A 144,179-nucleotide genomic window follows, 5' to 3' on the forward strand; every position below is an offset into this window, starting at 1 on the left:
GTGGGCTCCCTTCAAAAGAAATCTGAAGACAAAATCATATCTTGTTTTCTCCGTACACAAAGCAAGTACGGAATGTTACCCGAGAGAAGGCATCACGGTCACGTGACGAACAGTCACGTGATGAAAACGACTGTTGCATTGTACATTGCTGCGCGACTGGTTGCAAACGACTTGCTAGTTGTCGTATTCTATGTCCTGTTTTCGGCCAGACTTGATTTGCAGATATTGCATGCTTTTCCTTTGAATTACGATTATTTGCAAAATAATGATTCTGGAACACATTGTTTAGTTTGACATCGTGTGATTAATAAATTGTTTCACGAGATGAGTGCGAAGAAGGAAGTAGGCCTACATCCATGGACATGATTGATATGAATATCATGTAACGAGTTAAACAGTGCACTTATGGGGTACTGAATTGCGATTGTTTGTCTTTCGTTAAAAGTTTAAGAAAGAGTATTTTTTTTTTTGGTTGTTGTAATAGCTTAAATACTTATTATCAATTTCCTCCAGAAAATGGCCCATGCCAGAAAAAAATAACAGGTCTCCACAAAAAAACAACAGCTACAAGAATCCTGCCTGTCATAGTACGAGTGCTCAGTATAATGCAACCATTTGCTTCAAGATATAAGTCCATCCATATCAACTGGAAATAACTCTTAGCGATGAAGGGATGATCCAAGAATGTCTTCATGTCATGATCATGAGAGGTTATAAAACAAATACGTGGTATTTCATCATGGTTGCTAAGTTGACGCAACGATATATTATACATATATATATTTATTTTTTCGTGAAATTCAATGACAAAGATTTGAGGAGATTACATCATTGCATCATCTAATCTACAAGGTCCTATCAGGGTTGGAGAGTATGTCACTGTGACATGAGATGGGGTGAATCTTGAATAATTGATAGCTTTCTTCATGTTTCTCTTTCTATTTTTTTCCAAATACTCTGTTTGTTGGACTTTACTCTATTTGTCAATGTCTGTATGAAAAGCGCAGCCGAATTTCCTCTTTTAGGTCGTTCACACGTAAAAATGAAAATCGAGGTTAAGATCTCATTTTATGCCCGTTGGTGTGAACGACCCTGTTGTGCCAAGGGTTGCCTCAGTCACAAGAACTTTGCCGTTGTTTCCCCATATATCCCGTCTTGCGTGCCTGTTGACCTCCTCCGTGAAACAGCTGTCGGGTCCTGGCGTGCTCGTATGCGGCCGCGACGTCGGGGGAGCATTTGCCATCAGCTTGTCGTGGTTTTGTGGATCGGGCTTCCGTTCGGCAGCAGTACATCTCCGCTATTGTGAGCTGGTATCACACCGTCCGCGGCCCCATCTTTGGAGTAATTCTTATCATGACAATACTGATAGCAGCAATAGTTATGTCTATGCTGATAACGATGTAATATAGCTATAACAGCAATAATGATTCTAATGATAACAATGATGATGATAATATTACTAATGAAAATAATCATTATTATATCATAGACAACAGTTATGCCTATGCTGATAACGATGCAATTGTAATAGTAAAAACAACATTAGTGATTTTATGATAATAACGACGACGACGATGATGATGTTACTCCTACTAATAATAACTGTTATTAGTATTTTTCCATTAAAACATTATCATTGCTATTACAATTCTATCAATATTATTATATTCAATATTATCATATTCATTGCAATATATCGTCATTACTGATGTCACTCCTGCTATTTGGTATCTATACTATAAGAGTATACCGTATACCGGATCCAGGAATTCCGTAAATGGGAGGAGGGGCGCCTTTACAAAATTAAAGGGGGCGCCCCCATTTTGTCTTTTTATTTGTTTTGTTCAACAAAAGTGTCATTTGTGTCATTGTCGTTCGGAACACTGCCAACACATGCACTGCTATTATCAACCATACTGTTGTTGCTTCTACTTCTACTTCTAATCAATTGCGATGATGATAAAGATAGTGATGATAATTGCAGTAGCTACTACTACAAGTATTACTTGCTTCTTTAAACGTCGCCCTCATTGTCAATAACACACACACACATGTTTATGTTGTGACAATCTATTTTCCGTTGCAAGGCAAGTTGGTTGGAAATTCACTTTGATGGCAATGGGGGGGGGGGGCATAGCAAGGTGAAGCATAACGAACACTTTTGACATAATGTGTCAAAACAAAATTAAACAAAACCAATTACAACAAGGGATTGACAGGGATAAAATGGGGAGGGTACATACGCGGTTTGAGATGATATTTGAACTACTTACGAAGTTTCGCTAATTTGGGGTCACTTAGCAACAGGTAAATCCCTGCCAAAGACGTGCGCGACGCGCAGATATGTTTAGTCGCATGCGAAAAGCCAACAGCAGCCCGATGCTATTTTTGGGAAATACCATCACTGCAACCTAAATAGAATTAACCCTCCCGCCGAGCAATGTGTAACATTAGTAATTTGTTAGCCGAGACACGCAACTCTAAACTGCGTTCGTAAGCCGGAATGAGGGGGTGAATTAATGTCCAATCGCATTCACCGCACGAAATGTTTTCAAGAATGCGACCCTAAATTCTTCCTGTACGTCAGCAAGCTCAGTGGGAATTATGGGTATACGATTGCAATTAAGAAAGAGTCTGTTGATGCGGGCAATGTAGATAGAACTAACAGAGTTTGGCATTCATTCATGTCATGGTATGTTTTCTTGAGAGTCAGACTGATGAATAGTGCCTGTATTGATAGACAGGATATACTGTAGGTAGCAGGTATATAGATGAATATCTCAGGTAGATAGATAGATAATTAGATTGATATAGATAGATAGATAGATAGATATAGATAGAAGTAGAAAACTTAGATCGATGGATAATTATATGGATAAGCAGATAGAAAAGAAAGAAAGAAAGATAAATAATTAGAAGAGTAAACAGATAGATAGGTATATAGATAAAGTGTATAGGTAGATTGATATATACTTCCGTAGGAAGGTCGATATATATATATATATATATATATATATATATATATATATATATATATATATATATATATATATGTATATATAGACATATATGAATAGATAGATAGAGGGTGGGAGATAGAGATTTAGATGTTCCTATGTCTTTTTCTAGAGGTAGGTCAATATAAATCCACAGAGAGATGAATGGCTGATAGATACAAAAATATAGATTTAGCTAATAGGTGGGTATAGGAAGTTTGTATGTAGATTAGCAAGATATAGGCTGACAGACCGACAGAAATAAGAACATGTGAGATAGGTATAGATAGATAAATGGATGGACAGATACATGCATACATACAGTACATAAAAACATACACTGTATATACATACATACAAACATGCATATATACGTACATACACACATACATGTACACGCACACATACGTACACACATACATACACACATACATACAAACCCTACTGGAAAGAACATAGTGTACCACAGTGTGTTCACAGTGTGGTCACATAGTCGACTATGTGAAAATGCTTGGAATTTAAGTGTGGAGATGATTTCACACTGTGATTTGATGATTGTGTTCACACTGATAAAACGCTCGAATTTAAAAGTGTGAAGAGATGTCACACTGTGTTCACAATATGTTCACACTGTGTTTCTCACACTGTGGGACACTGTGTTCTTTCCAGCAGGTAGAGGTAATGAAAGGGAGATGGGGGGGGGGGGCGGGGAGAAAGGGAATGGTGAGGACAAAGAGTACTCAGTATATAACGAAGAAGGCTTTTGAATTGCATACACAGTATACCACCATGTTAACGCCTGCTGTCACAGCCATGACAACAGTCAGTCCCATCACATCCAGGGTCTGAAAACGAAATAAGTTCATTGTGAGTTCACTTGCAGCTCAAAATGACACGGAAGACAATTCAGTCTCGTCATAGAAACATTGTTTTTCCCCCTCTCTCGTTATCGCTGAAGAGGCCATTTTTAAGGAAATTGGTGTATTGTAGCATAATTTCGCAGTAAGGCCACTTGGAGTATAAAGAACTTCAAACTTTTAATCTACTGACATGGGAAAGCTAGCCGAGATTGTCTAGCCTCTTTGGTGGCACGGCGACTGGAAGATATGGCTTCAGTAGCAAAGTGACAACATTAAAGAGACATCTAGTAAATGTCTATAGTTTGTTTCTCCTTGTCAATAAATTAGCAGGAAAATGGTATAATATTATGAACTTGCACTTGAACTTGCACTTCTCACAATGGACCAAATCTATTGAAATAATCTAATAATTTCGTTGACAAATCCTGTGGTATTTCAATCTTTCAGTTGACATTTCATGCTGCAACAACTCTAACCAATTTCCGTCAACAGGACCTGTAGATTAAAAATTGAAATTCATTGTAATATTATGTGACGGTCTTTGTCTTCGATGCAGCAGTCATATATATATATATATATATATATATATATATATATATATATATATATATATATATACATATACATAGATAGATAGATACATAGGAGTAAGAATGCATCATCTACTTTGTGTTAACTGGATGCAAGATTAGCTATGCAGACTGCAGATGTCACTGTAAGAGATGCCGTTTGTAGGGAATTCCTTCAACCGATAAACCAGCGATTGACACCCTCAAGTCGTTTGTAGAAAAAAAAGAAGAAAGCAAATCTATGAACATATATCAATCACAGCATGATATGCTCAAAATCAAGTAACGAAGGTCTAAAAGACTTCGCGACATCATCAAAAAGACACATCGGGCAGTGTCAACTCGGCAACGTTTCAACGGTGAAAGTTAAAGATTGGTGGCTTGTATCGGTGATCTCAACGTGGAAGTATGACATTCAAAAGAACCAAATCTGTTGATGTTATCATCAAATATAATTATGATGAACTGAAATTGAAACACAGTAAACTAAAGTAGATGAGTCTTTTTATTTCATACAATGGGTTAAAAATCCTCTTCTTATTCCTCTCTGTGACCACTGATGTCAATATTCTGAAGTGTTCGTTTGGTTAATGTCCGTTTCTAGTTTGACCTGTTCTCAGTTTTGACGGGAATATTTCGTCTCGTTAACCCCTTTAAAATCATTACCACAGAATCTGGGAAGTAGTTTGGATTCTTGCATGACAAGCACGTGTTTGAAATATGCTAACAGCAGGCGGCGCACGTCTGATTTGACTGGCGGCGAAGGTGCACATGGCCAATATGACTACGACAATAACAACAACCACGGCGACAAAAGAAATAGATGAACTATTCTTAGATACATCGAATTGATTGACCTCATTTGTGAGGGATTACATATGTCTAGTATAGCAAAGGCGCGAGTAGAAACTGAACTAGATCTTTTCCATGTACTAAATCCAGCAAACTCTGGGAGTTCCATTTATGACCTTATTTTCAAAAGCTCCCTTATCCACTAGATAGCGAAGTTTACCTTGAATATCCTGCCATCGATTATATTTGATTAATTTTAGTATCGGCAGAGGAGTCTCACTGTGCCACAAATTCAGTCAAAATACACTCCTCCTTCGAGAAAACATGAGAGCACAAAAATATTTTTAAAATATAACTTCCGGTTGCATTCGGAGAATGAGCTGGGGTGGGGGAGGAGGAATAGTGGCTTTTGTTGTTGTTTTTGTTTGTATGTTTGTCTGTTTGCTGTTGTGATGGTGGTGGTAGAAGCTGCAGCAAAAGGAAGAGTAGCAGTGTTGGAATAAAGTTCAACGCATTGTTACTACACCTTTATAACTCAGAGTCTCAGACTGAACGTTAATCCCTCATACATGCAGTGCAGTTTGTCCAAAACAGCGAATTTTCCAGTTTCCATCATGATGCAAAAAATAAAATAAACAGTATGCAAAAGAAGAAAAGAAAAGTGAACGTTGAAAAGGGATGGAGCTTTGGCCCTTACTTCAGGCTAGACATATACTGTAGCCTCGAAAAAGGGGTGGGTGTAACCATAATTGCTTTTGAGAAGGCATTAAAAACCAGAGGAAAGAAGAAAAACGACCACAATCACTGGAAAGGATCACACTACATTAATGACACAAAATTGCTCGGTAATGATCGATTATCATCAGAAGTACATCAGGTCGGATGTTATCATTACGCTGAATGAAGTTTAAAACACATTTGGCAATCTAATAATGAATCCGGTTAATCCCGTTGTGAACTCATTTTATCCCTTCACACACATTTTTACCCAGTTTGCCAGTCCGTCAATATTCCCATTTCTATGGTGACTGTAAATAGCAAATCAGAATACAGATTTCACCGGGTTCGCAATGAGCCGATCCTTATTATTTTCCTCTTGTTACCAAAGGTTCTTTACCCCCAAGAGAACCACTGTCCACACTTTCCCTTAGGGAATTCCTCCTCTCATCAATCATCTCAGCCTGCCCCTCGTCCCCCATCAGCACCAGGAACCATTTCATTTGGGGGAAATTCGAAGCAAACACTTTAACCTGTCGAGAAGTGTCCCATTCCGTAGAGTTAATTGGTTGCTAGCTTCGCTCGCTAATTGCAAGCGGAAACGTACTCATGTATTTAGTCCCCAAAATGATCTTTGCCAAACGAAGGTTGTCGGCCTTGGAGATGGTTTTGCCCTCTAATCGTGAGATTTCTGGCAACCTTGAAATCCTTTGTGCACTTGTATCACCGGATTAAAAAAAAAGGGGGGGGGGGCAGGCGATATTCTGAAGACTTCGTATGTCAATGCGTTGCATAGATCTGGCGTCATAAAATCGTCTTCCTCCATACATTTTTCTCCCTCCCTCTTAAAATTATGCCTTACGTTTTGTTTTGTGTTATCGTGCCATGGCAGAGCATTACGTGAGGATGTGGTGAAAATGACAATGGGCCAAGTAGTGTTTAGAATATTATAACAATTAGCATTAGATTATCATTAACATCATCCACAACAAATTTCATATTGTGGAAAAAAAATCAATATTCAATATGGGGATCAACAATTGTACGCACCACACCACATTAAACCCACAAAAATAACGCAAAACGGTTTTGCTTCATGAATATATTAGTTATTTTTAACTATTTGCCTGAACTGTTTACTGTTCCTGCTCTTGCACTGAAACTTCGCAAGTTTGGAAGTCATACCAGACTTCTATGCGACTGGAAGAAAGAAAGTTTTGAAAACTAGCATTCATGACAAAGGGGGAAGTCACAGCCCATTGTTTTCTGTCGTTTGTGAGGCTAAATTGCGCATTAAATTGTTTCCACCATTTTATTTATGTGTATGGGGGGGGGGGGTAGAAAAGAGGAGGGGTTGCCGCGAATGAGTAATTTTTTTATCCAGCCCCTGTGAACTCACTGATAAGTCACTGTGTAAGATTCGGGCGGGTGCCAACAAGGGTGGCTGGTGCAGTAACTGGAGCAAATCAGGTCTGAAAGGAGTGTGTTTCCGCCATGTCTAATGCTCACCATGTGCAAAGAAGAATTGGGTACATTTGTCTTTGTCTCTGTCTTTAAGCAGAAGGTGTCAATGCACTTTTAAGGAAGAAAGTATATAAAAGAAAACTTATTAGGAAAGATAATGGATTTATTTCCCCCTCCTCGCTTCTCGTCTCCCTCCTAATGTGTAACTTAGACAATCGATTGCCACTACCACACGGCTTCTTCTATAAGTTCTATAAACACTTTGTTAATTATCTCTAATAATAGTTTTGTTTCACCTGACCATTGTTGATGTTGGCGAACTATTATTGGCATCTGCCGTACACTATAGTGGCCAAGGAAAGTTGTTGGTCAACGAGATTCTCTATCTTGCTAACAGATGAGATTAAGTTAGTTCTACCTTGTGACACATATGTAGACTATAGAGGTACTATGAGAGTTGATAAGTGAGACAGACTCTACAAATATAATCATATACAAATGTATTGATGGATTGATGGCTGGAAAGATTAAGAGCATTAATAATGATTATCAATATATATATATATATATATATATATATATACATATTATATATATATATATATATATATATATATATATATATATATATACATATATATATATATATATATATATATATATATATATGTGTGTGTGTGTGTGTGTGTGTGTGTGTCCTTGGTTATGTGGTAAAATTCTTGTGGGTGTACAGGTCCTCGGTTTCCACCATAGACGCGTATGTGTGTGGGTGTGTGTGGGTGGGTGGGTGTGTGTGTGCGTGTTTGTGTGTGTGTGGATGGATGGATAGATTGGTGCAAAGGAGATAAGTAGGAAGATATCAAAGAAAAAAAAAGGAGATATAACACGTCCATAATACATACAAGGATAAAGATATGATAAAAAGATAGGTAGATACTAGTAGATAGACAGATTAATGACATTTTGCAACAACCACCCAAGAAAGAAATCTGTCCCAAGAAAATGTTAACAAGGAAAAAAATTATGTTTCCCTATATATGCCTACCCCACCCCGGCCCCCGTTAAAAAAAAAGGGGAAAAGGAAAAAAATGGAAAAAGACAACTCTCAACTTTAGAATCTCTTGTCTTGAATCATTTACCTCCCTTTCGGGTTAGATGACAGAGTGGAGTGTTTTTCTGCACTTTGTCTCACGTGCATTGTGACCGTGGTGAATCAGACAGGATTTCAGTTTTGCGCCGTTTCCGATTGTGCCCGCCGAAATATAATTATACATCTCGGAGCAGTGGTTTCCTCAATTTAGTTCCCCCCTGCATCGCTGAAACGACCCTCGAAAGCCTGTGATGTGTGGTCTCTCTCCAACGGTGACATCTGATGTAGTTTGAACTGGAAGATTAACCCGACATGTCCCGGGAATCAAATTTCTGTCGATTACTACTTTTTATCATTCATGATCATAATATTATATTAATGACAAAATGATAATTTCTGCGACAAGTTCATCCGCATATAATTTACTTGAACGCACAAACCATTACTGCTCTAATTTTAATTACCACATTGTCAAAGAAAATTGCATACAGTTCAGTGAGTAGGATAAAGAAATTTGCAGTTCTTCTGTTGTAACTTTTAGGAGAGAATATATTGTGCATTTACAAAGTTGTTCTATATATTCACTAATTCTCAAAAGTGTCAACACAACCAATCCGCAGCTTAGAACGGAGCGTATAAGAGACAATTACACACATACATAAAGACACATTCATAAATGAATGCACATATTATAAACAATCAGACAAGCATACATAAGTGCCTACAAACACAGATTACTACATCGCATCTTCCCATTCTGTCTGTCTTGAGAGACATCTTGTATTTGATCTTCTCTGCTTTTTTTCTGTCTTGTTAAAAGCTTTCGATTAAAGGAAACATAAAACGGAATATTTACATCGGGAGCATATATAGCAAGTTCAATGAAGTCTCACTAGCAACAAAGAAAACTTTTGACCGCCTGTCTCGTCACAACGCCACCTTTAATCGCCCGTAAATCATTCTACATCCAAAAGTCAAGGTGATAGGATACGACTTTTCCAACTGCGGAAAACTATCGAATATCACTCACGGTATATCATATTTCAGCCTCTTGAGAATTCGTTCAATCAACCGACAAGAGAAACACCTTCCCTATCACGGGTGAACTTGATAATGCAATTAAAACGATTTTCCTTTCTTTTTTAGTAATTGCTTTCCCAACAAAATCAATCAAAAACTCACAATGTTTCCCAAAAGACACTGCTCAAACGTGAAGAATTCAGAGTAATTTCTTTACGATTTTGTCGGCGGTTAGGGGATCTTTTTAACCTGTCTACGATGAGATAGCAGAAAATATATTTGAAAGATATTCCTGATACAGTTTGAGCCTACAGAAAATCGTAGACGCAAGCAGTGATTTCAAAGTGATCTCGGCCATGATAACGATCAGATGAAGGAAAGGAGGCTCCATTGTGTATATGAACAAGTATAAGACAAACGGAAAAATTCATAAATATCATGGCGTTTTCATGTTGACGATCAAGATGGTGTTATGCTGAATCAACATTACACTGCATAACTGGTGACAAGTACTTAATATACACTTCAGAAACAACTGATTGACACTTCTCCCTGTAGGTATACGGCACTCGCAAAATACACATACACATGCTAATGCAAGTATAGAAATAATATGAGGGAAATTGAGGAAAATCGAGGAGCAAGTTGGTGAAGTGGGGTGGGAATAGGTAGGTGGTAGACGGAATGCCTCTATTTAAGACTTAGTCGCACTCTTGGTGATCGAATAATGTCACCACGGTCGTTGACAGAACCACAATAATTGTAGTCTGTACTATTCGGTACACGAGGAAGGTAGGAGTCCCACCTCCCCGATTATACATAGGTTGGGGGAACATTTTTCAATTTTTCCTCCACAAGTTTGAATTGTTTGCTTCTTCATAGGTTTGTTTGATTGCTTCATCGCCGGATGCCAGTTAGGCTTTGTTTTGATATTTGTTTGTTTGTTTACTTATAGAACATGCTTCCGGAATTAAATGTAAGAATAATGATAGACGATTCGGCATATTCAGGTGTTGTTGTTTGGTGTGTTTTTTTTTTGTAGATTGCAGTTGTGGTTCATTTTCGGACTTGTGCTTGCTATGTTCACGATCAGCGTCTGTCTATCTCCCTCGGTGTCTTAGCTAAAAAATAAAGTTCAAAGTTCAAAGGTTAGACGGATGTTATGTGCTCTATAATACACGGTCGAATTCTGAAAAGTTGGCGATTGATCGTCACCTTCGCGAAATATCGTGGCGGAGTTTTGGACGCAACGCCAGTCTCCTCTCTCACCTTTAATCAATAACTTCCCGTGTTCAGACGGCTGTTGGCTGTCGGTGACTGGGAGCTGCTCGTGAGAGTTTTGCCACCTTTTATACAGATTACCCCCGCTTCGTAATCACTTTCTCCGCACTCTTGAACAACAAAAACAAAAACAAAACAAACAAAAAAGTAACAACTTTTCCACGAGCTTTTTGAGGGAGTGTCAGACGCCTGTGTATCGTCTGCTGGCATGAGGATCCGAGAAATCCCAATTTGCCTGCGGTAATTCTAACGAAGAAGACTGAGATTTCGGTTATGACTAATACCGAAAGACCTGAAAAACCACACACGAGAGTTTAAGGGAAGATATGATGTTGATGATGTTGACGGATAAGGAATACAAGTTTTTGTATTTTATATAAACGCACATGATCTTTATTTCGTATTTTGCTTGCAATAATACTTAATATTTTGCCAAATCTAACGGTTAGAGTGCTGTGTTCGTTCTGCTGATCATGTATTAACACGTAATAACGTTTCCAACTTGTCATAAACTATCATGTCTTGTTAAATGTATTGGCAAAATCAGGCCCCTATGGGAACATTATTTTCAATTTTATATGTCCCATTTTATATATTTCATATGTTCCATTTCTTATATTTTCTTATGAGTGAATGATCATAAATTGTACGTCTGTATGAACAAAGAAAGAATGAATGTCAACAAGTAAAGACTTTCAAAGTGAGTTCTCTTTGCTATTCATACTTTGACAACATGAGCAAAAGGATTTTCCTTTACTTTCACCTAATGTTATTGATACAAATGCTCAGAAAGAAAAACAAAAAATATGAGAGAAGAGAGATGTCATTATATAGTATATTACTTTATTTTAGCGATAACGTAGGCAATACTACCTGTGGGTTTTAACACATTTTGTTTGTTCTATTAAAATGGCCAGGGACTTGGCAATGAAAGTTTCATCTGTTCTGAAACTGCTAAAACGCGATGCACACAGATATCGGATGAGATGAATTGTCAAATACATGCAAAGTCTTGAAATATATTGAAATTCTATGAATTCAGGTTCAAGCAATTCATAATGTGCAGTGTTGATATATTAGCAATTAGCATCGACCATTGCCTCACTTCAACAGCCTCCTTTTTCGAAGAAATTAAAAACAAAAACAAAAACAACGGCAAAAACAAAAACAAAACAAAACAAAACCACATTGTTGACGAGCACAAAATATCGTGCCTTTAATGTCGATCGGTAATGTATTCCATTTCAGAGTTTGTCGATGTGTGGCCTACACTGAAAGTCTTAATTGAAAAAGACAGGTCTGAAGCAACTGGATCCTGGTTCGTCATTAATCTCCTCTCCTCATCACAACTTTGAGTCTTCCTCTAGTGTCCCAATAGTCGCCATCGTCACCGACTTAATTTCGAGTCTTCAAACTTTTCTTCGGCGGTGCGGTAGCCACAGGGGCGTTGCCCTCGTATAGGTATGCGTGCCATTAGTTGTTGTTGTTGTTTTTTTTTTTTTCAGAAGGGTTGGGTCGTGGTTGGCATTCCGAGGCTATGTATAAACATAATGTCATTTATCTGTGTGATCTTATACATTATCTCCCCCCCTCCCCCTCACTCTATTTATGCGTATATAATCCATCTATATTTGTCTACCACTACATATACACACGCGCGCGCACATTGTATACAAGCACAGATTTGCACACAAACGCAGAACATGTGACATAATTATCAATACATGGAGTTTTGTCTCCACCTCCTTAAGTCATTTGATATTCAAAATTAAGCAGAGATAGATACAGGTGTACTCAGGAGACATGAGATATTCTAAAATAATTAAAAAAATATTAAAATGATATCCAAAAGTGTTGGAGGGATATGTAGAGACCTCGCAGGGGCAAATAATTTCTTGTTCGGCTTATGGAGAAATGAAATGCATGTCAGGGAAATTAATAAAATTTTATTGAGCAGGGCTTTGAACTCGTATTAAAACTAATTTGTTATTTTCCTATCGGACTCATTTGAACGTAGCACAGCCACGTTGACGATACAGTAGAGAACGAAGAGTCATGCATAAAGTGTTAAAAAATCCTTCAAGTAGCCATGGAGAGGGGATTCTTTTTTGAATGTGTTGTAGTAAACGCATTCATGTATATCTGTGCACATAAAGTAATATCTATATCTATATCTATATCTATATATATATATATATATGAGCCAATACGTGAATTCGCAACATATATTATATACATATATATAATGAGTATATATGTGTACACATTACCGTGTAAGAATCCAACGCATCAGTGCAATCAGGCGACCCAGATGCCGGAGTCAAGAGGTAAAATGTTCAAACTCGAGCCGTCTGACCGCCAACACAGGTCATGCGTGTTTTACATAAGAATGGGAAGGAGAGAAAGTTTGGAGAGCGGTTATAGCATGATAGAGAGAATGAGAGAGGGGGAGAGAGATGGAGGGAGGGACAAAGAGAGACGGAGGGGGAGCGGAGCGAAGTTGGTCTCGTGTTTGTAAAGTCCTTGAGTAAACTGCGAAATAATTGCTGAACGAAAATCTTATGTACATTTTGGATTTTCGTCCATTGTCGACATCAAAAAAATCCCGCTTAATGCCGCTGGAGCTGAGGGCGAGGAAAGTCTGCATGAAAGTGCCTACATCGTGTTCAAAGGAAAAAAAAAAAACTTTCAAAGGGAGTAAAACACACTCATTTGGAAATAGAAATTTCATTTTTCCGTCTTGATGCAGGGTAGTCGTATTGACAGTGCATCAATACTTGTTTGAAGCGAGGTGTCATCAATATTGTTTATCAGCATTGGCGCACATCGATGGTCGGTCTTTATTGTCATGATTATTGTGCTGTTTTGTGGGACATCTATTCAGAAGGGCTGACATTCAAAAACCAGTGTCAATATTGATTAAATTGCTTATATCAATATATTCATATCAATGCTCTCTCCCTTTGTCTTTGTATGTACTAAATACATCCATACACGATGAAAATCTTCGTCATCGTTCATGAAATATAACTGCAGCGCACGCACACCGCGTATTCAAAAGCCAAAAACCTTATAAAAGTATTAACTCGTCTGTGCGTTCCTCATCTGCAGTTGTCTATCATGAAAATTCATCTAGAAATAAAATTTCATAGTGACTAATAATAATATCTTGGTGTCAATTTCGTTTCGTATATCATATGTGAATACTGAGAGCAACTATTACCATAATTAACGATACATGATTTGCTTGTCAGAATGTTCTCTGTGTTGTGTTATGCATCTGGTGGTCTTTGAACAATAGTATTGTTATTTGTGTATATCTTTCGTATGTAACGCTGGTGGAAGACACTTTTCCACATTTGTATTATGTGGACAATTATACAACATTCACTTCAGTTCAGTTTAATTCAATTCAATTTAATTCAATTCAATTCAATTCAATTTATTTCGATTCGATTCAATTCAATTCAATTCAATTCAATTCAATTCAATTCAACTTAACACAAACATATCTGAAGAAATCAAAGCAAGTTCGTATTTCTTATTCTCACTATATAGATTAAAAAACAGTTTCTTGTTGTCATCTTCAGTCAGAATACAATGTCTTTTTAATTTTTCAGGTGTTCATTCCACCGATGAGCCCATCATCGGCTAATGTTCACCAGCTCGTTTGGTTTAACATTGGCTAAGAACGGGTGTTCTTTCCATGAGTCATGTTGTCAATATACCAGTTCACTGGACTAAACTTTTATGTGAACACAACGTGTTAGTCTCCGATTACCAGTTGTTTGTTAGACGGTGTCAAATCCTCGGGCGTTTAGCCTGTGACCATTGTTACACAGAATCGTTACAAAGGATATACCCGGCTTGACTACAATGGCCCTTTCCTCTAATTCATGCACGCCAACAGCGGAAAAGACGTTGAAGTATAATGTGTGTATAAAAGAAGTATGACACACACAGGACATTCGTTTCGGCTGATCACCAGTGGTATGAGTATCATGTATGAAAATGTAATTCTTAGAAATTCTATGATTTGCTGGACAGTCCTAATGTGAGATGATTCTTAATGATAATCAATGATAATTATGCTATGTATTATGTAGATACTATACATCATACAATTGTACACTACTCTGTATCACGTACATTGCATCATTATGCCTAATATTACAATGAGTAAATCGTATCAATATATTGGAGTAATATGATACCATGTCACATCATATTGTACAAATAGCACAGTTTAAACTATTTGCCCAAAGATGACTTCTCAACAGTGTTATTTTTTGCCCCGAGCCGTGTCCCGAAAAAAGGCAGTTTATATACAGCATCCCACTTAATTCATTCATACTTATTCTATACTAACTTCAGGCAATAAAATTAAGTTGGTGTGCTACCGGTCAGAACGAGTATAATTTCACAATGCGCAAATATAGATATACGCCGGCAAGATACAGTGTACTTTACCCCGGGGTACTTACGCGTATTTTGAAAACCCGCTAGCTGACCGCTGAGCAGGCAGTATAGCGAAAACGAGTGACTGCACCTTTGACCAATCAGAATCGAGTATTCATCCAATGATGTGTGCAATTAACTTACGATAGATATGTTACGTGTATTTCAGCTCTTCTTGGAAATTTATGTGGTCTTTATGCATGTGTATCTTCGAATAAGTATGAGGAGACTCAAAATGTCATCGTCATTCATGATAGATCTATTGGGACAATAATGGATATTAAGGCCAAAGGTCATCGGCACTCTATCGTTATCGCTGTTTGAAGTACGCACTGATTACTCTGTGTCATTCCTTCTGCGGTATGTATCTTTATGTATATTCATGGTACATCTTTTTTTCCTTGGGTCACCAGCGTGTGTCTAACTGATCAGTTGATTACTTCCGTGGATAGTATCTAATCTGCAGTTACCGATGGACACGCCCGTGTTACTTCATAATCAAGGATTCTACCTTTAAGCATCACACCATTTGCATGAGATATTCAAGCTTTTGCTTATGATCCACGCAATATGGGTTTAGTGTCAATGTACTTGTTAAACACTGTGATACTACAGAGGAAAACTAAAATAAATAGCATGTGAAAAACATGATACAGACTGCCAAAGTGGAATGAATACTCAAAGGCTGTAAACATAATTGCATGTTTTGTCTATACTCGTAATAAACGCACCTAAACAATTTAGGGGCATCCCACGAGACCGACACCCACGAGTCATATAGCCCACGAGTTCGACATTGAAAAACGGTCCATGAGTCACACATCCCACGAGTCGTACAGCCCATGAGTTCGACACTAGGTGATAACAGCCCGCGAGTTCGACAGATACAACACGGGCCTTAATGTGTCAGTCTCGTGGGCCTTGTTTGCTTAGTGTCGAACTCACGGGCTTTTATGACTCGTGGGCTGTATGACTCATGGGCTGTATGACTCGTAGGCTGTATGACTCGTGGGTGTCGGTCTCGTGACGTGCACCTGTAATGTATGGGACGTGCCCTCCAACACTCGCCTACACCACCCAAACCGCCACTTGTTCAGCTCTGATTGTTCATTCACGTTATTATCGACCATTCTTTGTGATGCATGAACCAGTTACCTTGTCCGAATTGTGAATAGAAATCTCACTTTTCCATAATCTGATCCATATGACCATAATGTACTTTTCAGTAAGTGGCCAGATATTTCAACCCCGAATGAATCGGTATGTGTGTTCGTATAATGCTTCGCACATACCTGCTCATTTTCATTTTCATTTTTTTTTTGTGTGTGTGCCGAATGTGATAAATGGAGGAGGTACACGACAGCAAAACTGTAATATCTATTGTTTGATTGAGTGGGAAAGTTTGCCGTCTTAAATCAACACGAATTCGTTGAAAGGAGGAGAAAAGGGGGGAATTCTCTTTTTCTTTAAGATTTAGAGGGAATGGTGGATCAAAAGGAACAAGTGGCTGCGAGTAAAACGAGTAAGAAAACATGCCCCTTGTCTGTGCAGCGAGTTAGCAACCTCTTACCCAGGGGGTACAACAATACTATGGGAGAATACAACGCACAACACAATCACAGGAGTACCCTTTGGTCAACATGACGAAAAAAGGGGGACGCAGAAACGAGGAGGTATTTTATCCAGTCCGAAAGTTTTGGAGTTTTAAAGGATCTCGACCGTGAAAAGAAATATAAATGAATAGTTTGCTGTGAAAATACGCCGAGAAGGAATTGTAAAACGCACGGAATGTGAAGTGGTTTGAGAAGTCGAAATAATGTCCGTTAAAATAGTACATTGGCAGTGAAAAAAAAGGAGAAAGTCCCAAAATAATCGTAATGGCACCCAGAGTGGTTAGACGATGGTGTGTGTGTGTGTGTGTGTGTGTGTGTGTCCGTCCCCCTCTTGTATATTTCTAGTATATACTACTTCCATGCGGACATTAATTTTCGTTATATATCATACTATGTGATGAAGACGTTATTTAACGCTATACAGTTTGCATAAAACACTACACGCTGCGAACATTCTTATCCGCTCTCAATGTACATTCTTATTCATTTTTTTTAATGTGTATTGAAAATTTTAAATAAGTAATTTTGTTAATATTAACATCTTCATTATGTGCTAGGGAGTGGCACATGAGGGCTCATATGCTTCCGGGTGATCAAAAGTATCACTTTTTATGAGCCTTTGACCATGTTCATTCCTTCACATCATAATATTATGTATGTTATATTGCAATCGTATGGCCAAATAACTGATGATAATGATAATCTACTGTTTCTCTAATGAAAACACACTCTTGTCACTGCACATATTATATACAAATCAATATTTCAATCATTAACATTAAACCAAAAGCATTTCCTCAGACTACCTTGTCGGGTTTTAAAGAGTAGGCCGACTTTAAAAAAAAAAGAGTGAAATCGGCAGGTTTTATCAGAACACTTAGAAATTTAATAAGGAGGCCAGGAATTTATAGTTTATTGTGTTTCCTTAGTATATAATGACATTGGTCGAAACACCATGAACAACTTTGTGGCGGTGATGATGTCATCAACTCTCAGCTCTCTCATTGGTTCGAGCTCAGGAAAAACAATAATCATTGAGATACTATTTTGATCTATAATCTAGCAACTTTGATACTTTTATATCCTGAAAGTTATTACTATGTGTTATTACAACACAACTAAGATTGATGCTCAGAATACGTTTTTGTTTATTTGTTTGTTTGTTTGTTTGTTTTTAGATCTTCCAACACAAAAAATTGATGCTCAGAATACGTTTTTGTTAATGTATTTGTTTGTTTGTTTGTTTTTTTTTAGATCCTCTGGATATGTCAAAAATATAGGTCTATTATGCATGTGTAGGTCAGTCTGGGAGGTATTGGCATTAGCACTTAAACGAACTTCTGAATGCGTGCTTGTCATAACACTGTTTTGTGAAAACGTGTCATACTCGCATGGTTATCGTTACTGTGGCGCAATTTTGATAAAACACCCTCTGTGGAAAAGGCCTGTATCTGTCGATCATGAGGTCCCGCGTTCGAGTCCCTGTATGGGCGTGCCCTACAGGCAAGACATTGTATCCGGATTGTTTATTGGTCCCTCGAAAGAATTCTGTAGTCCAGTTGTAAGTTAGTCTAATAAGAAAGAATGAAATTTTACGAGTACAACAGTGAAAATTTGATCAAAATCATAAAGAAATTAGGGAAGTTATGAAATTGTGAAGTTTCACTTACTTTTGCAGAACAGTTCTCGTATAGTTGATATGTAATATGCAAATGAGTGAGCTGATGATGTCATCACCTCACAATTTTCCATTAATGGTGTACAACAAATTATAAAAATTCAGTGTTTCTGTTATCGAAATGAGGAGCATGATGTTATTCCTTGTTGAATAACTTCAGAATAACGATCAGTTAGATATAAAATCAGGATTTGAGACTGGCGCGTAACTGCCTTTGACTGAAAACTGGAAATTTAAAAAAAAAAAAAATCAGGTAACTATATGAAAAGTTGTGAGGGGATGACATCATCTCTTCACTATCTGCATATTCATATTCACTGTTCAAGAACTATTTCCTGAAAGATAAGTGAAACTTCAAAATGTCATAACTTCCTTATTTTTTTATCCGATTTCGATCAAATTTTCATTGTGCTATGAAAGTTTTACTCCTTTTCAGACTAACTTTCAACTGAACTGGAAGTCCCATTTAATGGTGTCGGCCATGGGGTTGCTTGCTTACAAGCAATCATTTGTGTCTTTGCGGTCACGTTAACCAAACTTCTATACTGTTTGAAGAAACACGGTGTGGCATTGAACTTATACCATTAGCCTAAATCATGTCTATTCTGTACGTCAATATAAATCGGATCCCGACGTGACTACAGAGCTTAATATAAAAGCAAGGAAATGCTCTTCAAAAATCAAATGCGGCTCCGCCTCTCCATTTTGTGTCATTCAAGGCTTTGTTCTCATTCTTGCGTGCTTTACTCGGGTGGCTCTTTGTGATAGGCCTACCAATGGCCCTGTTTGGAACGGTCGGTATACCTGAGGGACCTAACAATGTATCTACGAGTTCATTGAGGAATGTGCGCCTATCTTAACCCCCGCATTGTCTGTTTTTCTCTTCCCTTTCTTTCAGCTCCGTAGTCCCTCTAAAAGAGAAGTGCAATGTTCCTCGGCCGCTTCAAAGGCTGTCCAAAGAATAGCAATTGTATACAGACAAAACAAACTGCTTGCCGCCTCCATTGAGAAAAAAGAGACACCAAACGGTCGGGACATTTCGTTTATTTTTCCGAGGTCAATAGGGCAAAAATGGATCTGAGGCTGAAAGAACAACAAATCGTTACAGAAGAGTCTCACACACTCAAGCAGAAAAAAGAAGAAGACGAAGAAGAACTGCAGAGAATAATCAAAAAGAAAGAAGCGTGTCGTGTCTTCACAATTAGAACTATATTAAAAAAAAAAAAAGATTTTCCGGTTCAGCAAGGTTAAAACATCAGACTAAAATACTGGCGGTACATCCAACGTAGTGAATACAGGGGCGGGACTGTCAAGAGTACGTATATGACACTACAAGAATGACCCGGGAAGAAACAGAAATTGTCCTCACTGAACGTCGAACTTTGAAATGTTGCTGCCTTTTTACAGAGCCTTTATTTTTCTTTTAAACGGTCTTGAACATCGTGATTTCAAAAGTATATAGGTCATTCTGTAATGCGAGGATTTTTTTTTTTTTTTTTTTTTTTTTTACCAGGATCCCTGTTAAACATTTTACATAACTTTGCCCATGGTTTCTAGTACTGTATAGATTCTATATTACTAACTATATTTTCAAAGCATACAGATGTACGCTGACTCGAAGCCCAACCCCCAAGGTGTATAACTTTGTCTAAGCTTTCCTTATCACACATTATATCAAAATTGTTATTCGTTGTAAAACATTCTGGCAAGAAGAAAAATTTTATTGCGATAATACAGAACGATAAAGATTTTATGTCAGTTATGATCATTCAAGATAAAGATGTATTGACGCTATATGATGCTATATAGAGTCCATACAATTCATACAGTCTTTATCTTCAATTTTTATCAATATAGCGTCCATATACAGTTATCTTCAATTAAGCTTACTGTGTGAATTCTTTCGTCAAATTTGTTAATAAGAAAATGTTTTTTTTTTTTTCTCCACAGATTTGGATGCATATATATATATGGACCTTGCATAAGGAAACTGTCTCTTCTCTCAAGAAAGTGGGCAAGTATTATACTATGGTATACAAAGTCACCGCTTGAGCAGAGTTATGAAAAAAGAGAAAGAAATTAAATAATCATTCATTCTTTGGTCATGCGAAGAGAAGAGATTATCTCTATCGAGCAGCCTCACAGTCATGTGATGTGTCAGCATCTTATCATAATATGACGTAATTATCGATGATTTATCCATATTCAAAAATGATTTCGCCATAATTTTGTAGTTTGATTATGTCCAATATTTCTTCCATATTCATCAATCTGAGGCCTCCATATCATTCGTTGCATAAAAAATGAATATATTAATATGTTTTCAATTACAAAAAAAAAATCAGTATTAAGAACCATAGTACCATACAATCCTGTCTATTCTTCATATTCTTTACTATCTTTACTGTTTCAAGTGACAACGATATTCTTCTTGAGATCGAAGGCTGTTCTTCACGTCCCCTACTCTGTGATGAAAGTTGCTGAAAAGGTGAAAACTGAAACAAAGAGAACAGACAGAATGAAACAAAAGCCAGCTAGTGCTGGTGGTTAATTCTACAAATATCAAGGAAAAAAAACCCACAAAAATAGATATCAAAGCCTCTTCTTTGCTCTTAGCGATGTGGCGAATTTTAACTTAATTTTGCAAACATTTCGCTAAGTCAAAATATATGTATACCATGCCAGAATAAGGAACTCCTTGCTACGATATATAAGTAAATGTCCGTTAAATGGAAGTGAAATAAGAAAAAAAAAAAAAAACAGAACGAAAAATCGCTTCATAGCAAACGAATATTTCTGACGCACAGGCTAATGCCTACAGATACACGGTCAATGACCTACTTTAGAGTTTGAGAGTCGAACCTTCATTTGACCTCAACACTGACCTTCTTGCTCTTTGCACTTTGAGCCCGTAAATAATGCCGATTCTTAGGCGGGGCATCAATCTATGCTACAGACTTCTGAAGCTCTAAAGTAATCTATTCTAAAATCTTTTAGACAGGTCCAACATTTCTTTTTCGACCCTTGAATCAAGCAAGCTCATTTCAAAATCACATAAAAAAAGAACTTCAAGCTTTAACCCATGCTTTATCCAAGCATTTTGCAAGAAGAAAGTGGCACCTGAACAGGGGCGGATCCAGGAATTCTGTAAAAAGGGGCGCAATTTATATATCTGGTGCCACTTCCGGGTTTCATTTCATTTTTTCTTTTTATTTCTTTTGTTTTTAACGAAAACTCCCTACTACTCCCTCCCTGTACTACTCCCTCTGAGGAATATTTCATTTCAATGTTGTCATGGGAGCTATTATCATGTTTTCGTTGTTTGTTTGTTTGTTTTTTGTGCTTGTGTTTGTGATGTAATGTATTTTTGTAAGGCAGCTCACCACAAGCTTTGCTTTTTTGAGGTTCTGCCTTCCTGTACAATAATTTCATGCATGTGATTTCCTACATGAAAAAAGATGGAAAATAAATGTTATACAAACTTGAACTTGAACTTGAACTTGAAAAATAAAGGGGGGGGGGGGGGCGTGCGCCGGTTGCGCCCCTCCTGGATCCGCCACTGCCTAAATTTCCAATAACTTTTTGTCAAAGTGGTGCTTTGTTTTGCTTATTAGTTGTAGTCGGTCTGTATAACAACAATATTTTTTCGTCATTATATTAAGGAAATATTGCGGTAGATTTCTGCACAGGGTTTCTGCAGGGTTTTCACTTATCACATCTTATGGCTACTTCTCGGTACTTTTCTCATGCTCAATGAATATAATAGGTTGACCTTTAGTGAAACAAGAATAGAACAGAACGATGCAGTTTGATCAAAATCAATTAGAGGTATGTCGGGTATGGTTGGGGTCATCCCACGAGACCGACACTCACGAGTCACACTGCCCACAAGTTCGACATTGAATATAGGTCCATGAGTCACAACATGCAACCCACGAGCCATATAGCCCATGAGTTCGACACTAGCCAAATAAGGCCTATGAGTGCCGGCACCAGACAAACAAGGCCCACGAGTTCAACATCGAAGCAAAAAGGCCCGCGAATTTGATATTAGGTAAAAACGACCCAAGAGTTCGACATTTGCCTTGTTTGCTTAGTGTCGAACTCATGAGCTGTATGACTCGTGGGCTGTATGATTCTTGGGTGTCGAACTCGTGACGTGTACCCATGTGGTCTTACTTATCCAAGGTAGCCTCTGACGTGTACGCACTATTCTTCTAGTGGGGCCATGCCATTACCATTGTTCCAGCATTGCCAGGAACCCATAAATCGAGACCCGTGCCTTCGTCAAGTGGGACATGCGTTATGGTAAGAACATCTCGTCCAAGGAAGTAAGCACTTTGCGGGCCTCGAACTCGGGCCCTCTGTTTCAAAGCCAAGACTCTTTATGACACAGTATGAGTGCCCAAATTGCGATTTGTATGAAGCGGGTTTGACACACCGATGACACCAGTCCAAACCACACTATGCCATTTATATGATGAGGTAATGATCGTTTCGCTTTACACGTCTCCTGTCGGTCTACACACAAATTAATTTCCACTCAATTACCTCTTTTGAAATGAAATAAAACCAAACGCGATTGATATCGTTCGCATGAAATCATTAGAGAGTTGTAAAAAAAAAGAAGCAATGATAACTTTAAGATATCTGTTGTTAAATTATCAGGCAAAACCTGATTTCCATATGTCTCGACAATTTGAAATAAGACAGTAAGATGCAATATCAAAACAACCCTTTTAAATCTCACTGAACCAAACGAGTATTGATGGATTTTGCTGGACACATTTGCTTGATTTTGCTGGACTGACACAATTTTACAGGCTTCTTTCAGTTTTGATACCAACAGTCTCGAGAGACTGGCTGATCTGGGCCCCGTTTCAGAAAACTTGTCATCAATAACAAGTTACGATAGTTGTTATAAGCTACTGAAATCCTTGCATCTGATAAGCTGAGAGCAAATTTATCATAGAAATGTGTCAGTTGTTACTGACAACAAGTTTTATGAAACGGGAACCTGGTCAAAAGAGATAGGAACGTTTCAAGCAGGGTTTTCATTTATGAGTATTTGCAATTGATTGATAAATGGTTACAGCTCGTTATTCCGAAGGTTCGTTATTCCGAAGGCTCTTCAGTCCGAAGATTCGTTATTCCGAAGGTTCGTTTTTCCGAATTTCATTTTCGGATGAACAAATCTTCGGAATAACGAACCTTCGGAAAAACGCCACAAATGTTCGGATTAACGAACCCTTATTCATTTTCGGATTAACGAACCTCTAGGTATATAGGGATTTGTGTGTTTCGGATTAGCGAACCTTCGGAATATTGAACCTTCGGAATAACGAACAGCACCCTGATAGGTTGCCCTTCTTCGACTTTAATACACAGCGATTATTCACTGTTTGTTTGTTGTTGTTTTTTGTGTGTAATGGCCATGTTGAAAATCATGGGCATACATACAAATATGAATTTGAGTATCCCATACATACAAATTTGAATTTGAGTGTATTATTTATTGAATATCAGCAAACTAATGACAAAAGTTTGACATCGTGCACGTGCGTGGACGTAATATCCAACAAGAACATGTCTGGGTCATGCAAGCATAATATACAAGATAAGAATTGTATATATGAAAAGTGTGAAAACTGGTAACATTTTCTGCGGCTAAGATACCCCTCCCCCCTAATTACTTCAATAAATGTTACGTGGTGACGTGTTATACAATCATTGTACCAAAAGGCCGATGTTTCTTTGTGTATGTGTGTGTATGTGTGTGTGCGCGCGCGCGCGTGTGTGTGTTTCCAGTGAATTCACGCGACTCAGTGAACTCAATTCTCTGGTAAATAGTTTGATAGTCGGTGAGGTTGGTCATAGTTAGGATGTTAACCCGAAAATGAAAGAAGATTCATTATTCCGAAAGTTTGGAAATCCGAAAACGAAATAAGGTTGGTAAAGCACCTTTTCTTTTTCTTTTTTTTTTTCATTTTCTGTTTGCCGAACTTTGGAAATAACGAACCATATTTCATTTTCGGACAAGCGAGCCTTCAAAATAACTGCACACATGTTCGGATCAATTTCGCAGTAATTTCGTCTAGCTGCATGTAGGCCCTATATGAAATGTGTTTGTTTCGGGATGATTTAACGGACTTTCGGAATAACGAACCTTTTATGATTTTCGGATTAACGAAAATTTGGAATAACGAACATCATCCGTGAGGGTGATGTTAATCATAGCGAACAAGAATCCAGAGAATCATATAAGGATATTAGAAGAACATTGATTGTGTTCGTCAATGTTTAATCGCATGATATCAGTGTCTTTCAGGGAATGTTACATTGGATCCCATGTTGCAACGCATAAAATTATTGTCAGTGTCATGACAGCATGCCACATACCTCTGGAATGCGAACAATCCTGCCCGAGAGATTAACCGTAATTGTCGGACCCGGGCCATGCTAAACATAGCGTAAAGATTAGTGTTTAAGCCTCTGATGGGTTTACAATTTCATACAGTGATGATGACAATAAAACAGACTTCTGATTATGAATCACTTGTTCGCTCATATCACGTTTCTTGGTTTCCTGCTCAAATGTTTACGCAGTATCATAAAACTAACATACATCTCCGTTTGCATTATAATTTGAGCAATTCCGAAAGGAGACTTTTTTTATGCGGGGTACGACGAGGAATGTGTGCATCGAAGTGAGGAGAGAGCGCGAGAGAAGCACACGGAGGGTAGTGATGAGCCGACAAGAAGAGTGTCATCGTTTCGTTCATTCATCATCGAATAGCGTAAAAGAATTCGTCGATAAAACTCCCAAGCGAGCAGCGAATCGGAACGCTTCTTTTCAGCGCTGAACTTCCGGATTGTTGAGAGCGAGGACTATGAGTGGTCAGAAGCGAGTGCGATGCGTGCGTGCGCTTGGTATTAGCATACACAAAGTAACCGGGGTTGGCAGACGATCCTGACTGGCTATGCGCTCGCCCTTTCATGAAGTACTCATGTGTGCGCGCCTCACGTTGAGGGAAAAATATCAACATTGAAAGTAGCAGCAACTTGGAAGCGAGTCGTATCATATGAACAGGAAACCTTACTCTCCTTAGATCAAAGGTTGGTGAAAGTTAGAAAGCAAGTTGACTTGTTCACGAAGGACGCTCCTCAACTCTGCAGAACCTCTTTCCATCAAATATAAGTCTGGAGAATCCTACGTACCTCTCGTTTGGAATTTCACGGGCGATATCGAACGTTGTCAGCTTGTTGGTGGGACTGCCTCGCCAGAGAGATCCCGGTGTTTGCATACCTCCACACCGGTGGCGGTCCCTTTGATTTTTGAAGGCTTAGCATTTCAGCGCGGCAACCAACGACTCCGAAAGTAAGGAATTCGAATTAACTGTTCAACATGGCCACCCTTTCGCCGATTTCGAAATATCTGGTGTCTGTCCTTTTGTGTGTTGTGCTCTTTTCGGTACCGAGTCAGGGAATATACATCCGAGATAGAAGCAGCAGGCAAAGAGGCGATCGAACCGAAAGGATGAGGGACCGAGAGCCTGCTTCCAATGAAGGAACGTCCCTTGAAGAACGGAGAAGAGATCCCTTTACAAGAACACTGGTAAGACCATCACCAAGCTGCTATAGCATCTATAATTTGAGGAATTTTACTCTGTATTTTAAGTTATCACGTCAATGCCATTATTCAGCTGTAAGGCACTGTGTTGGTGTGATGTGTAGGTGAGCTTCCCTATTTCTTTGGTGTCAAGAAATTAAGAATTTTAAGAGACATGATCTTTTCGTACTGATGGTGAAAGGTACCTGATAATATAGATCAGTGAAAACTGAAGGGGAACCTTGCTTCGTATCCCTTTCCACAAGTTACTCGTTGCGTCAAATGATGTATACTTTGTAGCTTAGGAAAGCGTGAGATTTAGCCTCTTACGACATTGCCGATCTACCTAGTGCTGGTGTGAATGATTTCGAGAACAGCATACCTGTATAGATTAGATATCTTGCAGTTGCCGTGAATTGTGAATGTGCAGATTCGCTTTTGAAATTATTTAATCTCATCTCTATCACTCTGCTCTCAATGGAGAAATTTGTGTGGTTCTGATTATTACAGGGCTTGTGTGAATATAACAACAACCTTACTCCTCAGTCGTGAAAGTAAATCTCATTATTTTCTTGAGATTCAGACAGATTTTCTTTGTGTACTTTGAGATTTCAGCTTTGCTGAGCAACCTCTGAATGCCCCCGTCGCACATTCCTTCACGTACCATCGAAAGGGCTTTTCTCATGTTTGATGATGAATTCAAATGATCCGCAGCAAATCCCCATCTTTGAGACGACGTTGTGTGCGATTGTTTTCTTGAGAAAGTGATCTTCATAAGTCGTTGGCATTATCGAGTGAATGAGGACTTGGAGAGAGGAAAAAAAAATAGGGCTGCGAACACCATTTTGACTGACCACTGGTGACACCTTTAGCATGGAGGTAGAAAGAAATTCTACCTCCATGACAGAACCAAGGAGTAAACTCCTTGCTTGAGCGCGAGCGAAGGTGAAATCAAGACGTCGCGTACCTGGTTTACACCACTGATGAATGTTTTTGACGGATTTTCGTAGACTTCTAAGACAGTTTTGCACGTTGGAATGCAGACCTGTAGATTTCGCCGTAGGGTTTGTGCTGTTGTTTTTGTGCACATGGGACGAAATCGTGTTATAAACATGCTGTTATGCGCATATCCCCGTCTCTCTCGTGTACGCGATTAGAATGTGTTTGCAAATGTTTAAGGCTGATTTCCACGAACTTGGTAGCTTTGGAACTCTACATTTTATGTATCTTTCAAGCAATAACGTAGTCGCACGGTCAGAGCACATGGGAAGAATTTGGGGGGGGGGGGTGTGGTGCACGCGTGGTTCCTTGATTGTCGATTCTTAGTGCATATTGTATGTAGCATATAATATGTAGGAAAACATTTAAACATCTGATTTTACTTGACAATTTACGGAAAGTCCCGTTTGCTCGGTAGTGATGAAGATTTCCAAAATCAAACTTAAAAAAAAAGAATATCCAGAGAGCCGCAGTACAAGAAGAAGAAAAGCAGAAAATCAAAAGGAGATACCTGATAACAACGACCTTACTTTCGTATGATTCTATATAGCTCTGTAGAATTTCCTCGCGCACAGTTTACATCGTTGCGCTCGATTCGTTTAAATTTGAATTCGGCATGCAGCATGGTTGAGATCAACGACTTGTCACCTCAGGATATTCCAAAGATATGTTAGACTAGATATTTGTATTACTTTCAGACGAAGAACTGAAACCGCCTGTGAGCACGAAGAATGGGGTGCGGTTAGCTGCTAGGTGCTGCATACCCCTGTCAAGGTCGACGACGATTTCTTACGAACCTGGCCTTAAATTACTTGAAGACAGGATGACGAATTAACGTCGCACTTCGCTTTGATTTTGGTGCATTTTGCTGACGGCCAGAAAAGAGCCATCAATCAGGAACGGTTTATAAAGAAAGCCTGGAAACCTGTAATGTGGCATGCTATTGTGGGATGGGGTTGCTCACAAAGAAGAAGGCTGCATCGTCTGAAACATGCGTACTGGCTGAACTGCTTTTTTTTTTCACACCACGAGTCTCTTCCAAAATGCATGTAACATACAATCCACGATGGACGTACTGTATAGTTCACTCACGATATACTCTGCCTTTGATAGCTGCTTCACACTTGAACTTGTGGTGTAGGCCTATTGTGTAAAACATTGAAGCAGATTCCTATCTTGAGGGTAAAACATAGTGTGGTAGTCATGCAAGTAGATAAATCAAAGACATATCCGACATAATTGTCGAGAAAATGTTACTTTGTGACCGTAGAGTAGCCGTTGGTGATAATGCATCTTTTGATTATTGTCATTTATAAGTTAGTCTAATGTAGTTTTGACAAGGGAGAATATAGCGATGAGTGAACATTCATACGCTGTTAGCACCATGTTTTCTTATACACTAAACACCAATTTAGTTAAATTCTGTCAGTTTTTCTTTTCCATCCAACAAAAAGGTAAAGTATAATACAAAGCATATAACAAGTCGAAAATCGTATTGATTTAGCAATTTGTATCAAACACGTTTAGCACAAAGTGAATCATACATTATTTTGTACAATATGTAGTAGATATACTGTTATATGTACAAGTGAATTGAATAAAAGAAACAATTCATACTTCGCTGGGTTGACAGGAAAGTTAATATGATGATGGAAAGGAGTGATCCACTGCAAAGCAGAGCTTGTAAAACGTGGATCATTCAAAAGTTCATAATATTTGAATAACACATCATCCAAAATCTACACAACTTGAGTGTAAACTGTTGAATGATATTCAGGTACATGTAATAGAAATAGAATAAGAATAGGATATCGATGTTACGGCCAGGACAGTATATGCATTGTATACCATCGAGATTAATACAGATGGTGACTAAAGCAATGCACACATATACACAAACAAACAAACAATTTTCTACACACGTTTAAAAACGTGTATGCACACATTTATACACAAACATCGCGATATTGTACCAAGAAGAGCGCAGAACACAATGACATTACAGACAATTACATAACAACAAGAAAAGAGGAGCAGAGAAAAGAGAAGAAAGCTCTGTGTATGATAGAACGCGCCACTCCTTCGTCATGATCAGGTGAAAGCACGAGTGGTAATGAACTAATTATGTAGTGTCGCATATTGAATATTTTCTTAATGTAATGTACTTATGGGACATTCTTTAAGGCGCTAATCTAAGCCATTCAAAGGTCTAGCTCCAGTATAAAAAAAAAAGATGTGTTTTGTTTCTACGAGGTATAGACACTGACATGTATTTTCTTTTTAATAGTAAATTACTCCATCGTTGGATACCACTCATCAGTGCAAGCCATCAAATCTCATCACTGAAAACAGAAATCGATGTAATGATATTGACGTGGAGAGTTTTCCGTAAAGGGCTTGCCTTGCTATCGTTTATTTAAGAAACCCTGAGCTGGCAAATAATTCTTTCACAGAAGTACAATAAATAGGAAAGTTTGGGATGTAAACAGCGTTATTTGTCCTACATCGTGGGAGATTGGGTAAAGAATGCTTGAAATGCAGTGGCCGATATGCCCGCACAGTCAAAAGATGCAATCGCCTGATGTTCTGCTCGGTTTTAAATATCTTCAAACAAAAATCATGTTCTTCCCAAAGTGCAACGGAGGAGGTAATACCGAACCAAGGATTTATTTTTTTCCACTTCGGGGGCAAGGTGACTGCATTACTGCAAATCCAAAAGTGAATGGCATTTTGACATAGGTCAGAAACGCAGTGCGTGTAATTCTAGGTACTGTCTTGCTAGAGGGTTGAGCCTGGCAAGTGATGATGTGATATTTGCAAGATATCGCAAACCAGTGACTCGCTGGCTTTGCAAAAAATGAGGAGAAAATCCTCGAACACCGATTGATGTCACCCGTAAGTTCACTGACGAGATGCGTTAATACCGGTAGTAGGGTCAACTCGATATCTGAAATCATATTCATGCGTTGCAATATACCGGGTATATTAGTGCGCTCGTTGGTGCATGATCCGTTTTCAGACGCGATTTATGCCTCTCTCAGCAGGGAGATTCTCTTTCCATTAATTCAAAAAAGCTAGATGTTCACGGACCGGCAATTGATACATTCAGTTTATATAAATGAGTTTGCGCTGACACTTTCGATTGTATTACAAGAGTAATTGACGTCTTTAGATCACCATTTATCTGCTTTCACTGTCGATTTTCATTTGTCATTTTCAGCAGATATGTATAAAGAGACTACTTTTTTTTTTGAAAGCCAGTCACGTTGACATCGCAAGACAAATGGATCGTCACCACTGACACCGAATGAGATCATCTCTGCAAAACTGTTAATCCCCTGTAATTGTGCTGTCCGACAGTCTCGGCAACAGAATTTCTATCCTTTCATCTCGAAAGCGTACCGGGATTCTATTATCCGGCTGAATATGGGCCATGTTTTCACCAAATTTCAGGAGTGTAGAATATATATATATATATATATATATATATATCAGAGAAAACAAGTAACTATTTTCATTTTTCTTGTTCTATAATTATCTTGCTTGTGTGTGTGTGTGTGTGTGTTTGTAAGGGGGGGGGGGGGGTTAGAATCTTGCTTGTCAAGACAACCAGTCTTGTGTTTCTGTCATTGTGCCATGCTCGTTGCCATTCTGATACATTAATATCCGACGTGTTCTGAAAGTCATCAGATTTGATTGCGTAACGAATCTGCATCCCTGGGCAACGAAGAGCTCATTTCATGCCTGCAATGTCACCCCAGTTGTGGAAAAGATTATGCCAATTCCAACCCCCCCCCCCCCCATATCTGTTCTCTCATATTGCCATAGCTCCATTGAACCACCGTATAGTCTACGACCATGTAGTTATGACAGTCACATGTCAGCAATGACTTCTATCAACTGAAAAGCAAATTCTTCATAACAGATGAAATACGATAAAAATGCTAAATACCACCGCGCCGATTCAAGGTATGATTTTGCCATGATGTTTTTTTTCTTTTCCCCAGGGTAGGAAAAAAAGAGAGACATATCTGATCTTGAATTTTGCGGTGTACTTTTAATGATGTGATGGTGATCAGTTCAGGGTGTCTGTGAACAGCCTGTGAGGCCAGACTACTCATTCATGGCAAAAAAAAAAATCTTGATCAAATTGACACGCGCCAAATGGGAGATTAATTATGATTGGCACTTCCGGACTAGTCATGACGTCACGACAGAAAGAGAGAGGAGAGATAGGGGGAGAGAAGACGAAAAAAATGGAGAGAGGAGCAGAAAGAGGGAGAGAGTGAGTTAGCCGTGAGTCTAATGAGAGGGAAGTGAAAATATGGATTGTTGACTTGGAAAACAAAGCGCACTGTATGAGGAGTATCCCGAGGAAAAGGTTTGAAGGAATACACATGGTCCTCCCAGAGGTCTATGTGAGGTGTTCAACCTTTTCCCTACACACACACACACACGCACACACAAGGCAGTGCATATATATGAAGCGCATGCCTTGAGAGAAGCCGTGTAGTTTGACATATCGTGAATGATGATCGGAAATGAAGCAGAAAGAACGAAATTTTGAAGTCTGTCTGGAAATTAGATGAAAGACGCCGCTTAAATTTCTCTGCCGCAGTAATCTGAAATCCCGATATGGCTGCTGTTAATATTTCATTAGGTTAAACTTAAATTTATTAAATTGAATATTCTATGAATTGTTTACTAAATATAACTTTAGTTTGAATCGGACGTGCGCAACACAGAGTGTATTTTGTCATGAATTATAAACCTTGATGACATAATTTCATTATAGTGACGATCCTTTACCATGTACTTTTTATGGCGCCAGTGTTCATTGGAAGTGATGCGACACTTAACGTGGCATCAATTACGTCTTTTTTATTTTTGTGCAGTCGATATAAAGTAAATGGTTTCATATTAAAGTGAGCACTATGCAGATAAATCCGTGTAGGGTTTGCTACCATATTCACGGGTGAATCACTTTATTACATCTGCACCTTTCTCCTGGAGAGAGATTCAATGACGAATATTTTTGTAGTCAGGTGTCCAGACATGACCTCTCATTAATCACCCTCCGCAGAAACCTTGGCACTCTTATGCAGTATAAACCCCTTTCCTCTGAGTACAAGTAGAGAATATGCGCTGAAATACCATTTCCGTGAAAACGTGCCATGACAGTTTGCCCATACGAACAAATGTTGTACATCTGTTGTCGGGCAGGGAGTCACTTTTCTTCGGCTTAATCCACCCTTAACTCTGCCGGTTCCACTGCAACTGTGCTGTGTTATATTCTAAGGAATCGGTTCTGAGAAGATGACCATAACCATGGAACGCTCTTATGACCAGACTGAGATGTGGATATACTGCCTTGTTTGCACAGAAGAAAAAGAACCCCACAAAAAGACATACCATCCAGTAAATGCATATTATTTTCCATTATCTGCAAATTTTGCAGATGAAACAAAAACCCAGCATTAGTGCTTCAAAATAGTTATAAATGTGGGTTAGCGATAGAAACAAGCAATGTCAAAATTTGAACCAGTATAATCGATGTTAAGTATTGTTAAATATACAAAATGTGAACAATAGTTATGATAAAAATGTTTCCAGACTAAACCGTCTACAGTTCTGGTTCAATGAGAAAAATTGAAACATCTCCTTATATTTTATAGGCTTTATTGCAAAAATTTTATATGGTCACATAGGCATCAAAAGTGATAACTTGAACATTTGAACTGCTCCCAAAGGTAAACAGTACCTTTAACACAAGACCCTATAAGGGCGTTACGAAGCAAGAATGTATCTTCCAAATAATGATTTTCAGTGTTCCACATTCGAATTAAATATGATTAGAATCTCGAGAAGGCACAACTCTAGTACGTAACAAGAAAAATAAAAGTCAGACAAAGGAGATGTGGACTTCCACAAATAGAAGAGTCAATTATATTCACTTTGCTTTTTATGGTGATAATTCGTTTAGTTTTAGATACCGGTAAGTATTTTTTTTTTTTAATATCGGATTAACCGCGTCGCTAACGCTTGATATTGGGTGTGTGTGTGTGTGTTTTGTTTTGTTTTTTTTTCCAGTTTTTCTTTGTCTGCTCGTTTGTTTGTTTGTTAGTTTTTTTGCTGTTATTATTGGTGGTTTGGGGTGGGAGTAGGCCTCTAGTTTGGCTAATATTCCTCCAGTCAGCGCTGTCTCACTTGCCAAACTTTTATGAACGGCAACATGTGTACGCGTTCTATATTTATCGTTACAGTATACCTGTCATATTTGTATCCGGTTTTCCAAGTAATGAACTTCTTTTATCAGTTCTCTCGATTCGCTCCTTCCGCAGCATTTAGTATTCCATGGAAATTATTAGTAAACACAACAGGCGACAAAAGTGCAGCATCGAAAATGTAGCATTTACGAATATCCGTCCAGTTTCTTTGCACCGCAAGGAGTCGCGTGTACACAGGAGGCATTGTCTGCTCGTAATGACTTCTCTAATCAGGCACTGCCATATGATAATAGATCTGTATCATTCTAGTTGTATAGCTTGGCATAACAATTTACAATGTATACACAATTTAGAGACTTTCTAACGGCTTTAACGAGTTAATTTTTGGTAGCATTAACACTCTCAAACCTCCGCTTTATTATATAGGCCTTAGCCTATACAGTTATACAAGAGTACAGAATTTAAACGCGCTTATCCCGATGAAGGATGAGGTGTAGGGCATCCTTTGTCTATTTCATAGGAGTCTCATCAAGCTATCAGGTGCACCAAACACCTGCAATGCACGTGCCTGATTGATAGTAGTCGTCCCCATGCTGTCTTGAGAAGTACCTCATGACTGAACAGATAAGATACCTCACGGTGTGCAATCCTCAAATCGGTGGACATTCTGTGTGATATTGATTTGTTTATGATAGCTCATGGTACCCTCGGCTGATATGAGATTTCACTTTCTATACCAAAAGAAATACCTGCTGCATGGTATGTTTGTTTTTGGTCACTTTTTTTTTTTCGCTGTTAAACATTACTATGTGGGGAAGGTCACTTTGTACCCTCTGGGCGTCACGAATATCACAGGAAGTTTTAAACAGCCCGATTGACCGGTGTGCAGATGAATGCTCCCGTGGTTAACTTCTGGTCTATTTCCAACCCTCTAATACCCATCGGAAATCCAGAATTAACCGATGCATACCAATACCGTTAGAAATAGTCTACCCAGGGTACACATCTTTGTCCGCTAGTCTTCATCCAAGCCCTCGAGCGTTGTTGATTGGTTTGTATAAATAAACATCAAGTCCGCTGTGTTGAAAGGTGCCGTCGAAAATAATAGTCGAGGAAAAATATTGCGGAAATAAGTCCCATTTTTGGACGGATGTGATGATAACCTTAAACTTAAACTGAGGAGGAAAGCGAAGAACGAAAGGAAATGGCTTTGAGTCTGCTGTAAGTTAACATTTAATGATAAAAGTGAGCCTCGCTATAGATAATCATATAATACGGCTGCCTGCCAATGGGGTTGTGGTCATTCAAATCGAGTCATCCAAAGGTTTCCCCGTAGAAAAGGTGTGTGCAGCTCGATTCACAACTGGTCATCATTTCTGTGATTGAATAAAGGGAGTGGTCATCTGAACTTCTTTCCATAAGCGTGATTAGTGATAATGTTGGAAACAACGAAATACGTATAGGAAGGTTGTGATGTATTTTGCAAACAGCCAGTGTCAAATTTGCGGGATGCCGTGTGACGTCAGAAACCGAGTGACACTGACAGTGTGGGCGGGGCAATGTCATGGCCACACCCACTTCTCGAGGCGGTTGTGTTTCATTCATGCTCGACTGCAGATTGTCTAGACCTCGTGAGCATGTGACCTCATCATCACTGTTCTTCGGCGTCATACGAATGAATGAATACATGATTTCTTTCTTTTTCTTTCATTTCTATTCGTCTTGAGGCTGAAGGCTCACCATACCCTTACTCAGTTATTCCTTTATATTAACACAATCAACTCTATTTTACGCACCAACACTTGATAAGATTTCTTAATGCAATTTCAATTTTTACTTTCGACAGTTTTTTTCAATTTTCTGCTTTTCGATATTTACTTAAAAGATCGTGTGCAGGACCTTTGAAACGAGTTCAATACCAGCGCTCATATTTCTTTATTTTCTGCAGAATACGTACGGAAGATGTTCGCGAAGTGAGATATATATTAAAGCTATGCAAGTCATCGCGAATATGCATGTGTGAATGTGCGTGACCTACTACTCAAACCTTTGATTTTATTTCATGAAAAGAGAATACAAATGATCAAATTCGGTAGTGGACTCTGGTACAGTGATGTACCCCAATTAATGTGTAAGTATATCACCTCAACATGATAACAGGTCACCATTTTACGTGGTGCTGACCATTTTACTATTCGCAGAGGAGAGTGGAGTACATAAGGTCTCATTAATGCATCTGGATAGAATGTGAGTTAAACGCAATAGTCATGACTGCGCAAAAAAAATAAGCAATAAGCAAGCGATCCTTAATGTTCTTCGTATATTTTTGTCCGATTTCGCGTTCTAAATTTCACTGGTGTTTTGCTTCGATCGAAGAGGTGGAAGAGTGTCCCGTACACCTGCTTTGATTCTATTGCAAACAATTCCTCTTTCGTCTTACTGGGGGGGGGGGGGGGGGGGGGGGTCAGCGGCGAGGAAATGCTCTGAGTGTATACCAAGCCCTTGTCTGCGAGTTTTTGAAAGAACACATTCCCGCGCTGCAGTTTCTTTTGTTCGGAAGGCAAAATAATGCAGTAAGGCAAGAAATATCAACTAATGTGTTCGGCTGCTGTCCAAGTGACATCATATTCTAAGTGATATCTGCAGAGAATCAGTGGTTCGGGGTAGCTTTCACCGCTTTCCTTTCAAGATGATTCATCAGTGTTTTCGAGTGTTATTCTCTTCAGGGCACCTGTTGCCATTATAGGATGGTATCGGAGGACCACAATATGTTGTTTATTATCAGGGATGTTCTATTGTAGTATGAGCTAAAGAGGAAGATGGCTAACATCTTACTTCTTACAATGTGACATGGTCATTGAAAAGACCTTCAGTTGAATAACTCATCCGTGCCCAATTCCCAAATACACAATTAGCAGCTAGACAGGATTCTCAGCGAATTAAAAGTTTCGTCGGAAATCAGTGCGGGAAATAGGATAATCCGCACCAAGCATGTTCGGTTTGTACTTTCTAGGAGAGAAAAGAATAGTAAGGAGTGGTGCTTGACAAGGTCCAGATAGTTTTGTGGGTATGCTCGGGTATCGAACAGAGATCCGTTGATAATTGCAGGCAAGATGTGAATTCTTCTAACTTTACGTTTCTTCTCCATTATCTCTCTCCCCCCCCCCCCCTTTTTGTAGTTTTTTTTCTTATTATCTTTTGCGTCACGTGCACGGTATGAACAGGGAGGTGGAAGAGTGCGCATCGACAGCGTTACAGCGTTCAGATGATACTCAACCCTGGCTAATACAGTGTATATCGTTTGCATTTGCTGGCATTGCTGTTCATCGATGGAAAATCTTTTTGAACGTTACCAATGAACACGTAAGAAAAAAATACGATAGAATAAGATCAAACGTCATTTCGCTCATGAGCATTCTGTTTCTTAGTCGCCTATTACCCGATGCCCGTAGTTGCTATGCAGACTACTGATCATGAACTATAACGCCTTCTCATTCTTCGCCACTCCGTGAATACCCATTTTCTTCTGTTGCCCTTTCTTCTCTTTTTTTTTTCAAGTCCATCATATCTCTTTCCCCTTTTAAGATTTGTTTGGAGCAAACGCATAGTCAACCGCGATCCCCGTTGTATTTCCGCTGCACAAGTTGTTGGTGGATTGACTGGCGTGACCATCGTCTGAGTCGTGAAGACTTTCCTGTCAAGCGACGAAGCGATGAAAACCTAAAAATGAAAAAAATCAGCATGAGGACAATTTCATCATGACCATGAACTTCATTTTTTTTTTTTTTTTGTAATGGTGGTGATGGTCCACAGTCATGTACGCATGGAACTCTTTGAAACTGTTGAATACCGACTTGAATTTACAGCTGGACAGGGTACCTGCTCGACAATCATCTGTTGTGAGTTAGGCTGTGACGTGCAAGGTGACGTTCTCAAACATCTAGTCGTCTTCTAAGATGGGACAGAAACGGGGATTCCGAAGTCGTAATGTTACTCTCAATTTTTATATATACTCACTCTCTCCTTCTCTTCCTGTGTGTGTGTGTGTGTGTGTGTGTGTGTGTGTGTGTGTTTTCCTTCGGGCGTATACGTTACGTCCTGTAAAATTCCCTCCTTCCAATATCGTGTTTTGCATGTTTATTGCTAGTTTGTTATCATAATCTAATATACTCTTGTATAATCTGTTGTTGTTTTTTTTTTTCATAAGATCGATAAATATCAAGTGTAGGCCATATTTACCCGGGTTACAATTCGTTTGTGTTTGGAGAACAAAGTGATGAGATTCGTGTGTATTTATGAAGAGTTTAAATGCAATATCCGACGATTCATTTTGTCATCTTGAGATATCATAGAGCCTGAAAACAGCAAAAAACAAAAAAACAAAAAAAAAACCAAAACAAAGAAAATAGTTAGAAATATATATGTGATGGTTTTGATGACATCATGTAACGAGTGCAATGATACTGAAAAGATTTAAATTTTCTCTCTTTGACGATGACGTTTATCTGTTTTTGCATTCAAGCTCTTCGTGCATGTTCATTATTCTGTATACCATTAGCCGGTGTATTTCACTTCCTCTGCCTTAGTATTTTTCACAAGATATCACATAAAAAGAACTTTCCCAAAGTAGTTAACGTGATGTCAAATATTCGATCCAAAGTGGCTGGCATATACATTGTATATCTAGCTGTATAATATAGCAGCAGAATAACTCTGAAGCCACTGATCATTGCATTTGACGCTAATTACTCCATTTAATCTGCCGCTCTTTTCACGAACTGTCAGGAATAGATTTCCAGTGACTTATAATTCGGTAAGTTTTCTTTAGCGCATAAAGAAATATTAATCATGTGTGTATAAGAACACTCATCAGACGAACTTTGAGAGCGCCGTAGGTCGATAGTGGAATAAATGATGCCAATATTAAAGACCGCCGAATTTTCGATGTATTCATACGGGGTTGATGTATTATCATCCTGTCCTCCCATCTATTGTGAACGAACCATGCGTGTAGTCCATTATCATCCTTCCCTCTTCTTCGTTTCTGTCTGTCTTTGTTGATTAAACGTACCTTTTTGGACGAAGAACCAGCGCAGAAAGAAATGAAAGGGAGGAGAAAAAAGGCATTATGCTGAATCCATAAAAGTTCAAATAAGTTGCCGCGCACATCGAATGAGTATTTTGTGCTCAGGGCAGTTGGGAGGTAAAGAACTTGACGATCCCATTGCCCGCCACTACACTGGTCTTGTAATGCGTTTGAATCGTACATCCACATGTATTATTGTGGTGTACACAGAGGGAAAATATTAAGTAAACTCTGTCCAACTCCACAGGGGCTGCTCATATTGCATTCTAGGATTTTCGGTATTTTCATAAGGCTATTCTGCGAGGCATAAATTTCTCCCAAAGGAGCCAGGTTTGGGGGGGGGGGGGGGGAGGTGGTAGAGCCGTGCTATGGAAAGCGAGATGTAGCAGTGGCGATTTTTCATCCATTGCGTTTGAACGGGAGAGCGGAATGTTAAAGAGATCTTTATAAGATATCAGGGTAGGAACGATGGTGTGCTGGGAGCGATCGTTCTTGAAGACCGCAACCACACTATAATGTCAATGTCATTTTTGAGGGAGCAGATGCAGGACACAAAAAAGGAAAAAAAGAACAAAGAATAAAAAAATTAGTGCAAGATTCATTTTTCTTCAAGCACGAGTAATGTTTTCTGACTCAGTGCGCTTGCATAAAGCCATCCATTATGGTTTAGATATACTATTGTTTTCTTAACTCAAACTTTCTACGTCGTTGCCAAAGTACAACGATAAACCCATCAAATTCAAATTATAAAGTTATGGCTCAATTCGCGATATGTAACCGTACACCAGTAGTTTGGTTATCTTTGTGGTTCGACGTGCACCGCTGAGCGAATTAATTCAATGGCAACTTTGACGGCATAATTTCTTAGCGATGGCTTATAGCAAGTGATCAGGAAAAGCTCACAGCATTCCCGCAAATCGGCAGGACATAATGCGTAGCACGCAGAGTTGGCCTAATCGAGGGCAGGTGCTCCTCGCACCGTCCCGGGGCGCAGCCCGTGGCCCAACGTAAAGCATTTACCCCCAGCCAGTAATATATTAGGGGTCACGAACTGCCGTCCATGCTTGCCGTCTTTTGGTCTTTCAGTAAAGTTTTCCGGAAATGGCCCTTTGCTCCTTGGCGTTTTCGTTCCAGAACTTGCTCATAATTCCTTTTTTTTTAACGTTAAGACTCTAGATTCTTAATCATTCACTTCAATTAGTCTCTCATGTTCATTTATTTTTGTTTCATAATCGGAAAAAATGCGCCTCAATTTCATTTCCTACAAGCTGGTCAGCGTGAAATTCATTCTCGCAACTTATTCCCGTAACTATGAAAGTTCTTTTGCCCTGAAGTGTTCGCGTATAAAAATGCGTGTTGAGCATCACGTTACAATTCTCAAATTGATCTTAGCATTGAAAAGACAAGCCGACAAACCGCAGGTAATTTCCAATAGAAGATAATTAGGGGATCGCTATGGGACCACCGACTGGCCTTGAGCGAACAAGCAAAAATTGATATGATAAGTTCTTTATGAACATCACCATCGATGGGGTCGAAACTATGGGTTATGTTTTCGTAAATTTAGTCTCGGGTTACCAGCCGTTTAGAATAAACCTGCCCAATATGCCATTGATTATAATCATTATAGATTTTGAAAAACTAACCAAACAAACATTTTATAGTCGCGTCAATACATCACGCTGTCTTGTTAGCATGCCCTCATGTGGTAACAATCTTTACAAAGATCAGGAACTTTCTCCAGATCCCCCGCCTCCCCCCCCCCCAATTTTGAAGGATTGCAATCCCTCTTCCAAAGTCATGTCGTGAAGGAGGTTAAAGGAAACATTGCATTACATTCCAGATAATATAGAATGCACTTCCTTAAATGGACACGCTTATAACGAAATTCTCGTCACAACGAAGTAAACATTCAGGCCCCAAAATTATCATATATATACAATTATATCTTTGTACCTTACAGTTCGGCCATTAAAAAAAAAAAAGGTAATACAACAAAAGAAAACTGCCGGTCGATTCCGAGGGCTTCATTATAACAGGAATCACCTGTGGATAACACGATATCGTGTCATCTGTCCTTATACAACGTTTATCACGATTTCAAAATGAAATCGTTCAAAGTTTCAATCATGACAAATTCAATCACTCAGAGATAGCGTTATCTTGTGTTTGCATGCTTGTTTTGCATTTTCACTCATGTCAAAGATCTTCTAGTCTGTCCCTGCAAAATCTGTATGATTAATTGTTCAGACACTGTAAAACTTATTGTTATGTTGTAATGTCCTCGAACGTTTCTTTCATAAACCAGGACAGCAGAAACCAACTAGATCTTTTTTCCTTGTTCGTTGTTGTTCAGGGCCAATTGCTGAAAAACATGTTGCAATATTTCAGCAGGTTCAAGGTTATATTGAGAGGGATGATACTTATATAAACCTGCCATGTTCAACGGATATAGCAAACATCGATAATGGCGCGTCAATATATTTCCCTTTAAAGAGCAGCCATGATTTTTTTTTTTTTTTGGTATTTGTTCAGACTTAACAAGTTTGCAATGACGCGATTCCTATCATCTCAAATTTGGTTGATCAGCTTCAGTTTGTTTGATACGATTCTGACCCCTAATAGAGCCACCATCAATGCATTAACTTAAAATCTGAACATTTTTACGCTCATAATTTACGTATTTATGCTGGCAGTGGCAAGAGGAACTGTATTTTCATCATTGGCTGCAAAGGATGTGTGTTCATATAACAAATGAACCTGCCTGGCTTCATGTACGTATAAGAGTGTTGGTACATAATGAATTTTAATTAGACTATAGTTACGCTCCTCTTAGAAATTATCTGCTCCACAAGGTAAATTCAGAAGTAACGAAGTATACCGTATAGAAAGCTGAGGTTAAAAGATGATAGAATGTCGTGACAGATTTCACATAATTGTATCAATGATTTCACATCAACACCACTTTCAATAAGTAGGCCCTACCGGCTGACCGGGGTCCATTGTATTCTATACTCGCGCGGCCTGGGCCTCGTGCTTGAGTGAGTGGTCATAATATGGGCAGTCTAATTGTTGGGAACGATTTATGTGAAAATGGGATGGATATCGACAGACTAGTACGACATATATGTATAGATGTTAAAATATTCGTGCAATGTCGTTTCGAAGAACCCACAGAAAATTATGATATTCTGGCTAACAGTATGTACGCAAATTTTCCATTATATTTTGCTCCGATCCGTCATGTCAGCGTGATACTGTGTCAGTGTTATTTTGGATATTCCTTTGAGCATTGTTGAGGCGATATCTTTCTATTCCACTTTTCCGGCATTGCTCCTCACGATTGATGGTTTGAGGCATACCACGATCTGTATTGCTTTTGTCATCTGTGATAGGCTCAGCCACTTTGATTTACCCGCGCTTTCACAATGTCAAATCAGGTTTGGTCTCAGTAATGTATAGTGATACGAATGATGAGACATCTTCGCTCCCGAGTGGAATAATCAGGAACGTTTTATGTGTAGACATTTTACGGTCAGCAGAATCATTTACCCTCTTAATTTGTTGAGCCTCATTTATCACTTCCAAATAGACTTGGATACTTAATATCTGAAAATATTAACTGCTTCGAAAGGAAATACCGGCTGTATTTATGTCAGAACTGAACTGGAACATATAATTGATTTCCCATGCACGGGTGCACCTAAAGTTGTGTTAGTCAGATGCCCCGGTGTGACTGAAAAACCTCAACAACGACTCGCACCCGGCTGAGATAAACCATGAGAGTTGGACAAGGAATGGCTGTCCGCCTGTCAGTAACTTCAGGAAATCATTCATTTTTATGGCTGCACTTATTTGTGATGATTCAAAATGCGACCTTCACAGCGACACAGAGCAAAATCTGTCGTTGAGGGGCCCATAAATACATTACCCGTTTATGACCGTAAAATGGTAATTTCAGGTTCAGTGCTAGATGTTACACAGTCGAATGCTGATTTTCAGTGACATGTGAGCTAGGAATGTGTCCGGGTAACGAGATCTTTTTCAATGACTCGGTAACGAGAAAAGAAATATGCCAAGAACAGTTTTGGTATATGTCGGGATAACGGGACCCATTTTATGAAGGAATGCCGTTTGATATCTGACCACTATTGAGGGTGAAATATACACTTTTGGGTTAATAATCTCGAGAATAAATCACTTGAGAAATATGATAGTCGCTGTGAGACACCGAACGGGGTCCCTGGCCGATCTCGTAGCGAAACTCGATCCTGGTTTCAAAGCGCGTGGTTGTGCTCACTGTGGAAGCGAATGGCTCCCTTAGTCCCACGTGTGAATTTTTCTCGTGAGGCATGTGGCCTTTTGCTGCGAAATTCTCAGAGAAAACATGCGAACTATTTGGTCAGTAGGTATGTGTGGGTCTTTTTCTTACTCCGCCCTGCTGTGGTTCACGTTATGAAAGGAGCGCACGTATACACATGTGGAACTGTGGAGGAAAGATTGAAAGAGTATTGACTAACCAGTAAAGCGTTATTTTCGACTCTCCCTTTTAATGTATTTCAGAATCTTACTTACATTCACTGAATTACCTATAGTGGAATCTGTCCAGGTAATTCAGCCTACCCTTAAGAACCCAAGCAATTTAAGTGAAACAAAGGCACATCTTGATGAAATACATGGGGAATCAAACAACATTTCACACAATTATGTGCAACCTACTGGCACCTCATGTGATGTCACAGTCACCCACAATAGTGACGTCACGTGTATTATGTTCTTATTTTCCACATAATGTTAATATATGACACTCTTGAAATATGTAATTGATTCTACACATTGATACATACACACACACACACACACACACATATATATACACATATTTAGGGGATAATCATATTTATTTGTTTTCTCGCTGGCTCTCAGTGTTCCTATATAGGACAAGTTTGAATTGTTAGACACAACTTTTTGTGAGCGAAGATGTAGTGTAGGTTCATTTTAGTCCCATTTTTTTTCGCGGGGTTGGGGTATAAGAGCTTGTGAGGTTGGCAAAATTTTCCTTGATGTTTCTGAGAAATGCACTGGTATATCTAGTTACACCAGCCAGATGGGGGGGGGGGGGACGTTATTGGGATTCTTGTATTTGGTAACATTTCTTGTATTATCGCAACATATAACATTAAAAAATAGAATGTTACTTGGCAGGCGAAATCAACTTCACATAAGATTACTCTGCGAAGCTTTGCGACTATAGGTGTGTAGTCTCGGATAAAAAGTAAACGATAACTATTATGACCAAGTACCTCCTTGCTATGACGTGGGTTTCTCAACAGAACCTTTCACTCCTTCGGAAAGGCTAAGCTTTTTTATATGTAAGTGACGTGGGTGGTATCGAAAATCTGAAAAGGGATCTGAGAAAAAGACACAATTTGTTTGTCCCCTCTTAGTAAACTTGCTCTTGTAATTCAAGTGTGTATCAAGGAGATTACATGGAGAGAGTTGCCAGTAATCACTGACATTGGCGGCAATTCGCTTTGAACTTAATCAGTCCTGTAATGACTCAGGTCGGGGCTTGTAAGAGACAAAAGCAGGGCGAAAGTTTCAGATCTAGAATAGACGACTTGGTTAGGTAAATAATGGCGGCTTGCGTGTTGTTGCTGCTCCAGTGCACTGCGCACCAGTTTGTTTACATCGGCGCCCACAAAGCGTTCGGTCACACTTCGCGTTGTGGTGACATTTTAACAGGATGGCACGTCATCATACGGTGAACTTACAATTAGAGAGGATGTATTTATGTGGAAGGCTCTACCCATATTGAGCAAAGTTTTAAAGTGCATTTCTACAAAGAATAGACTTGTTTACAACTCGCTAGAAGCCGCCAGTACCAAAAAGAAACACTTTGACGTTACATTAAGCTTTTTTTTTTTAGCTCTTTTTCGTGTACCTATGGTGTATTGCAATTACTAGTTTATTGCAATACGACACTGCTGCCCTTTCCCGCGTTAAGTTACAAATGAAGTCATTTGAAAATCGTTGATGAACAATGTCAACTGTGCATATATTGCAGGACGTCATTTGTCTTCATCAGTCACCCCAAGCAGGGGTCCATTTTGGCCTCAATTTAGTCTATTCCAAATTCTTTCGCATCTCGTGCATAGCTTTTGTTCCGACATCAAACGCCACGCCCGACAATGGAGGCTGAATTTCAACAGTCTTCACTCCAGGGCTTCACAATGATGATAATCTTCCATCCTTTTCATCTCTCCGGCCGGGGCGCCGGTTGAGACTTTCATGGAGGATTCCTTACCCAGCAATTAGCGCGGGTTTGTTCCTCGTGTTTCATTCGATTCCCAGGCTTGGCACAATGGAGGGGGTCCTCGAGTCTCATTGATCCACGCGTAAAACCGGGAACGCGCAACACGTTCATTACCATAGTCTGTTGTTCGCCTAAACGGCTTATCATTTGCCCCACACATAGTTACAGCGCAAGGAGGGGGTGACTTTTATGTGCGATTTGGAAGATCTATTAAATGGTTCCAAAGGACTACTTCATGGCGGATTACAAGGATGTCGGTGCGTTTATCCCACCATAAAAGTCGTTTGAAGTAGGGGTATAAACACAACGACAAAAGTCAACGCCTACAGCGATCAATAGGAACGATTATCAGGAATTAGTTAGGGTTAGGTTAGTGTACCTTGTCCCCGAGAACCAAACGAACGTTGTCATCCATTGCAAGGAAGGACGCTCCTTGCCAGCAAGTCCAAGCCATTATTATTACTCTTTGTTTTCATGGAGATTTCGTCTAGACTGCATGTTTTACCATTACCCGACATTAGTATCATGGCTATGGTCATCTATATATGTAAAGAGAATTTGTGTATTAAGAATATACTTCTAATAACTCCCTTTTATACCAGGCTATTTTTGTATTTTTGTGCCACTGCATTTCTTTCACTTGATGTGCGCATATATATAGATAATGGGCATCTTTTTTATGCCTCCGCCACGAAGTGTCGCCAGAGGCATTATTTTGAACTTAGGAGAACGATCCTCGGCACCACATGGAGGATAATATTGCTCATCCAGACACACAAAAAGTACTTCAAAACATTTATGTGTTTGATTGTGTGTGTGTGTGTGTGCGTTTGCGTGTGTGTGCTATCATCTATGCATTTGATGTCTACCGGTTTAACCTTGACTATGTATATAAAAAGTATAGAAGTGAATGCATTACCATTTTTAATCTATAGAAGGAATTTGTCCACAAATTCGATGAGACTTTAACGAATTATTGTAATGCTTATATCGCTCTTTGTTCGAGAAATTCCCCCTTGTATTTTACTTTCTTTATGCATCATAATTCAGGACTGATAATTACAATCCTTTTGAAATCCTGTCGATTTTTTTTTTTCAAATACCATGCTCTGCCCAAAGCAGAATAGGCAGCAGTCTTTAGCAGGCAAGCTCTGAAACTGCTATAAACTGGGGGTATAGCTAAAATACTTTCGAATGACGAGCAACAGTAACGACTTTAGAACGGCGAGAAGTTGGACTAGGGGACTTTGGCAGATAGACTGGAGACGTATGATCGCGTATGTTGCATGTCGCCTCTATACTCTATAATGTAGCAGTGTGGTATTTAGCTCGCAGGATCTATTACCAATGACAGCACGTAGCGTACACTTCGTGCTTGAGTGTATCATGTTCTTCGCTTCAGATCGGGAGGGATTTTGGCAGTCATCCCCGGGAAATCTCTTGCCAAAATCCAAGAGTAATCTAGGATCTCAAAGTGCACTGCCGATTCACCTGTCCATTTGCCTTTCCGAGGATTTGAGCAAAATTTTTTAGAACCTCAAAAAGTTCTTTGCTCAAAGTCTCTGCTATGATTCAGAATTTTCCAGTCCACCTCAATATTAAGTTACTACCGTGATATTCGTCTGTTTCTTGCTCTGTAACATTATATACTAAACTCAGATAATGGTGAAAGAAAACAAAGTTATGTCACAGCAGATATATATATATATATATATATATATATATATATATATATATATTCCTCAATACAATGCGTACAGGTCAGGCTACTCTGTCATACTCGCTCTTACTTATTCACACGCCACCCCGTGCATGACGAATTATCTCTCATAAGAACCTGATCCACATTGGTCACAATGGCGCACTGAAGTCAAATTGTACCTCAGTAAGCATCATCAAGTTGACAACCATTATGAACTTAATTCGGATTGAACGCACACATTCTACACCCGGGCACACTGAACCTCTTTGTCTCTCCGCCCTAGAATAGTCTCCCCGTTTACGTGTGAAACACGTTAACAGAGTCATGTTTATTGATCATTTGTTTGATGCTTGTATAAGAGGTCTTTAGAAGCACCGCCAAATAACTCTTAATACTGATTATCTGCGCCTTTGACGAGTTCTACTGACAAATTACGATTATACGCGCCTTCTGTCACTCTTTGGTTGATTTTGTGAAATGTTGTATCTTCATTGCATTGCACAGCCATGTATTTTTATACGTAATAGCTTTGGAGATCAAACGAATTGTTCCACACTGAGATTAATGCTGGAAGGTATTGTGATGAAACTAACCTCAGAACATGAGAGCCATGCTCTTGCGATTATAGCAAAAGTCAAACGTTGAGGGCGCAGGCTTGAACGATGTGGCAAATCGTTACACGACCCATTTGTAGCGTTTTTCTTTTTTTAAATATTCCCGGAACAGAACTTCGCAATATCATATGCATTCACTAACCCTGCGCGACATTCCCATCCCCCTGTGGACCTCCTCAAGTACACCTGCGCCCCTTTGCGGTAAACCAACATCCTGAGATTTTTTCTCGGCAAAGTGCATCTTTAACCTCGTTTACGCCATCCATCTGAGACCAGTGAACAAATCCGCCTGCATTACGAGAGGTGATGGGATCCCCCCATGGGTGTGTTCCACCCAGATGCGAGGAATCCTTCTGAAGACGGTAGCGGGCTTGGTCCACTTTCATCATCTCCTGCCGACACGCGGTGGAGCTTTGTGAGAGCTGGTGTAATGCCCTTGGACTTGAACTAGTTTGAAATCTTCGCGACGAGCATGCGGCCGTGATTGGGGAGAGAGGGGGGATTCGTTTTTCCAACTTTTAGGAAAGTGGTTACGGCAGCAAGAGTTTGTTTTCGGTTGCCATTTTATTACCCCTTGTGATAGCCTTTTTATATGTGTTTTCATAAAATGGGGCCGCTGCACTTTTTCATTTGTAGAGCCGTTCTTTTTGATATGCGCCGTTAAATGGGTTGCGATTTGTATTTTCCTTCTCGATTTATGTGAGTGCTTAACCTATATAACTAAGTGATATACCTTCTGTAGTGTTCGGTAATACTGAACAGGGGAATTTTGGAGAGGAAAAAAAAATCAAAATGATTGTCCCAGTTTCAACTGACTATTGCGTGCGATTTTGCGGTTTTAAGATTTGAGCAGACAGGTGAAATTGGACGGGATTCGTGCAAGGGGAACGTGGTCCATGGAATTAATGACCGCAATATAATCAATGGCACAACAAGCAAATAAGATACAGTAGCCTTCGTATTGTGAACTATATTCTGATATCACAGTATGTATATCACAATGAGATCAGGTTTTTTTTTTTTAATGAAGTAAGATGCATTATGTAAAGATTGACGGTAAGTCTAAGACTGTAATAACGGCTTTTTCAATGCAGTATACCAGGATGACGGAAAGATGTAATCGAACTGAGCAGCGAAATGTATAATAGGCCTCAGGGAGAGAAGTAATAAAATTGTGCCTGTTTATCGCTGAGTAAAATAGCGCAATTATAAAAGGGAAAAATTTGGACACGTTTTAGTGGGCTTTCTGTTTACGACGGTCTGATAAAAAGCACACATTATGTATTTGTAAACAAAACCGTAAACAAAAGTACATGTAAGATCAAAATGATTAAAGATATATGCGAAGGGTCTTCGGAAGAATTTTGATTGATTGTTTTTTTGACAACGTCACATGCATGTCCCTTGTCTATGGCAGAATACAATGCTGTGCAAAGAGATATATCTGCTATGGACCTGGCCCCATTTCATAAAAAGTTCATATGATAGCATTTTTAAAAATTATTATTATCTTTCTTTTCTTTTTTTCTGGAATGGCAATTGTCATGGTAAGGACAAGAATCCAGGTTCGTGATTGGCTATTTCAATGGGAATTTGCCATTCCAGCAAGCTTTGCTATATATCCTAACGCCTTTGTCAGTGATGACGAATAAACAGCTTACCGATAAGTATTCGATGTCATGCTTTGCATTTCTCTAGCTCAGCAGGATTTTTGATCTCGGAGTATGTTTATATGACAGTAAATACATGAATCATTCTCAGTGCCCATATGAAAGTTATGTTTCTGAAACTCATGTCAGCCCCGATTGAGATCTTATTACGAAAATGCATAATGTTGTTCTCGCACTCCCTTTAATTCAGTGACTGAATGGGAATGACTATGGCAACACGAATCATCCTATAATTATTGGGATATGTAAATCCAGTTAGAGGGGATTAGTGTTATATGTCATCAAGCAAAGGAAAGAAGAAAAATGTCACCACACGGAGCCTTTTGTACACTGGCCTGACTGCATCTATGTTGTTGTATGTAGCCTAACAAAAATTTCCCTCATGAATAGAGCGGTGACTGTATATTTGGAACATACGTCAAGTCATCGTGGGGAGCCGCTTTCCGCGGGAAAATCTTTATCCAGTAAATTACTACATTCATAGACGTGGAGTGTTCGCAGGCCATTTTTTATAATCTCTTCGTTCGGTGACGACCAGATTTTCGAGATGGCGAAATAAATGAAACAAATGAAATTCACTGTGCCACCCCACGTTTTGCGTCCTAGATAACTCGCGTAGCACCACGTTTCCAGCCTCTTGGAATTTGTGTCATGGTCTGTTTGCGTGTTTTGGTTCGTCAGTTTTTGCATGGGTACAAGACACAGATATCTTATGAAAAGGATCTGTACAAGGTACATCGTTCCTTTCATAGAAGAGTTTCTTATCTGCGTCGATTGCGTGGTTTTTATGAAGTTCCGTCCATACTGTGTATCAAGCAACAGCTTTTCATCAAAGTGATTTCTTGATGAAACCGATTTCTGTCAAACTCTGTCAAAACTCTTGCAATCATTTCATGACTCTAATAATCTCATTCATTCGGGCCAATTCTATTTATTCGTGTCTGAAGGCATCGACGCTAGTGTTTACACATATCTGCCAGATCCAAAATACTGTCATAGCGATGCTCGGTCGACGATCCCAGTAGTATCTTGTTCTGGTGTGTTTGGGAGGATCTAGACAGAAACTCACTTTCCATGAGCGTCAGTGTGATGTCGAATGGCAAAACAAAGAAAGAAAGAGTCAATGTTGCATATCCAAATATAGAAGAATAACTCATGCAAGAATTGATTGACTTGAACATCGGACTCGCTGACTTCATGTAGCATTGACATGATTATGGTAGCAAAAAGTTTTCGAATACTTTTGTGTGTGTGTGTGTGTGTGTGGAGACGACTTGAAGACGATGACCGGAACGCCATATTGGATTGAGAAGAAACCTGACGAAACTTTTTTTTTTTTTTTTTTTTGCTCTGACCGCATAATTCATTTGAAGTGTGACAATTATAGATGTGCTCTTAGTCTTTGTACTTCAGTGACAAATGTGGAATGACGTACAGTGTATGAAGACCGCGCCTGCTCTGACTATACAAGACAAAACTCTGGAGCCAAAAGAACGTGCGTTGATAATCAGTGTACGAGTATGACAAGTATTTGACCATTACGTAACGTCGTATCACTTCAAAAACACTCCTGCATGAACACTATGATGTGCTACATATATTATTAATACTTAATATTATCATATATTTTCTGGCATAGCGATGCATAGGGTATATGATTTCTAAGTGTCAGTCTGGCGTCAAGATTTCAATAGTGCGTTCGTAAGAAAAACACAATAAAGAACTTAAATCTGGTCGAATGCGTTACCTATCGGAGAGTAGAAGATATGAAGTTAGCAAGTCAGATGATTTTGCAAAATTCTGCAACCAAAGAAGTAATCATACTCGAACAGCAAACGACTCAATTGAAAGATAATATTTCACTCTACATTATGAAACACTAACAATGAACAGTAAAAAAAAAAAAAAAAAAAAAAAAAAAAAAACTTATAATGAAAAAATAGAAGCCCAAACCACAGAAATGGCTTCCAATGAAACACGTGCTTTATATGGAGACATTAAAAGGTGAATTGCAAATTTTCCTTTGTGTCAAATTCTCGCACCAAGGTCATAAGCATCATGATTATGCATGTCTGCTGCCATCATCAATAACATGACAACGCGATACTAAGCCCTAAGCCAAGGTGAACCAAACTAAACCAATTCCTTTCAGGTTTAACCGCTTCCATATCTTTTTTTACCTACTCTTGCATCTAGGGTCTTGCGCAGACGCGACAGACCAACAACAGGAAAATCAGTAACAAACATGGGTACACAACCTCCATCATTCCGAGCATAATACGTCATTGTTATACACAGCGCCACACGAACTCCTCTTGTCATCCAGTCATATGCAACGACGGAACACGCATATTGTTGATGCCCTTGACAGATAATTGAAAGAAATCCAGAGAATTTCATCGCACTGTTGTTGTTGTTATTATTATCACCATCATCATTATCATCATCATCATAGCGGAACCGTATTATGATGTTATACATTTTACCTGTATTTTCAAGTGTTTTTAACACAGAGTTGATTTCCGTGAACCTTGAGAGGTACAGGCAATTAGTCGAGACCACAGAGGACACCAAGGGACCAGTTCCGGCTCACGTTTTCTCACGCCTCTGATGCCGTTTAACCACCCACCCCACTATACTCCTTGAAATTGTCGAGCTCCTCAAAAAAAAGTGTGTTGAACTTTTAATTGGAGGAACATCACATTTTGTATTACTGTTCCTCGAAAATTATTGGAGTATATAGAAGAATGAAACTGCGCCGATGATGTTAGCAGGTCTATAATTTGCGTGTGATATTTGAATGAAGTGCTTTTCATTGGCGCATCAAATCAAACTTCTCATTCAAGTATCATAGTCATTCATAAAATTTATCAGTATGAATCCTCCATTCCTATCTTTCTGTATCCATACTTTGTTGATGACGGCATCGTCATTGCTTTATTTTGTTCATTTTTCAAAGAAAAATTTCCTCTTCCCGTTCGTAGACGCTCTACTTCTCTCTTGAATACATGCATGGGACCCATGGTGCATTGGCCTAGCTGGCTATAATTGCTCCATGATATCACAGGATAGTTTGTTCACAGCCATTACGCACATGCGGTAGCCACATTTCTATGAATCATGAGCAAGGTCTATCAATAAAAAAACGTGTGAGCCTCTCTGAAGGATGACACTTGAAGAAGTGAAACACGAAGCGTTTTTTTTTTCCCTATATACACACACCCGCAACGCAACTCACGTCATGATCTTACCCCGATATGAATGACTCCAACTACGGTTACAACAATCGAACCGGACTCGGGGGAAACAGACAGATCCTCCCTAGGCGCATCAGCCGATGGAAGTCAATCTAATGGAAGTGTCGCGGCTGGAATGGCGAAACTTAATGAGGACCAGTGCTTCGTTACAATTCAAACTGTGTTCAAGGGATTGATCGGAAGATGAAGTAAATGGACTGTCTCAAATGTTGATGTTCTGCAGATGTAATTATGATTCAGTTGAAGTCAGATATTGTCAGTCACTTCATGATCTCGCTTTGCCACAGACGTCTGTGTGTGTGTGTGTGTGTGTGCGTGTTTGTGTGTGGGGGAGTTGAGCACTTTGTCACATCGAGTACCTTTTTCGAACTAAGTTTCTAATCCCCAGTATAGCAAATGTCATATTACCCATCAAAACTAGAACTGACAGTTACGGCGAATTTGTACATTGACACAAACTAAAAATAGAGTCCCTCCCCCCCCCCCCAAAAAAAAGAGAAAAGAATAAATAGATATAAAAGAAGAAAAAGACAAAAAAGGCAGCAGATATGTCTTGAAAAACATTGACTCATAAGAGACCTACCCGATCAATAAGTGATTCTTTACATCAGATTTTCTGTTAATTTGATAGCCTCATGATCTAGACATAGAACTCGTCAGTCATGGCACTGTGTAGAAATCTGTGTCTTAACGTCCATCCACACGAGCTAGACTCTGCTTGAATAAGCATGCACAGATGAAAAGAGACAACTGACAACCTGCAATCACTTTATATATGCAATAGATAGGCCTTTATATATATATATATATATATATATATATATAGGTATAATAAGAAAATCTAGACTATCCATTCAGGATAGCCGTGAGCACTTCGATTGGAGTTGTCTGGCTTTGATTCGTACATGACACATCGTAGCAAGACGTTGAAGTATTCTGTGTCGTTGTTGAGCGGAAGGAAATTATGCATTTGAATTCAGATTCTCTCCAGGGTGGAGACACAACAGGTGTAATCAAATTATTGTTATTCCTTTTTTTTTTTTTTTGGTAAAGTACACCTTTAATTCCGTAAAAAAGAATCCCGTGTTCGTTTGTATTCATTTCAAGCAAGGGTGACAACTGAGGGAAAGGCTGGACCTCAATCTGTACGGACCAACTGTTGAGCAAATCATCATTAGAAACACATCCGAACCAGCTTGGCTGTGTATTTGATTCGCATTAGTGGTAATTACCTATTTTTGTTATGAGTGCGTAACCTCTCCTATTGCTTTGCATATTAAATTATGGTTGTTTGTTGCCGGACCATACTGCCCTGTACGCCACCAGGTTTTTCGATCAGGGCATATTCCACAGCCAAAACTTTATAATCGACATATCAGCTGCGCGTCATTTCTATAACGCGTTCGGCGTGTTGAGTGCAACATGGGGTTAACCCCCTCGGACCCAAGAACTCAATGATATGATTGTGCATCTACGAGTTAGCGATGGTAATAAAAAAGTTGACGGCTATTTCGACGTGTTTTGTGTGCGTCCTGTTTGCCCTTGTCCGCGTCTGTCACTGCTGCAGCATGTTTAGAGGAGTTTTCAGTGTAGATAAATACAGTACTTTAAGTTTATGGCAGTCGTAAGATAAGACATAATGTCATGTTAAGAAAAAAAAAAAGCTGCATACAATGCATCGTGTCGGTATCATGATCATGAATTATCGATTCTGATCGGGCCTTCAGGACTAAGAATTTTACAGAGGTTTAAAGATTGATACAAAGAATGGAACAAAAATGCGGCGTTCTTCAGGTTCTTGGATCCATCTTTTGGTTGAGGTGGGGTTTCAGGTTTCCAACTTTTTTTGTGTGGAATGAGAAACTTCTTAGAAGATATTAAAGAGCATACAATTCTAAGAGGAATTCAAAGTTTGTTTGATGAAGAATGGTTTTGAAATGGCCGAGATATCCACAAAAAAAAAGACAAACAAAAACGAATACTTTGTTTTACTTTGTTTTTGGATATTGATAACCGATTTTTATCAAATAAACTTTTAATTCCTCTTAGAATTGTACGCTCTTTCATATTTCATAAGTGGTTTCTAATTATCCCGCAAAAAGTTCAAATCTGAATCCCCACCTCAACTAAAACTTTTGATCCTGCAGCGTTCGATTTCTCGGAATAAAACATTCTTTAAATCTTCACAATATACATTGGCTGTGCCGTTTACGTCACTGAGATGCCGAGTGTGAAATTTACTTTTAGTACGAAATTCACCGCAATAGATAGAGATAAGTCATCGCACATGGCATTAAATCAGTCCTCACTGTATGGTAGCACTCTTAATTCGTCAGTTTTGTAATTTTGTTGTTTGACATCCGAGGAAGAGTCACCTCAAAGTATAGATGTAGGTTGCACAAACATGTGTCATGTACTATCTCCATCAAAACGATTACTGGGGATATCTATTTTGTAAGTTTATCCTAATGAAACGTTTCCACTAGTCTAAATTTATGGCAGTCGTTTGTCCAATGATTGACGACGACAAGCACATTACAGACAAGCCCGTACTCAAACGCGAAGGAGACAAGAAAGCTTTTAACGCAGATTATATTAAGTGTGGACGAAAAGGGGGAACTTCAAGTGTGAACCTCGCACTTTCATAATATGGGAAGGCTTCGATGACGATCCTAATTGAAACCATTGAAATTTGTCACCTACATCTGCGAACTGCTGTGTGACGTATACACGTGTGTTGACCACGTGAATATGAACTTCATATGTTCAAAAACCAGATTTGTAGAGAAGGAAATCTTTTTAACAAACCAAAGGAAATCACAAATACAATCTTCTGAGGGAAAATACTTGGTATTAAACAATGACAAGTTACTGTGCGTCACGTCTTGGGTGAATTTGGAGAAGAGAGAGTGCTTGTTGATGGAGTTGCATGGTGAAGTAAATAGGCTTACACATTTAATATGGCCTTAGTGTTCCCTCCCGACTGTCTATCTAGAATATAATCGTGTATACGTGTACGCAGCCATGCATACGTATACGTGCATACAATCATACATCATGTACATATATACATATCAAAACTCAAGAGCAGCTTGGATAATCAGAGTGGTTTACCGGGCTAATTGCCGAGAAATTGCCCGCCACGTCTGCTAATAGTTCCCCCAGGATTGGTCCCAGCAGGGTAGCCATTTAACCAGCCATTATCTCGGCAAATTGTCCCTCCGCCGACTCGACGTCCGCCAACACGATGTCGACGCTCAGGGACCGCGTCCAAATCGATTTAAAGCTTGTCAGTTTGTGGAGCGATATCAAATTAACTTGACACGTGGACTCCGGGCGATTTCCCCGTCAATTGAGTGATGCAAGTTGTGTGTTGTCTGCAGATTACAGTGCTTGGGAGCTTAAATCTTGGCGGTTGAGCTGAATCCCGAAATCTTGCTTCAACTTGTCGTGGTTTTCAAATTTTGCACAGTACAAAAAGTAAGATTGTCTGTAGTCAAAATGCAGCAATATTGTTCATCTAAATGACTACTTTATGGCAAACGATTAAAAAAACACCAATCCAACACTTAAAGTTTTTGCAAGGTATGCTGCAAAGATGCGCCTTTTATTTAGTCGCTGTGTTCACCACCGTCCCTGCAGCTTACCCTGTAATACTTAATCCCTTTTTAATCTTTGTAATTTATGAGGCTAAAATGCTGCAAATTATCTGGCATTCCCTTTTCAGTATAAACAACTTGTTTATTGGAAATGCAAGCATGCGTAAATTCTTTCCCTATTCTTGACAGTACAAATAATAAGTCAGTTATTGTTGTACATGAGATAATATCCTGTCTTACTCTTGTGTTGTCATGAAGAAGCAGGGGTATAACTTTAAATAAGCTAAAGAACGTCGAAAGAACCCACACTGTTTCCTTGCATAAGTGCGGTTGAAATCCCGACCGCATGCGAAGCCAAGACACATGTACTCCACCTCCATCCCATTCCCAAGACAGATTTGTGCTCGGAAGCCCATTACGGGGGTATTGTGGTGGCAATAATAATGATAATAATGACTTCATTCAGAAAAAGAGACGTGATTCTGTGTACAACACCCACAAGCCGATTCCCAAGACAGCCATGTCGCTTGTTTTCTAACTACTTTCGATCTTTGATAATAATGACTTCAAAGTGTGCTGATTCCCCCAAAGGTAGAGAAAATTGTCCAACAAAAGGGCGACAGATTTGATACAACAGAGGTAATGGACATCGACCGAAAACTCCATCTGCAGAAAGGAGGTGGGGGCGGGTGGAATCAGGAGGAATCTGACCCCTCCCTGCTTCCAGAAGCACTCTTCCGCTCATCTCGGCTCCGGTGAGAATTCGCCGACGATTATGGAAAGTGCGATATATCCCTCGGCCAAAGAATAACTACGAGGAAACAGATCAAATAAGCCGTATTTGCAATCTCTTTCAGCAAAACAATGACAATGAACACAGATAGTTTAGACGAGATTTACCGAAAAGGCTTACGTAGATCCGAATGTAAATAGAGATCCGCATCATAAAGTTGATGGTAAACCGGTAAGTGAGGACAAGGGAAAGCTTGTCCTCTTCTTGAGGAGGATTTGGTTTCTCGGTTTGTGTTATTCCTACGACATCCCTTATATCCTTATCATTATTTATCCCAACTCCCCTTAAAATACTGAATATGTAATATTGTCGGGATGGGGTGGGGTCGATAGAGAGTATGACCCGTGACCCGAGAACTGCGGGAGTGTTGGTACAGCGGCATGCATTCATTGCAGTGTCGGGGGCATTCATACAAGGTTCCTCCGAGTTATCGGTGTGGACTAGTAGTGACGAAGAATGATGTGACTTTTTTTTTTAATGATGATGGAGTAGGACGAACGACAGGTGTCTTTCGTAATGACGCAAATTTGGTAACGTGGCTGCCATTTTCGTCACGTATCATTTTTCCCATTTATTAAGAATGTTGTCAAAACAAATATAAAATCAAATCAAAACAAACCGTGGGCCTTGATTACACTCAAAGACACTACAATTAAAGGAATTGCAAATGGAATGTGTTTGCTGAAATACATTCAAAGTGCAAAATGTCAAACTCACATCAAATTATTGTCCATATATAGCTTATGACAATTAAATGAAGCATATTCAACGAAAGATGGCATTCAGAGGGCAGTTGTAGCTCGATTCGTTTCGATATCAGTGTAAATGTATGATGCATGGGACCGCCAAGAAATTGATAGTGCTTGTAAAGAATCTGCCAAGATCTTGAAAATTAGTCTAAGATGAATGTGATGATAATCATTTCATATGAAGTGTGTTAATGGGATGATGATCATCATGGCTTTTCCCAAAATGGAATCAAACATGTAGTTAACAATATTGAGGTGTGTTCTCTCATTGCACTTCCTAAAAATCGTTTGTTGTCATTGCAAATACCAAGGGGCAAAATATACACATTCTCTTCCTGTTTACATTACATTGGTGGAGCTGAATCGTGTTTGCAGCCATGCAAAACCGCCTTCGCCATTACCATGGAAACAGAGGGAGGGACTTACTACCTGACTTCTTTCTTTCTTTCTTTCTTTCTTGCTTTTTCTTTTTTCGCAATATGAAAATTTCGCGTTCAGGGATGTTTCAACGAAAAAGAAAACGCAGTGAGGGGAGATAAATTCAGGTAAAGAATTTCGGGTGCTGTTCGTTATTCCGAAGGTTCGCTATTCCGAAGGTTCGCTGTTCCGAAGATTCCTTAATCCGAAAATGAAATTCGGAACAACGAACCTTTGGAATAACGAATCTTCGGACTAAAGAGCCTTCGGAATAACGAACCTTCGGAATAACGAACTGTAACCCTTTATAATCGAACGGTGCCGTCACGATAGTGAGTGACAAACGCCCTGTACCAATTATGTTTTCGTCTTCTGAGTTTTCAAAGTTTTTTTTTTCTTACTTTGTGTCAGTCGACTTTAAGGTACATTTTTCTTGCCCTCTTTAATATAGCTGTGTATTCTCTACGATGTAATCAGTCTTTCCTCTCCCTTTCCTTTAACAGAGCCTGCAAATCATTTTTAACGTTTCCTTTCAGTGAGGTTCATGTACATTACGACTTTCTTATAATACCGTCACGTTGTTCAACTTCCCCTTGCATTTTTTCTCTCTGGATAAAAATAAAGTGGGGTGCGTGGTTCCGCCCACCGTGTACCCAAACCCCCATAAACACAAGATGCGATCTAAGTCGGCTCACATCAAACAGGGTTCACGGACCTTACGCGAGTGAAGCGCGCCGCCAAAAGAGTAAAAGTTGTCCCGAATTGACCTCTCGCATCACTTTCCCCTCCTCATTCTCGTGCTCCAATTTCAACCACCCTTGACGCCCTTCTCCCCCAATTATCACCACCAATCTCCTCATCCCTTTGACCTCGGGGTGCTCAATTGACAGTCATTATCTTTCACCTTGGTTCCTACCATTAACCCGGTCACGTGGGGCTTTTTGACGAAGCGCCGTTTTCTTGTCGTTGCTTAAAGATTGATTTCGTCCTGAGAAATATTGCCGTGATCAATCTTTCCAAACAGTAGCGTCGTCCTCGCCATATTTCTTCCAAAGATTGATGTATATTTATGATGATTATGGTGATGATGATGAGCATCATTTGTCATGTCACCTCTTGAAAAGATGAAACGATTTAAAACCAAACCTTGGATCATATCTATGTATCTCCGCGAGAGAACAGGAGAAGCGTGTGTATACAACACAACGAAAGCATATCACGCCAACATCGGCCGTGTTCTGAAGTCATTTTTATGTCATGCAGAAGTCGTCACCACTGCATGCGTCTGATTTAGCACCTTCCTATTGAATCCGTACATTAAGCAAGCGATTGAATTGACGCTGACCCTACTATTTGTGTGGAGGATTAAGGTTATTATACCTTCTGCATATTTGGCTTACATTGATATAAACACATCGCGATCTTGACCCTGGTTCGTGTTTGTGTGCTTTTGAGTATCGTGGTAGTCTGATAGTGTCTAGTCATGATGGCAATCGTATTCTTACCGTCTGCTCCTTTAATGGCGGGTTATATCCTCTACTATTATGTTTGAAAGTCGATCCTTCTTCGCCGATTCCCGCCACACAGTCGGTAGTCTGATCCGTGTGTGTGGTTTGTTTACTTCCGACCTATCACAGATGTAAACAAGACATCCAAACATATCGTTAGTTGTTTATGAATGAACTTTGACGGAACACAAATTTTGGTCTCGCCCACTGAAAAGGAGGAAGTCACTGATCGTGTCAAGCGATTTTGTTTTTTTTGTGTGTGTGTGTGTGTGTGTGTGTCTTTGCCATCTTTATGGATGAGAATGCGGCTCCTGACTTCCACTGATATAAAGAAAAGCATATTCCAATGAGATATCACTTTTTATCGTCATTTCATATATACGCAGTGAAAGTGATCAGAATTTCTTAATCAAATAAACATGCTTCTCATCAGACGATGCTAAGTTGAATTATTGCCAGTTCCATCCCTTCTATACGATGATTCATACCTTGCTTCGTGAAATGAAAGGGAGACCAAAGTCTTTCTGGAAACACATCGGAGTAGACTGAACTGTTTACAGCGGAAATAGCTAAAGCAGTTAACCGGAAAGTTATTTTAGTCGTTTCTAGCTGAAAACTGTTTTAATGAATGGAGGAAGAACAGTTGCTGAGAGTGAAATGAAATATTTTCTTCTTTTTTTTTTTAATTGCATAGAAATCAAAGTTAAAATGTTGCTCGGCGCCTTGCCAATTCTTAGCAAAAAACCATTGTGATTTAAGCACAAATGTCTTCGCATTCAAGTCTTCCTTCCCATCACCGGGTTACGGTGTCGATGCGCCCCGGAATACAACTCTTCTTAGTCTGCTCTTATGGGATGCGCGTAGATTTACGGTCTTCCTTCGCAATTCAGGATACGGCCTATAAATCGAGCATTTTATGTGCTTGTTTTATAGACAAGAGACGATCCAAACACACATTTCGCCTCCTTTTTGTCTTTTGATTTAAGTTCAAGATTGTAGTAAAATATGACAGCAAGAGAAATTATGGCTTCCGGATACTTAACCCGTCGTCTAAAAATTATTATAACTTGGAGGGGTGGGGAGGGGAGGGGAATGAACTACAGATATCAATTACGAGTGAGCAATCGGTCAACGCATCTTAGTACACGTTACATCTTTGTCAATCTATCGTATTACACACCGATAGATCATACTAGAAGTGATATTTTTATCGCAGACGTGAAATGTAATATGAGCAAACGTATCGGAGTACAGGAACGTTGAGAAAAGACGAACTGTTTTCTAGCTAAGAGAAAAAAAATAATTATTGTCATATTTTTTTTTTCTTTACTTGCTCCTAGGTCTTGTGCGAAACAGACAACGAGTGTCCCAACAAGTTTTACTGCCATGGCGGCGAGGGACACAAGTCATGTCTTCAGTGCAGAAAGTCGCACCGTCGTTGTCACAGAGACCAGATGTGTTGCCGTGGCAACACTTGTGAGGACGGCCGATGCATCCCTCATCAGTTTCGGTTTGACGAAGAGTACAACAGAGCAGTGCAGAACTTTGAGTCCGTGAATGAGGATGAGGAGAGCATCAGTCAAAACACCAAGGACAATTTCAGAAAACGTGAGTATAATAGTGCTGTTCGAACGTTGAAGGGATGGTATACTATAATTGATGGAGATGAGGATCGAGCTTACGTAGAAACGACCTTTGAAATGTTACAGATCATACCATTCTAACAGGAGTTTAAAGTTTTTTTTGATGAAAATCGGTTTTGAAATGGCTGAGGTATCCACAAACAAAGTAAAACAAAGCGATCCTTACGAAAGATGGGTCCAACCGTTTAATAGGATCACTTTGTTTTGGATATCTCTGCCATTTCACAACCAATTTAACATTGAATTGCTCTTTGAATTACAATGTACATGCTCTTTCATATTTCATAGGCGGTTTCTCATTATCTCATCAAAAAAAGTTAAAAACTTTAAGCTTTACCATCCCTTTAATGCTTGTGGTCAAAGATATGCGTTGCCGTCAGCTTGTTTCCTCTCATACTTTATTATACCCCCGCCAAACGAAGTTTGAAGGGGGTATATAGGAATCAGCGGACGGTCGGGCGGTCGGGCGGTCGGGCGGTCGGTCGGGCGGTTGGTCCGTTGCAAATCTTGCGTCGCGAACTACTTCCTCAGTTTTCAACCGATTCCCATAAAACTTGGCACAGATGTGTGCCTTGGGTTGTAGATGTGCAAGACGTATTTTTTGACAGTACCCAAAAGTACGTTGCCATGGTAACGGCATATTATGGACAAAAATGGGTACAAATCTTGCATCGCGAACTCCTCCCACAGTTTTTGATCAATTTTTATGAAATTAGGTACAGATGTTCATCTGAATATGTTAATGTGCAAGACACATATTTCCGCAGTGGCAAAAAGTGCGTTGCCATGGTAACGGCATGTTATTGGTAAAATATAGGGCAAAATGCTTCATGGCAAAACTGCTTCATCAGTGTTCTTCCAATTCTCATGGAATTCATATTGAATGTTTGTCTTAGGATATAGGTCAGCATGACACATTTCTTGACAGTGACAAAAAGTATGTTGCCATGGTAACAGCCCACATATTATGAGCCAAAATGATGGAAAATTTTGTGTTGCAAACTACTTCCTCAGTTTTTGCCCAATTTCCATGAAACTTGGTACAGATGTGTGCCTTTGGTTGTAGATGTGCAAGACGCATTTTTCGACAGTACCCGAAAGTACGTTGCCATGGTAACGGCATATTAATGGCAGAAGATCAAGGAAAGATCTTGCGGATTTAACTACTTCCTCAGTTTTTTGACCAAAGCTTATGAAATGTTGTTTTGACCAAAGCTTATGAAATGTTGTTTGGCGGGGGTATAACCAGTCGCTGTAGCGACATTTCTAGTTTCATTTCGTTTCATCTCATCTCATTTCATATTACTGAAATGAAGAACATCAAAGGGGCAAATACAATTTAACGGCACACTAGTGTCGAGCACAAATACAAATGCCCAAATTTGTTAGTGACACAATGACACAATATGTGATAAAAAGATTAATAATTGAGTTTCATGAAGCAATGCACTCAAAATACTTTAAGCGTTAATCATATCAAACACGGACTGAAAAAAAGCATGCTAAGATTAATTCATCAATAGTCAAGGCGCAGGGACCCAGAAAAAATGACTTCGTTCAACCCACCCCGCAGAAAAGGTTTGACTGCATGGGGTGGTCAGTTGGACCCTCTGGAACACCCCTAGGTAATATGTGATTCCAAATTGTGGTATCAATGAAATTTTACAGGCCACTTTAGTTGCGACAAGACCTTATTCTTCGAGAAAGAGTCTGCGCGCGCTAAGACTACTACACGCACCACTAGCGCTGCTACAGGCGCCAGTGCCAGTGGTGCGTGTAGTAGTCTTAGCGCACATAGACTTTTTCTACGACAAACAAGGGTTTTTGCCTGTAAACTAACTTTTCATGCCAAGCTGGGGTCGGTGTAGTGTAGTTTCTAGACGTTTTTATTTCGTCTTTATTTCTCCGAGTTGAAGCAAGCCGAGTGAGAGCGCATCCCCAGTGATTGCGACGCCCGAACCGTTTTTTGTCGCAATCACTGGATACGCGCCCTCACTCGGCTTAGCGCAATATAGCGGGCTTCTGCACAACATACAAGCTGCAACTCAGAGAAATAAAGACGAAACAAAAACGGCTAGGAGTTAAGACTAAGATCGGTGACGCTTGTCGCTATTGGGGCACTGAAAATGACAAAATTATCACAGTTTTTGCATTTATTTCATGAAGAATTCATCAAAACGCCATAAAACTATATATGTGCATGTTGCTAGAGATGTCAGTAATACAATGGGATACATTGTAAGGTATAATATTGTGCATGGTTACCATGGTAACCGGATGCCTACAGGTGATTGGTAACCCCCCAAAAATATCTGGAATTTAGACAGGTTTATTTTTTTTTTTTGCCTTTCGTGCACATCGCCCATTAGATCGAATCTTAAAGTACCTACCTCAACACTGTGAAATTAGCGCGGATAAAAGGGAAAGGACGCCCAAGATTTTTCCCTCATTTTCTCCGTAGCATTAATTCATTACTGCACGTTTTGATACAAATTTACATATCATGATTTTTCATTTTATTCTATTATTTTTTTTTACAATAGCTAACGAACACAAAAGTACGCTGAATTCTTTGATGGATAATACAGCGCACGTGGATATTACTTCTTTAGACAGGAATTTATCTGCATTCTTGAATAAACTTCCTTTAAGAACATGAACAATCAATAATTGCTTTCCTCTGCTCTTTTCCAGGATCGTTTCGAATAACCATCGCTCTGTAAATACTCAAAAGAAATAACATTAGAATATAATTGGCTTTGCTCTCTGTATTCACCTATATTTTTAAGGGAAATTTGTGTCCATACATTATTAAAAACTACATTTGCCTATACTTTGAAGTCAAATTTGAGTTGAAAGTACGATGGATGCAACTTTTTCATGCATTTGACTATTCGAAAATGATATATTTCTTTCAATGGCCGTTTATTATGCCTTTGTTTACAAATTTTGCTGTAACTTGAGAATGCTTCAATATGTTCTTCACATGTGTGGTACACTTATGCAGAAGGAAGGACATGCTTATTGAGCCTTTTGAAATTATGGGCTTTTAGTTTTAAGTTATTGACAGCTGAATCCTGATTGGATAATACTGGTTGCCATGGCAACAGGAGAAATCTTTTTTTTTACGATAATCAATAAAGATGTTTTTATTGCATCTATAAAAAAAATTAAAATCAAAGTTTGCGGCAGTAGGAGCCATTTTGGGGGTTACCAATCACCTGTAGGCACCCGGTTACCATGGTAACCATGCACACTATAACTTACAATGAATCCCACTGTATTGCTGACATCTCTAGCAACATGTACATATATAGTTTTATGCATTTTGACGGATAATTCATGAAATAAATGCAAAATCGTGATAAGTTTGTCATTTTCAATAAAAAGAGATTAACGAAACGTAACACACGCCGAGAATACTGTGGCTGTTCCAATACCAATAAATCACTTATATGTCAACTTCTTTCTAAGAAAACTCACCAATAATAAACGTTCTTTGTTTTACCCCCAAAAGCAATCACTATTCATTCAGTATTTAGGCAACTGTATACATGTTCGAGCCAAACATTCGATTTTAATGGCTTTTTACCGTTCTTTAATATCATCAAACTTACTGTCAGATATAACAAAGTCAAGGACTTGTATTGACACTTTAGACTATATTAACCAGATTTTTTTTCCATCTCTGTTCTCCACCCGGATACAGGACATCGTGGAGAGTCGTGTGGCTCTTCTGAGGAGTGCGACACCGGGCTGTGCTGTGCCCAGCATCTCTGGTCCAGGATTTGTAAGCCGATGTTGGAGGAGGGAGACGTGTGCACCAAGAAGCGCGACAGGCTCACCGACATGTTCCAGCGCTGTGAATGCCAGAAAGGCCTCGCCTGCAAACGAAGCCCTTCGACGGAGAGACGCCTTCACGTCTGCCAGGCTGTCAAGAAACGCAAGGGCGCCACCAGCAAGGGGGCTGCAGACGTCGAGGACGTGACCGACGCGAGGGTCGTGGACGGGTCGGGACCCCGCGAGAGAATATTAGTCGTCAACGCCGAAAAGACCCGGCCGATTCCGAGCAAGAACGGGGACTTTCTCGAGTATCTCTCGGCAGAATCTGGAGAGAAGATCCACGAACTCGTCATTCGGGGAGACAGGTGGCAAGGACCCTTAGGCAGACCTTCCACCAAATTGAAAGGAACGGCGTATAGGGACACTACGGAGATTTCGCGTACGCAACAAGCCGATTTCTATGCCAGCCAGTTAACTGTATTATGATCGCCCCGCAATCAATAGAAAGGCTGAACATTACGAGACAAACGCGCACGAGATGATGAGAAATATAACCGGACCATAATGAAGAATACAATCGTGGGATGATAGAGAACGGGCGCCAGTCCTTTGTCGGAGAGTCGGAAGAGTCAGACATCACTAATTGGAAAGGAAAACCATTTCAGTGTTGTGCTGCCTAATACCAACTCTTTGGGACAACGCCGCTCTGGCAATCTCTCCGGGCGACAGCGTCGCCGCGCCCCCGTGATATTTCATTCAAATGTGCCGCTTATCAAAGGAACGAGAACGTGGTATCTGGAAACTCGTTCATTCTAACTTTTGTTGAAATTGAACAGCAACAGGAAAAGAGAGAGAGAGAATTAGATCAGAAAAATATTAAATGCAGGTCTTCCAAATTGATCTTGCAATATGTTTAGTTCAAGAAAAAGAAGACAATTTAAGAGACTTGTGGCATTATCATAAAAGTGCATTTGGAGGTATTATTATAACTTATGATGATGTATAGTAAGGAAGCACAATCTAATTTTAGCCTTCTTCTCACCAAAACATTGAAAACCTCGTAGAGACGTCAATGTGTGAATGTTTCTCCATGTAAATTTTATATCAGTTACACTACGTAAAGCCATCATAATCATGACAAAATATACAGCGTAAATGAGTGTTGAAGGTCATATTTCAGAACCTTCGACAAAGTAAACCATTTAAAATGAAATAATATTACATAGCAACTAACGCTTCACTCTACGACGAGTTTGGTGACCTGTATAACTCCATACGATATTCGACTCATTGTGTATAAAATGTATTATTAGTATTTATCATCGATATAACTGTGTACCATACAATGTGTATAGAGTGGAGGAAACTGTGTGTGAGATAATTTCGCTTTGCTCTGAATCTTTTCTTTCCGCAGAAACTTTCGTATCACGTGATCTTGTTTTGACCAATCACGTGGCATGGGAGTAATGCGATCTTTGATTTGAGATGTTTTGTTGAGCAATATATTCTTATCTTCAAAGTTCCTTGTTCTCGTTTGTAAATAAGACGGGTAAATTACGTATGTCGATTCTGCGGCACTACTATTACACGAACACTTTGAAAGATAGGTATATGTATGCATTCAGACGAGAAAAACGGATTGCGTGAACAATCAATACTTCGCGTAGTATTCTCAATGTATTCAAAGGGGGACCCATTGTTTCAGAAAGGCGGAAACCACTATACTACAGTTTGTAACATTCAGAATCATGTTAAATTACATTTCATTTTCGTCAAATAGATTGTTTTACCTAGGAGTTTTTCTCAAGGCCATTTGTGCCAACAGCTTGGATATGATTGGGAAGGTACAGCGCTAATCTATTACAGTTCAGCTGCGTTCCAACGGAAATACCAATACAAGATCACGCTTGTTCAGGTCAGTAGAGCCCTAGCCCCAGTCACATACCATGCCAATGTATTGTCCAGCCTTTCGTGCCTATGGGATTACTGTTCATCCCGTGGAATCAGAAACGGATGCGGATTGTCCCAAGTTCTTGGCAACAATGCATAGTGTTATGTGGTCCCTTGCACGATAGCTTTGTAACGTTCTAAACAATTTAGATCAATTTCCTTTGACCACGCCTCAAGTCACGCTTAATTTTTCGTGCGTTGCACTGATGGTAGCTCAGCTACTGTATCATAATCCGACCACGCCCGATCTTACACGTCACCACTGAATAAGAAGGGGAAAAAATGAGATAAATCCATTTGCCACCATCATCTTTTACTGCGTTACTATGATTTGATCCCGGATATCCTTTTGACATAATGTGCTAACTTATATTCAGCTATCATCCTGACAGTTCTAAGAATAATTACAAAGTCAGATTTGTAATTAATGTCTTCGAATGAACACTTGAGCATTCGACTTCTGGTCAATTTATTTACAGTTGAACTGGATAAAACGATCGGATTTCAAATTCCGCTCAGAAAAGAAAAATGCGAAAACAAAAAATCCTACATACATAAAAACTATTTAGATTTTTAACTGGAATTAACAAAACTACCACACGGTTTAACCAGTGCAGTTGCTGTCACATTTTTCTGTTTTGGTTAAAAAATGGGAGTCATAACAATCATTCTTGTCCTAACTTGGAAACTAAAATAAAGTCATCAAATGATTTCGTGACGGAACGCTCAGTATTTCATTGAGAAGGAGATAAAATGTTGAAGAACCTTCGGATATTTAGTACCCAGGAATACACTTAAAACCGTGAAACGCCAAAAAGACCCCTAGAGCATTGCGATGATGAGACGGAAAAAAAAAAATCATCAATAATATTCTACCTCTTAGAGGCATTGCTTATGTCTCGACGTTCCATTCAGCTGGATAGCACTGTCGGTGCTTGATTGATTTCCTCGATTAAGCGTTTTTGCAGTTCAATCACGAATGAAAATGTCCTTGTCCTTTTTTTGGATACAATTATTTTTTCTTTTATTTGCGAAAGAGCGAGGTTTTCACTGAGATACCGACAGTTCTTTGAAAACTGCGCATTCAACTTGACGTATTGATAAAGATATAAGTTTAGTGATGTAATACGGCAACCTAGTTTTCGCGTCGAGATGCTCAATGACATCCCTTTTCAATTTTATTTCATCCTATAGTCTGTAGAAAACGCAACAAAAACGAAGATAAAAAAATGAATAAATCGATACATCACTAGAAGAGAATATTTAGAAAGAATAAAATAAAATCCTGCTGTGAGTAGACTTCATGAGCAAACAAGCAGTGATGCGTTCTCTTATTTACCATAAAAAAGCGATGTCGTTATGAAGTTGTGTCTAACTTGACCGTAGTAGACTATTTTTATCAGCAATACACGATAATTTAATTCTTGCTGGAAGAAAAAGAAGCAATCGAAGTCACTGATACCCATGATAACTGGGTCTATATTGATACTGCAGTCAATTTTGTCACTTTTGTGTCTGGTTGTAGAGGTGAAAATAATGACTTGCATGATTTGAGTCATCGCTGCGGAAGAAAATTACCTCAGCCGTTATATCAAATTGGAAGACTTAGAAGAAGCGCTTTTACGAGACGGGGGAGATTAGTGTACTTGCTGATGAGTTGGTCTCCCACATTGTCCGCAGACAGATTCAAAATGACATTTTTACACGAAGTAATCACATTGCTGTTGTGTACATGAAGTCGCGATCGTTTCTACGAATCCGCACCGCAGACGTTTCCGTGCACTTTTCTTTTGTTTTGTTTTCGCGATTAGCATTGATAAGAGCAGAAATCATGTACTTCCTAATTTCATCGTTGTTTAAGTTTATATAAGGGAACAGATCCCTTTATTTCGTCGGAGCGTGCCGCGCGTGCACTGGCATTCCTTTCAATGTTCATTTGGTTATGACATTTTGCTTCTTTATTGTTGGACGCGTACCCCCATTTTGATTGGAAATTACGTGGGTTGTACGGACTTTGAATTAACGTTCCCTTTCTCCTTGCTCCTGTGTAATTCTTTCATTTCCATATCTAATTTGACGGCCGCCGGTCCGGCATTAGGACGGCGCCAGAGATATTTGCATGTCAAACGACACCGATGATGAGCAATTATTTCTCCGTGTTCGATGATGAGTTTTTGATTTCTTACGATATGGTTTGATTATCTTTTAAAATGTTAAGTTGTTATTCCTGATGGAGAAGTCTCCTCACATGCAGAAGCGTATCCAGTGAAATGGCAGGGTTTCGTATTCCGATTTTATTAGAATCGAGTCTTCATCTTGAATAGAGAAAAAAATAGTAAAGGAAAGTAGATCAGTGATTTATTGTCAGTGTGCTCTTTGCCCGATATGGGATCGATCCTCCTGTTGAAATTGTTGTCATGGTTACATGTACATTTATGGGGACATGACAAAGATAGTAATGCCATGGTTCATCCTTGTTATATGCCTTGATTGAAAGGGACAACTGGTTCACTGCGACTTTGTCGCGAGGAAAAAATGCATGGTTATAGCTTTAAATCATGAAACGTAAGCGCAATTGTGTTGTGACATCTTATCATGTAAACTCGACAAACTCTTGTATTATGATAATGATACTTACTATGTTAATATCTACCGCGAGTCAAATCATGCAGAAATATGATTTTTTTTTCGTATATCATCATATGATCATGACAACAATAAATCACTAACTGACGATTAACGTAAAAGTCAAACACGATTATGTATCTATATGAATAGATTTGATATTCAAAGTATATAGTGTATTTTTTACGAAAGAGTTACGGAATCATGAGCTGAAATCCTTTTAATTCAAAGACAAACTTTTACTTGAATGCAGAGATCATGACCATGATACTAGCAATACGTATTGTTGATACCGGGAAAATTAAACTCTGATAACGTTGTTCATTCATTTCATTGTAAGTTGTCTCTCTTTATTTTGGTTCTATCATGATTTAGACCCTTTGGTCAGTGACTACTCTATGCTTATTTTATTTATATCTGACTCTGTAAATCTTTAAGTTTCATGTTTCTGAGTAAAAGTTTTGTGAAGACAGCAGTCAGGTCTTCAGTTGTACCGTGCATTGAGTTGATATGGTGAAGTAATAGCTCAGTTTCTTGGTTGTTTTTAGTGTGTACTTGAAAGCCAATCTTGTTGAGAGAAGTCTTTGATTGTTTTGTTGAGTTTTTACCTCGGTTGATAGGTCGTGCTTCTTTTATCCTTGTATGTTATTATTTATACGCGGCTGTTTGAGCCGATTTTGTGTACATACTTGTACATTCATTTATACGAGAGAAATAAATTTGTATATTACCATTGAATCAAATTTTTGTTATGAATTGCACTCTGGAGCATGAAGAGTTACTGAAGTGGCGTGGGGCAATGAAGGCAAGAGGAGATGTGAGCTTGAGAAAGAAAAGGTGAAATAAATGGAGAGAGTGATGCTTTTGGTTTGAAAATAGGTGCCATTTACTGGTATGACATTCTGATAAATACATGTATATGAAATACGAGTGTATGCATGTGCATCATTCTGTTCTTGTGTGCTTGAATTGCTTGTGTGCATGTGAATTTCTTCAAAAATATAAAACACCGAGTAGAGCAGCATGTCTTATGATATCGGGATGACTTTTTTTTTCCAGGAAATGGAAATGATGCCTGTCTAGGCTAACTAAATTTTAATCGATAGAAAAAAAAAAATAATTCATTCCACTTGAGAGTCAAATCTTCATTTTTCGATGGATAAATTCGCTAAGATTTTGTAAAAAAAAAAAAGAAAAAAAGAAAAAAGAAAAAGTTTTATCATACAGAGCAGCAGAATGTTTGTATACAATTTTTTGTCTAAAAACAAGACTAAACAAGCTTAATCTTATTTTCAGAGATGATGAGTTAAGCTTTGTATCAGCTTTGAATGCAGCTTTATAAGTAGAACACAGCGAAATTTTAGGAAAATGTAATCAACGATACAATCAACGATTGTACAACAATATGAATATAAGGAGAATTCCACAAACTTTAATTTTTTAATGAAAATCTAAACATTCCCTCGACGTGCTACAAACATGTTAATGGTATCCCCTGCTTTCTGAACGTTGTATATAGTAAAGTGCTATTTCATTATGCTAGAGAGATAAAATATGTTGAATTTTCTGTATTATACTGTTTTCTATTTATCGTTGTCGATACATGACGTCACAAAATGTTGCAATCTTCTCATCTAGTGATGAAGCACCAACATTTGAAAAAAATCATAACTTTTGAACGGACTGTCCCATTTTCCTCGAACTTTTTCACTGATGTCTTGATATATAAAGCTGTTTTCAATCCACATATTGAATTGTTTGGGGTTACTTTTTTTTTAATGTCCCCTATAAAGTACAATGGTATTGAAGTCAGGTAGGCCTATATCATTATCCGAATATAGGGAAATCTATTACCGAATTGATTGTATATGTTCATGTTCGGTGGATCTTTAAGAGAAATCATTAATGGTCAGTAAACCCACTTTCTTGCCGAATATAACATAATTAAATTCAATTTCAATTTTTGATTCAGATTCATCGTTATTGATCTATGATAGGACAGAAACTTTGCTTCCATTGAAATTTGTACAATAATGCAAACACATCACACATCACAGTTACTTGTTATTATGATGCACGTTATGTGCATAAAAAAAGAATAAGTTCATTTCTAGACGTTTTCGATGTATAGGGCACATGCCGAGTTGAATGAATGTATATGTGATCTGAGTTTGTACTTTGAAAGTTGCCAAAGCTGATGATAGGTCACGTAGAAATAACACAGTCATTCTTGATGTAATATGCTATGACAGTACTGTCTTACAGTGATGTTTCTTGCTAACATTTCTTGCGTAAACTGTCACTTGTCATGCTGGTCGATGATTGATGAAGTTAAAACAATATTTTTATCAATTTTTGTGGTTTATCCCCTAAAGTACACTCGGGTTCGAAACGGTTTTAATATCCTCCTTCTTATCATCAGGTGGAAGATACGTGCTGAATATCGAAAAGAAATTCGTCAAATTTGCTACGTTCGTCGATATTCATGGGAAAAAGAAAGAGAAGGGAAAAAAAGTCCGCGAAACCTTATACATCCCTTGGAGTGAACTTTAGCCCTAAACGCCGCCTAATGGTTTTTGACCACTCCCAGCAGGTCTGTGATGAGCCGGTGGAAAAGTAATCTGTCAGATTTGTTTGATATTTCTGCCCCCTCGAGTGGAAGGCAGTGTCCACGCCATGTTCCCCGAAAGGAGAGAAAAGAGGCGGGATTCCAACCCGTCGGTTTGGTTTCGCTGCAAGCCCGCTGCGCGTAGCTATCGCGTTTCGGCCTACCAACCGCGCGCGCTGAACTATTGCCCCACGGGTCGGTTAATAGGGGCTCACAGCGTGCGCGTAATTATGGGGACAAATTGGTCCGCGGTTTTTAAAATATCCCTGACAGTGCGTAAGAAAACATGCTTGTAAAATGCGGTATGTTTATATAGCAGTGGCCTCATATTCAAAGCAACGATTTATTGGAATGCGTGCGTATGGAAACGTGGTCAAATGAGTGAAAAGTATTTCATGAACGTACCGGAGCGATGAAAAACTTGTATCAAAACAATCACCGACGTCAACTTCAGTCCAATTCTAACACTCGCACACAAAACATTATCGATCATCAATCAACAATGACGTTATCAATTAGAAATAAAACAAGGTATACTTCAGAGAATTCAGAGTGCATGTATATTCTTCATAAACATCATGAGTAATACCGGTATTCATTCAAGACTTGTACAGGTATTTTAGATAGATATTCAGTTATTAAATTACTCTGAGCCATGATAGCCCAATTTATACACACAAGTACAAATATTTGCATGGGCATGGAAAGAGCAAGAAATACAGTGTATATTGTGGCAATAGAATTATCGAAAACACATGGTATACAAAAATGCAATGCACCCTATCATTAACAAAATTAAAAGAAATGAGGAAACTTGGTTAACAGAAAATGCATCTGATAATGTAACTGATGCAGTAGAATTGATAATGTTATAAACTGAAATTGAGTTTACACGAAGAGCACTTTTGTTCACATTTTGAGGTGTATTAAAGGCATAATTTACCATTTTGTAGATGAAACAAAATCCCAGCATTGGTGCTTTAAAACATTTCCAAAATGTGAGTTAGGGATAGAAACAACCACTGTAAAAATTTGAATCCGTATAATCGATGTTAAGTATTATTAAATACACAAAATGTGAGCAATAGTTATATTAAAAGGTTTCCAGACTAAACCGTCTCCATTTACGATTTATTGAGACAAATACTGATATCTCCCTTTATTTTATGTTTTATTGCGAAAAATTTATACTGTAGGGCGTTTTGTGATACAACAGACCTATTACACAATCAACATGTATCAAATGTGATATCTTGAATATTTTATAAATCACTGCTCCCAAAGCTAAACAGGACCTTTAAGCAAGCAAAGAGAAATTTATTTCATTTTCCATAAATTGGGATAAGTTGTTGCACCTTCAGTGTAAGGGACTGTACAGTACATAGTTGAGGTGAAGATTCAGTTTGTAATGTTTTGCGAGATATTTAGAAACCACTCTATATGAAATGTTAAAGAGCATACAATTTTAAGGGGAATCAAAAGTTTATTTAATGAAAATCGGTTTTGAAATGACTGAGATATCTAAAAACAAGGTAAAACAAAGTGAAAGTCGTGGCCTGTCAATTTTATTAGAATCGCATTTTATTGATATCTCAGCCATTTCAAGGCCAATTTTCATCAAGTAAAAAATAATGTTGAATCCTTCTAGAAATTCTCTTTCATATTTCATAGGAGGTTTACCATTATCTCACCAAAAATGTTGTAAACTTGAATCCTCACCTCAACCAGTATACTGTACAGTCCCTTCAGACGGGGCAAATTGTTACAGTGTAACAACTTGGCCCGGTACTTATTTAAGTAAACAAGTGTGCTCAAACATTCAAACATCAGACGGTCCAACCAAGATACGCCCCCCCCCCCAAAAAAAAAGAAAGAAAAAGAAAAAAGAAAAAGAAAAAAGAAAAAGAAAAAGAATAGATGCACTTCTTTCACCTACATACCCATAACTGGGGATGAGTGGTTTTGATGAAATTGATGAAATTAAAGAATATCAGTTATCTTAAAATTTACTCAGAAAGCTGAAAAGCATTCTTTTTAAACTAACTTCTTCATAGAATGTTCAGGCATGATTAAATTTCGCACGCAGAGACCGTTTCATATAAGTATGTCCTGATGTGATAACGCTTTTAACGTCGTCTCTTGTTTAGATTTTGAGAAAATGATAATGTATTAACTTTCCCGTGTAACAAATAGTAGACCTGGTCTCCCCTTCACATGAAATAAGATGTTTTTGATTTAAACTTGAATGTCTCAACAGCAAGATTGCTTCTAATGTCGAAAGGTAGTTGATTCCAGAGTTTGTTTGCAACTACAGACAGGCCATTGTTATTCCGCATTAAATTTCATTACTACAAGATCTTTGTGCCATGAAATTTTGCTTTTCAGAGACATAATGATAAACGTCACTCTTAAGATCTAATGGTTCATTTTTTATACATAGACTTAAAAACGAATAAACACCTTATAAATTGGTCGCGTTTTTTTTTTTTCAAAAAGCCAGATACAAACTGTGAAGTATTTTTAAACAATAAACACAAACAGTACATGAAAAAAAAAATTCTCACATTGTTCTTCATTTTCCTTAACCTTGATAATGATTCATAGTATGTCCTTATAACAATTCAACAATGGTTCTTTGCTGTAAATGCCATTTGTTTTTGAACAATAAATTATGAATTATAAAAAGAAGAAAAAAAAAACAACCAACTATAAATACTAATTTTAATCCGAAGGCGTTTGCTTTAATTATCATTCTTTTAACTGATAATTTGAATGGCAACCACCCTGTGAAAGCGAAGAATCTGATTGTTGCCCCATGATATATCATTTTTTGTTTCTGGTATAATAATCTCTAGATTCCTTGGAACGTCACGCTATTAACACAAAACATATACCCTGTTAAGTACAAAGAATGTCGACAAATACAGATTACATTGTATCTTCTTGATTACGCGGCAATCCCGCACCAAAACATTCACAAACTTGAGATATGTAGGGAAAATGGAGTTGAAAGAAAAAAGGCAGAGAAAAGGCTCCAGTAAAACAACAACAACAACAACAACAAAACCAATATATTCGTAGTGTCTCCTCATTAGGCTGAATAAAATTGACAAAAACTGTGATGATATCAAAGAGAAAAGAGGAAGAATATGAAGACAGAACTCCAGTGAGACGGCCATGGAGAACAGAATGAGTAAGACAGATTCCCTCTGAGTTAAGAACGTCGGGGACCGATTCTTCCCATTAGTGCGTCCCACCGCTACAAAGTAGTTACAAAAAAACTGACAATGGTCCCTTAATGATCACCTTTCACTTCTGACCTTAATTACAACCAGGTTGTGGTTAGCCGAGACGTTGAATCAGAGATCAGCTCCGCATAATTTCCCTCCTTTTCTATCCATTCAGCAATTCAGGGTACTTTTTCACTCTTTTTCTCTTTTTTTTTTCCAGGCAACAAAGCATCAATCACTTTTCTTTTTCGTGCCTTCTCCCTAATCGCTATAATACCGTAATGAGGGGATTAATAAATCAGAGTTTTGGAGTAATCCCACACAAGACGCTCGAAGAAATCCCAGACCACCTGATGTAAGAGATGATTAAGATTCCAAATCCCCTGCAGGATTTAAACCTTCAGTTGCCAGACAGACGTACATAGGCCAACGAACTCCGGGAACAGAGCATATTTAACTATCTCATCTGTATAGATAAACATAATTTTATGTTGCTTGCAAGTACAATTTTATTACTATGTGTAATGCGTTTATAGTTATATCTGTTGTTGAAATATATGACAGTTTGTATCAAGCATGCAAACTTCAGATATCCAGTCATACTTTAGGTCTGATTAGGGAGTCGAAAGTAAGGAACCAATAGCATCGCAATATGATCGTGCTACAGCGTAGCCTGCATGTTCAACGAACTCACTGTGCACATAATGGACAACTAATGAATAAATGGATTCAATTCGTAATAACACTGAATGATATGGCGCATCCTGAGATAGTTAAGATAATAGAGTTAACTTACTTCATTTTTTTTTTTTGGGGGGGGGGTCTTTTCATATTGCTATGGCGTGTAAATCAAGAGCTTGTAACTTTAACCCTATACTGTTACCTTTAATATCTCTTTCCTTCTTCGGATTTATATAAGCATATCTCTCTCTCTTTCTCAACCATCATCTCCCTCTCTTACATCTCGTATTTATTTGATGCCATCTCATTTCATTCGCAAATATTGTCCTCCTCGTACAATACTAATAACAATAATTGCAAAACCAACCAAACAAACAAACAAACAAACACATTAAGATGAGTTATAACCAGTTGCTCTTCATGTCGGTTCAACTATTTCTTATCTCTCAGTATTGGGATTCTATGCATAGATGATTTCTGAATGATTGTTTAAACAAACAGTGATTCATCATGAGTTAGATATCGACTCTCTACTTATGATTATATTGCTAAAACTCTAAAAGTAAAAGAATAAATCCAATATCATAGTCAAGGAAATTTTCAGGCCTGGACTAGAGAAAATGAAATAAGGAGAGAGAGAGAGAGAGAGAGAGAGAAAGAAAGAGAGAGAGGGAGAGACTGGGGAGAGAAGGAGACAGAAAATGAAAAGAGGAAGAAGATTTTGTGACGTCAATACCTAGTATCTATTTACTGCTAATTAGTAACAATGGAAAATTTTCGTCAAAATTCCTTGCAAGAGGCAATGTTGAGAGGTTTTAATTCCCCAGAAACTATACATTCTCACCCCCCCCCCCACACGTCAATATCTGACGAAAGACTTGAGGCAGTTGGTTTCTAACTGGCTTAAAGCCGAGGTCTTGCATGCTATTAATCAATGTTTAAAATGAACAATGATCACATAATGATTCAAGTGAACAGTATTATGTGTCACCACACTTAAGTCACCACAGAGGTGATCCTGCAATTCTGTTGGTTTTGCCCGCCCATTATCACTGTAAACACCCTTTTCTGAGAGCTACTGAATCAGATTGGGGATGCGTCGGAGAAAAATAAATCCATCCGCCATTGGCAAAAGAGATGCGCTAATTCGTTGGAACCTTCTCTTTATCTATGTAAACATGGTATTATGGAGGAACACTCGAATGCATTCCGTCTAAAAGCGAAAGCTGACGCGGTAATGATACATTCATGGATTAAAAACTCCGAACGAGAAAGAGTGAGAGAAAATAAATCATCAACAAGCAAGATCGACAAGTTCCAACCTGTTGTGTGAGCACTGCAATTGTGGTGTATATTCTTACATGATTTTGTATCCATGTAAACCATTACATACGCTACAGCTGACGATGCTTTGCAATGTCAAACAGGATTGGGGTGATGGGCAAGGTAGACAAGATCCCTTATGAATTATACTTCTATATAGGGTAATGATGCAGACGGGTCCTTCTGAAGGAGATTAGTGCTAACACTGAAAAATGATAGATAAGAGGTAGATATATGACCGTATCATTATTATCATTATGACTATCACTGTTTCGTTTAGGTACATCACTGTTTTGTACAGGTACACCGACTTCAGATGTTGTTCAACCTGTTTTCGGCCAGAAAGTGAGACAAGAATTCGTTTCAGCTTGATGTGGACGATAAGTCACAACACGGAATGTATGAATTGTTACGAGGGATTGGCCTTTATGATTATAGGTCTCTTTTCATCAAGTAGAGGTTATTTCAGTAGAGTATGTCTGACTGTCTGTAACAAAAGGTGATCATCACCGTAAAATTAGCTGCACGTTTATCAGTGTTACATCCATAATCGAATCACGAAAAGCAAGTAAAAGGAACCGGCCAATGTACAAGTCTGTCCGAGAGGAATAAACACTATTTATGGTACCGTCATTCCCATTTACACAACTTAATATTGCTTGACTTTTTTTTATTCGTTTGTTTATTTGTTGTTATTTTCTTATTTTTGATTCCCGATTAAGATTTACTACAAACGTCGACAGAGTATTGACCAGTGAAATATGCTCTCAGAAATAAAAATTTGTTTTGAAGCTTAACTCTTATTCATTCGTAATGGACCCTTTTCTTTAGATGTAATGGAACAGATAATTTACAACAACATCAACTTCTTAAAGGAGAAATACCACTTACACAGACCATGAAAGTGAAGCAAAAGAAAAATAAAAGCAAATTTTGACGGAATCTACTTTTATTCAAATTCGACATGGAAAAGTATCATTTTGAAAGTTAGCCTCTTTTAATTTCTGGTGGTACACCCTCGCATTTTCTATGTGCAAAGTCATTATCTCACAAAATATTTCACAAATTTGTTGAATTGTAATGATGATGATTGTATTGTGAGATGTGCAATGTTCAAATAAAAGTTAAATCATATATCAAAATCGTATTTATGATGCATGTCCTGTGATTAGTTATTATTTCTGTTTACTGTTTTGTATGTTTTAGGAATTGGAAAGGAATGAATTTCCTAAAGGACAATACAATTGAAACTGAAACTGAAATTTGAAGTTGGAGCAATTTTCTTCTTTCATGAAAATTAAACTCATAGTCACTTATTGGTCAACTATACAATGTAATAGAATCTGTAATTATTAGATGAATAATTCATTTTAATACGTATAGTAAAAAATAAAAAATCCCGACGGACCATACAAAGGGGAAGGTATGACACACTCATAAAGCACAGGGATTATGTTAAAGGGACTGTACAGTACTGGTTGAGGTGAGGATTAAACTTGTAACGTTTTGCGAGATACTTAGAAACCACTCTTTGAAATGTTAAAGGGAAGATAAACCCCAAGAGCAATGTGGATTGAGTGAAAGCAGCAACATTAGTAGAACACATCAGTGAAAGTTTGAAGAAAATCGGACAATCGATGCAAAAGTTATGAAATTTTAAAGTTTTGGTGTTGGAACCGCTGGACGAGGAGACTACTAGAGGTTATGACGTATGAGTGGACAACAATACCAAGAAAATATAAAGAAAATTCTACAAAAATCCATTTTTCATGAAAATTACAAATTCCATCAACTTGACATTGACATATGTTATGGGTAGCAATTATTCCCCCTGCTTTCTGAAAGAGGTTGGTCCATTGCTCTTTCATAATTCTAGAAAAGTGAATTTTTGTTGAATTTCCTTTATATTTTCTTTGTATTGTTGTCCACTCATACGTCATATCTTCTAGTAGTCTCCTCATCCAGCGGTTTCAACACCAAAACTTTAAAAATTCATAACTTTTGCATCGATTGTCCGATTTTCCTCAAACTTTCACTGATGTGTTCTACTAATGTTGCTGCTTTCACTCAATCTACATTGCTTTTTGGGTTTACCTTCCCTTTAAAGAGCATACAAGTGTTCTAAGGGGAATCAAAAGTTTATTTGATGAAAATCGGATTTTGAAATGACTGAGGTATCTAAAAACAGGGGAAAACAGAGAGATCCTAATAGTCGTGGCCTGTAAATTTCATTAGAATTGCTTTTTGGATATCTCAGCCATTTCAAGGCCAATTATCATCCAATAAACATTTAATTCTTCTTGAAATTACATGGTCTTTCATATTTCATAAGAGCTTTCTCATTATCTCACCAAAAGAAAAAATGTTATAAACTTGAATCCTCTCCACAGCAAGTACTGTACAGTCCTTATTAAACTGTAGCGCAGTTCTTACACGTTCGCAGTGGGCATATCAGAACTTGAAAACATTCCAAACGACTGCGGAAAGCTAATTGGGGAGACGTGTCGGTGACGAACCCCATTCTCACACGCCTGCAGCCAGCAGTTAATTATCTTATCCAGTAGAATCATCGACCTTATACAGAGGCGTGATATTCGTCCTTGTTAGGTCGAAAAAGGGGGGATGGGCAATTTTGTGTGCACAATTTGACCAAGAAAAAAAGTTAAGCATAACAGAATTCATGTCCACGAGGTATTCTTTGTAATTTTGCGCCTCATCCCAGCCTTAAATGCTATTTTCAGATGAGTAAAGTGTTTGCACAATGGGGTATCATCACCGTGAAATTGATAACAGACATTGCGCACTGCTATCTCGAGTGATCATGGAAATCACGATAGATGAAAATGATGAGGTGTCAACTGCAGACAATGGCGCTGTGGATGCACAAGGACCATTAAAGCGATTTCAGTTTATCCTCGTGAAGATACAAATTGCACTGAATGAGTAACAGGTGCATTTTAATACAGGGCGATCTGATTCTCGGTTTTTTTGTGCCTCTCTGCGCGACAATTACATCAACAATATCAGAGGAGATGCTCTTGTGATCAATGCGATGGATTCTATTCTGCGTCAAATTGAGGTGAACCAGATAATTTAAGGCAGCAACAAAAGAAAGTGCGGCTCATTTCGGCGTAACACTTCTCCTGCACTGACACTCCACACAAACTCTCCAGAGCATTCAGGCATGCTTGCTATAGGTGGATAGGTGACACTCTGGGTAATCGACAATCGAAAGAAACACCTTCTGTGAAAAACGAGTAGATTTCGCGTTAGGGGAATATAGTTTGTCGTTCTCAACAATGCCATATGTCGAGTCGCTGACCTCCATAATTACGCGTTTTTATCCTCTCAAATGAAGATATTTTCGAAAGAGTCGCGGGTGTATAGATGAGGATCAAACGATACCACTATACCAGTGAATCACATATACACATAATCTTGTGTGAGCCAAATCACTTGTGAAATTGCACATACAGTAAGAAGTCATTCCTCCGCAGCTCGCAGACGTGAGAAAATCCTTCTCGGGTCTTTAGTCACAAAAATTAATCATTGTGATTGAAGAAGGGCTACATCCCAACGAGAGGCCTTATGATTTAAGGCGCGTCATCTTGTTCCTTCAGAGAACCAATCACCATAATCATAGTATTTCCTTTATCTATTTTATTGATTCCGACGTAAGATTAGAGCATTTAGAGTGAGGCATGTGCCTGAGCGCAGGCCAATTGCAGTTTATCAACATGAGGCCATTTCCCGATTCCGCGTTTATTCAAAAGAAGTTTTTGATCTTTTCCCATCTTACTCATCTCTTGCCGTAAAAGCATCTCATATACCTTCATTAGTTAGCATCTTCCGTTTGTGATTGTGTAAAGTACTCTATTGATTTGGGTTACAGTGCGCTATATATGAGCAATAACCTTCACCTATAGTTTACTCGTGAAATATGAAGTTGATTTTCGATTACTTTGTCAAGTTGATTCTTCAAGAGAAGGTCGACGCAACGCCACCCTCCCCAACTCCCCGGATCACAAAAATCCGTGGGTGTAACTATAGCACGATGAGCGCGAAATTGTATAAATGCCGATCTCTCAATGACAATCATGCGCAGAGAGAACTCTGTATAGCCGTCAGTATCGTCAACACCTGCACTTCATTGTCATTGTATATACTGCACGGCTTGTCCAGTAATCCTACTTTGGGGCTTCATATAATCGAGCCCAACAAAACCATTCATTTTAGGGTGTTTTGATAATTACGCATTGGATAAAATGCAGGTGCACAGTTTTCTAGCTAACAACAAACGCTCTTTGCTCAAGTTATGGTCGGTATTGGTTCCCGCTCGTGATCTTGCATGTGTTTGTTCTCCAGCCCACGTAAGTGGAACAAAACCAGTCATTGTCCTTGCTTTTCCTTTAGTCGAAACAAGTATAGAAAGCTACCGTAATTATTGCAACATTTTGAGATTATTCCAAAGTGTTCTGCTCGGGGATTTGACGGTATGGAATTTCTACTCCTCCAGACTTACAAGAGAAACTATACGTCAGTGTACAGCCTATTCTTTCACTTTCTCACCATTTTATATTGCTCTTCGAATCTCCATATCGATATGGCATGATAAACATAATCATATGTGTATGGGTGCTCGCGCACTCATGTATGCGTGTGTGTGTGTGGGGGGGGGGGGGACTGAGGGGAATGGGAGGAATGATAGAATCTGATGCCTGCTGGTAAGGGGGTGGATTCAGGGGGAGGGGAGATGTGAATATGGAGGGTATTATAATTGATTGATGTTTTTGATAGTTACAAAGGTGACATGTATTAGGAAGGGCAGAAAGAAAGAATAAGGGTGGGTTTTATTTAAGATATAACATCTACACTTTCATGGGGGGGGGGGGTAATTGCTGACTATTTTCATTCCATTTGTCACGATGAAATGTGCGTCTCAACTGTTACTTATGTTTTCAATTTCTATTTCCAAGTGCGGAAATGTCATTAAAAGAACATTTTTGTTACTTAGTACAGTAAAATACCAAATTAATTTGCTGTGTTTGGTACTATTGGAATGGAAGTGAGTAAACATTGTTGGAAAAAGTGTCTGAAAGACACGGATAAACACTTGCACACATACACACACTCATTTAAAAAGATCTATACATGCATCACTATAAAGAGTTCACTTGTTCATATTCTATGACTGTAATGATTCTCCTCACTAACGGTATAGCAGCGTTGTCCTGGAAACTGTAGAAGTCACGTGTACCCGCAGGGACCCGCTAAGAGATGCAGTAGGCCTAGACTGATTGATAGTGTCATAGGCCATGTTTAGCCAACAGATTCAAGTAAAATCTACCTGTTACAGGGCTGACTATATCAGTCCAGTCATCATTCTGTCATATCTTCTTTTTTCCACAGAGCATCGTGAAACATAATCACACACACACGCACACACAAACAAACTAACTAACAAACAAACCAAGGGTAACAAAAACATAACCTCCTCCCTTGGCGGAGGTAATAAACACCTTGCTCAAGGTCAGACTTATTAGGGATTGTCTCAGTCCGCAAGGACGGGATCGCTGCCTCATTTATTCCGACGTCATGCATTCTCATCGACAAAAATGCCCACTTTCCTGATTAGTTTACAAACACTCTATATCTTTCTTATTTCAAACAAAGAATCGGAAGCCAAACACTCCAAAATAGTTCCCCCATGTCGACGATGAATGGACGAATTGATTCTTTTCCTGAAAATTCTTCTCTATAGCTGCCACTTGTAGGCGGTATTTAGGAGTCAACCGCAATTTGGATAAGGACGCGACGAACATTGTCACAGTGTACAATACACAAAAGTTTTTAAAGACCGCCCCCTTTTGTGGCAATTTTACCTTTTCGGCGTTCAGTTGACTCACCGTAGGTCGGCATTTCATTGTTCGGTATTGTTCGAGGCTCTCGAGGGGACATGGAGGGTGTTGGTTTTGGAGGAAGAGCAAACCAGATTGGAAAAAACCTCAGCGGCTACTGTCCACCCAGCGACTTGAACAAAGAGCGAGTGTCAGGAAGCTTTGGGGACTAATGACTCGACTATTTAGACACACCATAACCGGTATTGTTGGGAGCGGAAACGGAATTGTTCAGTATTATTGTCCCCCGCCCTCCTTGTCGAAATCCGATTTTTTTTTCTCAACTAAAACAAGTTGACGATTAAAACGATTTCGTTAGTTGCTTAGTACCATGTAAGAGTGTTCTCTTTGCAGCAGACCTTCAAGCTACAACCTGCTGCGTCGTATTGCCAGTAACCAGTTGCAACCACTCTGGTGACCTTTATTTGATTTTTTTTTTGTTCAACTACTTTCCTAACACAGACAAATGGAATGTAGAAAAAAAAAACAAAAACAAATGGGAATCATTCATTAATCGTGTTGCTCATACACATGAGATGTTGTGTGTCAAAATCACGCTGTTACATCGCCACGCCACAAAATTTGAACAAAGAAATCCGTAACACATCCACGTGCTCAAAATTATAAAGGAACGTAACATGAAACAAAAAAAAAATGAACAAATCATATCAAATTCAAACTATTTTTAAATCTATCAAGATTAAAGATGATTATGGTGAATAGCTATGAAAAATGTCTGTCATCTTAGCATGTTCGCCTTTGTCATAAATAAATGAATTATAAATGGATATATGCATGTTGATATAAACCTTATCATAGCTCTTGCGACTGAAATGTTATATCAAGTTGATTTTATTTCACTTCCAACAAACAAATAAGAAATACAAAGAAACACTCATATACACAGACGTCATGAAATCAGTACCACAATGCGATGAACAGAATAACATTGTAAGGAAAATATAGGTAAATTATCAACAGAGATACAAATATCTGTTACGTCACTGTGGTAAATGCATAAACGATATTGCTGGAAATGGAGGGGACTGCTAAAAAGCAGAGCTTGTAGAATGCAGTCCCCTCATCAAGAAAGAAAAATGCAAACAAAAAAAAAAAACAACAACAAATTTCCCTAAGCGGTAGCAAAAAAACAAAATAAAAACAAAAACAAAAAAAAGAAGAAAAAAAGAAGAAAAAAGAAGAAAAAAAAACACAATATGAATATTGTTGATTGCAATAATTGTTTTATTCTTTCAATCTCAGTCATTAACTGTTTTAGATTTTTTTTTTCATCGCGGAGGTTTGTACATTTTTCTTCTCACACGACTCGAGAAATTATCAAAAATGTTCAGAGAATACTATGAAGATCTTAGATCTGTCAGTAAACTCTACAAAGTATTTGATCGTTTCTATGACTCGCACTATATGATGACAATTTGAATACATGAATGTGTGGTTTTCTCGAAATGCAGGTGTAAAAGAGAAGTGGATTTCTTTGCCGAAACCTCTTTATAGCTCTACTAATTTTGGGCAAACGTGCTCATATCTGGATTACGCGAGAGGCGAAATACCTTTAGTTTGAAGCTTAATTGGTGGTGACGTTGGACTGAAGGAGAAAGTTGTTTGAATGAAAATCGATACGATCGCAAGAACATTTCAGCGAAAAGATTAAGCAGCAGGGTACTCGAAAAACAATTAGACAGTTTATAACGAGATTTTGAATGACGATTAGTCATCTTATACGGCGTTCCATGGATACAAGAAACCTCCTGTTGGGCGCAAAGTCACGTGACTGGCGATGGTCAGGGCAGTTAGCTGAATTCCTCTTTGTTTTATACGGCATTTCATAATTCTAAAACAGATTGAAGAGTGTCGCCAATCAGAAGCCTTGAAATGAGTCACGTGTATTCTCCTTTTTCGCTAATGCACAGGTGTGCAAAACAGTGTGCAGCAAAAAAAGCGCGTCAGCCTGTGGCTAATTACGTAATATTGCTCTGCGCAACCGTTAGTACCGCACGAGCCTACGCACAGCACGAACCCAAATGCTTTCTTTGATTCACACGAATGTCTGCACGGCCGTTCGAGGAACGGCCCCATTTGACTGCAATACAAAGTTTTGCCACCTGATATCGATCATAGTTCATAGATCCATTTTATAAAACAAATAATGCACGGGTGTAAGCGCTTGATGGTAGTGAAGATGCAGCACACTCTCGCGCATTCACAATGTCGGGCGACATGCACTCGGATGCGCCTCGTCCAAGTTGCACCACCGTAAATACGTCGAGCGTGCTGCATCTCCTCTAAAGAACTCTTGAACTTGAACTTGAATTTTATTATGTCTCGTTTACAAAAACTTAACATTTTGCACCAAACAGAACAGCTCTTACATGTACATTATTTGTACATCAGGGCTCACTATTAAGCTCACTTTATGAAAGGGTAATTATGATTTCGATTTTTGTTGGAATTATCACAATATATTATCAGCATTTACAATTTTGCCGCAGAGGCAGAAGGGGAGAACAGAAACTTGAAATTCTGTTAGCTATCTTCCACTGAAGATACCTGAGGCCTGGAGAAATAATATGAATAAAATAATCAAATCAGCCCTGTCGGTCACCTACCTGATTATGACGTCTTGTCTATATTATAGGGCCTACAGGACAACCCATTGTTTTAGCTCGTCAAACGGTAAATTCCTTTGCTTCTTCACGAGCAATAATTGGTCTCTTTTTGTCTATGAAGAAGTATCATGCTTTTTGTACAACTTTTCCTTGCATGAAAATAATTACATTTTCAAACTGTCTTGAAAGCACTGCGCGAGTGTCATCAAGTCAAGATTTTTTTTTTCTTTTTAATGCCGTCAGTGAAAGGCATGTTTGACTGGCATGTACTTGAATGACCTCAAATTTCTGATAAGATGTGTCCAATTTTTCTTCGCTATCTATTTGTTTGTTTGCATATTTTGGTGTAATTCCTTTGTTTTATTTTGTTGTGTGTTTTTTTTTTCTCGAAACAACGTTATATTCCGGACAATATTTCTTTACTGATGTCTTCTCGTTCTGAGAAAGAAACAACTTACATTATTGACTGAATAAAAGCTTCGTCATTCTTTTCAAAATTATCTCAGACGTCCGTTTCGTTGTAGCAGGTATGAGTCCTTCAGCTTTTATTTTCTCCTTCTTATTTCCACACAAATCATCAGTTCATCCGTTCATGTACCGTCTGATGAATAGAGGGAATTGCTTGATTGCCATGTCATTAGTTTTGAAATTGGGTGGAAGGTTGGCTGCTGAGTTGCATACCATCAACCGAATGTTGGCAACGAGCTCATAATCATAATCATAATCGTATCAATGCTGACTGGGCATCAAATCTATTACATCCGACTGCCCGCGAACAAATTCAGTCTCTATCAACTTTTTTCCTGTTGTGTTATCTCTATATTATAGTTATATTATCCTATACCGTCTCAGTATGTTTCTTCAACGATAAAGACATTAACAACAAAAGTATCCCGTGGACGCTTTTAAGGGAGAGATTGATTTCTCATGGCATGATGAGGAAAGAAAGCAAGAAAAAAAAAATACATCCCCAAGTGCCCGTGGCTTTCGCTGCCTTGTAAAACATGCCAATTGGGCCGGAAAATTTTTCCCAAATGACTACATAAAAATCATTGCGCGGATCAGAAGGAAGTGGAGGGGAATTAAATCGGCAACAAAGGCGATATTTTTCCTAAAACACACTTCGAGTGTGTGCGATTGTTGCGCGAAAGGGGTAAATAAACGAGAAGAAGAAGAAGAAGAAGGCGGAGGAAGAGGAGGAGGGGTGAGAGGGAAACACTTTGAGGAGAAAGAAAATGGGTAAAATCCGTTCCGGTTTGCCTGGTGTGTCGGTACTTAGTCGAATCCTTTGATGACATTGCAAAGGTATTATGGGGCGATTTTTGTTAGGACTAGTCTGGGTTAGCTAGCTTAGTTCATCCGTGAAGAAGTGAAGTACTCAAACTGTCTTGACAGACCAATCACAGTGTAGGGCGGGGGAGATATGGCTATACACGTCAGCGACTGAAAATAGCTGCCTGTGTCACAAGTGTTGCCTAGTCAGATCTTCATTGGCCTGGCCTCTGTATGTAGAAATCTCGTCCGAGATCATCACAACACCGTTTAACTTCTAGAAAAGTATAGAACCCCCCCCCCTCCAAACTAACCCAAATCAGAGTCTATAACAACGCGAACAAACAACGCATCAAGCAAACAGACACTAATGGCCAAATAAACAAACAAGCCGAATTTTGAACGTATATTATGACTGTTGGCAAGAGCTGATAAAAGACAGCATGATTACCAAAATTGTGGGTGCCGATCGGCATTTATCACTTAAACATCGCAGGATTGAAACTACATTTTAATTTTTGTTATTGAATTTATGAATAATTTTTACAAAAACAACAACAACAACAAACAAACAAAACAACGAAAACAACGAAATCAATGACCCGCTGTTCACGTGACATAAAATCTCTGATCAGGAAAGGTGACTACGTTATTATTTCTCATGTTGGGCTGTTGGGTTTCAAGTCATTGCTCTCTGGTTTTAAGTTTAAATAATTCGGGAATGTCATGGCATGGATGTGGCTTATTTCCAACAGTTCATTCAGTTGGATGAACATACATCACAAATTAAACTGACGTAATACCAGCTTTCTGCTCACACTTTACATAACTCGTCTATCACGGTCTATGAAGTGGAAAGAGTTTCATTCGCGTTCTTAAAAATCCCGCAGGGCTTATTTCACACTTGGTGACATTTAATGTCCGTTTTAAGACGATCTGTTCAAATTCTCGATGTCTGAGATGGGATTAGGTTTGGCTTCGTCATGTTTCATCATGCTTGGCTCAAGCGTGAAATACCTTCCATTTTCTGGTGCTGGGGATAAAACCGCTGTGTTTTCGCGCTGACGGCGAATTGATAAGAATTAAAGAAGAAAGGATAAAGACGAAAAGTGGCACTGCGATTTTCCGACCATTTGGGTTTCAAGGCTGGCGGCTGGATTTCGCGACGATGTGTTGTACAGAATCTTAACCGCATTTTGCATTGATTTCGCTGTAATTATTTCATTTGCCATGATAACCAAGTGAACAATGTTTACGTATTAATCCTATTGCTGTGTTTTTGTAAATTCATCACAATCCATTACGTATCGATATAGAAACGGAAGTTGAACTTTACTTGTTATTGCTTGTCTCCTTTGCTTTGTAAGGGTTTGAAACATACTCCATGGAGGTACTTTTCTACCTCCATGCATACTCTAATGAAACATTGGCCATACCACGAATAGCTTATTGTCCCAGATCACACATCGAGCGAATAATAGCGACGAATTCTTGTGGGTGTGCCCTTATCTATGTGTAACTAAGTGATAACAGTCGGGGAAAATGCAGCAACTCGGCATGATAATGTCGTGTATGATGAAAGAATGTATGAAAGACAGAATGAACTACCAAGGATATGAAGAAGGCTTCACGCCCATTGTTGCAGATTATACAGGAGAACATCAGATGATCTATAACGTCTGGGTATCATAGTTTACACGTGGATAGGAACCTCGTCAAACGAAATGGGAAGAAAGGACTTTAATTACTGGAAGCCATCAAGAGCTGTAAACTCTGAAGAGTGCATGCAGACAGACAATCATTGGACTAAAAATGTGTTAGACAGAGTGGGCTCTATAATACAGAAACAAGAGGAAAGAGAAAGGAGATTCGAGGTGGATTTGTTTACGGGAGATTGCACTCTCCCACTATCCTCTTCAGAATGATCAGAAATATGCAAGGTTAGATGAAAGAGGGATTTTATCTTCTGTTTACAAAGCTCCTCTTAAGAATAGGCGGAAGAAGGCACTTCATAGTTTGAAGATAAAGGGCGCCGCCAAAGTCAGAGACGGGGAGTTTATTTGCCTCTCACGGAACCCTTATCCTCTTTACTTGTAGCGCGCGCGCTTCTGTGTTGAAGTTCTTATGTTCACTCAATGGAAGGATTTTCCAAGACAAACGTCTAGACAGAAGCATGCAGTAGCATTATCGGATGTTGCACTTTCTACGATGTGAAGACACCTATACAAGCGCATCCCTAACCCCCCCCCCCCCCAGCATCCCGACATAACAGCGTACATGTATAACTTTAAAGTTACGTCTCTTATAAATACGCCGAAGCATATTCTTCTCTTTCTGGTTTTTTTTTTTTTCAATAACTTAAGTTCCCTCCACCCCCTTCCCCGTACTCCTGTGATCCGCTGTTTTGCTTTGTTTTTTCTTATATTCGTACATTTGTATATGAGAAGACAGAGCATGGTTGTTCGATTTGAGTTGTTATCAATAAACGCAAAAATAGAGGAGAATATTCAGGAAGATAGAAAGCACTTTACGGTACATAATCATATTTATGTGTGTGTGTGTGTGTGTGTGTGCAATCTCTGCTGGGGAGAACCTACAACACTCTCTGCATTCTCTCAATCCTTATGTATATGAAGGTGGACTTGTCCTTTAACTCAATGGAAACAACATGTTTGATGCACATCAACCTGGGGGGCAGGGGGAGATACATGATACGCTGTGAATTTCATTACTTGCACACAACTGAATTACTAGTATTATCTGCCTCAAGTAATACAATTTATTGTTGTTTTATTCTTTCATAATGTGATTTACACTCTTGCAATTAAATTTCTGTCTATACCAAAAATCAGTATGACATTTGCAATGATGACGTGTCTAAAAGGAATGTGGAAAACTGTATCTACACTCGTGAAAATGCAAAACAAAAAAATAATAATAAAAAAAAATCTGCTGCATACCCATCCATCTCACGAATTGTCACTATGTTATGGCATGATAGGGGATTTCGACTGAGTGTTCAAGGAAGCCCCTGATTAAAAACGTATCACAGATCCTCGAGCTTGTGCAAGGGAAGAAGAATGGAACTTCAGAAAGATCAGAGTGTCACACAAAACAGTAAAGTCATATCATAATCAAATGCTTTATATTACTAAAACAGAAAAATACGACAAACACATCGTTGGACATAACAACCCGAAGACAAAAAGTAATTTTTGTGAGTTAAAGTGAGTTACAAAAGGAGAAGAAGAAGAGAAAATACAATAACAATAACTACTGAAAAATCTCAAACTGATTCTCCTCCCCAAGTTCTCCCGTCACACCGCTATGTCTAACCTGAGGTATTCTCTAATAACTATTTACAATTTTCGTTTCATGATTGACGCATTTCTTGAGCTATTACATCAATTTGATATGATTGGGAATCTCTCATCTGTTTTTTAATACTATAGATTTGGTGACAATGATATGCGTCATGGAGTTTCCATGGACGTTTTTACTTTGATAAAATAACATATTTTCGCAGCAAATGGTCGCTCAGTAAGAATCGTGAGACATTACCAACAACAACAATATCACGGGCAATCGCAGTGATCGCTATCCCGAGAGATCAGGTAGGCAATCGTAGTTTTGACACTCTAAAAACTCTAACGTAGGTGGGGTAGAATCCCATTGTACAATGTACGATATTGAATCCTAAGTCGTACTGCACTGATTGAATCATTTCAACGGCGCCCATCTTGCAGTCTTCACGTCAACGGTGACTCGGGAGAATGAATGAATGAATGAATGAATGAATGAATGAATGAATGAATGAATGAATGAATGAATGAATGAATGAATGAATGAATGAATGAATAAATGAGTGAGTGAATGAATGAATTAATGAATGAATAAATGAGTGAATGAATGAATGAATGAATGAATGAATGTACGGTGGTGTATGTTGGGAGAGTATAATAAATGCATAATACTTAGCAGTGATCTAGTATTTGTGCCCTTAGATAAATTGGTAGTCCCTGTAAAAAACTCTGACGTAGGTGGGGTAGAATCCGATTATACAATGTACAATATTGAATATTGAAATTCAACGGCGCCCCAGACTGCGGTCCTCACGTCATGACTCGGGAGAATGAATGAAAGAAAGAAAGAAAGAAAGAAAGAAAGAATGAATGAATGAATGAATGAATGAATGAATGAATGAATGAATGCATGAATGTACGGTGATGTATGTTGGGAGAGTATAAATATATAATACTTAGCAGTGACCGTATAGTAATTGTGCCCACAGAACTAAGAGTTCTGTGATTGTGCCCTCGGTAGTCCCTGTAAAAAAACTCTGACGTAGGTGGGGTAGAATCCGATTGTACAATGTACAATATTCAATCCAGTGCCGTATGGCACTGATTGAATTTCAACGGCGCCCCAGACCGCGGTCCTCACGTCGTGACTCGGGAGAATGAATGAATGAATGAATGAATGAATGAATGAATGAATGAATGAATGAATGAATGAATGAATGAATGAATGAATGAATGAATGAATGAATGAATGAATGAATGAATGAATGAATGAATGAATGAATGAATGAATGAATGAATGAATGAATGAATGAATGAATGAATGTATGTATGAATGAATGAATAAATGAGTGAATGAATGAATGAATGAATGAGTGAATGAATGAATGAGTGAATGAATGAATGAGTGAATGAATGAATAAATGAATGAATGAATGAATGAATGAATAAATGAATGAATGAATGGATAAATGAATGAATGAATGGATGGATGAATGAATGAATGAATGAATGTGCAGTGGTGTATGTTGGAAGAATATAAATGCATAATACCTACAAGTGATAGTGTTTGTGCCCTTAGATAAATTGGTAGTCCCTACACTTTATATTATCAACAACGAGAAGTGTAAAGGAGCTTTTATGATATTCATTGAAATTGGTTTCATAGTGTGTGATATTGATATCAATTAACACAATGACAAACGTTTAGTTTAGGGTATGATTTCGACAGATGGGGAGATGTATGATGAGTTGGTGGTATCTTGATTTCTTGATGTTATACATGCATTGCATGTCGTAATATGGTATCTCTAGGCAACCTGCATGTGTTATAGAAACATACTACATGACGACCTTTTGTTGTTGTTGTTTTTTTTTCAACAATCGCGCTCCGTCTCCGCATTATTATAACCACGCACGAACTTTTGCAAATTTGATTTGGCCAAATGACTTTTCTTTGTTCTCATTATTCGCTCAATAAATCCTGTCTTCAAGCTTGGACTCATTATCATCAATCAGTTGAACCGGTTTATATTTTATATATGCATGGGATTAGAATTTCTTCATATTTCTTTTGAAGGTCAGTCGTTATTTTTATTACTTGCACATTATTGTTAAATTTTATAAAGAGGCAGGAAAAACAACAACAACCGTGTTGCATCACTATACACTGCTACACTCTGTCACTCAAATCTGCCTTTTTGTGATCAATCTCACAATGGTTCGGGGTGGAATTGGGAAGGACATCAGTTTGTGGAACAAAGACAGTGTTGGCTGACTCTTTTAATGCCGACAAGGTACCCCAGACTGATCTAGCCAAGACCAGGGAGGTCTCACCTCCCTGCCAAGACTGAGTAAGCGCGCCTTTGCGAATTTTCTTTCTTCATTTCTACTGTTATTTCTTTGCATGACCAAAATGTATGATATTCGTATTTTGATTTTCTCACAAGACTGTATTAGTCAGTTTGTTTCACAACTATGCCTATTAAGAAAACGATAGTGATGATGATGGTATACAGATAACAAAATATAATTGTGTTTCGGATGTGCTTTCTATAATTCTTTTATTCTTCTTTCTTCTTATCAATATTATGCGTTTTCCCGCCCAATTTCATCAGATTTGCATTCGAATTAATGAAAGGCGATAAATTCAAGCGATTTTTATCACTGCTCTATGAATGTTACTGTTGATGCTTTTTACACCATATTCTCCTTTCACACACGGCTCAATGACATTGCGGTGTCTGTGCCGTAATGATATCTTGTATTTCCGCTATACTTATACAAAGAAAGTACTGTTTATGATCATGATCGTATCAGTTAATGCTCTCGCTGTATATACTGCAGTAGATTACATTTTGAATGAAAATGTTGCTCACTATTTGCATATTGTTCATTGAATGACCCGTGTCTTGCAAGCTCTGCTTTTCGATAGAACATTTCTTTCCACCGCAATGTTTATCATTATTATCTTTTTAATCTAAACTAATCATCATTATTTTCTTTGTTATCCTTGCAATAATGCACTGTTTCTCTCTTTCGCTCTCCCCGGCTCTCATTATGTATTCATTCGTATATAAAGGGCAGTTAAATTTTATATTATACGTACGTTCGTCTTGTACTTTTTGCAGATTTGTTAAAACAATATAGTTTGTCAAATGTGTGCTTAAATGTATTACAGAGACCACGTCCATAGATTGGTTACTTTCAATTCCGTCTCCAATGTTCTGATGATTACAAGGGTGATTACATACCGGTCTAGTTATGGAGATAATGGTTCTTCCTCAATGTTGTTGCCGAGCCAGAGAATAAAAAAAAAAAAACAACAAACAACAACAACAACAAATAAAAAAAAAAAAACAACACACACTGTCTATTTTTGACACAGTGCATGGTTCACTCATACTATCGCACAAGATACTTGATTAGTAACTATAACTCGACCTCATAAGTCCACATTAGTTCCAACATGAAGTACTTTTCCTATATATGTCTGTTTGTGAACCGTCCAAGGATTAACTCAAGTCCCACAAATCACATTTTCTGTGATTTGGTGATTATCTTTTGAAATGATGTGTACTGATCACTTTTAATGCTTCATCCCGTTAAAGGGATGTTATAATTATAGTTTTGGTTGAGGTGGGGAATTCGATCAGGTTTTGACTTTTTGCGTATTAGAAACCACTATTAAAGACCTATACAATTCTCAGAGCAATTGATAAAAATCGGTTAAGCCTGAGATATCCAAAAACAAAGTAAAATAAAGCGGTCCTAATAAAACGTGGAATAAACATTTCATTAGGACATCTTTGCTTTCATTTGTGTACATTTGTGTGCAATAAATTTGGTGTCAATTTTTTTGGTCTCTGGGGTGTGGTTGCTGCGCTTCTTGAGGGATTCCACTAAAATTATTCTGTAGCTTTAATATGTTTGTATATATTTGTGAGTTGTTATATCACATGTCTTAACTTGCCTTTCAGGGGTCTTATTATACAAGCTTGCTTTTCTAAGACCCCTCCACTTTACATCTACATTTGTATAATGCATCTACATGCATTGTCAATTTATATTCAAATATTCTGCAAATTGTTTTAAACGCATATATTCAACAATGTATTCCTTGTTACATATTATTGCTTTTATGTAAATTTTTGTATTGTGGAAACTTTGAATAAAACTTAAAACTTGAAACTTGAAACATTTCTTGTTTGATTTTGTGCAGATGTAATTGATTTCTAACCTGGTAAAATGATATTATACAGATATTGATGCAGTGGAATTCAGAGGTGTGTACTCTGGATGTATTTCATAAAAAGTTGCTATATTAGCAACTCTTGCTGCAATACCAAGTGTCATGGTAATGACAAGAATTCCGCTTTCTGATCGGCTGTTGCTACAAGAAGTTGCCCATACCACTCTCAAAAGAAATAAGACCAAGACCAAGATAACACCAATATTTCGGCAACAACGCCCCCCCCCCCCAACTTTGTACCCCGCTGTTGAATACACGCACGCCACAGCTTTATCATCCTGGGAGCTGTTTTATGAAAAAACTAGCCAAATTTGTCAGAATTATTATGTTTCAGTTCTCTTCAATACCAAAGAAGAAAGACAGTATTTTTGTGAAAGTAAAGTAGATGTGAATGTTTGTACACGTAGTGGTAGAGTAGTTAAACGTCCTTTACGCCTTGTTTTGTAAACATATTTATTTATATCTGTTATTTTCGCACGTACATGTACATTATCACTTATATTTTGGTATTCATATATTGTAAATATGTTTGTACTCTCATACCCCGAGAGGGGGTCGATAGAGTCAATAAAATCTTACAAATCTTACAATGAACTGCGGTCGCACCACTGCCGACAGAGGATTGCGTGTGAAACGTGTTGTTCATGTACTGTATTATAAGTCTATTATACCGTGTGTATTTACAGTGAAGTTGTACTGTACTCTTGGTATAATCAACACGTACGATCTTTGGTATAATCTACCATCACGTACCAGAGTACCCTGGCAGCGCAGGGGTACGGTTGTGGTGAAGGTATCGCGGCGGGCGCTGTGGTGGTGGGTAACAGCGAGAGAAAACTCCTACTAGTAAAATCCTCCGAGGCGAGGACACATATTATCGACACCTGTGGATTCGACATTCTGCGATTTGCTGAGAAGCAAGAACTTGGTAGAAGAGCTCGGGAATTGACTTCAACCTCCCTCTTGACACACGGATCGAGTCTCGGATTTCCTCAATCAGCCGTAGAAAAAATAAACAACTAAGAGAATCGAAGCCAGGCCCAGGTGAGACTAGCTCAGCTGAGATAACTCCTTGTTTACTAGATCTAACGTTGGTTATTTTATTCAGTCGACAGTTTGTGTGCAATAAGGACTGGGGCGCTGTATGTTACAGCGCCGGTGCAGTGCGGTTTACAAGTGACACCTGCACCTGTCAAATACTAGGGCCTATGCTACTAGGCTGGTAGCACCTCGTCCGCACCATGTCAATATTGGCGTTGCCGTTGTCTTTGTTTACCACGGAAGTGTCACTGAATTTGTATATGCACCGTCAATGGCGTCATACCAAACCAAGGAGGTACTACATCATGCTACATTGACTATACCATGTATACCCAGCAGTTGAGGAGGTCATTAGTAACTCATAGTCATGCTGATTGAGCTGATTGGCCTGAAAGTGAAATGCGAGCAGTGCATCATTCTAGAAGTACCGGTATGGGACTTTTGCGTTGCTCTCGTTTTCTATGCATGGTAACTGTTTCCCCATGAATTATTAGAGCTTAGAGCACAGATTTTAGCTTAAAGGGACTTTACAGTTCTGGCTTAGGTGGGGATTCATTCATGTTTTGAACTTTCCTAAGTGAGATAATGAGAAACCTCTTTTGAAATCTGAAAGAGCATGTAATTTTAAGAAGGATTCAACCAGAAACGTTTATTTGATGAAAATTGTTTTTCAAATGGCTGAGATATCCAAAAAAGTGATAATGATAATTAATAGGCAACAGGCCACGCCTTTTATTAGGATCTCTTTGTTTCACCTTGTTTTAGATATCGGTATCTCAGCCATTTCAAAACCAATTTTCATCAAATAAACTTTTGCGTATCCGGGCACTTACCCCCTGGGCAACCACCCTCCGGATAACTACCACCCGGATGATTACCCACCAGGTCTATTCCCCCCAAGGGCAACTACCCCCCGGACAACTACCCTCCTAGGGCAATCACCCTCCAGGGCCATTACCCCCTAGGACAACTACCACCCGGTCATCTACCCTCCTAGGGCAACTACCCCCAATGGCAATTACCCCTAGGACATCTACCCCCCAGATAATTACCCCCTGGATGACTACCCCCTGGATGACTACCCCCTGGATAACTACCCCCCAGATAACTACCACCCGGATAGCTACCCCCTGGATAACTACCCCCCGGATAACTACCCCCTGGACAACTACCTCCCGGATAACTACCCCCTGGGTAACTACCCCCCGGATAACTACCCCCTGGATAACTACCACCCGGATAACAACTCCCCGGATAACTACCCCCCGGATAACTACCCCCGGATAACTACCACCCGGATAATCACTCCCCGGATAACTACCCCCAGGATAACTACCACCCGGATTACTACCCCCCCCCCCCTTAATCATACCCCGAACCCCGCCCCCGAAAGTTACCACCCGTCGTAATTTTTCCATAAGTTCATAACACCATATCAGAAGATGCACCTTTCTCTTACACTGTCATCATTTACTCTTTTGGCTTGTCATTTTCTACCGTTATAACACATTAGACGATAAACATAAGAAAAGGAGAGTTGATTGCACTGCAATTCATATTCCCTTAACATTAGCGAGGGACCCTTCGATTAAAGCCATAATTTCTGATAGGATCCGGGCACAGTTTTATAAAAGTTATCAGTCCTGATAAGCTGTCAGTTCCACACAATTACCAATCGTTGTAGGTCGATCAAAGCAGGTCCATGGTAACAAGTCATACAGTGACTCGAGCTTATCAATCAAGCAGAACACATGGTTTTATTGAAATTATTAGAGACTAAAAAGATGTCATAACTGGCAACTTTTATCAAACGGTGCCCTAATCTGTCATAAGAGTAAAATTACAGCTTGTTTTACATACAAGTAGAAGTGTGCTAGTTTTCAAATTAAATGTTCTCGACACTGAAATCAAGTTCAAATATAAGTTAGTCTGATTAGAAAGAGTAAAATATTACGAGTTTAACGGTATTTCTTTTTTCTTTTTTTCTTCTTTTTTTTTTTTTTTTACAAAACACCCCTAGTTGTTAACGAAGTCTTTTGTCCTGCACCCTCTTTTTGAATAGATCTATAGAGAGTTGTAGTTGACAGAATCCTTTTTGCATTATAGGGCTGCTCTGTTTTATCCCGGCCATTTCAAGAGTATTTTTTTTTTTTCACAAAAATTTGAAACCTTCTTGGAAAAACATGCTCTTTAATATTTCGTAAGGGGTTTCTAATTATCTCACCCAAAAGATGTTTAAAACCTGAAGTTAGGTCTCGACTAAAACCAGACGATATGAAAAAATGTTTTTTTTTTTTTTTTTTCCAATTCAAATAACAAACGTTGTTCGAAAATAAAAATGAGACACGTAATTTTCTGGGGGAGAGTTACTGTAAGAGGGGTGATTGGTTGGAGCCTAATTTTAATAAGGAGTAATTGTCAAGGGAGGTAATGCTCCGCGGTGATCATACCAAGGAGGTGACAATCTCTTCCCACATCCTTGATAAGTACTAGTTGTTAATGCCCAATGATGCAGTAGGGCAATTCTGAAATGAGTGTTAACGGTATAACAGTAAAATAGTTACAAAATTGATGAAACAATGCAAAGAAAGCAAATTAAGACAGAAACGAAGTACACAAATAAAGATACAGTGAACTCCCGTTACAACGAACACGGTTATAACGAAATTTCGTTATAACGAAGCAAAACTTCTGGTCCCAACATTATCGCCATTAAAGTCTATGGTACAAAATTCGCTTATAACGAAGACGGTTATAACAAAATTTTCGTTACCACGCAGTCTTTTCTGAGCGCCACTGACAAAGAAAAACAAAAGAAATGTGCTCCTTTACAACGAAATGCGGATCGCATTCGAAAATGCGTAGCGGAACAAGCATTTTTATAGCGTCTCTGCATGCATGAGCGAACGCTTCACATCATTCTATGTTCACTCCGTGTATCACGCACAGTTTCCGAGGGGAACTTGCGTTATTGTAATACAATAATCTGAATTCAGATAAGGTTTGTTTCATTGTTCCGAAGTCCTTTGATACAAAACACACAGATTTTGATACAACTAAATGTCCGTAATAGTTCGGAAATGAAATATTAAGCACATTTTGGCGTTATTCCAAAGGTTCGTTAATCCCATGATAAAATATGGTTCTTATTCTTATACGGTTCGTTAGTCCGAAAATGATAGGAATTCAAAACGTTCGTTAATCGGAACATTACAAAAAGAATCGTTAATCTATGGTGGAAAAAGGTGAGTACACTAACAAAACTTAAGAATTGCAATCCTTATAATCGTCTTAAGATAAATAAATCTTCGAAATAACTAACCTGTCTATTTTTTTTTCATTAACAAACTTTCTTCGGAATAACGAACCTTATTTCATTTCGGATGAAAAAGCCTTCGGAACAACGAACTTTCTGAATAGTGAACCTTTCTCATTTTTTTTTTTTTTATTTATAGTTAACCTTCAGAATGACGAACCTCATTTCATTTTCAGATCAACGAACCTTCGGAGAATGAACAATATATTATTTTAACTTAAATTATGAACTTTCGGAATAATGATTCTTCGGAAATGCGAACCTTCAGATAAACAAACCATCGGAATCCCGGGAATGGCAAAACTTCGGAATAAGGAGCCTTCGGAGTAACGTAGTTAAGTAAAAAAACAAAAAAATAAATAACCTTTGGAATATCGAACTGTAACCAAATCCTACACCGTCATTTTCTACACATGTGTGACAACACAAACAACTTTATGCTCTTTTTAAAATGTAATATTTAAACGAAATTAAAAAGGTACTCTCCCATTTCACATAGCTTTCCAGCGTATGATGAGGATTCAACAAACAGAAATTTATTTTTATGCGTGGTTTCCTTCTTTTCGTTACACATTGCATATTATTATAACGATATTTCGCTAAAACGAAAAAAACAAACAAACAAACAAACAAACAACTGTCGGTCCTGGGCATTTCGTCCTAACGGGAGTGCACTGCACATGAACACACACGAGATAAATCCCTTTTAATGAGAGAAAGAGGAAAGGTGAGTAATGAATGACAGGAATAGACTACCTTCACGGTACATGGACAGAGAAAAGCGAGAGGGACTCGGAAGATGATGGGTCAAAACCAGGGCACGTGAGGAATGAGATATAAGCTCCTCAAAATAAAGAAGTGTTACATGGAGTTGTGGTAAACGATAGACGATTGTGGTTAAAAAAAAAAATGCTAAAAGTGAAGTGTAACATTTCTTCAAAATGTCTTTAGTTCAATGGTAAAGGCATTCAAACTTAAAACTTCTTTTATACTACTATCAAGAGAAATCCGAAATTTCGGAACAGTAAAAGAAAATACAGATTTAGCGAAAATAGTTTTGGTTAAAGGCATTGACATTTACTGGATTACCGGGTAGGATATGCAGGGACAGTTTCGTTTTTAATGAACATAGAGTCAAAATACAGAAGGGAGGAATTAAGCTTGTACATAAATCGTCCTAAATGCAAACGATACATATCGTAAATCCTTATAAGATGTTGTTTTCATAAGATGAAGTATCAGTATGGCATCTCCGTGATTCCTGGCAAATGATACAAAGAACTTCGTTTCCTGTAGTAATAATATTCTTTTTATTAAAAGTAAAAGTTGGAGGGGGGGGGGGGGCAATGACCCGGGAGGTAGTTATCCAGGGGGTAATTGATTGGTGCACTGTCCTGGGGGTAATTTTCCTTTTGATAGTTATATAGGGGAGGGGGAGTTATAGGCCTACTTGTCCGGGGTAATCATTCACGGGAAGTTATCGGAGGGGGTAGTTATCGGGTGGAAGTTATATGGGGTCTAGTTATCGGAGGAAGGGGTAGTTAACCTGGGGATAATTATACTGGTGGTAATCATCTGGGGGGTAGTTATCCGGAGGGTAATTATCCGGGGGGGTAATTATCCGGGGGGGGTAATTATCCGGGGGGTAGTTATCCGGGGGGGGGGGGGGTAGTTACCCAGGGGGTAGTTCTCCGGGGGGTAGTTATCCAGGGGGTAGTTATCCGAGGGGGTAGTTATCCAGGGGTAGTTATCCGAGGGGTAGTTATCCAGGGGGTAGTTATCCGAGGGGGTAGTTATCCAGGGGTAGTTATCCGAGGGGTAGTTATCCAGGGGGTAGTTTTCCTAAGGGGGAATAGCCCTGGGGGGTGATTGCCCTAGGAGGGTAGTTGTCCGGGGGGGGGGGGGGGGGGGGGTAATTACCCTGGAGGGTAATTGCCCTTGGAGGGTAGCTGTCCGGGGGGGGGGGGGGGGGTAGTTGCCTTAGGGGGTAATTTTCCTGGGGGGTAATTATCCGGGTGGTAGTTATCCGGAGGGTGGTTTTCCAGGGGGTACTGTTCCTAGAACCAAACTTTTGATACCCCTTAGAATTGCATGGTCTTTGACATCTCATAGAGTCGTTTCTGAATATCTCGCAAAACGTTAAAAGCTAAATCCTCACCTCAACCAGAACTGTACACACCCTTTAAATCTGTATCTTACATAAAAGACCTTGGTCTAAAACAGGTTTGTGCCAACGAATGTCACATATTTACTTACAGTATCAAGTTTGTAGTGTTAAAAAAAAAAAAATCACTTCGCAATCTTTCATATTTTGTGAACACAGTAAAGGCCTAGGGCACAGATGTTTGTAATTCATGTCAGATGCACTATTTAATTGATGACTAAATAACAAATTTTATGATGATTGATGGTATATTGCATACTTTTGGAAAAGTGTAGCCAGACCAGATGCTGTGCCAACAGAGACAGTGCTGTGTAACAGTGTATAATATGCTCTTTAATAAGGGGTAACACTATAAACGGGTGTTTGTGTAATACTCCCTTATCCAGTGGCGTATCCAGAGGGGGGCACAACCAGCACATGCATGCCCCCCCCCCTTTATTTTTCGTTAAAATCAAAAGAAAAAAAAAATGAAATGATGAAACCCGGAAGTGGCACCAGAAATATTAGTTGCGCCCCCCTCTGCTGAATTCCTGGATCCGCCCCTACTTATCCATACACCCATCACTGATTTCTCATTCTAGCCTGCTGCCAATTTGCATACGGTCTGTGGACAGGGTTGCCCATGCAATTCAATATTCTGCTCACAGTGTGGCGTGATTAAAAATTAGCTGATATCCTGTAGGCTTCAGTTACTAAATAGCTTACGGTATACATGTACATGCAAATTTGTATTGTATGTGTTTGTTTGTGTGTGTGTGTTTGTGTACGTGTACTTTTTATTCCTGCAGACCCTTGGGACTTATACTCATATGCAAAACTCAGAATGAAAAGTCCTCAAAGAATCAATCTATAGGTGCATTTATCAACTCTTTTTCTCGGCAGAAACAGGTTTTCCAGACGGCTTTCAGGGAATTTTTACGAGATGGTAAACGCAAAGCTGTTTTGATTATGGGGTTCGGAAAGCCTTTTTGAAAACAGCAAATTTGTGCTTTCCGAAACAGGTTTCCAGAAACATGTTTCTAGAAGCCCTTTGAAGCGAGATAAACGCAAAGCTGTTTTGAAACGGCTTTATACTGCGGTTACAAACCATGCCTTCTCCTCGGGTCAAAATGTGCAATGCAGCTGCGCAGTGACAAGGCCAGCTTTCGTGTTTGCGATGAGTTGATAAACGCAACTATTTTGGAAGCCGTTTTTAAAGGACTTTGGAAACGGCTTTCGAAAGGGCTTTGGAAACGACTTTTTAAACTGGGGAAAGATGATAAATGCAGCCTAAAGCACATAAAAATTTGAATTGAAATTTAACACACTTTAGTAAATTGATGTGTGACCTCTGAGCTTAATCCTAATCCTAATCCTCACATCAAACTATGTAATCCTAAAACCCTATCACAACCCTGACCCTAAGTTTTTAGATAGAATAAGACTGGAGCAATTGTCGCAGGAACAAATGTCGTGTCATCACTGAAACTAGAAGTGAAATGGGAAGCTTGGTTGAAAAATAAGCCACAACAATTAAAAAAACAAACAAACCCACAACATCACTGCCCATTTAATTCAATTGACCTTTTTCAACTGTTCTCTTTAAATCACCACAGATTAAATATCGAAGATTGCCGTTGTGTCATTGTCAGTGCCAACACCTGTTTTCGGTTTATTCTGAAATTCCTCACTCATCGCCTGCTCTCAGACTCCAGCCATGGCAGTGGGAGTCGGCATCGCATCTGTGGTCGTCATAGCAACTTCCATCATGACTTACTTCCTGGCCAGGATCCTGCGCGTGTACGTCCTCATCAATAAGTTCCACGGACCTCCAGCCATTCCCATCCTCGGCAATGCACACCAGTTCAAGCACGATCCAAGAGGTAGGACAAGTCGTTACATGAGTGGTCAAAAAATCAGAGGGTCAGACTGTTGATAGTGCTGTCTTCCAAACAATTTTTAAAATCATTTTTGGGGGCATTTTCACTTTTTATGGTACAATATGTAGGCTGTTCATGTGCAAAATTTTGTCTCTTTATTGTTAACCCCCCCCCCCCAAAAAAAAAAAGAAAGAAAGAAAAAAAAAGAAAAACTCTTGATGCAGCGGAGAAATGATTATGCGGGCAAGGATGAGTTTGTTTGTTTTTTTTTTTGTTTTTTTTGCTTGGCCTAATGTTCAACTGACAAGTCAAATTCAAACCTATGTGCTCTTGTTTTCAATATACCACACCAACCAATCAAGCAAAACTGTCAGCTACACATACATGTAGGCTGCATAAATTTTCATGTAAACTATTGCTACTCGGATTTTTTTTTTTTGTGATTTTTTTTTTGAAGTGATAAAAGTGGACAATTTACACAGATATAAGCACATTAAAGGGGATGGCTAGTAACTGATCAGTGGGAATGCTGGGGGATGATTGTTCCAATCCTTGTGGGATTTATTTAAGAGTACATTATATATCTATTGTGTGAAAATTATTTGCTTCAGAATAGTCTCATACACTGTATTCGAGTATAATGTGCAGTTAATTTTTACAGTACTGTACAGGCATGCTAACCTGGAAACATTAAACTGCACATTTAATACTTGGAACAATCATCCCCAGCATTCCCACTGATTCCCACTGATCAGTTACTAGCCATCCCCTTTAATGCAACTTCTTATTGAAGGACACACAAGAGGCTCTAAACTTTGAGCAAAAGGGCACAAAAATGCACATAGTTTGGGCCTTTCAAGCAAAAAAAAAAAAAAAATGTGACATGATAAGATTTAGTATAAAAGGAATATTTTTGCCCTCAAATGTCTTTGATGTGTGCTAAGCTGTCTTTCATAAAGATGTGACCAACAAATTACTTTAAAGTAAACAGTTATAACTAAAGCAGGACGAAATTCTCAGTCTTTCAATTAAATGACTTGATAACCTCTCAATTCATTGTTTTTATTATGCCTCCGCCACGAAGTGGTGCCGGAGGCATTATGTTTTCGGGTTGTCCGTCCGTCCGTCCGTCCGTCCGTCCGTCCATCCGTCCGTCCTTCCGTCCGTCCGTCCGTCTGTCCGTCCGTCCTTCCGTCCGTCCGTAATGAATTTTGTGGACAAGGTAACTATCAAAACCTGTTGAGGTATCCTAATGAAACTTGGCATGTATGTGTATTAGGGGGTGAAGTTGTGCCTATCAACTTTTGGGTGCACATGCTCAAGGTCAAAGGTCAAAAGGTCAAGGTCAAATACATAAAATTTCACTATTTCCACCATATCTATTGAATGCCTGAAGATATTTTCTTGAAACTTAGTGTATACATGTATTACCCAATTAAGATTCTCTGGTGAAAGTTTGCGTCATGAGGTCAAAGGTCAAAGGTCAAAAGGTCAGGGTCAAATACATGAAATTTCACTATTTTCGCCATATCTATTGAATGCCTGAAGATATTTTCTTGAAACTTAGTGTATACATGTATTACCCAATTAAGATTCTCTGGTGAAAGTTTGGGTCATGAGGTCAAAGGTCAAAGGTCAAAAGGTCAAGTAAAAATATCAAAACTTCTTTTTTTCTCCGTGCCTTGGAAAATTGTTCAAGGTATCTTCATGGAACATAGTATATACATGTACTGACTGGAAGTGATTATCTAGAGAATGTAGGGTTCATGGGGTCAAAGGTCAGGGGTCAAAGGTCAAGTGCAACACTTCAAAATTTTACTATTTCCCTCATATTTATGCAATGCCAGCAGGGTTATTATTTTTTTTACACTTGGTGTATGCATGTGTAACCTAATAGAAATTCTCTGAAAAGTTTTTTTTTTCTTCTTTTTTTGCCTCAAAGGTCAAAAGGTCAAAGATCAAGTGAAAGTGCTGAACTAACTTTTTCCTCCATATCTCGAAGTGGCTCAAGTTATTTTGAAACTTAGTACAGATTATGCATGTTCTACCTGAAAGTGATTATCTTATGAATTTTAGGGTCAAGGGCCAGATGAAAATGGTAACAATTTACTATTCAATTCAGAAATTGCACTTTTTCTCCACACCTGTACCTTGAAAATTACTCAATGCCTAAATGTATGAATTGGTCAAAGTCAAGTTAAAGTCCTTAAATCCCTAGATACATGCTCTCCTATTCATCCAACTAAACCTAGGTCAAGGAAGGTGAACATTCAACACATTTGTGACAAACTTGTCATTTCAATATTTTGCCAATTTTGTGAAAATGTAATCACACATTGTCCACATGTACTATCTAGACCTATTGGGAAAATCATGCATTATGGCGGAGGCATACCAGTCGCCAAAGCGACATTTCTAGTTGTAGCTGCTTTGTAAAAATTCAATATCATAATACCTACCTGAGTTTGTACTAATCAGAGAGTTATCGATATGAAAGTGGGTTCAAAGTCCAGACATATTATGTTTGTGGAACAGCTAATTGCTTATTCTTTGGAGGTGTGTGTTCCAAAGTGACAATCAAATATAGCAAGTACCCGAGTTATGAATCATTAACTATATTAATGCAGAAAGGCGCGTGTAAGTTTTTATAAATTGCCACCGCTGGCTGTGTGCATACTATGTATAGTACTACATATATGTTAACACCCCATTCCATGCCTGCCTACTTCAGCCTGAATGAAGGGGCAGGGATGAAAATTATCATAAATTAATCATTTTGTATTAAAGCAAATAAGCAATTAAAGGAAAATTCCATCAGATATTATGGTGCCTTGTATGGAAAAAGAAAAAAAAATAAGAAAAGTTGATCAGTAAAAATTTAGGGGAAAATTAGACGCACACATGCAAAAAAAAAAGTTAACAATTCTTTCAAATTTATAGAGCAAGACAACTTGGCTACGTTATGTGATATAGCTGTTGAGTAGCTCTCCATTGTCTTAGTACACAGAAAGTGACAAATTTTCATTTTTCTCTTGAGAAAAATTTTCTTCAGATCTATTCATGGTATATAATATTAACAGAGCAATTGGCGTTTTTGCAAATACTCGTACTTGTCAACGAATAAGTTCTATCTGTGCCAAAATATTTAAGAAAAGGGGAAAATGAAAAAAAAAACCCACAAAAATGAGTGAATTTTGTGTGCAAACAAATGTAGAGCTGGTCAACGCCTACATTACATAGAGTTGCCAATTTGTCTTACTCTCTAAACTTTATCTGTTTGTAGCATTTTTATGTGTCTAAGTTTTTCACAAAATCTGTACTGATCTCCTCTGATTTTTCTGTTTTCATACAAAGCAACATTTTATCAGAATGGACTTTCCTTCAAGTCGTAGTTACCACCAGTATATGTTGTGAATTATGCATGAACTAAGTACATTCAGTTTTTGTTTTTTGTTTTGTTTTGTTTTGTTTTTGGAAACCTGCAATCATCTTGTACAGTTTATATATTCAATGTTATCTTACCGTAGTTGACTGTCCCACATTCATAATGCAATAGCTCACTCGAGTTATTTCGGTCATTCGCCGTGATTTGTCGTACGTTGTCAATCCTCCATTGTGCATCATGCCGTAAGTTTTTACATTTTCAGCTCATGACTGATCTTCGCCAAACTTGGCAGGTAGTATCCAGTGGGTGATAGGATGTCATTGTTCAGCTGTGCACCATGCCCCTCATCCCATGCCCCTTGGGGAGCCCATAGCCCCCAAATATAATCTTTAAAAGTCTTCTTCTCTGGAGCCAAAAGTGATAGAGCTAAGTTAGTGCTATGAGTAAGTACTTTAGGTCCTGCAGTTTCAATGGCAGATCCAGGGATTCCCCCCTTGGGGCCCTGTGGGGGGGGGGGGGGGGAGAGGCACCAAAATTGGGCCAGGGCCAAATTTCACATCTTCATCTTCTTGAAAATGAATGGTAAAATATATTACCAAACCTAGCAGGTAGTATTACGTGGGTATTTGTACAAGTGGTCCCCAGGGGTACCAGCATCCCGAAATTAGAACATCTTTACAAAAAAAAAAAATCTTCTGAAAACCAGATATGATGGGGCTCAAATGCTGTAAGTGTGAGTGCATTTTCAATTTGTTTCATGTTGGATCCAGTTTTGCCTTTGGTATGGGATAGGTGGGGGGGGGGGGGGTGGGGGGTCAACCAAAGTGGGTACCTACAGTATTTTCACAGGTCATTGCTTTTTGATTGTGAAAGGGATTAGAATACAGTTTTGGTTGAGACCTAATTTCAGGTTTCTAACATTTCTTGGTGAAATAATGAGACACCTCTTATGAAATATGAAACAGCATGTAAATCTATGAGGAATTCAATGTTTATTTGATGAAAATTGGTTTTGAAATGGCTGAGATATCCAAAAAAGAGCGATTCTAATAAAGTGTGGGACCCACACTTTATTACGATCGTTTTGTGTTACTTTGTTTTTGGATGTTTCAGTCATTCCAAACCCGATTTTCATCTAATAAACTTTTAATTCCTCTTAAAATGGTATGCTCTGTACTATATCATAGGTGCTTTCTTGGTTTCTCGCTAAAAGTTAAAAGCCCAATTCTCATCTCCACCAATACTGTACCATCCCTTTAATCCTGTTGGGGACAGAATACTTTCTTCAGCAGCAGGAGTGGTCTGAGCTTTATCGACAGCATGGCATGATCCGCATCTGGCTCGGACCCTACCCTCTCATTGGAGTTTACAAAGCAGAGTTTGCAGAGGTACACATATTCCATAGCGAGGCCTGTTGCAAAGACTTTGTTAGGTGATCCGAGTATCCTCTCGGATCACCTATTGTTTCTGTACGGAATCTTTCTTTATTTCTTTCTCCTCAAAAATTGTGCAGAGGTTAGCTCAGAAAGTGCATTACCTATGAATGTCAAACTTATAACATGTATGTATCATGTCGCAAAGACGACAGCGCAAGTAAAATCATAGTGATCAGTCGACCGTGACGTCACTATGACGTCATTATATGAAAACACATTTTCATGCATATCTCATTAATGGAATGAAATATTTCAATGAAATTTACGTCACATATATTTCAAGTCAAGCGAATTTTAATCATATTCTCATAATTCTTTTTTATCTCAAAACGCGCGCGTATGCGCGCGTTGAAAAATTTGTATGCTCAGATCGAGCTCAAATTTTTTTTGCACACGTTTCAGACCATTTGGAGCATTTTTTGAAAAATTGAAAAAATCGGACGGACGCGTACGCGCGCGCGCATATACGCACGCACAGCTCATATGAAATTGAAATTTCCAGTTTTTTCACTTTGATCGGATGTCTAAAATGTCAAGGAATATTTCTACCAAGTTGCACGTCAATCCAACTCAATATGACGTCATACGGGCCCGTCAAAGTTGAAATTCCGCGCGCGCATCAATGGCGATATACAGTGCAACTATGCCAAAAAACTGCCAATTTTAAATCCGATTTTACTCGTCAGGATGGACGGTGACCCCCCATTTTCTTTACATATTTTGACAGCTGATGAGTTTTACATGTCATTTCATGGGGTGGCAATGCTGACAAAATGATTAAAAGATATAAAATTTCTTAATAAAGTAAAAAAAGTAAATTTTCAAAATGACGTCATCAAATTTCAAGTTCATTCGAGCGTATCTCACTAGTCATTTGTCAATTTTCACCCAGATTTCAGTATGTTTTAGCTTATTTAATGTTCTTTCAAACATAACATTACAATATTTTGATTGGATAACGGTATCACCTCGTAAAAATGGATTGAAAGTAATCTTGTCAAATTTGACCAGTTTACGTGTTATCTCTATGGGAGTGCAGTTTTTCTGGAAATGAAAATTGACATGACTATCTTTATCGAGCACTAGCTCACTTACCCTTCGGTAAATTTCTCCCAGATTTTAATATGTTCTAGCTGAGACTTTGCGTTACCGTGAGTGTGCCCTTCGTTTTTTCATACGAGGTTGGGATCACGTCAAATATTTTGGTTGAAATTCAGGCTTATCTTCGATGTATTGAGATATTTCTTTCTTTCTGCAACTTTCTTTGCAATAACTCAAGAAAGACGGCCTCTATCTCTTCCATATTTTGCACATATTTAGTTCATGTCACGTACATTATTTCATAAAATAGCAACTACTTGATCGGACACCATCTTGGGTATGTAAATTAGGGTCAAAGGTCACAAGTGTTTCATCCTGTATCTTAGTGAATACATGTCTTATCTTTCCCATATTTTGCACACGCAAAGACCATGTTACAAGGATCATTTCACAAGATAACTACTTTTTACTCAGATGCCATCTTGTCTATGCAAATTGAGGTCAAAGGTCATATGTGACCCTGCACCTCAAAACAAACAAAAAGTCGCCAGACATGAATTTTTAGTTAAGACCATATTCTGCAAGAGCAGACTTCAAGCTTTAAAATGATGTATAAATCAAATCAAATGGACTCTCCTAACCTATCTAAATATTGGAAAGAAAGCACAAACTCAGGAAAAGTGTGATCTGAGAAAATAGGCTCTGAAGTACAGTGTCTATTCAAGCGCTTAATCTTTGCCAAACCGTGTTGGCTGTGCGATGAATGGGACAAAAAACAGGAAGTAAACCACCAGAGTAACAACAATGAAGGGATTATCAAATTAAACTGAAATTAAGCATGCCTCATTAACTCATTCTGTCCGTAATTGATGCCAACTTTCAAAGCAGTAGCACTATCCTTTCAAAAGTTATTAGAGTTGAAAGTGAAGAGTGAGGACAAGGTTTTTCAGAAATGAAAAGGGGATTCTAAAGACACACCTAATCACGCTATTCTACCAAAAATGTTCGAGATAAACTGCTAAAAAAAAAACACTTTCCTGCCCGTTTTATGATACCAAATTTTAGCATAATGTAAAAGAAGACCCGCTCTCTCAGAAAATATGTAAAAGTCAAGTTCGGCTAGATTGACCCATTTCACTTATTTCCAGTCCTCACGCAAAATCAGTGTGTGCGACTTTATGTTCGTTTTGAGGTGCACGGTCACATATGTACTTCTTTTTGTATCTTCGTTATGACGTGTTATCTCTATGGGAGGGAATTTTTTTTTAATGTGAAAATTGACATGATTGTCTTTATCGAACACTACCTCACTTACCCTTCAGTGAATTTCTCCCAGATTTTGATATGTTGTAGCTGAGACTTTGTGCCATCGTTAAATTGCCCTTTGTTATTCATACGATGTCGGGATCACGATAAAAAACTTTGTTGAAATTAAAGGTTATCTCCTATATGTTGAGATATTTATTTTTTCTGCAACTTTCTTGGCAATAACTCAAGAAAAACACGCCCTATCAGCCCCATATTTTGCACATGTTTAGTTCATGTCACGTACATTATTTCATAAAATAACAACTACTTGATTGGACAATATCTTGGGTATGTAAATAAGGGTCAAAGGTCATAAATGTTGCATTTTGTATCTTGGTGAATACCAGTCCTATCTTTGCCATATTTTGCACACGTATATAGACGATGTCGCAAGAATCATTTCACAAAATAACCTCTTTTTCTTCAGATATCTTGGGAGTGTAAAGGTGGGTCAAAGGTCATATATATTCGTTGCTGTATCTTCGTTATTCAGTGTATACAGAATTTGGTTCCAAAGATGGCAGATATGACTCCCTTTTCTAAATGAGAATCTAAACCTCACACGGCCAATGTATCTAAACACAGATGAAACTTGTATTGTCATGCCTATTACGATCAGGACTCGAATCATTGATTAAAAAAAAATCGGATCACCTTAATTTGTCAGTGATGACAAATTACAATCTCTAGTTAGGATTTAAAGCGTTCAATTTGAACTCAATATACCCTGATGATTGTTAATCCAACAGTTAGATAGGGCTTGTTGATCTTCGCATTCGTGGTGTTATTCTGAAGGTACATTAATCTGAAGGTTCATTAATCCGAAGGTTCCTTAATCTGAAAATCATAAGGTTTATTATTCAGAAGGTTTGTTAGTCTACTGTACTAATGAACCTTCAGAATTACAAACCTTTTCCTTTTTCAGATTAATGAACCTTTGGTATATAATGAACTGTAACTGGCATAATTTTACTTGCATTTATGTGTCATAATCTTGCTATCAATGATGTTGTTTGCTGCACAGGTACTAGTGGGGCAAGCTGCTAGCTTCGGATTAAAGGGAAAGTAAACCCAAAAAGCAATGTGGATTGAGTGAAAGCAGTAATATTAATAGAGCACATCAGTGAAAATTTGAGGAAAATCGGGCAATCGATGCAAAAGTTACGAATTTTTAAAGTTTTGGTGTTGCAACTGCTGGGTAAGGAGACTACTAGAGGTTATGACGTATGAGTGGACTACAATATAAAGAAAATAAAAAGGGAATTCAATGAAAATTCATTTTTCATGAAAATTACATATTCCATCAACTTGATACTGACATATGTTAGGGGTAGCACTTATTTCCCCTGCTTTCTGAAAGCGGTTAGTCAAGAACTCTTTCATTTTGCTAGAAAAGGGAATTTTTGTGGAATTCCTTTTATATTTCCTTTATATTGTGGTCCTCTCATACGTCATAACCTCTAGTAGTCTCCTCATCCAGCGGTTCCAACACCAAAACTTTAAAAATTCATAACTTTTGCATCGATTGTCCGATTTTCCTCAAACTTTCACTGATGTGTTCTACTAATTTTGCTGCTTTTACTCAATCCACATTGCTCTTTGGGTTTGTCTTCCCTTTAACAAACCACAATTTTCTCAGAGAATGTGGTTCTTAACTTACCCAAAATAGTGCTAGTGATGTAGTTGTGGATTTTCTTTCTTGTGTTTCTGCCTTTTCATCCTTAGACTGAGAAGATTGTGCAACATACAAGTTTTTAATCTTGAAACTCCATAATATACAGTATACAATGTACAAAAGCACTATACCTAGTTGTTGATTACACACGCAAATATGTTTGGGTGCTTTAATGTTCACAAATATTTTATACAGCTGATTTCTTTTTAGATTGTGATATATCTGAAGTCTTAATAGATGTGGGTATATTTGTTAGATAATTGCGTGTACAGAAGAAAGGGGGGGGGGGGAAGCGAAATACTACAGTTTTAATGCATTTATCATTTAGCAGTTATTTTATTCAATACTTCATAAAAACCATAACAGACAGAAAATACACAACATGAAATATAAAGTATACATAAAAGCTACTGACATGTCTGCGATGGCTGCAAAATATACATTGTAAATATCAATGTCAGAAATTATGAAGTGCTCATTAGGAACTTGACAAGGAGATATGGGCTGTGATACTGGTGGTTTATATTGTACTCTTTGAGGAGTGCATGCATGTTTTTGTATAAGCAACAACTGAGATAGTGAATAGGTTTTTCTCTTCCCCCCCCTTTTTTTTAAGTCAGCACATTCCTCAGTAGTAAAATGCTGCTGAACAAAACACAGTTGATTACAATTGATATCTATTGATATCTAATCTGAACAACACACAATTTCAAAAGTATGCACAGTTGCTACAGATTAATACACACAAGTGAGAAAGCAGCCATATTTTTGTTCCTCAGTGTCCTTGTCAGCCAGTTGTCATTCATCAATTCAGAAATCAATGCAGATTGCTACAGTAGCCTTGGCCCAGGGGAGCTATAATAAGCTTTAATGATGGGCAAATGATGGTGAATGAGCACTATGCCAGGTTAACCCGTTGAGGACGAGCCCCCCCCCCCCCCCAAATATACTCGGGCAGGTGCCTATGGGAAATGCTTGTTGTAGCAAAATCAGTTTGTCCTCAACGGGTTAAAGAATGCATGGGACCCCTGCCTGTGTGAGGGTCACTGGCAAGCGTTACACCTGCAGTGTGAACACTGAGGGAATGTAGTCCCACCAGCAATCTTTTGTGTGAGGTCTTTTAGGACCCAAACTGGGTGCTGCTAATCCGAGAGTGCACTGGAGCCCTTTTGTCTTAGATGACAACTCATGATGGCTCACCCCCACATGATACCATATGCCTCCATCTGTTTCTCATGCAAGTCACCCAATTTCAATGCAACATGCTGTTCCGTGACTAACTTACAGCAGAATTACAATTTCTAATATTTGTCATCAACCAAGCTTTCATGGAGTTCTTCATGAAAAGTAACTGTAACACTAGAAGCATTTGCGGCATGAAACTTTTGCGAATTGGAGCATAAAACATTTTTTACGGCATGAAACTGAGACACCACTAGCATTCAATGCATTGTGTAGACAAACACTTTGGGGTGCATTTTACTTTTGACTAGGCTCCTTGTGAAATTTGCAAAAATTTCATGCACACAAAAATTTCTGGTTTTACACTATCGAGCAGTGCATTCATTCGTGGACAAAGCTTTCATACAACCATTGTGTATTGAGTGAGCTCATTGACCAGAAAGTAAGAATTTCAACTATTTCTCTTTCACTATGACTGAAGGAGAAAAGGATGAGTACCACACTCATTGAAGTAAAGACATACAATGATTTCTCTTCCCCCATTGAAGCACTCTCTCTTTATCTCCAGTTTCCTTCATCTTCTGGAAAGGTTTGTCTTTGCCTATTATCTGATACAAAATATACTCAGAAGTCAAGTAATTTGATCAAGTCTGAGCAGTACCAGGTACATATCAAGGGATTCTCAGACTTTGCACGTGATCAAATTGTAAGATCTTTTTCCATATTCAGTATTTTTTTGTCTGTCCATTTCACGAAAAACAAAAGATGGTGCTGAAATGGATAATATTGTTTTCCTGAGTTTTCATGTAGCATGTTTTGCTTGCACCATTTTTGCAATTTGTTATCAAAACTTAATTTTCATTGTGATTTTTTTTCTTACACTGCTTTATTTCATTTTTTTCTTCTTCCATTTATTGCAGAGTTTTTCCTACAGATCGTGGATTGGGTGAATGAGTTCTATGAAAAAACTAGGGGGATACTTCGAATCTGGCTTGGGCCTATTCCTCTTATTCTTGCCTATAATGCGAGAGATGTTGAGGTGAGAACCTGCACGTAGAACGTAGCAGTCCGATTACTGATATGATCTCACTGCTGAACTCATCAAGTCTAGGGGTACTTTTACTGCAGAAATTATGACAGCTTCATCAAATTGGCAACTTTGAATTTACTGCTTTTACAAGTTTCTGTAAAATCAAAACAAATTTTCAAATTTGAGATGAAAATGTTAATCTTTATACTCTGAAATGTGTTGCCAAATAAAAAAAATCCTTTTAAAATTTAGCAATCTAGGGACCTTTTATCATTCTGCAATGAGAATAAATTATGGTATATGACCATGTAGGGCTCATACTTACAGTGGAAAAGTATTTATTCTATATTATAGTCAGAACACCACAATGAATGGTCAAAAGTATAACAAAACAGTGAAGTATCAAACTGCAGTAATGAAGTTCTGATGGCTTGATGGGTGAAAGACAATACTCTTTTTTTTTCTTATTCTTTTAATTAAACTCTAATATTTTTCTGTCAAGCACGAAATGATCATTTCTAGGACTCTTTTTGCCAAATTGCCAGTTGAAGGAAATGGAATTGGCAAGCTATGAATTATCATTACTGGTATATATATTCAAGTGGATCTGGTTAACATCAAAGTTGTTAAAATTGGGCTGCAGGGTGTGCACTACAATTTGTAGGTATGGAACAGAAATGTTGACCATTGAAAAAGGAAATATTTACTTCTCTTGCTAAAATAAAAACTGCTCGAGCCAGGTTTGACATTAAGTACTTCACCACAAAAAGTGCATTGCAACCATATCCCCCTCACATACTTGTACATTGTATGTCACCATTCACATGATAGCCTGTTATGATCATATGTAGGCATATCCAGCCATAACAAAATCCATTGAAGCTTCCTCTCCTTTTGCCTCCCACCACCCCCACCCCCCCCACCCCCCACCCCCACCCCCCCCCCCCCCCCCCCCCCCCCGTTTTTGACATGCCATCTGTCTCACTGGCAGTAATATATACTCAAAGTGATAAACAAGTTTTATGAGGAGATAATGAAAGTGTTTTGTATTTCATTGTCAGTATATATGCTTCAAAGTGAAGGAATTGATGAAGTAGTTTCTGATACATGACTACTCATCACAAGTTTAACTAGTAATGTCGTTATGGCAACTGGTATGCCTCCGCCATAATGCATGGTTATCCTGATAGGTCTATAAGTGTCTTGACAATGTGTGATGACAGTTTCACATACAGTGTAATTGACAAAATATCAGAATGACAGGTTTGTCACAAATATATTTAATATTCACTTCCCTTGAACTGGGTTTAATTGGATGAATGGCTATCAGGTATTTCGGGATTTGAGGATTTTTACTTGACTTTTGACCCTTTTATATTAAAGTTTAAGGAAGAACTAACATTTAGCACTTTCACTTGACCTTTGACCTTTTAGCCCCCCCCCCCCAAAAAAAAAAAAAAAAAAAAAACTTTCAAGAGAATCTCTATTGGGTAATACATGCATAACACTATGGCCCAAATTCACGAAGATGGTATACAATTGAAACCATGGTTTAAACCATGGACAATTTGTATGGAGTGCCAAGTGTCCCATGGCCTATTTCATTACGAATCAGTCATTTGTTGTCATATTGTTACGAAATGATCATTTCATCAACAAACAGAAAAATACAAAAATATTTCTTTTACTTTGGCCACTGCCCTTGTAGTATTACTTATCCTAGCACTTCCGCAGTACTACAAACCATGCACCACATGAACGTATCATCCTGCAACATTTACTGTTTACTGTATATACTGAATATTTCATGAAAGGTTTTTATTCTAGCAAATCTCACGAGTCAGGTGCTATTTGAGAATTTAAAGACACATGCAAATAGTTACTCTGATCTCGACACGAATGTCATGTAAATGCATGCATACATTTCTCCATTCAGTACAGGGCTCTACAATCGCCAGTTTAGCCACTTGTGAAATCATCAGGAAGTCCCGATTTGCAAAAAATTAGACTCGCTAAATGTATTGCGTATAATACAGTACATTGTTCTCTTGCCCATAATGATCCATCAGGACTTGACATTATAGTGACTCCCATCTCTTTGGCTTTTGCTTGGAAATTCAAAGCAAGAACACTCATTGAATTGTCATCAGTGTTTTTACCCGAGCTGTGGTGATGTAATGCTGTTGACTGCTGTAATGACAAATTGACCATTGACTTAACATTTACCACAGCAGGTGGTTCAAACATTATGTGCCTCCCATTCACCTGTTAGATTTTGTGCATTTTCTGATGTTAGTATTTCCCCATTCACCCATTTCCAACCCAAGATAGTTTAAATTATATTCCACATACTAAGAATCTTGCTATAGGATTGGTCAAGAGCTGATCACGTTGTTTTGCCCATCACATCACTTGATAGTACACAGTGCAACGCACTTTCCCTTCAGTGTCGCTCGGTGCGCGCAGCAAATTCATTGTTTTGTCATCTATAAAGTCAGCTGTTTGTTTTGCTGATCTCTGGCAGTCCATAGTCTTAACGCGAGATGAGTACGCGCGAAATAAAAGTGCGTTGCACTGTGGACTATCATTTAACTAGGTCACTTGATAGTACACAGTGCAACGCACTTTCACTTCGGTGCCGCACGGTGCGTGCAGCAAATTCATTGTTTTGTCATCTATGTGCACACGTAGCCTCCTAAGGATACCTAAAGACAGCTAAAACGGTTTCAGATGTGGAATAAAACGGGAATTTCTAGGACCCTAGATGTGGAATATAAAGCAAATAATCAACTTTCAGTTTCAGGCAATGAGACAAACTATCACTTCCGCGGCGATCTGAATGTGTACACTATCTTTCCTCAGCTGCGCTTCGGAAAGATAGCTACATCCATATCACCTCGGAAGTGATAGTTTGTCCCATCACCTTCACCAACGTTGATTATTTGCTTAATGTCTGATATAGGATCTCTAGAAGACGTCCTAAAACTGTCAAAATCAAGTGATTTTCATAAGTTCTGTGCCAGCTCTGGTGATGTAGCTACACTCCATATCGTGCAGCTTTATCTGGTTTGTAGGCAATTGTTTTTATATCCAATTTTACAGTAAATTCCAACATGTGGTATCAGTTGAGTACAGTAATTCCCATTTCCTCGGCGATCTGAATGTGTACGCTATCTTTCCTCGGCTGCGCTTCAGAAAGATAGCTACATCCAGATCGCCTCGGAAGTGATGGTTTGTCCCATCACCTTCACCAACGTTGATTATTTGCTTAATGTCTGATATAGGATCTCTACTCTAGAAGACGTCCTAAAACTGTCAAAATCAAGTGATTTTCATAAGTTCTGTGCCAGCTCTGGTGATGTAGCTACACTCCATATCATGCAGCTTAATCTGGTTTGTAGGCAATTGTTTTTACATCCAATTTTACAGTAAATTCCAACATGTGGTATCAGTTGGGTAATAAATTCCCATTTTCACACTTTCTTCTCAACTGTTTTACATGTGAAAATTTTCTTGTCAAGTGACTGAAAGCACTCACTGATCAGTTTTCATGAATATCAAAGTTCTAGAAGGCTTCATGAGATGGTATAATCGATAAACAATTCAAAGGAGATACAACAAGAAGAAATAGGATGAAAACCCTGAGATGCTATGAAAATTGCTGTGTGGCATCAGTTGTGTTGTGTCTACACCATCCATATTTGTTTATTCACATCAAAGTCACTGTCTAATCATTAGTGACACGTATGGCTGCTTTGTCATAACAACTGTTCCCCTGCACTCTCTTCCCATAGCCCCAAGAGAAGGTGATTACAAATAGTTTACCCATCCACACTTACAGATATGAACAGCATTTAAGTCCTTCAGGACTGACACCTTAAAATCACATAGATGCCATATGTGCGTGTTCTTCCTTCCCTTTTGAATAACAGCATGCTTCTCATTGGATCAAGTCCAAGGATCATGAACTATTCCAAACAGTTGAAATTGCACTTCTTGAAATGAGCACTTATTGAGTTTAGGCAAGCTGTACAGGCAGTATTGTGTAGAATGTTATTTTCCCCACATTCTCTGCATTGAACAATGGGGAGGAAGCAATTGGGAAATAATATAGGGCAATTCCGTGTCGGTTTGTTATCTGAGCTCTGTACCGAAATTGTAATGTTGAGCAGGAAATTGTTTGTGTAGCTTCTATAGAAAGTGAAACCACAGTTACTCCAAAATAGTTTCAGCCAGTACTATCCCTCATAGGAAGCAGGCATCGCTGTTAGTCAGATGGCACATGTTATTAACCAAACCCAACAATCCTGTGAAACATTATCATTATTATTAACATCATTTTTATTTATTTACTTATTTATCATTATTTTTTTTATCATTTTGATTAATTTATTTATTTTATCTATTTATTATTATTATTATTATTTATTTATTTATTATTATTATTATTATTTTTTTTTTTTTGGGGGGGGGGGGTTATGTGAACAACAGCTCTTTATCCACTACAGGACACTAAATTGTGAAGAAGATGAGCAAATACATAATAGACAATTATGTAGGTGGTGTATGTGGAAGGAAATATCCCCAACGACTCGATGGGGTGATACTTTGGTCTTTTTCGAATCTCATTTTTAATGCATGTCATATAAGAATTTGATAATGAGTACTCAACATGCTGATGTGTACTATTTGCGCACACTGTCTTGTATTTTCAGGTTATACTGAGCAGTAGCCGACACATAAAGAAGGGATACATTTATGACTTCTTGCATCCCTGGCTTGGTTTAGGGCTTCTCACGAGGTAAGTGGAATACCCTAGAAAATTTGATGATTATCCTGTTTTTTGCGTCCACACCACTTCTCCCAACCTGGCCTTGTTTCCTGTTGACTACACTTGGGGTGAAAAACGAAATCAAGTAGCAAGTCACCCTTTACCCATGGCCTGGAATTAATGGCAAAGAAGTTCATCAGTATTAGATCTCCCATTCATGATAAGTTGAGAAGGATTGCATCCTTTGGCCTGTTCCTATGCCATAGTACTGTGCAAGGGTTTGATACTGCCCTCCAAGAGGAATTTACCTCATAATAATATATAGATTAAGTGAGTGCAAAAATAGTAGTAGTACCCATCCATGAAGTTTTGAGGAAAATCAGGCGATCTGTTGCTAAAGTTATGAATTTTTACATGTTGGTTAGATCCATGGCTGAATAATGGATACTACAACAATTTGTGATGTCATGGTAGAACAAGGATGTGGAAAAAAATTTAAGACATTTCTAAAGTATGTCATTTTTTAAAATAAAAAGTACACATTTGTTTGACCTTTTAGTGATGTACATACATGTGTAACATGTTAAGAGTGACATTATTCTCCTTTCCTTGTAAAAGAGGTATTAAAGTCAAATGTCCTTTCATTATGCTAGAAAAATGAAAAAGCTTCTAATATTTCTGCATTCAATAAATCCACATACTATTAAATTTAAGGTAATATCTCCTTCAAGATCCACCGTATCAATTTCATCATTAAAGTACCAATCTGTGCCTGGGGCTCCACCTCTTGTTTGGATTATGATGTTGACCTTTGAAGAGCTCTCGTGGCTGACCTTGCCTTGGCTGAAGATTTCTGTCTCTGTTACAAAGGTCCACTTTTAAAGCCATAAGCAAGTGTGTTACAGTGTCTCCAGCCTTTGTGATGGAAAAAAAAAATCCCCATCATCCTAAAAAGAGAAGATATCAAGCAAAAGTACAGATCTTTGAGAGATTATCACTTCCAGGCATGTGTTTTGAGGGATCTGGTATTATTCTCGCTTTTCCATGAAAAGCAGTCGGTTAGTACTTGTAGATGTTAAGAGTATTTTTGTGTGAGATATGTAGGTGAAGTTAAAGTTTCTTGTTTTAAAGGGTGTGTACAGTTCTGGTCGAGGTGAGGATTCAGCTTTTAACGTTTTGCGAGATATTCAGAAACCACGCTATGAGATGTCAAAGAGCATGCAATTCTAAGGGAAAAGTTTATTTGATGAAAATCGGTTTTGAAATGAATGAGATATCCAAAAACAAAGTGAAACAAAGAGATCCTTATAAAAGGCGTGGCCTGTCGCCTTTTATTATTATCACTTTTTTTGGATATCTCAGCCATTTGCAAAACCAATTTTCATCAAATAAATGTTGAATCCTTCTTAAAATTACATGCTCTTTCATATTTCATAAGAGGTTTCTCATTATCTCACATAGGAGTGTTCAAAACTTGAATCCCTACCTCAACCAGTACTGTAAAACCAAGCAAAAAAAAAAAATGTAGACATATATATTTTCATATTGAAAATTCACCTAGCAGAGTTTATAAAACTTGTGTGGATTGCACCATGTTATTCTCTATATTTCCCATGTGATTATTTGCAATTGATTTGATATATGAGCATTAGTTGGTATTCTCATCCCATTCAACTTGACACAATTTGGTTTATTTGATACAAACTTAGTTATTCACAGGTATGCCCATTTGTTTTGTTTGTTTCTATCTATAGGTATTGGACCTCATTTTATTTTCAGATTTATATTGTACAATAACTATGATGCTATGAATTCAACAGATAAGACATATTTATGGATTATCCCCAAGTTGACCTTGGTTAGTCTATTTTGAATAAACCTGGAGAATCTTTGTAGAGAACACAGTCAGTGTACATGTACACTGTCTCCCTTTTAGTGCACATTGCTAGCTTATATTGCATATGTTCATTGTTTTCATTTATCAATTTATTTTCCCTTTGGTTATGGATGTCTTCATGAAGTTGGGGCAAGAAGTGGTTCCACCGCCGCAAGATGCTGACGCCAACCTTCCACTTCTCCATCCTCCAAAACTTCCTGGAGGTCTTCAACGAGCAGAGCGCTGTCCTGGTGAAGAAGCTGGAAAAGTTCGCCGACAGCCCCGAGCCTATCAACATCTTCCCCCAGATCACGTACTGCGTCCTGGACATTATCTGCGGTAAACTTTGAGTTCAAATATTAAGACAGAATGATAAGGCATGGAGCCAAAGCTTTGCACGCCCTGGCAGTAGACAATCCTCACTACTGTCATATCTGTTCATCAGGGTATCTCAACAAACTCTCTTGTGCTTGTTGTATCTAATTGCCACTCATATCCATGAGTGTACATATCTCATTGCTCAAAGGCTATCAAGTTGTTGCTGTTTTACCAGCAATGGGAGTTTGTTTGGATAAGGGAACATGATGGGGTTACAGTCTCACTGATACCGACAAACTATCTGCCATTTAGCAAGATGTGTGAAGGTTATCATTGAGACATATCTGTGTGGAATAGAGTCTTTCACTCTTTGATATTGTGAAATATTGAAGAGATATGAAATATGAGTTGGCCTTGTGAAAATGTTCTCATTAGGCTTTGCGTCAAGAGCCATATTGATATTTCTAGCCCATGTGATGAATATGTAGCTGCTATAAAAAGGAAAATTTCAACTAATTTGCTCAGAAAGATTGATTAGAAGAAAAGTGAGTTTCTCACTATCGATATTATTCTGTGATTTTTGCCAAACAGCATTTGTGTAATGCTCTTAAATGCTTCATGTCGCTGTCTGTCGGTGACATACTCTTTTAATAGCTCCTCATCCATCTGCCCTCTCTGTTTGACATCACTGAATCCTACACATTCCAGTGTGTTCACTTATGTTTGTTTGTGAAATTGTTTGTGCAAAGTGTTTTTTTTTCTGCATTGCTCATGTCATCCCTGTACTGTATGATATGATTAAATCATAATACCATATGGCATGGGAATGATGGTGGTAGGATGATCAGGGACTGAAGAGTAGGTTGTAAACAGCAAAATAAATTATATTGTAAAGAATACCCACTTATTCTGACAGTTAATTTGTAGTATACTAATTCAATTTGTCCAAACCCATGCAAAATTGTGAGATATACGACTCGGCTGCTGTTGCAGGAAAAATCTGGGCTTCATTTTTTTTTTTTTTCCATTGCTCTTAGTCTTGCTGCTCTGTTAGTTATTATAATATTTCATCAGATTTGTTCAATACAAGTTTGTGTAGGGAATATGTTCTTCAGGCCCACCGTCTTGCAGAATAAAATAAAAAAAAAACAAAGACAAAACTGAACCTTCTACTCTTGATCACTTCAACAGATACAGCAATGGGCAAGCACATCAACGCTCAGGGAAACAGCAACAACGAATATGTTCAAGCTGTGATCAAGTAAGTCTCAAGTTTGATTCTTGTCTCAGTTGCAATACTTACAAATGTTAAATCAGTGTGGGGGGGGGGGAGGGCATGGAAGGTAGTAAAGATCTAATGTGATTGAAATATTTGCATGCAGAAATGTTTGGCATGGCACACATAGTCCAGCAGAAAATAAAAAAGGAGGTGGGTAACCTTTGTGTGTCTTTGTTAAGAATATCAGTGTGGAGATGAAACTCTATACACTATGAACTATGCACACTATTAATTACATCATGGATTAAGAATGATGACAAGGTTTTGATTGAGCCCAGGACCATTGTTCATTTTTAAAAAATATTTTAGTCAAATTATTTATCGTATAGTATGCATTCATCTGAATATTTCATGTGATATCATCAAAGTCAGTACATTGGTGTAGCTTTATTGCTTTATGATTACTCACCTTGTTGGCTTGTTTTGAAGGGCACTTGTCATTCCTTGGGTGACAACTTCATATATTTATCTAAAAAATAATGATTTTTTCAGGAGAGCATAAAGATTTTTCATTCACACAACATTGTTGCACAATAATATCCATGTTGATGTCAGATAGAAACATTGTTTTGGATTACATTAATAATTGTTCTGTTTTAAAGCTCCAATCAGTATTTTTTTTTTTGATTTTCAAATCAATTATGATTATTAGATGAGTAAGAAACGTGCTTGATTTTCAGTGAAGTATTAATATGAATTGTGAGAAACAAAATATTCAAGGGAAACAAAAAAGAAGTACAACATTAATCAATTCCAGCTATGGACATTATCTAAGAGAGTAGTAAGGCAAGTATGCAGAGCCACAGCCAGTGTAGTAAGGATTACCTTGTTACTCTTTGTAATGTGTGCTTGTGTATCTCTGTGCTTACAGTGTGCCACAAGTTTGTAGAACCTAACACTATTGTCCATAATTTTTCCCATCCACCTGGCCAAACACAGCATGAGTGATTTGCTCCTGGAAAGGATGAGGAAACCTTGGTACTGGCCGGACTTTCTGTACGACAACATTGAGCGTGGCAAGCAACACGCCCATCACCTCAAGGTTCTCCACGACATGACAAACAAGGTGAGATATCTTGAAAAGTCTCTCTATCCTTTTTCTTTTTCTTATTTTCCTCAAAATTTGGTTGTGCCCTATTGCAACATCATGTAGCACAAGAGTGCATTAAATATTTTCATGTATTATTGTTTCAGACACCATAATCTTAAATGGGTCAATCCATGTCAAATCATCCAGTGCTTGTCACCCGACCCCCTCCGATTTTCTTAAAAATCGCACCAAATGTTCTCCAAAGTGTCTGACGGAAAATCCCAAAATATTTTGCCCCAAGGTCAATTGGTTGCTAAGATACAGCCTCACATAGCAACCGGTGCGCATTCCAAAATACTAGTTAAAAGAAAATTAGGCATTTTTGATTGACTGTTTTAGCATGGATATTAATGCAAAAATGTTCATTATCTGGAAATTGAGAGAACTTTATAGTCTTTGCATGAAAAACTTACTGTGACGCGAAATTGACTTTTCGTTAACGTGCACGAGGTCACGGAAAATGGTGTTAAATGTTAATTTTGAAAATTTTAATGCATATTTAGAGGCTAATATCTTCCACATTTCATCACCTTAGGTTCTAAAATATTATGCTGTTGAAGGCTTTGACTTGCTCAGTAATTTTGAAAAAAATCAGCGCATTCATGCGCACCGTTTTTACGGAGAGCGCCCTCAAAGTTGACAAAAATGAAAAATGTGCCAAATTCAAGGTCACGGATCACCCTTCGTCCCACCTAGGAATGGCATCAGTTTTTGTGTATTGATAGACATTTACGTATATTATCTTGGGTTACTAAAGAAATTTTGCTACCGAAATGTTCAATGGCAAATTTACCCCACCGAAAATAGTCGTAAACGGCCAAATTTCCATGTAATATCACATATTGGGTTTAGAGGACATTTCAAATGTCCACACTTTCAAGATAAAAAGCACTAGCCCTGTGATATTTGCAGTAGGCATAGTCTGTTATACATATTTCAGTAATATATACCTCAAAACACTTTTATTACTTAATAATGACCTTGAAATTTAATCCAAAATTTGATAAAAACAATAAATTGCTCCATTTTCCTCATTGCACTGCATATAAATACCTGTTTCGAAAGACATTTCACAGAGCAATATTTCAAGAATTATGAAAGCTGAAAGCCTACCTTATTAATGTTCTAAAGTATTTGTGCTCTTCTTTCAGATTTAGTGTCAATTTGATCATGAATGTTTTACCCTTGACCTTGAAGCCCTTCTAAAAATAGCTGTAAATTTGTTAACTACAAATTACACACAACAGGTGTATTATGGCATGATATACATGTACTTGTGATTCTTTCACAAACACAAAAGCTTTTTATGGTGTAAATGTATAAATACTGGAATTAATCTACACTCATGCTTGCAAGATATGTTACAATTAATAACTTTGTTCTGACAATGACCCTCAATTTCAATCAAAAAAGGGGACAGTAATATTTTGTGATTTTGTGTGCATTTCCTATGGAAAACAGTGCTTTGTTTGGAAACTCATAAAAACTTGACCATTTTTACTATCTATCACTTTGATTGATTAATTTTATTCTGGTTATGGTAGAAAAGTGGCCCGTGACAATTTCCAATAAAAGAAAACACAGTTATGCTTTAGAAAATGAAAAACAAAGAAATACATAAGAAATTCCAAAAACAAGAAAATACATAAGGATTGAAATGATTTTGGAAGTTTTCATAAGGTACACTGTACAGAACAAATCTCCCGAAAAAGAAGACTCTCAGTCCTTTTAATGTGCGTTTCACAGGCTAGAAAAAGAATCTATATTATGTTGGGCGCAACGTCCATATTATCAACTATTATTCAGTACATAATACAGGTCTTTATGGAGAGGAATAGGCATTTCTCATGATTTTGAAGGTCATAAATTGAGGGTCATTGTCTGAACAAAGTTATTAATTGTAACATATCTTGCAAGCATGAGTGTAGATTAATTCCAGTATATACATTTACACCATAAAAAGCTTTTGTGTTTGTGAAAGAATCACAAGTATATCATGCCATAATACACCTGTCGTGTGTAATTTGTAGTTAACAAATTTACAGCTATTTTTAGAAGGGCTTCAAGGTCAAGGGTAAAACATTCATGATCAAATTGACACTAAATCTGAAAGAAGACCACAAATACTTTAGAACCTTAATAAGGTAGGCTTTCAGCTTTCCTAATTCTTGAAATATTGCTCTGTGAAATGTCTTTCAAAACACGTATTTATATGCAGTGCAATGAGGAAAATGGAGTAATTTATTGTTTTTATCAAATTTTGGATTAAATTTCAAGGTCATTATTAAGCAATAAAAGTGTTTTGTGGTATATATTACTGAAATATATTCTGTATAACAGACTATGCCTACTGCAAATATCACAGGGCTAGTGCTTTTCATCTTGAAAGTGTGGACATTTGAAATATCCTCTAAACCCAATATGTGATATTACATGGAAGTTTGGCCGTTTATGACCATTTTCGGTGGGGTAACTTTGCCATTGAACATTTCGGTAGCAAAATTTCTTTGGTAACCCAAGATAACATAGGTAAATGTCTATCAATACACAAAAATTGATGCCACTCCTAGGTGGGACGAAGGGTGATCCGTGACCTTGAATTTGGCACATTTTTCATTTTTGTCAACTTTGAGGGCGCTCTCCGTAAAAACGGTGCGCATGAATGCGCTGATTTTTTTCAAAATTACTGAGCAAGCCAAAGCCTTCAACAGCATAATATTTCAGAACCTAAGGTGATGAAATGTGGAAGATATTAGCCTCTAAATATGCATTAAAATTTTCAAAATTAACATTTAACACCATTTTCGGCGACCTCGTGCACGTTAACGAAAAGTCAATTTTGCGTCACAGTAAGTTTTTCTTGCAAAGACTATAAAGTTCTCTCAATTTCCAGATAATGAACACTTTTGCATTAATATCCATGCTAAAACAGTCAAACAAAAATGCCTAATTTTCTTTTAACTAATATTTTGGAATGCGCACCGGTTGCTATGTGAGGCTGTATCTTAGCAACCAATTGACTTTGGGGCAAAATATTTTGGGATTTTCCGTCAGACACTTTGGGGAACATTTGGTGCGATTTTAAAGAAAATCGGAGGGGGTCGGGTGACAACTTTTCTGAAAATTGGATGATTTGACGTGGATTGACCCAAATTTTATTCATGCCATAAAACCACATATATTTAATATGGTTTGGGGACATGAAGACCCAACAATGGAGATAAATGTCTCTTTGTTTTCAAAAAATAAGGATTAGAAATAATGTGATTTGAATTTCTGTTGTACCACAAGATCATTCATTTCCCAGTGGAGGCCAGAAGAAGAATGACAAAAATATCTTTGTCTGTATTTTATGAATTTGTTTGTGTGTCAGTATGTCCAACTGCCATAATAGACCCATTTGACAGTACTCATTTTGAATCTGTTTGGCTGTCTTTTGTTTTGCCTTCCTGTCCATCTGTTGCCATTCTCCCTTGTGTTTGTTTTGCTGACTGTTATACGGCCTTGTGAACAGATCTACTCTCTCTCTCTCCCTCCCTCTGTTTTCTTGATACAGCCATATGTCTCTTTGCTTCCTTATCTTCTCAAAACTCTGTGTGCCAGTCTGTTTTTTGTCCCCGCCGAACGAGTTCGAGCAGGGGACTATGAAACGGGCTCCGTACGTGTGTGTGTCTGTGCGTCCCTCCGTCCGTGCGTCCGTCCGTGTGTGAGTCCGTGTGTGATCAAAATGTTAAATTTGCTACTTCTCTGTCATTTATGAGCCAATTTTGATTCTGTTTGCTTTATATGATAGCACTACATGGGAGCTTTGAAACTTCTACACAGAATTCCAGTTGTGACCTTTGACCTTGACCTTTGACCTATATTGTACATTTTGCTACAGAATGCTACTCCTTCGCCATTTCTAACCCGATTTCGATTCCATTTGCTTTATGTGATGGCACTAGGTGAGGGCTTCAAAACTTGTACACAGAATTTTGACCTTTGACTTCTTTGACCTTTGACCTTGATTTTTGACCTATATTGTACATTTTGCTACAAAATGCTACTCCTTCGCCATTTCTAACCCGATTTCGATTCCGTTTGCTTTATGTGATGGCACTAGGTGAGGGCTTCAAAACTTATACACAGAATTTTGACCTTTGACTTCTTTGACCTTTGACCTTGATTTTTGACCTATATTGTTCATTTTGCTACAAAATGCTACTCCTTCGCCATTTCTAAGCTGATTTCGATTCTGTTTGCTTTATGTGATGGCACTAGGTGAGGGCTTCAAAACTTCTACACAGAATTTTGACCTTTGCCTTCTTTGACCTTTGACCTTGATTTTTGACCTATATTTTACATTTTGCTACAAAGTGCTACTCCTTCGCCATTTCTAACCCGATTTCGATTCCGTTTGCTTTATGTGATGGCACTAGGTGAGGGCTTCAAAACTTCTACACAAAATTTTGACCTTTGCCTTCTTTGACCTTTGACCTTGATTTTTGACCTGTATTGTACATTGGCTACAAAATGCTATTCCTTCGCCATTTCTAACCCGATTTCGATTCCGTTTCCTTTATGTGATGGCACTAGGTGAGGGCTTCACAACTTTTACACAGAATTTTGACCTTTGACTTCTTTGACCTTTGACCTTGATTTTTTACCTATATTGCACATTTTGCTACAAAATGCTACTTCCGGCGGGGACATATATTACGCACCGCGTAATTTCTACTTTTCCTTGTTTTTTATGTTTTACTTTGTTACCAATAACTTTTTTTGGTGTTGTTATGAACTAAGATGGCAAGTCTTGTTCCGCCAATTGCTGCTTTGATTGGTTTTGCAGACCATCCTCCTCAATACGCTGCAGGACTGAGTCCATTAGGTTTTTTGAAGAGTTTTTGTGTGAAGATCCTTCATGTATTTAATTTATTGTTCTATTCTTCTGTAAGTATAGAAAGGAAAGTAAATCAAAGCAAAGCTATCCCAAGCGTATGTTATTGTGCATTGTCCCCAAACTTTACCCAAGCCCCAAAGGAACTAGTCTAAACCTGATATCCATCAAACATGTCCCTGGAAAATTAAAACATCTGATTAAGCTCAGTTTCACCATCAAGTAATTTGACTGCTTTAAATGTAAATAAAAGCAAGCTGAAAAATCCTGCTTACCTCCCATTCTCTAACCCCACCCACCCCCTCCCTCCTCCCTCCTCCTTCCTCCTCACTCAGATCATAAGAGAGAGACTTACCGAGCCGCCCAGGATCCTTGAAGGCAAGGAGGATGATTCCGTAGTGGGTAAGAGGAAGAGGATCGCCTTCCTGGACCTCTTAGTCCAGATGCACCGGGAGGACCCCAGCTTCACCCTGGATGACATCAGGGAGGAGGTGGATACCTTCATGTTTGAGGTGAGGTCAAAGGTCAAGTTGGAATCAAATGTGCTGATAGAGCAGCCTATATGCAGTTCAGAGCAGCATTTCATGTTGAAATGAACAAAGGACGAAAACTGATTCAAGGAGAAGTTAATGCCCATTACTGCCCATAATAACCATTCTGGTCATTATAGACTATAGACTCATGTTAGTTAGACTTATACTGCTAACACGAGTGCAGCCATGTTGATACCAGTAAGTCATTATATGTTTTACTTCACAGCCGTGATGAAGGACTTAAAAAGACTGAAAGCTTGGAAATAAACTACATGTACGTTGAACTAGCTACGTCCGTGAATGCCCTATCTTTTTGCACTGAATAGATAATGAAGGAGCTACACTGGTTCTGTACACGGTCGGGACCCCTTCTCGCTCTCTCTCTATATAAATCTATCTATCTATTTAGATGTATGTATATAACATATTGTTTTTGTTTTTTTCATACAAGAGATTGTTGATTCATTGGGCTGTTGTTTTGAAATCTTTCTATCCATAGTGGCAGTATATGGTTTCATTTATTTTATGTCAGTGGTGCTGCTAAGTTTAATATTCCTCTCTTCCTTATCACGTCTTTTTGTCCCCGCCGAACGAGTTCGAGCAGGGGACTATGATTGTAATAGGGGAAAGTAGAATTCTTTCTTTGTGCTCAACATTTCACATTATGAAAGGCTAAAATTGTGCAATTCTTGTCTAGATACATCCAGTGTTTCTTGTTTTGTTCACCTATATGTGAGCAGTGAAAAGTAAATATTTCTTCTTCAGACTGTTTCACAAAAGCAGGTCTTGCTTACTTTTTTTTTTTGGGGGGGGAGGGATTTGAGGATGGTTCAGTAAGCAGTGAAAAGTACATGGCTATCTTACATATTATGTTATACAACGCTGCACACTGGCACTGGTCTGATGGTCCCCGACCAGTAAAAATCATTATCGGACCAGTAACTTCTTCAGGAATGTCCCAGTAAAACATGTAAAAATTGGGTACCTACTGGTCTGACAGGCAGGTGGGACCAGTAAAAAAAGATGGGTTAGTGTGCAGCCCTCTGTTATATCCACATGAGCATCCTACATTCTTTGGTGTTTTCCATTCCTTCAGATGAATAAAACAAACATATGATGTAGATTTGTATTTGTGTGTATCTTTTATATCTTGTGTAGGGTCATGACACCACTGCTGCAGCTGCGTCTTGGGCCATGCTACTGATTGGTCAGCATCCAGAAGTACAGGTCCGCCTCCACGAAGAGCTTGATGAAGTGTTTGGTAAGAGAAACATGCAGTTCATTGTTGCTCGTGAGTAGACAGGATTCAGCAAAGTAGAGACGAAGGGCATGCCTCCACCTCACCCATGTGTGTAATCATGATTCACTCACATGTATATCTTGTGGAGTTTGACGGGATGCTTTATGAAGTGATCTCAGTCACTTGTATTTGTTTCACCTCAGTGCACTTTTGTCATGTTCAACTTCTGTTAATTCCATGTCTGTGTGAAAGAAAAAAATAAAACAATGTAATCAGTGACAGCAGGATTTACATTCCTCAACAGTACGAGTGCCCCCCCAACCTTAAATATGAGTGTAATGTCACAGTGTCATGTGCTAATGGGGTGGTTAAGTATCCAGGCTGAATAGGATACTGTATACGCTATATATTTCGCGTGGGTTTTATTTTCGCAAATTTCGCGAGTCGGGAGCTATTCGCGAAATCAACAACACGCGAAAATATTACCTTCCAAAATGAATCCCTTGCCTTTATGATACGAACATTTCAGTACTAGTATATGTGTCACCATGTCACGGCTTACCGAACAGACCATACTGGCTAAGCTTGTTTACGTACATATAGCACGTCCATGTCTAACTACTAGTATACACAGCCCAGTTGCTGTAAGTAGCATTCGCACAGCACAGCGTATTAACAGCGTCTGGGGGTGGTCGGGCTAGTCCACGTCTACTTACGAATACTAAAGTATTGAGTACTCGTACCCCTCATACCACTCGTCAGAAATCTAGCGCGATGGACTTGAAATAACCACTTCAAAAATGTTAAATTCTAACTTACTAGTTCGCAGAGTTTGGTAAATTTTTTTCATGCAGTGTATAACTAGTATCATTCTTATTTGCTTGTAAGTTGAAAATTCCACTTTCTTTGCCACTTCATATTTTCTCTGGTCCCCCAATCGCGAATTTAACCACTCGCGAAAATGTGTGACAGCAGCAATTCACGAAAATTTATGTACGTGAAAATTATAGCGTATACAGTAGGTGTTTACTCCTTATTTTAATAGATGAAAAAGTAGGAACTCAATAGAGTATGACCAATTTCAAACGACTTGAAGTGACTGAAACTTTCATTATACCCCCGCCAAACGAAGTTTGAAGGGGGTATATAGGAATCAGCGGACGGTCGGGCGGTCGGTCCGTTGCAAATCTTGCGTCGCGAACTACTTCCTCAGTTTTCAACCGATTCCCATAAAACTTGGCACAGATGTGTGCCTTGGGTTGTAGATGTGCAAGACGTATTTTTTGACAGTACCCAAAAGTACGTTGCCATGGTAACGGCATATTATGGGCAAAAATGGGTACAAATCTTGCGTCGCGAACTCCTCCCACAGTTTTTGATCAATTTTTATGAAATTAGGTACAGATGTTCATCTGAATATGTTAATGTGCAAGACATATTTCCGCAGTGGCAAAAAGTGCATTGCCATGGTAACGGCATGTTATTGGTAAAATATAGGGCAAAATGCTTCATGGCAAAACTGCTTCATCAGTGTTCTTCCAATTCTCATGGAATTCATATTGAATGTTTGTCTTAGGATATAGGTCAGCATGACACATTTCTTGACAGTGACAAAAAGTATGTTGCCATGGTAACAGCTCACATATTATGAGCCAAAATGATGGAAAATTTTGTGTTGCAAATTACTTCCTCAGTTTTTGCCCAATTTCCATGAAACTTGGTACAGATGTGTGCCTTTGGTTGTAGATGTGCAAGACGCATTTTTTGACAGTACCCGAAAGTACGTTGCCATGGTAACGGCATATTAATGGCAGAAGATCAAGGAAAGATCTTGCGGATTTAACTACTTCCTCAGTTTTTTGACCAAAGCTTATGAAATGTGGCACACACCTTGATCTTGGTGGGAAGATGTGGAAGACATATTTTTCGGACGTGTCGGAAGCAGCATTGCCATGGTAACGGCATATTAATGGCAGAAGATCAAGGAAAGATCTTGCGGATTGAACTACTTCCTCTGTATTCGACTGAAGCTCATGAAATGTGGCACACACATTGGTCTTGGTGGGAAGATGTGCAAGACATATTTTTTGGACGTGTCGGAAGCTGCATTGCCATGGTAACGGCATATTAATGGCGGAAGATCAAGGAAAGATCTTGTGGATTGAACTACTTCCTCAGTTTTTGACAAAAGCTTATGAAATGTGGCACACACAATAGTCTTGGTGGGAAGATGTGCAAGACATATTTTTCGGACGTGTCGGAAGCTGCGTTGCCATGGTAACGGCATTTAAATGGCAGAAGATCAAGGAAAGATCATTCCTTGGGTAAGACTGTCATCACGGGGCGGGGGTATTAATCACCTTCAGTGATATTTCTAGTTTCCCATGGACTTGTTACGTACAGGTACAGTCTTGGCATGTTACTGAAACTGTCAGAACAGTCAAACGATTTACATGTGCCTCTTTACTCCTTGAATGAGAGATGGGTCAGACTCTCCCTTGCAAAGTGATGGCATTGGCCGAATGAAGGAAATCTACAAGTACAGTGGTCAATCATTGAACATTTCTGGGTTTTCACAGAGTTATCAGGACTTGGTATTGATAGGACTTAGCTTATGCAAAATGATAATAATAATAATAATGATGATTATGATGATGATGATGATAATAATAATTATCATTATAATAAACTATTATTATCATCATTATACTGAGAAAAAAAGTAAGCACAATTGTCAGATGCTGTATTGTTCAGTGAGTAATTATGTGTGAACAGTGTTCACAGCTATTGTTGAAATTTAGTAATAAATGTGAGAGAGAAAAAAAGGGTGGTGGTATGGGTTCAGAGGCAGATTTGGGGAAGTGAACACACTATGCAACTGATGTGAGCATATTTATCGTTTCTCCATGCCGTAGGTGACAGCGATCGACCCATCACAGCGGATGATCTGCAAAAGCTGCAGTACCTGTCCTGCGTTCTGAAGGAGACCCTGCGACTGTGCCCCTCCGTACCCATGATTGCCAGAGACCTACGAGAAGACTGCATCCTTGGTAAGATAAAAAAGAGGGAGAAACCTCTTCTACTGCTCCTATTTATCCTCATTCCTTTCCAGACTTACACATAATAACCAACCTGTGATTTCTCTACTCAATTTACACACCGTATGGGTGTGGGGATAGATGTTAGTATTTAAAGAGACGGGGATTTGTGTACCGTTATGTTGTTTTCTTTCATTTTGGTTATTGTGACTTGCCAGGCAGAATGCTTTATATGTGATATCAGCAGGAAGCCTATGGGGGTTCTATGAGATGCTGATTCCGGTAATCCACCCCCATTTCCTGCTGCTATGTAGGTCCAGTTGGATTGTATCCAATTTCTGGCAATGTTAATGCAAGTGTTGAAAGCAGGGAACATTTGCTAGAAAGTAATTGTATTGAGCCAATGTCCAAATTTCTTGTTCTTTTCAAAGATACAGTATAATGTGTGTTTTTGTGTAAATGTTATTATATCTATATTCTTGAAGTACCCTTTAAGTTCTCTCATTCATATTTTGATGAGAGTGTTGGTATTGTTAGTCATAATGATTTAATTTGTTCAAGTGGAGAACTAAAACAAGCTGAAACTGAAACTAATATTTGCATTAATCCTTGTATGCTGCACATGGCTCTCACCCAAAAAGAAACTTGCAGTGATCACAACTACCATGCAGGAACTGAATGAGCTCAAAGGATTATTACCATGATTATCCTTGCAATTGCCTTTGTAGAATTGATACTTTAAAAGGAGACCAGTGGATGATTTTAGACTTGATTTGCGTTTGAACATCTATGAATTAGTCTCTCTGGGTACAGAATTTCAGAATTTATAGTGATTGGGGTGAGGAAAAAGAATGTTTTCAAAATCATAACAATTCACAGTGAACAAGGATAATGACATTGCAGCTTCACATAATGCGTGATTGGGTGCTCAAGGAAGCAGAACAAAAGAACAAAGTGTGCATAAATTCTACACAAGTGAACTTATTATGCAAGTGTTATTGTAAGCCACTGCAAAATTGTATGTCATCATTCTTGTTCCGTGTATTTTGTTTTTCAGAGTATTGGGTTTATCTGCTTAAGGACCACAATAAATTCCACAACTCTATATGGCACTACCGATTAAATGTAATACAATATATGAAATCATGTGTATTGTCTGAACTGTCCCTTTAAGATACTTTTTAGGCTTCAGATTCTTGTTTGAAATGAAAATTTGAATTGAAGCTTGGTGTTCCATCGTGTGCATTTATCCAGTGCAAATTTCTAAGGTGCAGCAAAGGAGATGGCAGCATTGAGAGCTTTGGGTAGTTTATCAGAAACTTGTTACAAATAGATCAAAATACAATTGTACTCATATTCATGCCATTTCTTCTTCCATTTGAATATCTAGCACAATTCAATTCAATTTAAGTTCAGGTTGTCTTCATTCAAAACAACACAGCTATGTAAACATTTTTGTATATATTGAAGTGAATAAAAATAAGATGAGGAAAACTTGGTAGGCCCCACTTCCAACAATAAGAAACAATAATAGGGATAAAACTGTGTATCATGAAAAGGTAACTTTTTTTTTTTTTTTTACCTTAGTTAGCAATTCTAATTTGTTTTACATTACACATATTAGTGTGCTCCATCATATGTTTTAAGACACTGACAAATTAAATATTATTTGTCAATGGGGATGTAAACCGGCTGCAAATGTTAGTTGATAAATTTTCTACGTCTTTTAGGCAGTTGTGTATTTATTTTGTACTGATATAACTTATTTTTGATGAATTTGATACAATTGTCATACTGAGGGCATCATCTCTGGAAAGAAAATTATACGTAGAAGTTTGCCGGAATTGATACTTTGTGATTTAATATCAGGGCTTTTACCAAGTTCATACATTCCTTCTGCTCTTTGTTTTCAATATGTCAAATCATGAAGTATTACTCCTGAATAGAACATGATTATATTCACAGCATGAAAAATTTTTTGTGTGTGTGAATTGGAGCCGAGGGCCTCTTTTGCGACATGAAATTTTCACGAATTGCCACTGGCATTCAACTTCAATGCATATAGGGTAGACAAGAAATTTTGTTTGCATTTTAATTTCGCGAATTTTGGCTCTTGCGAAATTCACAAAATTTAAACGTACACAAAGATTCCCTGTTTTACAGTAAATTATGTCTTGAAGCAGGGGAGAAAGTACCCATGAGTACTTTTGTGGTGGCTCTTCGTTTCTCCGTAGTCATGCTGTGAAGTGTTTCCAATATTCAATTTCTTGAAGATGGGAAGAAAGTACCCAAGGGCACCATTGTTGTGGTGGGCATCTACGCACTGCACCATGATCCCGAACAGTTTCCTGAGCCGAATAAGTTTGATCCAGATCGGTTCCTCCCAGAGAATTGCGCCAAGCGGCACCCCTATGCCTACGTGCCCTTCTCTGCTGGTCCGAGGAATTGCATTGGTAAGTTCATTTGTTGTGCCGTTGTTGTTTTTGCTGTTTGACTAACTATACTTTTGGAGTGCTTCTCAACCCAAAGTTTTTAAACAAATTGAACATAAGTATGTGAAGTGCTTTATTAAGCATGTAAAGGGTCAGAAATTACATCAGGTTACATGTTGTTGTGCTGTGTTTGTCTTGTTTTATACATTCTTTCAATATGAACGTACAAATGTATCTATTGCAGTTTTAAGTTGTTTTGTTTGTACTATCTATCCATTCGTTGCATCACATATATAACCACTGGAATCATTGCAGTTGAGTACATGGCGATTCTGTTTGTAGACATACAGAAGACAATTTGCTGAACAATAAGAGCATATGCTCTAATCAGTGGAAGATGTATTCCATCATTGAAGGAATATTCCAGTCCACCAGTGGAGACACTGCCCTCATGGATTTTCAAGAAGCTTGCCTGGAATTCTGTTCTTTCTAAGTACCATCCACAATCCCAACATTCATTTGAGGATATTACAAATTTTGATGTGCTATCATGTTTTAATAGGAAAGGCGTTCATACGAAGTCTCATGAATTGGCTGCAATACCTATATCAATCCCTGATTTTTGTTGTTTTCTCTGTTTTTCTCTGAACTTATTAGGTCAGAGGTTTGCCCAGATGGAGGACAAAGTGATCCTGGCCAACCTGCTGCGGAGGTTCTCAGTCCGCTCCATCCAGACGATGGAGGAAACAAACCCGCTGGGGGAGCTCATCATGAGACCCAGGGATGGCATCTTCCTCAAAATCACCCGTCGGAAGTAACAGTCTGGAATCGGGACTACAGGAGAGCATGTGTCAGGTGGTTAGTCAGGTGTGGATTACCGCCTGCCATGCCCCTAGCAGATTTTCATTGATTCAGTGCTCAGGGTTTTTTTTTTTTTTTTCCATATTATTATCATTGTTTCATGTTTTATTTTTATGCCTCTGCCATGAAGTGGTGCCGGAGGCATTATTCTGTTTTTTTTCCTACCCAGCACTGCTACAGCCTTCAGAGGAACTTGTTGAGAGTAATTATATGCTTTGCATTCAAAGTTATAGTTTCTTTATAGCTTTGTATCATTAAACAAAGCAGCAAAAATTTGTTTTAAAGAAAAATTGGCAATGTCACACATGCAGTATTACACATCTATTATGTTTACAATGTGCAAACTCTCATTAGGAAGAACAATGAAAAACTGAAAGGCTTGTTCAAAATCATAAAAATTATGATATAGATATGTTCCATAGAAACATGTTTTGCATGTTGTTTTATTTGCATGTCAATATTATTTCACTGCTATGTTTTGACACATCTTGAATTCATGTGGGTCTTTTATTACATGTACATTCATGCTATTCAGAAGTAATGTTTTGCTCATTAACAAATTGTTTGGAGTTTTGCCATGTTTCATATTATGGCCAAGAAGGCAGTGAAAGATGACTTCACTGAGTTTGAGTGACTTACACCCCTTTCATGCCTGGCACTCATGGGATGACCAGGTATTGAAATAATAATGATGATAATAGTAATGATAATAATGATGATGATGATGATGATGATGATGATGAGGATGGTAATAATAATAATGGTAATAATAATGATAATAATGATAATAATAATAATAATAATAATAATAATAATAATAATAATAATAATAATAATAATAATAATAATAATAATAATAATAATACAGGGTACTTATAATGCGCCAGCTCCACATAGTTAACATGCTCAAGGCGCAGTAGAAGAAGTAAGTTATGAAATACAAAAATCCTTACACAAACATGCACATGAAAATGAATGACACAATAATGATAATGAAAAAATATACATCATAATGTACAATTCTACTGGAAAATGGTCATGAACAAATGAGTCTTGAGGGCAACTTTAACCCTATTCTAACTGGGCTATTTGAGACCAAGTTTTTACTGGGGGGGGGGGGGGTCAATTTGACCCCCCCTTCAGATCTCGGCCACCGATCGCGCGATCGCCGCAAAATTTTGCCTGAACATAGAGCCGGATGTCAATTACAAGATTACATGGTCATACAATAGAACAATTTTGATTTCATATTTTTTAATAAATTAATTGTGAAAATTAACGCATGAAATCATATTTTCACCTATAACTCCATCAAAAAGACTGAAGGATTATTAAATTTTTGTGTCAGAATTCCTCAAGACACATCAAACAATTTTCTAGTAAAAAAATAGCGTAATCAAAATCATTTTCTTTTGTTTTTTATTGTTTTGTTAATTTCTTATGTATTTTACTGTTTTTTCGATCTTTTGTTTTCTATTGTTTTTTTGCCAAAATTTGTTGGAGGCACTTTTTCAAGCTTATCTACATTAGAATTGATTTATTTCAATTGTTAAAAGTTGAAATAATCTAATTTATATCAATTAAACAAAAAAACAGAGTTTGCATTGGATTTGCACACGAAATCATGAATTCGAGCGTTTTTCGGGTTGACATGCATATGCAAAACATTGCATAACTTCAGAACGGTGTACCCGGACGTCGCAAATTTGGTCTCAAAATATGCGGGAGACTCGACGCGGCAAAATCTTTGCGCATTGCGGAATCATGGCGCGAAACGTCGAGGGGGGGGGGGTCAATTTGACCCCCCCCCCCCCCCCCAGTTAGAATAGGGTTAAAGGAGTCGACATTCGAAATGTGACGGATAGCTTGAGGCAACTGATTCCACAGGTAAGGTCCAGCATGTGCAAATGACCGATACCCCCATGATTTCTTCGTTTTTGGAACAACAAGCAATCTACAATCGGATGACCTTAAACATCTGGAAGGATTATAAAATGTCAGTAGATTAACATTGTACTCTGGGGCAGATCCGTGTATGCAATGAAAAACAAATAGTAATAGTTTAAATACAATGCGAGATTCAACAGGTAACCAATGCATTGACGACAAAACGGGTAATGTGAGTATTTCGCCTGGTAAAGGTAATGATGATAATGATGGTAATAATGATAATGATAATGTGGGTATTTATAATTCCCTTAACCACCCAGTCTGAGTGATCAAAGGGAATGGAAAACCTCTCACACCGCATGAAAGAGAGAAAGAAATAGAGGAAGGACAAAAAGAAGGAATTAAATCAGTGATTAATCATATGCTATATGAAATGGACATGTTTTCAGTGCTGTTTTAAAATAATCAGCTGAGGAGATGGTATGCATGTGTATAGGAAGCTTGTTCCAGAGAGAGAGTCCTGCTTTAATACAAGACCTGTCACCCCATGTGGTTTTGTTTTTGGGATTATGAGGAGGCCAGTATTACAAGAGCGAAGTGATGTTTAGTGAATGTACTGATGAAACAGAGAAGTATTATACTGTGGGACAAGCCTATTCAAACAATGATACACAAAAAGTAACAGCTTAAATTGAATGTGGTACAGAATAGGTACCCAGTACGATGACTTAATTAAAGGAGTAGTATAAAGTGCTAGGGAAAGAATTTCTTTCAAACTGCAGAATGAACTCCCAGTTGAATCCCATTTGTCTGCTCTTCTGCAATCTTCATGGACAGCACACATGGGGGAATTTCATAAAGCTGTTCTTAAAGTTACGAACGACTTAAGAACGACTGGTGATCAGTTCTGATGTGCTATACTTATCAGAATGTCAATAATTCAGCACAAGGACTGATCAGCAGTCATTCTTAAGTCATTCGTAACCTGAAGAACTGCTTCATGAAACACCCCCAGTTCTGAAAAAGAAAATAAAGTGGTAAATTGACATTTTTTTTTTAATCAGGATTTCACCCTTGACTGTAACCACAATGTCTTTCACACTGCAGCTTTACCCAGGAGCCCCTAGTAGCCCCTGGGCGTTTTAATACCAGGAATGGTCTGGGGGTAAAATTTCCAAAAAAGTCAACCTGCATTTTACCCAGGATTTTACCCGCAAGACTTTTATGCGACAAAATCTCTCAGGCTCATTGAGTGCATCCCGGCAATATTTCCTAAAAATTGCTGAGCATGAAAGGGGTGTAAAATTTGTTAGGATTGTGCGAGTAGGAATGTATTGATACCTGTATGCCTTTGATAATCTGGTTTACTAACATATTTCAAATTGAATGCATGACAGTTACCTTTATTAAGGTACCCTATGACCAGAAATCTTGCCTAAGTTATGACAAACAGCTAAATCTACTGAATACAAAATGTTCCAAAGTAGTGTGTGCATTTTATTTTAAATTAGTGTTTACATGTGGATGAAGTGGCACCTGACTCGATTGTCTAAAGGAAAGATATCCATAAATTTGAATACATTAGTGAACTATTGTGTAGCTTACTCCCAAGCTCAGAAGACCATTTTGGGTCTTTATCCAGGGAAGTGTTACAGGAGTAGAATCTCTTCACAATTTGTGAAAATTTTCATCCTCTAGCATGACAATCATATGCGTAACATTCTACTGGCTTTGAAGTTCCATGCTCCAAGCCACTCTTCCATAGAGTTTAGATGTGGTGACAAAGAAGCTGTTTTTTATTCTAACAATTGTAAGCCGTATTTCGGTGACTCCTCTATGAAACTTGATTATAAGACTGTACGAAACAAATCCTTCAAATTTTTCCTCAAATCTTGGTATTATGCCCCAGGAGTGAGTAAAGGAATACCAGTATGTCATAAAAAGTTTGCATGTAACAATTTCATGCACATTTGGCTTCTAATTCAGTAACACATAAAGTTCAAAGTGCTACTTCTGACTTGGCAGTGTCTCCATTCAATGGCTCCAAAATACCTCCGTGAATCTGTAGTGAAGTATTGTGCCTTCCCGCTATCTCAGATTTTCACAGAAAGGTCTTTTGCATTGTCCTGGTATTCAGACCAAGTTTTATGTAGAGTGATCTTTTGCCTGTGCTGCCCCTCTACTTTTGAATTCCATTCCATCTTTTTTCAAGGACTCAGCCACAACTTCAAAATGTCAAACCGTACTGAAAACATATTTGTTTCAGAAACATTTCAAAAGAGTTAATTGTATGTTAACATTTGATATCATCTACTACATGTAGTAGCTGTCTATAATGATACACTGTATCAACAGAAGTGCTATTACTGTTTTGTCACGGCTGGGAGTGCATAACTTCTCCATGGTATGGAGCATTGGTACAAAGGAGAGATTCAGGTTTCTTTCTCTATAATGCCTTCTTCGTTTCTTGGATATTGTAGAATTGGCACTGGCATACTTGCTGTAAAGGTCACACACACACACACACGCACACACAGGACACACATAGTTGGTGCCTTTTTTTTTTTTTTTTTAGCAAATGTGGCATTTCTGTTCTCCCTAGTTTTCATATGCCAAGATTCTGCATATTTCGATTTCATGGCTTATGTGAAAATGTAGATTTGAGCCAGTCACATGATATGCTAGAAACAAAGTACATGATGGTGATTGTTCACATGCTGGTTATGGTTGGTTAAATAATTCTGATCCAGATAGATACTTCACATTGATGACATTCTTGCATCGTGAAACATGTGAAACATCAATGTAGGGCAGTTTGTTAATCAGTTGTAATGAAAACAACTGGATGCAAGAATGTTATCAATTTGAATGATTACGCAGTACTCTCTGCATGCTATAGGGATTAGAACCAGCACTTGGCTGTCGGGCAGAAGCTTATGGTCTGGTGGATAAGACGCCTGTGCGATGATCATGAGGAGGTCATAAGTTTGAATCTTGCCCGAGCACTTGGGCCCATGATTTCTTTTATCATGGCTGCCTGTACTAACTCTGATTAATTTAGTGTTTATTTACATCAGTGATGGAAAGTTTGGCAATCAGGTGCTGATAGATACTTTCAGGAGATATCTGCCTTCCATCCACAGATGTGATGTGGTGAATCAGTGTTGTATCTAGTTATTGATGGAAATCTGTAAGATTACTATGTGTTTACTATATATATTGTACACACATCAAATGTACTTGGCTAAGAGTTGAAGTTGTCATTTTTATTTGAGCCTGAGGCCTACCAGATCTATTGCATTAAATGAGTGGTTTTACATGAAATTTTTTTTATTGTATGATGTAGAAAAAGGCAAGATGATAAACATATTCATGTATATTCTAGCTTGGTCTTACATTTTAAGTACAGATATACAAATGTACAAATTATATTTTCCTATCAGAAAGACGGTGAATACATGTGCAGTGTTTTGCTATGACTCCTTGTCTACATTATTTGGACCTCAACAAAAAAATAATTTCTTTCATAGCTGCTGTGTATAAATGAGGTATTCAATGAGAACTTTGAATTGCAATACATAAGATGTAATGTTTTACATTTTCCAATGCATGTCTATCATGTTTACTTTGTCAATTAAAATTCATCCAAAGTAATGCACTCATCTCTTTAAGTATTGTCTTGAACTCAACAGTTCATATGTGTTTTGACCAGTTTGTGACGCATTCAGATATAAGGGCTTAGCTGACTTTTCTCTCACATGGAAACTGTAGGATGGGTACATTTCGAGGTGAGGGTCTCATGGTCTCATGCACATGGTAAAAACTTCTACTTAAATGTTAGCATGTAGTAACGGGACAGTTCCGCGACCTGCTTCATAGTGTATTCAAGTTAATACACTTTGTGTGGTACAGTGTACATGTGTGGTACTGGAAAGCATAATCCATACATAACAGTGGGTTGAACATAATGTACTGTATTTTAGGATAACAAATACGACCGTATAACAAGGCAGTAGCAAACAAAGAGAAAACACTTTTAAAAGTGATTTGTACGTGCACATAATCATGTCCCGGTATCACACGCAATATATCAGAAGGAACCACCAGCTTATGGGCTCACGTGTTTCTCGTCAGGCTTAAAGAGAGAGAGAGAGAGAGAGAGAGAGAGAGAGAGGGGGGGGGGGAGGGGAGGGGGTGTGGAATGGAGAGCAGGAGGAGGGGGGGGGGAATTTCCAGGAACTGATACCCATCTGGATGCACTTGAATCTTCGATTGTTTATGTGGTTTATACTGGAATTGTGACGAAAGCGCATCTAGCTGTAAGTTTACATCTGATAAGTACTTCTAAATCTGAATCCTTAGTGACGTCACTATGACGTTCCACTATTTTTCATTACACTGTGTAATCATGGTGATCATGATGGATGAATGAAAATAAGTGAACTGTTCTACACAAAGACACACGCACAGACACACAGACAGACAGACAGACAGACAGACACACACACACACACACACACACATATATATATATATATATATATATATATATATATATATATATATATATATATATATATATATATGTGAGACGGAAGGAAAACTTGCAGTATAGACGTTGCAGTGGTGTTCAGTCTTGCCTTTATTCCCCGAGCTTTCGGCTATTTGTCATCAAGCCAGCCGACAAAGGCTCGACAGTAGTAGTGATGTCATCCCAAAACTATGTCGACGAAGGTCTCCGACAGCTGTCGGACACGGGGACCTACAAAAAGCTCGACCACGATCCAACACAAAACAATCTCCTCAAAGTAAAAGATGCAGTGCAATGTTTGGACGAAGAAAAGAGCATAAAAAAAGCTCTGATACCCCAAAACTGCTCTAGTCCCAATCTGTATCTTCTGCCTAAACTACACAAAGAAAATAACCCGGGAAGACCGATTGTCTCCGGTTGCGCCTGTCCCACAGTACAGATCTCCAAATACCTAGACTTCCACTTGCGACCCCTGGTTGAAAAAATCCCATCATATCTTAGAGACACTACTCATTTTCTACAACATATTGAAAAGCTCAATGCTGAGTCTGCCCCATTTTCATCACGCACTATTTTAGTTACAGCCGATGTGTCATCACTCTATACTAACATACCCCATGCTGAAGGACTAAAATCAATACAAAACGCCCTCTCGCGGCGAGAGCACCCCCAACCGCCCACACCACAACTAATGCGCCTCCTGGAGCTGGTCCTGACCCTCAACAATTTTCAGTTCCAGGGCACCAACTACCTTCAAATCCAGGGCACAGCTATGGGCACTCCTGTAGCCCCCTCTTACGCTAATCTCTTCATGGCAGAAAAAGAAGAGGAAATCCTCAAATCGATGCACATGCCTATGCTGAAAAAATCATGGCGGCGTTATATAGACGATATTCAATTCATCTGGATTGGTTCCCCACGCAGCCTGTCAAAATTTCAAAATGACATGAATCAAAAACATGCAACCATCAAATACACGTTTGATTCATCCGACACAAACATCAATTTCTTGGATGTCACCCTCTATCTTGAAGGAGGCACCTTACAAACACAACTCCACACCAAACCCACCAACACGCACGCCTACCTACTCCCCTCATCCTGTCATCCCAAACATGTCTTCAACAGCATCCCATATAGTCAAGCAACACGCATCCGCCGCATCTGTTCAGACCCCGACAAGACCTCTCACCACTTAGAACAACTAAAAATGCACCTCAAAGACAGAAATTACAATACCAAAATGGTAAACAAACAAATCTCGCGAGCTTCACAAATCACTAGGGAAAATCTCCTCTCATACAAGGAACGAACCACAACAAACAACATACACTTCCCTATCACATACACACCCGCCACAGCCAACGTCTCGCGCATCATCCACAAACATTTCTCCATCATCAGCGAATGCGATACCCTGCGAAATATCTTCCCAAGGCCACCCATCACATCCTTCCGACGTAGTAGAACGCTACGGGACATGCTGGTGAATGCCACATCACCCAAACAACACACTCCAGCCACAGATCATGAAGAACATACACAAACACAAACAATATCCATGCTTGTAGACGCAATTCAGGAAGACGCCCTACAAAGCTCTGAATCAACAACAAACATTAACTCACACAATTCTCCAAGCCCACCCCACCCAAACCCACCACAGTTCCACAGCACACCTACAGACATCAGCTCTTCAACGCCTGGTTTCTACCAATGTAAGTCAAAAA

The 144,179-nt window shown here is 38.4% G+C and overlaps 2 protein-coding genes across 2 annotated transcripts; both read left to right on the plus strand.

Moving 5' to 3' along the window:
- Positions 1 to 25,659: 25,659 nt before the first annotated feature.
- On the plus strand, positions 25,660 to 66,323 carry LOC140229058 (uncharacterized). Its single transcript, XM_072309318.1, has 3 exons — positions 25,660 to 26,153; positions 60,425 to 60,692; positions 64,437 to 66,323. Exons 1-3 carry the CDS (start codon positions 25,944 to 25,946, stop codon positions 64,994 to 64,996), a joined length of 1,038 nt encoding a protein of 345 aa, XP_072165419.1. The 5' UTR covers positions 25,660 to 25,943; the 3' UTR covers positions 64,997 to 66,323.
- Positions 66,324 to 102,403: 36,080 nt separating this feature from the next.
- On the plus strand, positions 102,404 to 136,011 carry LOC140229059 (cytochrome P450 4V2-like). The gene is made up of 11 exons (XM_072309319.1): positions 102,404 to 102,657; positions 113,602 to 113,720; positions 118,427 to 118,512; positions 120,504 to 120,697; positions 121,868 to 121,937; positions 122,895 to 123,021; positions 128,260 to 128,436; positions 129,616 to 129,718; positions 132,613 to 132,747; positions 135,009 to 135,188; positions 135,825 to 136,011. The coding sequence occupies exons 1-11, from the start codon at positions 102,492 to 102,494 to the stop codon at positions 135,983 to 135,985; spliced, it is 1,518 nt and encodes a 505-aa protein (XP_072165420.1). The 5' UTR covers positions 102,404 to 102,491; the 3' UTR covers positions 135,986 to 136,011.
- The last annotated feature ends 8,168 nt before the right edge of the window (positions 136,012 to 144,179 follow it).

This window comes from Diadema setosum, chromosome 5 (assembly GCF_964275005.1).
Source record: "Diadema setosum chromosome 5, eeDiaSeto1, whole genome shotgun sequence".
Classification (NCBI taxonomy): Eukaryota; Metazoa; Echinodermata; class Echinoidea; order Diadematoida; family Diadematidae; genus Diadema; species Diadema setosum.

Bases quoted from the DNA above. Each gene is read 5' to 3' on its own strand.
- LOC140229058 (XM_072309318.1), top strand. From the start codon at position 25,944: ATGGCCACCCTTTCGCCGATTTCGAAATATCTGGTGTCTGTCCTTTTG. The intron at 26,154-60,424 runs GTAAGACCATCA...ACTTGCTCCTAG, and splicing joins ATCCCTTTACAAGAACACTG to GTCTTGTGCGAAACAGACAA. The intron at 60,693-64,436 runs GTGAGTATAATA...ACCCGGATACAG, and splicing joins CAAGGACAATTTCAGAAAAC to GACATCGTGGAGAGTCGTGT.
- LOC140229059 (XM_072309319.1), top strand. From the start codon at position 102,492: ATGGCAGTGGGAGTCGGCATCGCATCTGTGGTCGTCATAGCAACTTCC. The intron at 121,938-122,894 runs GTAAGTCTCAAG...GGCCAAACACAG, and splicing joins TATGTTCAAGCTGTGATCAA to CATGAGTGATTTGCTCCTGG. The intron at 135,189-135,824 runs GTAAGTTCATTT...TGAACTTATTAG, and splicing joins TGGTCCGAGGAATTGCATTG to GTCAGAGGTTTGCCCAGATG.